Raw genomic sequence first — 144,179 nt, 5'->3', positions numbered from 1 at the left:
ATGAGCTTAAAACATACTTCATAACTTTGTAAATCAACCTATGTTTATAAACATTAGGGAAATATATTGCTTGGAAAACTACTAGAAAACTAGCTAACATGGAATAACTTTCAATAAAGCATGGATTGCTAAATCATTCATAATGCATTTGTAAAACGTTTAGAGTTATTCACAGTCTTTGCGTAATCCTCTTAAGATTAATAAGCTTCTTCTATTGACATCAACCCTGTGGACATAACCATATACTTAGCTACTAGTAATGATCTCCCCTTTTTTACACTAACTTCATAATTAAGCTCATAATCTTCCTATAGTAATCTTACCTTTCAACGGCAACCCTCCTGGGTGTTGAACACTTAGAATTTTCCTCTAGGTGCTAAGCTTACTATGCTGCAGTCTCACACACCATCACCGCATACCATGCGCCAATCACATTGCCTAGGCATTCCTTCAACCACACCTCAATACATGAACTGCCCCTATGTGTCTAAGTCTTCAGGACACACCCACACACCTCATCGCATGACCCAACGCATAGTCTAACCCTTGCGCTAATCGCATTACCTATGCGCCCAACTTGCTGCACATCAAGGCATACTCCTTCTCTTAGTGTCTAAGTCACCTATGGTCACCTACACAACTCCATGCTCAACCTCACATAGGCTAGAATTCATCTCAGTCCGTGCGCACATGTTGATCATCGAGCTACCTGCTTATTCATCCCAAGCAGTTGTCTGCTTGTTCAACATTTCCAAATTCAATTTATAATTTAAATAACTTAATTTTCAAACTTTTTCTCAAGAAATTTCCTTTTACAAACTTGTTCAAAATTGTCTTACAAGCTTAGCTTAAAATTTTAGCTCAAGATTCTTCGTAGTTTAGCTAGAAACTTCAAATCTTAAACACTGGCCTAGACTTACCCGAGAGCTCGACCTTCCTTCAATTTCTTCAATTTCCAGCTCCATTTCTTTCGTATTTCCTTCCGAAAACCTTACCTCAACAACTAGACTCACTCAGGGTTTAGATGGCTTTGGAATCACTCTATTAGCACATTTTCTCAAACCATCCTCATGAAGTCAACCTTTCTTTTTATACTACAATCTGCATGCCATGCTTTATCCATTGAGCTGCCACTTCCTCCTTCAAATGGTATCATTAAACCTAAACACAATAGCTGGCCACCTAAATGGTGGTTTAAGCTGATCATCTCCCTCAGGCTACCACCACAAGCCCTTGCCTTCAACAATCTTCAAAGTAGGACAACCTCATCAACGCATGCCATCCGATTGTCGCATGCCTCAAGACCGACACTTGCACCATCGTCCACCCTCATGGTTACACATGATCATCACATGCTCCATCACATGCTTTATCCAACATCTCTGCTTAGGGTTGTCACCTTAGCTCCTAGACGTGCACACCATCGCCTACCATCAACCACGCTTTGGCCTCCTACTCATATCCACACCTGGCCAATCCATCGCCCATGACTTGTCTTGCCATCGCAACTCCTAGCTCCTAACCTCGCAAGCTTGAACTTCGCACATCCTTAACTTAGCACCTACAATAGCATCACCTTGAAAACCTACTCACGCTCTTGCCCAGCCATGTCATCGCATCCCATCCACACTCGACCATACTTAGCCACCAAATGAGCTTGCCTAACCCCAAATGACAAGACCAATGCCCATGGCTCCCTTATCGATGCCCATGGCCTCCAAGGATTTTTCCAACACTTAGCCATTAATTTACTTATTTTGCCTACCACCAAGGTACCCGAGTACAAGTCTTCCAACATTTAGAATTTTCTTTCTAAACTCTTCTTATCCTTTTAATTTTTCCCTACAACTTTATCTTAACATAACCTTAATCTTAATTAGCATACTTAATACTTACTTAAGGTTCAGGGTTTACATTTATCATTATTTATTTTTAATAAGATTATAATTTAGGATCGGATAATCTCTAAATTTTCATTTAAAGGATTTGAGAAATGGTATGATTTCAAGATTGGCCATGAAGTGAATTAGTTTTTAATATAATTAAATAAGATTAGTGAATTTTGAAATAAAAATTGACTATAACAAACTCTAACTAAGGATGGTTCTATCTAGGATCTAACTAGGATCTAACTAGGGAGTTGAATTAGTCAACTTCTCAAGAAAATTTTCAGGAGGTCACTCAACATAGAATTACTCACGTGCTTAGCTTTGGAGTTCCTACGATTGAGATACTGAAAAGGAAAGTGCACTTCGTTGGTATAGATAATAGCTTTCAAATTTTTTAAAGCCTTTTTAACCATAATTTCATATCCTTGAGATTTCTTTCATTCAGATGTGATCTCGGTTCATTCGTGTATCCCTCCTAAACTAGCCATTACAAGCACTTGTTAAGATAAAACTATGGGATCTAATAAAATGATGGGTCACAAGTGCTAAGGACTCATTAAGGCCGTCAATGATGTTCTTGACCAAATTAATGAGAATAAGAGTTATTTTGGTGTAATGTTTACTTGAGTTTGTCTCAGTTGAGTGAATGAATACTTTGTTGGGGTTAATGTCCTAAATCTCGTGGGTCTTGTTGAAAGAACTCGTATGAAGAAAACCTTGAGCGGAAGCGGATCGACCAAATTCCATAATTTATCGAATACAAAGTTTACAATAAATAAACATATGCATCTATAGTTAAATTACAACATGCTTTAAACGAAAATGGGTTTCAAGAAACCTCACCTTTGAAGACCGTTTTCTTCACGAATTTTTCTCGAACTAATCACGAACAACTTGAAGACCTTCTTAAAGATAAGCCTTGAACAGAAACCCGAACACTACTACAATGAAACCTTGGTATTCTCAGGGTGAGTACCCAAGAGAGGTGAACTCTGACTATTTTGATTAGGAGGGAAACTTTAATGTGGAGGAAGAAATGGATTGAGAAGTATCACACCAAACTCAAAAGTCACAGAACACTTCTGTTAACAATTCTCAATCGTTCAACTAACAGTAGTAAAGAAAAAGAAAACAATTTTCTTTTATTCTCCTTGCCATAAAGAATAACCACCACTAATGTGAGTGGAGAGAAAAGATGGGGAGGGAAGTTGTAACTCTCTTCCTTATTATTAAAATAATAATAATAATATAAATATAAATATGATAACTAACATATCATATTATATATATATATATAATATTTATATTATATATATATATATATATATATATATATATTTTATAGTATATTATATATATATTATATTATATGTTATATCATAATTATAACATATAACCTATAGTTTTATATTGTATTACTATAGTTTTATATTGTATTACATACAATATAAACTATAGTTTCTTTTCAATATTTTATGGCATTTAATATAAATCATATTTATATTAAATTTAACAACTATGAATCCTATTCATAAAAAATATATTTGAATCTCATTTAAATATTTATTTCCTCCCATTAAGCTATAATGTATCAAATACATTATGACAATTATATTACATATAATTGAAACAAATTAATTATATCATATATAATTAAATCCCTCTATTAATTTGAACAATTCAAATTAATCCAAAAACTGATTCTCAACTACATCTTATTGAGCTACCAAGGGGACCTCATGGACTTGTAGCTTGAAGTTCCAATGGTACATGAATAATTAATGAAACTCTTTAATTACATTATTCACCACTCGTTAACTATCGGGCACTCCATTAAAGACCAACAGCTGCACTTTTCGCACTATAGATATATTTCTATGTCTGTTGGATATAACCAATCAACAATACGATGACCCTTCACAAATTGCCCGTAAGTACAACTAACCAAATTACCATTTTGCTCTTGTAGTTACATCTAACTCCTTAAGTATCATTGATCTCACTAATGAACAATAGATCATAGTCCTACTATGACTAACTCTTCTCGGGCCAGGAGAGGGTGTGGTGCCACATTGTTCAAGATCTAGAATCAACCCTTAAGGGAGCAATTTATCTACTTACCCTGCTTTAGGGAAGGAGTGAAGTCCATCTTGTGTAACTGTATTCCCAGCTCTCTAATCAGATGAATCCCTAAAATGGTAGGCTTGTTGAGTCATCGATCTGGCCACTCTCACCCATACAAATCATTGCCCTCATAGGCTAGAGTTCATAACTCACTCAGGATTCAAGTCATGTTACCTATGGTCATCTTAGTGAAATGTAAGTCTCTACTGTAACACCTACAAAGTGAGCTATGCTCATAGTGTCACTAGGATAAGGTACCCAACCTCATCCATCTACTACAGACCATTTAGTTTATCACTTAAACATGATCCACCCGTATGTCTCCACATACATGTTTAAGTTACAAAGATAACCTTGGATGTTAGTTTATTGGTTTGTGGTTAATGCAACTAGAATATCACATATAGACAATGAATAAATTATCAAATATTTTATTAAATACATAAAGAGTTTGTTCAACAATGTTTACAAACTATAAGACCCTACGAGATTTAGAGCATCAACCCCAACACTTTTAATTTGTATTTGTATTGTACAAACAGTTTATTCATTTACTAAAATTTAAGGTATTTTATTCGACATTTAGTAGCATTAACGTACAAAACTAATCAATAAACATTCAAGGTTATTTTCTGAAGCATAAACATATATGTAGAGACATATAGGTTGATTGTGTTTAAGTGATAACCTAAATGGACTGTAATAGATGGATAAGGCTAGATACCTTATCCTGGTGACACTACGAATACTATCCGTTTTGTAGATGTTACAATTTTTTTTAAAGTTCTACAAATAATCTGATCTTGATTATTCATGTAGAGACATGTGAGCGGGGGTGTTCTATGCAAAAGGATTTGTATAAGATCGGACCATGAAATGAATAGTCTCATTATATAACACTGTTAATAGCAGAGACTTGCATTTCACCAGGATGACCATAGGTGACATGACCTGAATTTTGAGTGATTTTGAATTCCTGCCTATAAAGGCGGTCTTTTGATTTGCATAGGTGAGAGTGGCTTCACCGGATCAATATGCCTACCATTTTGGGGATTTGTCTAATTGGAGGGCTAGAAACACAGCTACACAAGACGGAATTCACTCATTCCTTAATGTCGGGGTAAGTAGATGTAACTTATTATTCATTAGGTTTTGGTCATAGTTGAACTATGACTTATTGTTCATTAGAGGGATCGGTGGTACTTATGTTGGGGTTAATGCCCTAAATCACATAAGGTTCTATAGTTTGTAAACACTTGTATGACCAAATATTCTGTGATTTATAATATATGATATTTTATTCACATTGTCTATAAAATATTTGATATTTTAGTTGCATTAACCACAAACCAATAAACTAAGATCCATGGTTATCGTTGTAACTTAAACATGTATGTGGAGACATACAAGTGGATCATGTTTTACAACCTAAATGGTCTGTAGTATATAGATAAGGCTGGATACTTTATCCTGGTGACACTACGAGTATGTCCCGCTTTGTAGGTGTTACAAATGTTGTAAAGTACTACAAATGATCTGATCCTGATCATTCATGTATTAGACATGTGAGCGGGGATATTGTATAAGACCGGACCACGAAATATTTAGTCTCGTTATATAACGTCGTTCATAATTGAGACTTTCATTTCACTAGGATGACCATAGGTAACATGACCTAAATCCTGAGTGAGTTGTGAACTCCTGTCTATGAGGGCGGTCCTTTGATTTGCATGGGTGAGAGTGGTCAGATCGTCGACTCAACAAACCTACTATTTTGGGGATTCGTCTAATTGGAGAGCTGGAAACTCAGCTACACAAGATGAAATTCAGTCCTTCCCCAAAGTAGGGGTAAGTAGATAAATTGTTCCCTTAAGAGTTGATTTCGAGTCTTGAACAATGTGGCGCCACACCCTCTCTTGGCCCGAGGGGGGTTCAGTCATAGTGGGACTATGATCTATTGTTCATTAGAGGGATCAGTGGTACTTAAGAAGTTAGATGTAACTACAGTGACAAAACGGTAATTTGGCCCAGCTGTACTTACGAGCGATTTGTGAATGGTCATCGTACTATTGATTGGTTATATCCAATGGACACAGAAATATATCTGTAGTGCGAAAAGTGCAGCTGTCGGTCCTTAGTGGAATGTTTGGCAGTTAACGGATGGTGGATAATATGATTAAAGAGTTTAATCAGTTATTCATGTACCGTTGGTGCTTCAAGCTACAGGTCCATAAGGTCCCCTTGGTAGCTCAATGGACTTAAGTTGAGAATCAGTTTTTGGGTTAATTTAAAATATTCAAATTAATAAGAGGGAATTTGATTTTATATGATATAACTAAATTAATTCAATTATATATGATATAATTGATATTATGTATTTGATACATTATTGTTATGATTGGAGGAACTAAGATTCAAATATATTTTCTATGAATAAGATTCATAGTTATTAAATTTAATATAAATATGATTTATATTAAATTCCATAAATAATTTTTTTTTAAAAAAAAGAATTATGGTTTATATATTGCATATGATACAATATTAAAACTATAGATTAAAAATATAATATGATAAGTTAATTTTCATATTTATTCATATTTATTAATTATATGATAGTTAAATTTATTTTTCTCCATAACCACCCTTAGTGGGTAGTTATACGGTTTTATGGCAAATTTAAGATAAAATGAAATTTGATTTCAAAATCTCATACGACTGACATGATTAGTAATCGAGTAATAGATTCTTACTAAACGGTCACTAGAGAGCCTACACGATCAAATACATTGTCTATGTGATAGACTTCATCTTCTAGACGATAGTGTTGTCGTTTACTCGATCGTTTTTCTCCTCCTCACTAAACCTTCCCTCAAACCAAAATAAGCCAGAGCCTACCACTCCTCGATTCTCACATCGAGAATACCGAGGTAATCTTGTGGCAGTGTCTGGTTTGTTCGAGGATCGAGTTGCTACTTGTTCGAGGGATATCGAGTTGTTCGTTGTGTTCGTGTCGTTCGACACATTGGTGAAAAATCGAGGGATTATACTTGAAAAAGGGTTTTTCAAAGGTACAGTCTCTTAATTTTTTGTTTTTATTTCGAAGCATGCTGTAATTTAGTTTATAATGCATAATCTGTTCTATTTAACTGTAAATGTATGAGTTTATTCACAATGGAGTTTGGATAATCCGCTTCCACTCAAAGGTCCTCTGTAATTAAAGTTCCTTCAACTTAAGGAGTTAGATGTAACTATAGGGGAAAATGGTAATTTTGGCCCAGTTGTACTTATGAGCAATTTGTGAAGGGTCATCGCATTGTGACTGGTTATATTCAATGGACATAGAAATATACTTGTAGTGCAAAGAGTGCAATTGTCGGTCTTTAGTGGAGTGACTGACAGTTAGTGGAAGTTGATAAATTTAATTAAAGGAGTTTAATTGATTAATCAAGTACCATTGAAGCTAGGGTTGGCAAAAATCTCTACGAGGTTGGGTCCTCGCCCCAATCAGGACGGGGAATCCCTCGTTTGATCAAGGATGAGTGTGAAACCAAGGGTTATAACCGGGTCCCCGACCTTGACCCCGATTAATTTTTTTATTTTTTAATATATATATATATATATATATATATATTAATTTTAAAAATAAAAATATATAATATATAATTATATATATACCCTATAAATATATATTAATTTTATAAATATTTATATAATCATATCTATTACCAAAAAAAAAAAAAAACGGGGGATGGGTCCCCCTAGGCACCCATTTCCCCTGGAGGGGAATCCCTGTCCCCGTTCCTGCCTTCAATTGGTGGGGGGACGGGGCAGGGATAGGGGAAATTCCCTCCATGGGGACAGGGCTGGAGAATCCCCCCACCCCGTCCCGATCTCCGTTGCCAACCCTAATTAGAGCTTCAATCTACAAGTCCATAAAGTCTCCTTTGTAGCTCAACTGGATTATTGAGAATTAATTTAGGATAAATTTGAACTGTTCAAATTAATGGAAGGAATTATTATATATGATATAATTGATTTAATTTAATTATATATGATATAGTTAGTATAATTTAATACATTATAATATGAAGTTTATTTAGAGATGAAATAAATATTTGAATATGATTTAAATATTAATTGTATGGATTAGATTCATAAAATTAAATTGAATATAAAGTTTATTTATATTAGATACCGTAAATTATTTAGAGAATTAGGTTATATTGTATTTGATATAATATAAAAATTATAGGTTATGTGTTATATTCGATGGTCTTGATGTAGTGATTTTTTTTTTTTTTCAAGAAATGGTAAATCAAAACAAGTTATCCAATAATATCCAAATAAACAAGTGACAAAAGCCACTCAAGATATAAGGAGATTGAAGAAAGGAAAATTATCGCCCCTCTAAACCCTTTTGCACCACATGGTGTGCAAGCGTATTTTGACTCTGCCTCAAAGAGAATGAGACAACTCTCAACTCGCAACCCCTATTTCTAGCATCATCAATGAAAAAAGAAACTTCAAAAATATCTCCACCAAATCATTGAGCAACCGATCAACCTCAAGACATTCAAACTCCACCCGAATATTAGTAAGGTTTAAAGAAGAGATGCTCTCTAAAGCATTACATATAGCCATCACCTTCAGAGTTTTCACCTCATTATGTTCAAAGATAAAAATCAGACTAGCAAGCCGAACACGTCCCAGATGATTGCAAAGCAATCATCCAAGACCACCCACCTTGATGTAGTGATGTTGTTCTTGAAAGAGAAGTTTTAGTACTTCAAAATAAAATAAAATAAAGTTGATTAAAACTTGAAATTTTGAACATATAAACTACTAGTGTGACTATAGACTAACGTTGTTAATTAATTAATTAAATAAACGAAACAAGAAAAGACAACTTTTGCAACCTTGTGTTTCATACGTAGGAAAAAGGAGTGAGCTGGAAAACCAAAATAATAATCAAGAAAGCAAAGTAAAAGCAAAAGAGACGAAGTTAATTTCTTGCCAATCAAGGCAAGTTTTATTCAAAACCAAAGATTGATGCCTCCTATATGGTTAAATCACCATTCCGTTCAAAGTTTAGACAACTGTGTAGATCATATTCTATTTTATGTATAGAAATTTACGGACTTTTGGAAAAGATGCAAGGCTTTAATAAATATTATATCCATCCAATTTTGTTAAATTAAAGTACAATATAGTAATGATGTTATAAATTTATATGATAATGTAAAATATAATAGGAAAATTTTCACCAAACTATTTACAAAAATAGTAAAAAAAAATAAAAATTAATAGATATTGATTGGCTTCTATAAGCTTCTATTAATAATAAACTTCTATCCGTTTCTATCACTAATAGACACTAATAGACTTCTTTCAGCATTTATCAGCTTCAATTAAAGAAAATTAAAATTTTTCTATTTTTTGTAAATAGTTTCTCTTATTTTTCTATTTTTGAAAATCTCTCAATATAATAATTACATATAAATTTCTTTTAACATAAAAAATATTCATATAATATTAATTAATACTAGTTTATATTTAACGTAATATTTAGTGAGTAACGACAACTAGTTTTATGGTTTATATTTTAATCAAAAACATTTCGAACAATTTTTTAAAATTAATATCCAATTTCTGAATCTACTACCAAGTACATCTATGAAAAAAATCATGTGTTTAGAATTTCTGTTTTTATATATTGTCTACCAAACAAACTCTTAGCTTTTTGGAAGAATTTAGTGGTGATCTTAACATTTGGGTCAAAGATGTTCGAATTTATATAATGTCATTTCCATTTGATAAATAGCAATGATTAGGTGCAGTTAAGCTGGACTAACTCCATGCTTACCTTCCTTCACACATAAAGAGAAAAAAAACCTTTTTTTTAAAGAAAAAAGTCATATGATACTTTTTTATTTGATAGCTACTTGAGTTGCACTGTACAACCCAAGCAACATCTAATGAAGTATTTTCCTTTGATCAATTAAGAGTGTTTAATTTAACTTGTTGAGTGTTTAATTTTAGAAATAAATCATTTTGGAAAAATTTGTACGGATGACCCAATTTTTGGGTCCAAAATTTCAAATGACCCATTTTTAAAAAATAATGTCAATTGACCCTCTACTGACATCATCACCATATCAAATTACGTAAATTGCCCTTACATCAGCCTCACGAGGTAAATCTCGCTCTTGTCTGATTAAACGCTCTCACTCTCGCTTGAAATTTCCTAGTTTGATGTGATTGTTCGTCAGTGTACGAATGATTTGATAATTTTCATGAGGAAGCCTCAATCAAATCAATAATACTTAAACACAATACAATGGTGATTTCTTTAAACTCTAAACTCCATTTCAAAGGTGATTACTTCTCTGGTTTTCGATGGTGTTTTGTTGAACGGAGATTTTTCGAACGGGGATTTCCAAGACGAGGCTTTTTCAGAACGAAACAACTTTTTCAGAAAGGTGTTTCATTATTTTAAGTCTGTTTAATTATTTTTGTTGTGTTATTTCTAGAAAGGTAGCATTACGAAATTTTCTATTGGGAGAGAGTATGAAAGAGGAAGAGTAAGAGAGAGAGCAAGAGTAAGAGAGAGAGCGAGATGAAGAGAGAGAGTACACTTCAATTGCTTATACAACTTAATGATAAATGTTCTCTTGCTTTGTAGGATGACAGAAAAGTGTCTATTTATTCGATATGGAGGTGATTGGGATGAGAATGAAAGTTCGTATATTGGGGGATAGTTGAGAGGAATCATTGTGCCTCATACATTGAAGTATGAAGAACTTAAATCTCGCATTTACAAGGTTACAAATGTCAGTTCTTCAAAGTTTGATCTTATATTGAAAGTTAAATATAAGCTTGAATTTGAAGCCCCTCCACAATGCATAATGAATGATGATGATGTTCGCTTCCTTCTTTTGCGAGAAGAGCTTAGTAGACTTCAGATAGCTATAACGTTGAAGTCTAATCAGGATGAAAATATTGGAATGGGGTTTGGAAATGTGAGTTATGATGATACGGCAGTGGACAAACAATACAAGGAATCATATCAGTTTCGTGGGGAATAGGATGATATTCCATTGTCTACCAACACTGTACCATCAACATTCGGTTATATGAATTGTGATCCTTCAGTGGATATGAATGAGCAACCAGCAGGATTGAATGAAATGGATCATGATCATGGAGATGTGCGTCGTTCTACAGCAGCTTCAGTGATTCCACCATCTGTGTCTTCAAGTCATAGGACAGAGTTGATTATGTCGGACCCTCTTCATCTGGGACAGCGGACATTGAAGTTGGTCAACTATTTTTGAGCAAAAATGACTTGAAAATGAGATTATTGTTCGTTGAGTTCGTGATGTGAGCTTAGGAGTGTATTGTATAAAGTAATTAGAAAAATAAGTGCAAATGTGAATGATGCGTTGATGCATTAGTGATATGTTAGTGTTGTGTAACAAGACGTGTGACACTTCTCTATATGCGTTCAAGTTTTCCTAAATCAGATCCAAGTATAAATCCAACTCAGGTTCTTAGTAAGTCCAGGGTCAAACTTAGGGATTCAGATTAAAGCTAACGTAGAGCTTGCGTTGTAGCTGATGTAGAAGTATCCTAAGTGAATGTGAAATGAGTTATTTACACTAAGTTTGTTGTATGCGTGCAAGAAGATACAAAAGGGTCAAGTAGAAAACAAGGGGGCCGTGTGAAAATGGAGTTTAATGCAGGGGATATGCGTCGATCTAAGTGAGATGTACATGTACAAGAATGCGTATGAAATGACTTGTTTATCTCCATTTATACGTTGGATTTCTATTCGGCACTTTTCAATGCGAATGTCATACAATACCCTATCTCTAGGATGTATGCGTTAGTCACAGAATGCAATAAAACACTAGTGCGTCTATCTCTAGATATACCAACCGTTTCTAACTTAATGCTTGCTTGTTTATTCTCTCGAATAATTCAAGTTAAAGTGGCTTTTACCAAGTGATTCAGTTGCCTTAAGCGTTTAGAAATGGATTTTGCATGAAGTTATAGATGCATCTAACATAAAGCAAGAAATAAACAGTGGCGAAGTGAAGTAGATCAAATATGTGAATTCATAAAGAAACTGATTGTCTTTACAAGATCAATACTCAATCAAATTAGATGAAGAAAATGATAGTTCAGATGAAAAGAAAAGAGTCAAACTGCAGAGTACAATCTTTTGTTCTCTTTGTCTCAATTCTAATTCGTGTACAACCAACTTGTAGAAGAAATGGAAGAAAATTCTCTCTCGAGCTCAGCTTTCTCCACTCCTTGATTGACGGTGGTGGTGGTTCTCTTCCCTCTTGTGTTCTTCTCATCACAGCAGCACAGCTCTAAGTCTCAAAATTTCAGAATTATACAATGAGCTAAGATCCTCTCATCTGGTAGGATTTCTTCTATTTATAGGCGTCGTTCTTCACCAACTTGATGAAGGGGCAACATTAAATTCCATACCCTAGTCAGCTGCCTGACACTCAGATGCTTTTCAGACGCTGCTAGCTACAGATGCCCATGCTTGCAAGTGGTGATTTGACACAAACAGCCTGAATCAATGAATCTTCCTTGCGTTGAATTCCTCCGACGCATGCCTATGCATTGACGTTGCCTGCGACACTTAGAATCTTTGTTGAAATCCTGCAATAGTATGCGTTAACACCACAGTATTTTAGTAATAAACACTCTTTTGCATGAGTTTGATAGTTTTGAGTAATTCCATGTGTAGTTTTGAGTAATTCCATGTGTTTTCTCTAAGAATGATGAGATTGTATCATTAAAGACCCTAATTGTTCCAACTTTTAAGTCACAATATCTTGTATTTCTACAAGTTATTAATTATCTATTCTGTCTATCAACAAAAATTTTGAATTTAAGGTCAGGAAATCAACCAAATCTCTGTTCACTATCAAACGGGGGAGACATGTAAGTGGAACCTTCGTGCAGTCAAAATGGAAGGGTCTGATATATTCAAGATCACAAATTACTGCATTTCGCATACATGTTCTATTGGAATTTTGAATCACGACTAAGACAAACTGCTATGGTTGTTGGTCAGCTCATGAAAGATAAGTTCACGGGAATAGGATGTATTTATAAACCTTGTCATATCGTTGAGGATATGAGGAGAGATTATGGCGTGAACATAAGTTACGATAAAGTGTGGCATGCAAGGGAAACCGCGTATGATCTCACTAGAGGTATTCCAGAATACTCATACTCCATACTACATGCATATGGAGAAGCGCTAAAAATAGAGAATTCGGGTACAGTCTTTGAGATCAAACTTGAACATGAAGTGCATTTTAAGTATATGTTTATGGTATTAGGGCCTTGTATTAGAGGTTTCACAAGTTGTCGGCCTTGTATTATTGTTGATGGGTCGCACCTTAAAGAAAAATACAAAGGCACCATGTTGGTTGTGATTTCTATGGACAGGAACAATCAATTATGCCCACTAGCATATGCAATAGTGGACAATGAAACCTATCGATCATGGAAATGGTTTATGTCAAACTTAAAATGCAGTATCGGAGAACCCGATAATCTGGTGTTTGTGTCTTATCGAATGGTATCTATCGACAATGTTATTCGTGCATTTTTTCCCACGACATTTCATGGATTGTGCACATGGCATCTAGAACAAAATCTGGTTACAAACTTTAAGGATAGCACGGTTGTTGGGATATTTAGATATGCAGTAAGGGCATTTTGCATGACAGAGTTCCAGACAAAATTGGATGAACTCTGTAGTTTTAGAGACGGTGTTGTCACGAAATATTTGGAAGACATGGGTCTTCAAAGGTGGGCACAGGTTTACCAAATAGAACGAAGATATGATAACATGACATCCAACAGTGCAGAGTGTTTCAATTTGTTAACTAAAGAGTATCGACTATTGCCCATAGTATGCTTGATTGAATATTTTAAAGGAATGCTCCAATTGTGGTTCTACGAATGGAGGAATTATTGGGCATCTCAACGACATTGCACTCTGACTACTGTGAAACCCGATTGGCAAGTGAGGCCGATAAGGGCAGATTATATCGAGTGGAGCCTATTGATTGTTATCGGGTACACACGCGAGATAATCGATTGGACGGTATTATCAATCTTCACACGAAGGAATGCATGTGTAAGGAATTCGACTCACTTGGTATCCTGTGTTCGCATGCAATTATTGCTGTTAAGGAACGAAATATACCCATTCACAGTCTTTGCAGTCAATTTTATACAGTGGACTCTCTAATGACTGCGTATGCAGAGCCTATAAATCCACTTGGCCACATATCTGAATGAAAAAGACCTCCTAGATATGTAGAAAAGATTATCCTTCCTCCGAAGGTTTGTGTCACAAGCCGAGCGATGGAGAGTGAGAAGAATACCATCCAGAGGAGAATTTTGCAGACAAATGAAATGTGGTCGGTGTGGGAATTATAGGCATAACCGCCAAAATTATACTGAACCGCTTACAATCGTGCAACGTGCTAAAAATGCGAGAGACCATGACACAAACACCCCTCATCTAGTTTAGTTTGTAACTAACTTATAATATTTCATTTGTTATAAATACCATTGATCAATTTTTCATATGTCATACTTGTAACATACTTCATACTTTTTCATACTTCATACTTGTAACATTTCATACTTCATACTTTCATCTTCATACTCTTTCAATCTATATACTCTCTTAATTTTCATACTCTCTCCATCTTCATACTCTCTCAATCTTCATACTTGTAACAAAAAACAATAACTTCATACTCTTTCAATGTTCTTACTTGTAACAAAAAACAATAACTTCATACTCTCTCAATCTTCATACTTGTAACAAAAAACAATAACTTCATATTCTCTCAATCTCGCTCTCTCTCAACATCTCACTCTCGCAATGTTTGAACTTTGAAACTTGAACCATATAATGTTCTACATACCATTGATATCATGAAAAGAGCAGTAGCTTAATTATGCATGTTCTGATAAAATTCTGATATTGAACTTTGAACTTTGAACTTACATAAAAAAAAATACATGTTCAATTATACAATGAAAAGAGCAGTAGCTCCATTATACATAAAAAATAAATGTTTTTACATACATAAAAAATACAATAAAAAATATATGTTCTATACACATAAAAAAAATATGGAGTGTTTGCCAATAGTTAACACACTAATTGCATCTTATATTCACTCATCTTCTCCTAAGTGATTACAGACGAATCAGCATCAGTCACCAGGTGTTCTTGTAATTTAATTTCGAAGATGCCACAATCAAGCGACCCATGTTGTATGTCGACATTCATAGGTCACGAGATTTTCCAACGGACTGTGGATAGATCCGTCTTTGAACGATCAGTGGCGAGGAGATCGGATTGCTGGTCAAGGTCGGCGGCAGGAGTGAGTGACTGCTAGGCTGTGTAAGGAAGAAGAGGGAAAGGGAAAGAAAAAGAGGAAAAAGGAAAAGGAAAGAAAAAGAAAAGGAAAGAAATAAAATATATTTAATTTTGTTTCCTTTCTATTCCCCTTTATTGTTGTTATTATTATTATTATTATTATTATTATTATTATATATATATACACATATTTTCCATTCTTTTCCTTTCCATTTTTAAAACAAAAATTCTTACCCTTGATTTCCAATACTAAACTCTGGAATTAATTTCTAATATTAATTTCCATTTAAATGATTTAAATTCCAACAATTGCACTTAAATGTCCAAAAATTCCAAAAATGTCCTCAATTAGTAAAAATTTACTGAAATTATATTATTACTAATCGTTGAAGTCGATCACACCTGGATCGGACATCGAGAGCCTCCATCCAGCCAAGCGCTCGTCCAAACTATCGTCGCCCGTGCCCAAGTCGGTCTCCACAGCCGCTCGCTGCTGACCGTTCGTGCCGGCCAGATCTGGTTCTGGTCTCCCACACCGAGCCGCCCGCACTCGTGTGCCGCCAGATCTACTCACATCAAGCCACATCGTCGGATCTAAAGCCGCGCTGTCGACGCCCAACCGCCCAGGTCCGTGCTGCCTAGACATACACACTCCCAGCCAGCCATGCCCTCCCCTTGCCGTTAGCTCGACCTTGTCATTGAACTAGCTTCCACCGCAAATCTTCTTCGCCACTTTGTTCTGATCGAATCTTGGTTGGAGTAAGATTTTTTGCGTAAGTTTTTGGGTGTTGTTGTTCTTGGTTGTTTTCTGGATCACTTGTTATGTCTTGGATTTATAATAGTGTTCCTCCTTGCATTTAAAGGTTAATTGGGGGTTTTGGAGGAGAATTTATGACGGGTATTGAACTTCCTTCTTCGTGGAAATTTGGTAAGTTCTAAGGCTTGGTAACCCCCATTGTGGTCTGGTTTGGGGATTGTTAGATTAAATTTAAAGCCAATTATCTTTTGAAGTTTGGTAAGTTTGGAGTAAGTTGTTGGGTGGTTATTTTGAATTAAGATTAATTATGGAGAATTAAGTTATTAATTTTGAACTTTGTGTATGTTCAGGTAACCAACAGAATTGGGTTTTGGAATTAAGTTTAGACCAAGCTATAGTTTAGGTAAAGTAAAATTGGAGATCTTTGAATAATTTGGTTAATTGGAGTTAGACCCAAAATATTGATTTAAATATTGGATTTATCTTAGGTGTTGCTTGTCTTGAAAAGGATAAACTTACTTGGGTTTCTTTGGATTTAACTTTGAGATAAGTAATCTTACTACTGAAACTGCCCACGGCCCAGGCATTATATGTATGCTGGCATGATAAATGAATGTTATGGTAGAATGATAGCATGATAGACTAATAGTATAATATGATCAAAGTATGTTCTGGTACGAGATCCGAATTATTTATTTATACACATAGACACTTGAATGCTAGTATGAGATGGTATGTGCTTCCATATGGTTGTATTTGATCTGATGATGTTAAGGTATACATGTATGTTATAGAACCATGATGTTGAGGTATATGTGTATGTTGTAGAGCCATGATGTTGAGGTTTATATGTATGTCATAGATTCGTATAGTGATGATTATGATGTTGAGACTGTGCAAAGGTCCTTACTGATTAGTTAGATGTCCATTAGATTTTGTGTTTCCTTTGGGATTCACCAGTTTGTGTTTCCTTCGGGATTCAACAATTTGTATTTCCTTTGGGATTCACCAGTTTGTGTCTCCTTCGGGATTCACCAGAGGTAATGGGCATACTTAACTACAGTAGGATAAGACTTGGCCTCCTTCTTGTTTCATGTGTATATGTGTCTCATGAGAACTAGAGCAGATTATATGTTTCACCAGAGGTGGGTATCTAGAGGACATAGATGTCTAACCTGACCCCAGTAGTGGGGTTATATACTGAGTATTTTATACTCATTCTTTCTCATGTTGTTGTTTCAGGTAAGGGTAGAGATGCACAGGCGATGGACAAGCGGAATTCGTGATCGAGCCACTAGAACTAGTTTTTACGCTTCCGCTCATGAGATTTAGAGTTCTTTTAATGTTTCTCTTAACTTCTAGTCTTGATGTTTAAAACTTACTTTTAAGAATCATTTTTCAAACTTATTTATTATTCTTTATGATTTATGGATACCCTACTATTGTTTTAGTATTAGAATTTAATGAAAGTCTTTTGAACTTACCTTATTTAATTAGCATTTATTTCGCCATAACCGAGTGTCGTTTTGAGTTCCATGCATGCATGTATTTAGTAACAGTTTAACTTAAGTCCTAGGGGGTTGGGTCGTTACAACTTGTGCATGCACATGTCGGGCCGGGTATAAAATTTTTCTTTCATAAAATAAAATAAAGTATTTATGGTCTGCATGAAAAATTACTATGTCAGTAAAAGTATAAGATAGCCAACATATAAACAAGTCAAGACTAGGAAACTTACATCGCACTCGACCAACGAATTCGGGGTAATTGATGCTTGAATTTTATGAAGTATAAATTATGGATGATAAGTATTGGTGGATTGCGTTGTGCACTCAAGTTTCCCCAGAGGAATTCAATTTACAGGAATTTACAGGTAAGTCCAAGATTGAACACAGGAACTTATGAAAATAGTTGCGTTGGAGATTTTTATGAAAACTTGCTGTAACCAGTTGAATAAATAAGTGTTAGGTTGTTGTTGCATTAATGAAAATAATAACGAATGCGGCAGAGTTCGAAAATAGTTGGTAGATGGGAAATACGATGAGTATGCGGTGAACGGGTTGAGAAGGGTTCGACTAACACTCCCTAGGATGCGTTCATGCCTTGCAATCATGCAACATGCATACAATAGTAAACCACTTCTCGGCATGAATGCCATGGCTTCTAAGGCTAGAACGCATGTGACAAATATGCAATGAGTCTAGGGTTTACACATAAACCTCTATCTCCATTTATGCGATGACAACATGACATTCACACAAATATGCGACTACGGTTGTACAGATGGGACAGCTTTAATTCCTGATTAATGCGTTGGATAATTTTCACCGATAAAGCTGGATGTACTTTGTGACCATTATCGGCTGTCAATTTAATTTGGATCCAACTGCCATCAGCTTTCTGTCCCTTCGATCTTAATTGTCCTTTCGTCCGGATGTGTCCTCCATGTTGCGATGATTCTTCTTGAGTGAATGTTTGCGAGCACGATCAATACAAAGTCTTGCGGTGAAGTTGCGCTCGACCAATGTATTCCTATGATCGCATTCTTTGCATTACGTTAATGCATTAATCTGCACAAAAATATAAAGATCAACCGCTCTAATGCATTGGACGTATGCGACCGCAATATTATAGAATTTATGCTTAATAGACACAATTTAACATATTTTATCAACGCAATCCGACATTGTTTAAGGATTTAACACTATGATAACGTGCATTTATGCCCGTTATCACACCCCCAAATTTAAACAATATTTGTCCTCAAGCATAAGCTAAAGATTCCTTTAGCAAGTTAGCCATAAAGTTCTTTCCCGAGATTTCTCAAGGATACTTTGCTCAAATCCTATATGCCAGAATTTCCTTAAGTCTTATTCAAATCTCTTCCTAAAATACTTCTAAGACTTAGGGATTGCAAGCTTAACTTTCAAAAGGACTTTACTGAATTCCGGAACATCTTATGATTTATTTCAAAAATAAAATTTTCCACTGAGGTGTCAAATGATTTATCCTTACACAAAAATTTTCTTCATTGCTATTTTTTCTGACCTTGCGTCGATCCGAGTGCCTTGCTTTTGTTTTGGCTTGCCTCCATGGGTGTCATGCGGACATCCAACTACGAGCAATGCACTCTTTCTCAGACTAAACTCATACCGACTTGGCAGTGGATTTGCGGTCATTTATTTATGCGTTGATCCTAGTGACTTACTTTCGTTTTGGCTTGCCCCCACGTGTGTCATGTGGACATCCAACTATGGGTAAGTACCTTTCACAACTTAACTCTTATCAACATGGGTTTTCCATTGCGTTGACAGTGGAGTTAAAAAAAATTATTTTTTTTTTTTGTAGCAAGGTCGGAAACAAATATCCCACCCCCAAATTTAAAATATGGCAATGTCCTCATTGCCACAAGTTAAAATAAGTCATACGATGGTCATAGAATGCGTTGTAAAGAAAATTTGAAAGAAAGCTAGTAAACCCCTAACTTCGAGAAACATTTCATGAGGTGACTATTCTAAGATTTATGTTGACTCTAGTATATACGAAAGAGATAGAAGCATATTTTTCATCATTGAAATCATACTTGGCAAAGAATATATGTGGTAAACTACTAAAGCTATCTACTTGTGATATGTTTGCGGTAGTCAAGGAGGATGCGGGGATAAAACTTTGGAAAGTAATATGCAATGTGATAGTGCAAAATTTGAAGTAAGGATAAGGAAGAGTACACCCCCAAAGTTGGTGTTGTCGCCCGCATTGTATTAACGCATCCATCTTGTGGCGATCGTTCTTCGTTGGGTTGCAGTGATGGAATAAGATAAGTGCTGCTTCGCATAACATTTCCACAATCCAGCGCCTCAATAGTTGTAAGGAAAACAAAGAGAGTGTCAAATTATTTTAAACAAAATAAAAGGCTTTTTTTTTCAATAGAAGTGAAAAATGAAAAGATAGTAAAGTAAGGATAATTCTGAGTAGTGGAGAAAAGAGTTGAAGACTTGAGATTTTCCAAAACTTTGCGTCCCTGATAAATTGCGATCATCTGATAACGTAGGGACCACCTACTTCCTTCTTCATTCAAGGTTTCTTAATTCCATGGAGTCGACTTGGCGATGTCAGTCTTCTCTATGATATGCCTTTACTCGCTACCCATTGACCTTGAATATGTTGGTTTTGTCGTTATTTGATAATTTCACCGCGCCATGCGGAAGTACTTGTTGAATTATGAATGAGACTTTAGCTTTCCCGGGAAGAGTCGCAGACGTGAATTGAAAAGCAATACTTTCTGCCCGACTTGGAGGTTCTTACTGCATATGCGTTGATTATGCTAGCGCTTGGTGCACTCTTTATAAATTTTTGCATTTTCATATGCGTTGTTTCTCCATTCTTCTAGCTCGACTAGTTGCACTTTCTGTGCTTCCTCTGCTTTCTTCAAATCGAAATTCAGTTTCTTGACCACCCACAAGGCTTTATATTCCAACTCCAAAGGCAAGTGACACGCCTTGCCAAATACCAACGCATAAGGGGACATAACTATAGGTGTTTTAAATGCGGTCTGGTATGCCTATAATGCATCATCAAGCTTCATTGCCTAATCCTTCCGCGAAGGTTTGACTACCTTCTCAAGTATCAATTTAATTTCCCGATTGGACACTTCAGCTTGGCCATTTGTTTGCGGATGGTATGCGGTGGCCACTTTGTGGAGGATATTGTACTTGCGCAGCAGCTCTTTTATATTGTGGTTGACAAAGTCTGATCCTTCATCACTTATGATGGCACAGGGAGTGCCAAAACGCATGAAAATATGTTTCTTCAGGAACTGGGAGACTACTTCCGTGTCACTTGCGGCGCATGCAATTGCCTCTACTCACTTGGAGACATAGTCAACGGCTAATAGAATATAGTGCTTATCGTTTGAAGGAGTGAATGGTCCCATGAAATCAATTTCCCATACGTTAAATTGTTCCAGCTCCAAGATAGTATTCATTAGCATTGCGTTCTTCCATGAAATATTGCCAATGCATTGACACCGATCACATTTCATTGTGTAGTCAGCAGCATCCTTAAATAATGAAGGCCAGAAGAATCCACTTTATACAACTTTGGTTGCAGTACGTTGTCCTCTAAAGTTCCCTTCGTATGGTGAATTGTGGCATTGCGATAATATGCATTGTTGAGTAGCATCTGGGACGCATAATCAAATGATTTGGTCTGCACCTCTTTTATACAGATTTGGCTCATCCCAATAATAGTGTCTGCATTCATTCTTGAGCTTCTTCTGTTGGTGGTAGGTGTAATCTTCAGGAAATTGTTCACAAACCAAATAATTAACGATGTCCACATACCAGGGCAGTTCTTCTATGCGAAATAGCTGTTCGTCCGAGAACACGACACTCACTTCAAATTCATTACAGTCAACCTTAGGATTTTCTCATCTAGACAAGTGATCTGCAACTTGATTCTCTGTCCCCTTCCGATTAATTATTTCGATATCAAATTCTTAAAGAAGGAGAACCATCTGATCAACCTCAACTTTGCATCTTTCTTTTTCATCAAATATTTGATTGCCGAGTGATCAGTGTGAATGAGTACCTTGGTTCCCAATAGATATGCCCGAAATTTTTCCAATGCAAAAATCACAGCCAGGAGCTCTTTTTCAGTGGTGGTATAATTAAGTTGAGCAGGGTTCAGAGTTTTACTCGCATATGTGATGGGGTGCAAAATAGTTTTCTTCTTTTGTGCTAATGAAGCTCCCATCGATACCCGCTTGCATCACACATGAGTTCCAATGGGAGTGTCCAATCCGCCGCAATTAAGACGGGTGCGGTATTCAGCACATCTTTTAAAATTTTGAATGCATTGAGGCAATTGTTGTCAAATTCAAACTTCCTGTCTGCCTCTAACGATGCACTCAGTGGTCTTGCTATTTTAGAAAAGTCCTTGACGAATCGTCTATAGAATCCGACATGCCCCAAGAAGCTTCGCACAGCCTTCACGTTGGTTGAAGGTGGAAGCTTTTTAATTGCGTCAATCTTTGCTTTGTCCACCTCCAACCCTTCTCGGGAGACCTTGTGTCCCAACACTATTCCCTCCTTCACCATGAAGTGACATTTTTCCCAATTGAGTACCAGGTTTGTCTCTTCACATCTTTTCAGAATTTTCTCCAAATTGGCCAGGCAGACTTCATAAGTGTTCCCATAAATGGAGAATTCATCCATAAATATTTCTACTAAGTCCTTGAGATAATCTGAAAAGATCGTTATCATGCACTTCTGGAACGTGCTTGGGGCATTGCAGAGGCCAAATGGCATGCGGTGAAAAGCAAACCCCATATGGGTAGGTGAATGTGAACTTGTCTTGGTCTTCAAGAGCTATTATGATCTGATTATACCCGACATATCCATCCAAGAAGCAATAAAAATCGTTCCCTGCTAATCTGTCCAGCATTTGATCGATGAATGGCAAAGAAAGTGATCTTTCTTTGTGGCCGCATTCAATTTTCGGTAGTCCATGCAGATGCGCCATCTAGTGATGGTCCTTTGCGGTATTAATTCATTGTTCTCATTTGGGACTACCGTCATTCCTCCCTTCTTCAGCACACATTGCATGGGGCTAACCCACGTGCTATCTGCAATGGGATAGATAATGCCCACATCCAGCCACTTGATAATCTCCTTTTTGACGACCTCCTTCATCGCAGGGTTAAGTCTGCGTTGATTTTCAATAGATGCTTTGTGGTCGTTCTCAAGACAAATGTGGTGCATACAGTACGCGGGCCTAATTCCTCTAATGTCAGCGAGCGTCCAGCTAATTGCTCGCACATGTTTCTTGAGAATGCTCAGCAACGCATTCTCTTGATCTACGTTGAGCGCAGAGGAAATAATCACTAGCAGCTTCTCATCCTACCCCAAAAATGCGTACTCCAAATGTGTCGGTAGGGTTTTTAGTTCAAGGGTTGGTGGTTTCACAAGAGAAGGTTGCGTTATTTTTCTTTCTTCTTTTGGCTCTTCTTCATGCATTGCGATCGATCCTTCTTCTTTGTTTGTTTTTGCTACGATCGCATTGCAGGCAGCTACGGATGCGTTGGCATCCTCTTCTTCACACTCTTCATCAGACTTTTCTTCTTCAATAAAATTCATGTCATCATTAGAATCTTGCAGGTCTTCCTCATCAGGAAATTTCATGGCACGAATTATATTAAACTTGAGCTTCTGTCTGTTTATGCTCAAAGTGATTTCTCCCTTGTGCACATCAATTTGAGCACGACCCGTTGATAGGAAAGATCGCCCCAAAATGATGGGCACATCTTTGTCGGCCTCATAGTCTAGGATGATGAAGTCAGCTGGCAACATAAATTTATCAATCGTGATTAGCACATCCTTAACCTTACCTTCTAGATGAACCAGAGATCTATCTGCCAATTAGAGAGTCACAGCGGTGGGCACAAACTGCCCCACATTTAATTGTCGAAAGATTGACAGTGGCATCAAATTTATGCTGGCCCTCAAGTCACATAAGCTTGCCCAATATAGAGTCCTCCTATGGAGCAAGGAATAGTGAAGCTCCCAGGTTCACTCATCTTTGGTAGGATAATAGATTTAGAACTTTGCATTAGTGCCACCATGGCAAATTTTCCAACACCTCTTTCTTAGTTACCATGTCCTTCAGAAACTTGGCATAGGCAGGCATTTCCTCAATCGCTTCACTGAAAGGAATATTAACATGTAATTGTTTTAGCATAAACAGGAAGCATTGGTACTATACCTCTTCGTTTTTCTTTTTTCTTAGCCTCTGAGGGAAGGGTGGTAACTGAATTTTCACGGTTCCCATTTCATTTAACTTTAAGGTTGACGCAACCTCAGGTTCCACTACTTCATTCTCTTTTTCTTCTTTTTGTGTTACCGCAATCTTGGGTTCAATTGCGATGAAAGTTGTTCTACTCTGATCCTTCTTTTCTCCCACCACAGTCTTTCCATTGCGCAATGTCACAACCTGACATTATTCCCTATCTGATCCCCCTGGGTTGCGTGAAAGCTCGTTGAACTTGGCAACGCCCCTTGTAGTCTACTTTTCAGCTCACTAGCAATCTGGCCCATTTGCAATTCGAGGTTGCGGATGGACGTAGCCTGACTTTGAAGCAATGTCTCATTTTTCTCTATGTATTGCTTCAATAGGCTTTCTAGAGAAGAAGATTGCGATGGTTGTTGTGAGCTACTTGCTTGGTTGCTCTGTTGACCATTACTGCGTTGAAAGAATCTTGGTGGCCCTTTTTTTGCACCACAGATTGAAAATTTTGTTGTTGATTCTTCCAAGCAAAATTGGGGTGGTTTTTCCACCAAGGGTTATAAGTGTTTGCAAAGGGGTTGTTCTTTACAAAATATACAGACTGTGGATTTTGCGGGCAATCTTCCATTGTATGCCCATCACCGCAAGTCGCATACCTAGCGATATTTTGACTTATTGCGTTAATCTGCCCACCTTGTGGTGTTGGGTTACTGATCGTCATTCATTGAATCAAATTCATCATTGCGGTCATTTGGTTTTGCAATGAGACAATAGTACCGTTATTTGCGTCAGAATCTTTGAGTCTCAATATCTGGTCACTCTCCCTCCAATATTCATGATTCTTGGAGATGCGGTCCAGGTTATTCTTCGCCTCATAATAAGTCTTGTCAAGCAGACCACCAGTTGCTGTCGCATTGGCAGTGATCTGCGAAGTAGGATTCAAACCGTGGTAGAAAATTTCCATTTGCAAGCAATCTGATAGCCCATTATGCAGAAAATCTTGGACCAACGTTTTAAACCTCGCCCAAGCATCGTTGAGCGATTCATCCATATCTTGTTCAAAATTAGTAATAAGCTTTCTTCATCTTGCGTTTTCGGTAGGTGGAAAATACTTCCTCATAAACTTCTCCACCACCTGCTCCCAAGAAGTGATCTCTCCTGGTTCGAGCGAATAAGCCCATTTCCTAGCCTGATCACAGAGAGAAAATGGGAACAACGTTAGTCAAACTTCTTCAGCAGAGATGTTCGGAAACACAAAAATATTGCAGATTTCAATAACTTCGGAGATGGGCGTACGGATCCTCACCACGCCTTCCTCCGAATTAACCTGCAGCCTGGATCATCTGCAGCATCACTGGTTTCATTTCAAATCTACTTCCGTCTAAGGCAGACCTCATGATTCCCAGAGAGAAATCATAGAGGTTTGGCAATGCATAGTCCCTAATGGGCCTATTGTGATCGTTTTCCAACAGAATTGGATTTTCCATGACATTGTTGTTGTTTGGTGCTCCTCCTTCAGGCTGCTCTGCCATCTCTTCTTTATTGGATTGTGGTTGCTGTTGGCAGTCTCATAGTCTCCTTCGGAATGTTCTCTCAATCTCTGGGTCATAGTTCACCAGAGATTGAGGGTTCTACAAAGAAATCACAAAAATCACCGTCAACAACTATTTTGCAGAAGTCCCGAGTAACAGCGCCAAAAACTTAATGCTTGAATTTTATGAAGTGGAAATTATGGATGATAACTGTTGGTGGATTGCATTGTGCACTCAAGTTTCCCTAGAGGAATCCAAGTGTAAATTCCTCTGAGTTTCCTGGTAAGTCCAGGATCGAACATAGGGACTTGTGAAAAAATAGTTGCGTTGGAGATTTTTATGAAAACTTGCGTTAACCAGTTGAATAAATAAGTGTTGGGTTGTTGTTGCGTTAATGAAAATAATAACGAATGCAGCAGAGTTCGAAAAGAGTTGGTAGACGAGAAATACGATAAGTATGCGTTGAACAGGTTGAGAAGGGTTCGACTAACACTCCCTAGGATGCGTTCATGCCTTGCAATCATGCAACATGCATACAATAGTAAACCACCTCTCAGCGTGAATGTCACGGCTTCTAAGGCTAGAACGCATGCGATAAATATGCGATGAGTCTACAGGTTTACACATAAACCTCTATCTCTATTTATGCGATGACAACATGACATTCACACAAATATGCGACCACATAATATCACTCCTATTCCTAGGATGCATACGATGCAAGTTGACAAACATAGCTTATCTCTAAGTCTCTATCTCTTGTTTATGCAAGCCTAATCTTGCTCTTTCGAGTCCAGATTCTAACCTAGCTCTCTCAAGACATTAGGTTTTTTCTTTATATTCTCTCTCGAGTAACTCTAAAAGGGTATTTTGCACGACATTAAACAAGACAATCACAAGCAATGAACTTCCTAGATCATGTTAGCATAGTTCCTCTCAACCCATTCAGCTAGTTTAGCTACTCATGCGTATTAAGAGAGTGAGTAGATGTAGAAATAGAACTTCCATTGAATAGATATAAGATGAAGTACAGAATAACAATGTAAGTATAGTAAAGAACCTGGAGCAATTTCTTGCTACCAGGCGTTATACTGTTTCTACTCGTGCTCTAGAGATATTCTCGCTTTCGCGAGAGTCATCCCGCTCTCTGCTCTTACGCCCTCGAGCTGCCTTGGACAATCTCCAGCGTCACCACTCTTCTCTTGCTCCGCCGTAAAAATGGAAAAGAAAACTATGAACAGAGGTATGAACTTATAATGGTGGTGAGGTAATTGACTGCTTAACCCCTTCTCTAAAGAATACATTTGGTATTTATAAGCCATCAAAGGTGAAAGGTGGCTTCTCTCTCCTGGTTGTACAGATGGGACAGCTTTAATTCCTGACTGATGCGCTGGATAATTATCACCGATAAAGCTGGATGTACTTTGTGACTGTTATCGGCTGTCAACTTAATTTGAATCCAACTGCCGTCAGCTTTCTGCCCCATCGATTTTAATTGTCCTTTCGTCCGGATGCGTCCACCATGTTGCAGTGATTCTTCTTGGGTGAATGTTTGCGAGCACGATCAATGCAAAGTTTTGCAGTGAAGTTGCGCTCGACCAATGTATTCCTATGATCGCATTCTTTACATCGCGTTAATACATTATTCTGCAAAAAAAATATAAAGATCAACTACTCTAATGCATTGGACGCATGCGACCGCAATATTATAGAATTTATGCTCAATGGACGCAATTTAACATATTTCATCAATGCAATCCAACATTGTTTAAGGATTCAGCACTATGATAACGTGCATTTCTGCCCGTTATCAGTAATCAATTCCTTGAAGAATTGTTTGGCGAGTGGTTTAAAGGAGTTCTCTTGAACCTCGTTGTCTATATTGTCATCCGAGATCCAACCCATCATTTCTATAAGGATATCTTATGGAACATCATGTGCTACGTTATATGTGACGATCGCTCTAGATAGTGATGTAGCTACACCTGGGAAATGATGCTTAACCACACTTTTCTTCTTTACTTGAGTTGGGGGTGTTTATTTATCAATAGGTTTTCTCTTACGACTAATTCTTCGAGATTCCTACATAACAGATAACAAAATGTTACTCATCAAGAAATATAAAAATATAAACAAAGATTACTGATCAATAAATTACTTACCAATGTAACTCCTTCAGTGGTCGTAACAATCCCAGAAGTGTCGGCCTCTGGCATGCTAAACATGTCAGCCTCTATATGTGGTATGGTGAGTAAGGCAGACATGTCGGGCTCTATTTGTGGGACGTCGGCCTCTATAGGTTCAACGTCAATTGGTGATGTCGTGGTGGTATCGGACTGTAGAGGGGGGGTAGGAGTAGGTGAAGTGGTGGTATCGGGGTATAGAGGGAGGGTGGGAGTGTCAGAGGCAGTCGCATTATTGGTATCGGGATCCCCAGATGGGATGGGTGACCTGATCATCTTCTCATTCACCATGGAACCCTTCAATTAGTAAATTAAAATAATGAGTTCACGAACATGTAAAAACTAAACACATACAGACATAAAATGATAGTAAATGAAAACCTTGCATATAGACTGCAATAATGACAGAATGGCCGACAATTGCCCTTTCATGTCCGTCATGTTTTCCTCTATACTGGATACACGACTATCTAAACCCGATATACGGCCATCCAACCTCGATAGTGAGCTGTCAATGGTCTGCAGGTACGAATAAATAGACTCATCGGGATTGGCTCCCTCCCTGTGGTGGGCAGCAAACTCAGGACACTCCTCATCCACAATTCGCTTTCTACGGGAGTCCGCAAGATAGACATCAAGTTGGTTCAACTCATCCTCATCGCGTACATCACCCATCACATCATGGAACATATCATCACTAGGTGTGTATGTCCCTCCTTCCACCTTTCCATATTCAACATCCTCGTGCTCAGAATGCTCAAGTTCATCCCCTCCCTCCACCTTGACAACTTCATCATTGTCATCTCCACGATGATCATTACCATCACTTTCACTTTCAGGACTACCCCATCACTAGTCGACCTATTGCCACTTTCAAAACTATCATCATCCGCACCTAGATCAAATATAGGTCGGCCATCTACTGGGGTATCCCGAAACTCCCTCTCAGCAACTGACATGACAGTACCCTCTTTAACCTTTATTTGTATTAACAACCCAGTAAACTGGTTAGTGTCAATTTAACAACCAGATAAACATATTATGCATAGGGTAAACGTACATTGTTAGACTCGAATATCTCTCTCTCGAGTACTTTGAAGGACACTAAGTTGGAGCATGACCATCGTAATATGCGGGGTAAAGCCACCTTGCTCCTTCACTCCACAATGTTCCCAGTTATCGATGAAGCTAGGATCTCGTACGTCCATACCTAAATAAAATTTAAAATATATTAAGAACAATAGTAATGTTAAATCAAACAACACGATTATTATGTTAAGCAAATTTACCTGGAACGCTTGTGGAAATCCATGTAAAGTGTACTTCACAACGTAATTTTTATTTCCTTTGACCCTCATCTTGTATAGACTGCTCTTATCATTCAACGCAGTCGTTAGGGCATCCAATGTCCTCTCCCAAATAATGGTACCCCAATCAAGACTGTTGTAGTACTCTAAGTTTTGAATGTCCTTAAAACGTTTGAGATCCACTGCATTTTTCTATTTGTTTTTCCCTATCATTGCGACCTCAGTATAGTAAACTACTGTGATCTTCACAGCATCATCATCATTTTCAAACTTCAAGTCCTTGTATTTTTCTTCAAGTTGACGGAGATGTAAGGTGTCCTTCGTCACTCGATTACCAAAATACTTGATAGCAAGTTCATAAGGACTGTTGGTTCTGATCAACTCGTGTTGGGGATTTCCACAAACCAGTCATCAACAAAAAGTCATCCTTCGAAAAAAGGACAACTTTTCCACAAACAAAGAATGACATTGAGTCTGATCTCGTCCTCTTTACTTCCCTCAACAACATGTGATGGGTAATTGGGCTGTTAAACACCATGTCAACATCTACAAATCGCCAAAAAAATTTTCTCTTGAGCATGTCCAACTGTCTTGGCGTAAGCTTCTCTTTCACAATCTTGTTTGCATTAGCAATGTGGGCCAAGCTCGTTACTTGACTGGAAAATCGATCGACTTCGGGTATTCTGAAATGTGTTGCCATCTTAAATCACTCCTACATGAAATAAAGATTCAATCAGTAAACTCTTTCAGAAAAAAAATTGTAAAACCACATTCTGTTTAAATCTCACTGGAGTCGCTCTCGCTAGATTCCTCTCTTCGATATCGCTCTTTCTGGTATCGCTCTTTTCGGTATCGCTCTCTCCAGTATTGCTCTTTGGGGTATCGCTCTCTCTGGTGTCGTTGTCACTTATCTCGCTCACATTCTCTCTTTTTACTTAACTTCAACCACATAACACATCGAAAACCAAAAAAACAAACAAAAAAAAACCATAGTCACTTATCTCATTCACATTCGCTTTCTCCAGTGTCGCTCTATCGATTTCACTCTCACTTATCATGCTCACTAACTCTTTCTACTCGTCTTCAACCACAGAACACATCGAAAACCAAAAAAAAACAAACAAAAAAACCATATCAGTGTATTTCTAAACCTAGAACGACCCACAAAGCCCTATTACCGATCAGTGTAAGACATTTTCAGACAGAGATTGAAAGATTTACCGATCAGATTCGATTTGTCGGCGGCAGTAGAATCGTTTGCAAGCCGAAATGATGGATTCTAAAGAGTTTTTTAGTTTATGAGCGATATGAAGCCATTAGCCATGGAAAATTTGAATAAAGAGTTTTTAGTTTTGGTGGGTTCTCAGTAAAAAGGTAAGAAGATGACGAAGTAAGGGCAATTTACATAATTTGGTATGGCGATGATGTCAGCAAATGATCAATTGATATTATTTTTTAAAAAATTAGTCATTTAACATTTTGGACCCAAAAATTGGGTCATCTGTACAAATTTCCCATCAATTTGGCAAATATTGAAGTGTTTGACAATTTCCTTTGATCAATTGAGTGTTTAGTTTAACTTTTTAAGAGTTTAATTTTGAAAATAAATCATTTTGGAAAATATTAAAATGTTTGACAATCACTCAAAATAGCTTTTGAAGTTTAAATAAAAATGACTTTTTTTAATCACATTTTTTCTTTAGTCAATCTAAATAGGTTTTAATTGTTTTCCCGTCACAAGTGAGAAGGATAATGTTAAAATATTAATATAATTAAATTTATGTAACTACCAACTTAAATTTTTGGATTATGTCGTGATTCAACCACACAAGTGATAATTGTGTGTGTGTATATATATTTCCGCGAGGCTTGGCAAAATGAAAGAGTGCAAATTTGGGTAGCAGTTTACAAGAAATATGGAAGAGAAGCAGCCACTTCTGCCCATCAGACTTAAGAAGTATAATGTGGTAATTCAGGTCAAGGACAATCTTGATAAATTTCACGATTCAGCTACGGTGGATGAGGGCGGATTATCAGGAGGAAACACCCAACCTTCGATCTACAAAATATCAGAATTCATGAGAAAAATTCAAGAAAAAGCTTTCGAGCCACAGTTGTATCGTTTGGGCCATATCACCATGGGAAACAGCATTTGGTTTCAATGGAACAGGAAAAACAGAAAGCGTTTCTCCGTTTTAAAGATAAAAAAAATCTGAAGTCCGAGTCAATTTTGGAGAAAGTATGGAAGCAAAATCCTGCCAAGTTCTTGCAACTCATGATTGTGGATGGGTGTTTCATGTTAGATTTCTTCAATGAATGTCACTACTCGCTAAGTAATATGAGTATGGATATAAAGCGGGACATGATGTTGCTTGAGAATCAGCTACCTTTGGAGCTTCTTCAAGAGTTGTATATCATAGCAAACACTACTACGAACCAAGAGGTACATCCTCGAGGGCAACTTAATTTTATTTTATATGGTAAACTTTCAATTTTATGTCAATACGTTCTTGAATTTTAAACTTTATGTCAGACTTGGTCATTGATTTATTTAATATTTCTTTTTTAAAAAAAATTATGACTTTACTAGATACAAGATTGAAACTTTAGTCTTATTATACATTAAAGAAAAGTTTGAATATCTGAGGGAGTTTATTAAGCATAAATTTGAAAATTGGGGGATGTATTGGAGTTTTTTTAGTTCAAAAATTAATTTATTAGACAATTTTTAGATGAAGAGACTTGTTGGACACATAAAGTTGAAAGTTTCAAGATTATTACACACTTTTAAAAGTTCACATTAACACATTTTTTTTTACACAATCTCTTGTTTAATTATTATATTATATGGATTAACCTTGTAATTTAACTTATTATATGTCATTACTCTCACCACATGCTCGCAGAAATTATTATTGAGAGACTGTCATAATTTGGTTTACAATTTTTCATATTTGAATATAGTGAAGAAACCTCGAACAACTCAGATTATCCAACTAAAATTGTAAGGGTTGAGTTGGGTTTTTTTGTAGGGTTAGATTGGATTGGTTTGGTTTTTATTTTTTATTTTTTGTCATGTTGGATTGGATCTCGAGTTAAATAAACTTTTCTATGTGTTTGACTCAACTCAACTTGAAATACACATATTTCTTTTAGGATGGATGGATTTTTGAACTTTTAATATTTTTCTTTTAGGAATGTTTGACATCTTTGTTTAAAGTTTATGATAGATATTATAGATATTTAATATTTAACATTTAAATTTCATATGAGATTTTAGTTACTAGATGTGTGTCATAGATAAATTATAGCCGCTTGATCATCAAATATATTACTCCACATTGTGACGGTCTCGCCTCTTATAATAATAATTTGCATGGTTTTATTGCTTCATGTGACTGTTATTTATTGCACATACAGGATCAAAGTCTGAGATCAGTTATTTGCAACTCAATGTTAATCAAAGAACAACAAGCGGTAATAGGATAAATGAGTTGCACATCCTGGATATGTATAGAGCGTCATTATATTGTATCCTCCTGTAGACAGAAAGGATCGACGAGGGAAGACGACAACGTATAATGAATCTGACCCAGATCGTCAAATCATTTCACAAGCAACACAACTTTGTGATGTGGGTATAAGATTCAAGAAAAGCCCTACAAAAAGCCTAGCAGACGTGAGTTTTGACTCCAAACAAGGCGTGTTGGAATTAGCTAGGAAAGAGAGGCTGAAGGATATAGCTTGACTCACGCTGCGGACGATAGCACTTAGACAAGGTAAACGATAGCTCAATCAATTAGACGATAGGTAGCAAACGACAGTGGCAAGCCAAGTTTTCCTTTATGATTTCTTGTATTTAAACTGTACATAAGTGAGGTATTTATACAATATGGAATCCTTAATTTGGGAATGCAAAAATAACTCAACAAATACAAATGGTTAGAGATTTGTTTGTAACCAACCTATTCCTTTGGTAAGTCCTATTCTTTTAGTAGATAGGTAAGACTTTATGTGTTGGCATCCTTAATATCCTTAACATCCCCCCTCAAACGAAAGGGTAGTTCTACTACACCGAGTTTGGATCGAAGGTGGAAGAACTATAAGTGTGTTAAGGGCTTGGTGAGGCAATCAGCAATTTGGTCGGAGGATGGGACATAACGAACATCAAGCTGACCACGGAGGACTTGATCACGAACGAAGTGAATGTTGATCTCAATGTTCTTGGTCCGCGCATGAAACACCAGATTGACGGCTAAAGCACCGGCATTAAAGTTGTCACACCACAGGATTGGAGCCAACTTATGTTTGACACCAATCTCAAACAATATTTGTTTCACCCAGATGATTTCTGTAGAGGCATGAACGAGTGCTCTATATTCAGACTTTGTGCTAGACCGGGCGACAACGGATTGTTTCTTGGAGGACCAAGAGACAAGATTACCTCCAAGGAAGATGCAATAAGCAGCAACTGATTTTCGATCGTCTATGTTGGCTGCCAATCGGCATCAGAGAAGGCCGAAACAGAGAGGTCGGACCCATGTTGAATATAGAGCCAAAGTGTCAAGTGCTACTGACATATCTTAGAACTCTCTTCACTGCTTACCAATGAACATCTGTAGGTTACTTTAAGTACTAGCTTAGATGATTAACCGCATATGTAATGTTAGGTCTCGTGGTGGTTAAGTACTGTAAGGCGCCAATCGTGCTCCGATAGATATAAGGGTTGTCAAGAGGAGTGTCATCGGAGATAGAGAGTTGCTTGTTTGAAACACTTGGAGAGGGTGCCGGTTTTAGATCTCTAAGGTCAAGGCGGTGAAGTAGGTCCTCAACATACTTTTCCTGATTCAGTAGAACTCCATTGGAGACGTTGTGCAGTTGGACTCCAAGGAAGTAATGGAGTTGGCCAAGATCTTTTAAAGCAAACTTGGAGTCCAAGGCTATTACAAGCTTGTTGATTGTTTGCTGATCAGTGCCGGTGATAATTACATCATCAACATATACTAGTAAGAGTAACAAGGCAGAAGTGCTCCGATATATGAAGAGAGATGTATCAGACTTAGCATTCTGAAAGTCCCAACTACATAGTGTTGTTTTCAGTGTGCTATTCCAGGCCCTTGGCGCTTGTTTGAGGCCATATATGGCCTTGTGTAAGCAACAAACATGTTTTGGTAGTTGAGGATCAATAAATCCCTGCGGTTGGAAAAATGTAAACTTCTCCATCGAGGACGCCATTAAGGAAGGTGTTATTGAGATCTAACTGTCTCAGCTGCCACCCTTTAGATACCAATAATGATCCGGATGGTAGATGCCTTGACCACTGGACTAAACGTCTCAAAGAAATCGATGCCCGGGTTTTGATCGAAGTCTTTTGCTACGAGGCGTACCTTGTAGCGTAGAATGGAGCCATTAGGACTCCGTTTGATTTTGAATACCATTTATTGCCAACAATGTTCATTGATGGTGACGGAGGAACCAAAGTCCAGGTTTGATTGTTCACTAGTGCTTGAAATTCATCACTGACTCAGGTAGGTTCGGTTAGGGACCAGTCTTTTTGGGTTTAGGAGGATAGTATTTTGGGTTTGAAGATGTCTGCCTTTCCTCGGGTAATCATAGGTTGAATAGACATGGGCACAGGGTGTGGGACAGTATTGGGTGAAGACTGGGCAAGGGATGATGAAGGTGAACTATCAGTGGATTGGGCAGTAGGCGATGGTGAGTCAGGTGGTAAACAATTGGAAGGTACACGATCTGTGGTTATAAGATCGGTGGGTAAGTGAGTGGTAAGTAAACGATCGTTGGGTAAATTATCGATAGGTGAACGATCATTGGGTGAGCGATCGCTGGTTAAGCAACTGGTAGGTAGACGATCAATGGGTTGGTCACTAGATGATGAGGGTAAACGATCGTATGGTACACAATTGGTGGGTAGATAATCAGAGGAAGGATATGGGAAGGTTGGGCTATCTGTAGAGGCATTAGTTGGTGATTGGGTGTGGGTTGTTCTGACAGTTGGTGAGAGTGAGGTTGTGGACGTAGAAGGCATGAAGTCACTGTGCGGTGTGACCTGACTGAGGGGCAGCCAGGAAACTGGGCGGATGGCAACTACTTGTTTGGCTGGTCTGCAAACTGAAGAAGACACCTACAAGAAAAGTTCGTTTCATCAAACACAACATACCGAGAGATGAATAGCCTGCCACTGGGGTTGAGGCATTTGTAGCCTTTGTGATTCACAGTCGGACCGAGATAGATGCACTTCTCTGTGCGATAGCTCAACTTATGTGAATTGTACGGTCTTAAGCAGGGGAAACATGCACACTTAAATATTCGAAGCTCCTCGAACCTAAGCTTCTTTTTTAACATCACTTCCATTAAAGACTGTCCATTTAGGATAGGGATAGGAAGGTCGTTAATCAGCAGAGTTGAGTATAAGAATGCATCCCACCAATGATGTAAGGGTAGATGTGTTTGTGCTAGTAGGGTTAGCCCTATCTCAACTATGTATCTGTGCTTCCTCTCAGCCCTTCCATTTTGTGCTAACGTATATGGACAGGTGTATCTGGAAGCAATGCCAAGCTGATGACAGACTTTGTGTATCTTGACAAATTCCCCGCCATTATCCGACGATAGGGACTTGATCAGTGTATTGAACTGAGTTTGTACCATGGTGAGAAAGTGCTGAAAAGCTGCCAGTGTGTCATTTTTTAACCTCAGAGGAAGATCCATGTGTACCTACTGTGATCATCAACAAAGATAGCATAATATTTGTACCCATCTGTTGACAAAAGAGGAGCTGGACCTCACAAATCAGTGTGTATAAGTTCAAAGGTTGTAGATGCTCTTGAATTAGAGTTAGGAAAGGCTAAAGAATGTGATTTTCCATAGCTACAAGAATCACAAAAGTTAAGCTCTTCATTAGATAACATAGGGAGATTACAGCTTTTGATAATAAACTCTAGTGTTTTTGACGAAGAATGGCCAAGCCTTCTATGCCATGTAATCTTAGACACCCTATGCTTCAAAGATATGCTAAGAGTAGACAAATCTTTATTCTTGTGCATTGGTTGCGATGGTACTCCATTTCCTACTGACTTCGAGTTGATTTCTGCACCCTCTAACTGATACAGTCCATCTTTAAGCATTCCCTTCATTACTGTTTGTCCCGTACCCTTGTCCTTAATAAGACAATAATCCATATGAAATTCAATAAACACGTTATTGTCTTTTGTTAGCTTAGATATACTGATCAAATTTTTTGTTATGGCAAGCACACATAACATATCATTCAGTTTCAAATTGCAGGCATCACTAGACATACATGCAATTCCAACATGAGAAATTTCTAGAGTATTACCATTAGCTACAGTGACTACTTTAGTACCTGAGTATTCAGTCGGATTGCCAAGATTGTTGAAGTCTGAGGTAACATGATTGGAGGCACCACTGTCAGCATACCAATTTGCATCAATCATATTTTCTTGTCTTGTCAGAAAGAGGTTACTCCCATAAACAGTGGCTATGGCTGTTGGGTGAGGTTGTGTGTTTTTGGTATGATTGTTGGGGAAGGGTTATCCCTTGTTTTGAGGAGAATTGAGAACAAAATCTCTGTTATACCTGTTGAAGCAATAGAACGCTATGTGTCCCACCTTCCCACAGACTTGACACACGGGTTTTTTGTTGTTTCTTCCCCTGCCTCGACCTCTACCATGGCCACCACCCCTTCGTTGTCCTCCCCCAGTAGACTGATTGCTGCTATTGGACTTATTGTTTTGGTTGACATGTCTAGTGTTTGTCATATTCACTGATGCATTACTGACTTGGTTGAAGCCTACTATCGTCTTTTGGTTTGATTGATGTTCCAATCTCCTTTCATACAGGAGAAGTTCTGACTACATATCAAGCCACGACATGTCCACTCTTCCTTGGATTGTGGCCACGATGGCATTGTATTCTTCATCAAGTCCTAGTAGTACCTGTAAAACAAGAGCTCTTGGTAGCACAGGACTACCAGCTTGCTCGAGATTGTCAGCATTCATTTTCATAGTTTGAAGGTACTCCTCCATTTTCAAATTACCTTTTCTAGTTGTTTGAAACACATGTCTCAGATAATCTTCTTCAGCCGTGGACTGAACACCAAAGAGTTGTTGAATGCTAGTCTATAGATACTTTGCACATTCACATCCCATCACTTGAATGGCAACCTCTGGTATCATGGAGTTATACAGCCAGCCAAGGAGAAGTTGATCTACAGCCATCCACGCTTCATATTAAGGATTTAACTCAAGTGCTATCGACGTGCTGGAAGCACCACTGTCAGAACTTCCTTCTGTGTTGCGCAGAGCAACTCCTCCAATCGATCCAGTCGGTATGCTCTCACCGACTGTAGGTTACAGAAACATTGGGGAACAAACTTTTTGTCCGGTCAGGTGTCCTTCGAGTCGATAACTTTGAAGGATTGGAAGCGCTAAGTTTTTCTATAGGAGGAAATTGCTACAATCAAGTTTAATGGAGGTTATCTGATTGAGGAGTTGGTTCAAAGGTGGGCTGCTAAAGTTGGCTGTGCCTGGGTGGCTCCCAAGTTTCCTTGATTGACGTTGGTCATTATGTGCTCTGATACCAAGTTAGGAAAGAGAGGTTAAAGGATATGGCTTGACTCACGCTGCAGACGATAGCATTTAGACAAGGTAAACGATAGCTTAATCAAGTAGACGATAGGTAGTAAACGACAGTGGCAAGCCAAGTTTTCCTTTATGATTTCTTGTATTTGAACTGTACATAGGTGAGATATTTATACAATATGGAATCCCTAATTTGGGAATGCAAAAATAACTCAACAAATACAAATGGTTAGAGATTTGTTTGTAACCAACCTATTCCTTTGGTAAGTCCTATTCTTTTGGTAGATAGACATGATTTTATGTGTTGGCATCCTTAATATTCTTAACACCATATTTAGTGGTGGATAATGATACTGAAACAACTTTATTAAATGTAATGGCATTTGAGAAACTGCATGTGGATGCTGGAAACAAGGTCACATCATGCATAATTTTTTATGAACAATTTGATAGACGTTGATAAAGATGTGGATTTGTTTGGTTTGGTTGGGAAAGGAGCCGAGCCGCTATGGATTTGGATAGCCCATAGAACGGATGTGCATTACAAGGTGAATGAGCATTGCGGCAAGTCATGGAATGAATGGTGCGCAAGTCTTAAACATAATTACTTTCAAAACCCATCGGCTATTTTGCGGTTTCGCCATCATTATTGTTCAGGCCGTCTACCAAATTATTGATTACCACAGAGGGAAATAAATAAATGGACATAAAATAATTTTCTTCTTTTAAAAAAAGATTTATTTATTTATTTATTTATTTTGTTTGTAATTATAGAAGATGTATCGAGATGATTGCATCTATGTATTATTCTAAATAAATTTAATTTAGACACGTATCTTTACAAATCTAGTTTTTATTTATGTAAAGATAAATTATGTGATCTTTGATCCTCTCTATATTTTTCATGAAGGCATTTGTAAAAAGGGTAAAACAAAGTAGATTAATTAGTCTCATAGCACATATGATTGTTGTTTGTGAAAATGCATATATATTAGGTAAATAAACTAAAACTAAAAGTTATATATTAACTCGTGTAAATAGAAGTGACACAATAAGATATTTTATCTCATGAGTATTATTGTTGGGTGATTTCTTCTAATTAACTGGCTTATAGAGAGAAAAAAAAAGATATAAATAAATAATTAAAAAAATATTTAATTAAAAGAAAGACATTTTCAAATATAGAAAATGGGCAAAATTTACTCATATAGGAAAATTTACAAATGAGTTAATCTTGTTTTTCGCTATATATGTGAGTCGTTTCATTTTTATTTTTTTTTCTGTTTATAAGAATTTTCTTTAAAAAAATGTATAATAACAAATTAAACATCACCTCACATTCAAGGCCCACTGATATGGGCGTTTTCCTCGCCAAACACCACCATCTCATTGAACTACATTTACTGATACACCAAAACAAAAAACACAAAATATTTTATTAATCAAAGAAGATTGATCTCTCTAAGTAAAAGGAGAATAAATATAATAAAATTAGATTGTGAAAAGAGAGGAAAAAGAATAGTTGATTGGGATTTTTAAATTAAAAAAGATTAAATAGATTTTTATAGAAGATTTATCTATAATTTTCAACTTCTCTCTCCATATCTCCCTAACGCTAAAAAATCTTTTACATGAACATCTTCCAAGAAAATGAAATAAACATAAAAACACAACAAAATCGAGTTTCAATTATTAGTTCAACAAAATTTACCTCAAAACTTTGCACAAATCATAAGTTAGTAGAATACATATTTCTTTGTATTTTTTTTCATATATGTTATTCTTCTCTTTGTCATTCTAGTGGGGATAGAAGAAATAGTGATTGGGAAGGAATATGTGACTCATGAGATAGTGAAACACTACCTTTAATCTATTTTTCTACCTTACATTCAAACTTAAATCTCATAGTTCATCTATTTCTTTTTCCTTTTTTAATGAAAAAACATCTAAAGGCAAACCTTTCACTTCCGAAAACTTTTCAAAGTACGCTACTAATTTACTCCATCAAAATTTGAAGGCCCCATCTAGCAAACTTTTCACTTCAAAAAACTACTCAAAGCACATTACTAATTTAGTCATAAGATAGATAGCAATACCTCTCCATCAAAATTTGCAAGGCTTCATTTTGATCGACTTCAATGTTTACATTCAGAGGAACAAAATATTTTAATCTTCATTATTTGAGGAAAAGTTTCTTTGATGATAAGAACTTTTTGTGGCATCACATGAAAATGAAAATTGACAATACGATTATCAATTTCTTGATTTTTATAGGTAGATCTCACTCATACAATACAATTAAAGGGTTGTGTTTTTATTTAGAGTTGCATTGGGAAGTTAGATTTTGTTTTCACCCACTATTTGTTGATACGTGATTTTTATTTTCTTTCATGAATAATAAACAATTAAAAGGGCAAAGTAGATATTACAAAAAATGTATAATGTAAAAATTCTCCCTTATTACTCCTTTTTAGTAGAGTATAGATATAGATATAGATATAGATTTCTCAAACCTCAGGACCAAAATATTCATTTTGAAGCTTAAGAGACTAAATAGATATCAAGTCCAAGACCAAAAGTGTACTTTTCCCTATATATGAATATAATATAGATAATACAATGACACATCAGAAAACTAAAATTTAAAAACTAAAACTAAAAATTTAATCCAAATAGACAGGATATTTGGATAACATCCTATAATCGCAATGATATTATATTTACAAGTAAATGTGAAAAGAAAAACAAATATTTATTATAAATATTATAAAAATAAATAGATACTCATTGTTTAGTGTCTAAAAGTCGTGTCAAATGTTGTTTATGTGCTTTATAGGTGTCCATGTAAGACCACATTCTACTCGTCACTTCGCCTATAAATAGTCTTATTTAGTGAATCTTAAAATCACACACATTGGTGGGTTAATAATCCACTTCAAAATTTCACTTAAATTTCCATATTACCCAATTTTTATAGTTTTAGTTATTTTATAATTTTAGTTTATTATTATATCATATTTTATTTATTTATTTATTATATTTAAATATATATTATTATATTATATTTTCTCTATATCCGTTGTACTCCGTTGTGCTCCTCAATTTCACTACGTTATCAGCACAAGCTTCTATTGCTTCCATCGTTGAAAGTAGGTCCTAAAGGTAGATCGATTTTTTTCTCTTTATTATAATTAATAAGTTAAGTGTTATTTTGCATATTTAGTACATATTAAATTTCTAATATAAATACAATATTTTGTGATAGTGTTGCCAAGACAAACCTAACAAAATTAGAATCCGCATCCCTTGACATTAATGACAATAATTGGGTGCTCAATGCCGAAATTCACCTGGATGCTATGGATTTGGGAGAAACAGTTAAAGAAGGAAATACGACATCCAGTCAAGAAAAAGCAAAAGCTATGATTTTCCTTCGTCATCATCTCCACAAGGGAATTAAAAATGAAGTATCTTACAATAAAATATCCTTGTATATTGAAAAACAGTTATTCTTCCTAAAGCTCGTTATGAGTGGATGCATTTGAGGCTACAAGATTAAAATCAGTTCAAAATTATTGTTATGCGGAAAGAAAATTACTGATATTGATATGTTAGAGAAGACATTTTCTATATTTCATATCTCGAATATGCTCCTACAGAAGCATTATCGAGAAAAAGATTTTAAACAATATTTTGAACTAATTTCATGTCTTCTTGTGACCAAACAAAATAACAAACTATTGATGAAGAACCACAACACCATTCCCTGAAGTGAATATTAATAATCATGGTTGAGGTCAAGGTCGTGGTCGAGATCGTGACTGTAGTAGAGGAAGAAATAATTGTTGTTTTTATAGGGGTCGTTCTAATCATTCAAATTTCAAAAGAACCACATAAAATGATGATCACAAAGAAAAAGTTCCACAAGATAAGAGTTCAAAGAGTGTTAAAAATAAATGCTTTGAATACGGAATGACTGGACATCGGTCACGTACCTATCGTATGTCAAAACACTTTGTTGACCTCTATCAAGTCTCCATGAAGGAAAAAGAGAAAAATGTGGAAGCAAATTTTGCATACTAGGATAATGACATATTTAACCTATCCCCTATGATAAATTTGGATGTGCGGACTTCTTTGAATCTCCCGAAGAGAAAATTGGCACAGTTGATGGAACTTCAAGTGTTTCTTTTGACTTTAAAAATATCTAGACTTAATGTTGTTGTTTTCTTTTATCTATCTTCGTGTTTTTTTTTTAGTAACTTTTGTATATTTTAAGTGTTGTTTTTCTTATTGTAATTGTTTTCTTTTAATGAAGAAACATGGATCATTTTCATATGTTAGGTGATTCAAAAATGAGCAAAGAAGATCTATGTCTAGCAGACAGTGCAACTACACACAATACTTACAAATAAAAAATACTTTTTCAAACTGACGATGCTGAAAGCAAAAGTAAATACAATATCATGTTCTGAAAACTTGATCGAAGGTTTTAGAAAAGTAAATATTATTTTGCCTAGAGGAACAAAATTTATAATTGACAAAGCATTGTTCTCTAGTCAATCAAAGAGAAATTTTCTAAGTTTTAAAGATATACGTTGCAATGGTTATCATATTGAGACTAATAGTAAAAATAATTTGGAATATTTATATATTATCTCTACTATCTCAAATGAAAAACATATAAGAAAAGTTTCCTGCTTTATCTTCTAGATTGTATTATACTCATATACGAGTAATTGAAACATATGCAACAATGAACCTGAAGTTCATGAATCTAGATATATTTGCTAATTTGGCATGATAGATTGAGTCATCCAGGGTCTATAATGATGAGAATAATTATTGAGAATTCAAATGGACACCCATTGAAGAGCCAGGAGATTCATCAATCCAATGAATTATCATGTGATGCTTGCTCTCAAGGCAAATTAATAATTAGACCATCACCAGTCAAAGTGGGAACTGGATCACCTGCATTTTTAAAACGAATTCATGGTGATATATGTTGACCTATTAACCCACCAAGTGGACCATTTAGATATTTTATGGTATTAATAGATGCATCCAGTAGATGGTCACACGTATGCTTATTATCAAGTCAAAATCTTGCATTTGCAAGATTACTTACTCAAATAATTAAGTTAAGAGCACAATTTTCTGATTATACAATTAAGACCATTCGTCTTGATAATGCTGGTGAATTTACATCCCAAGCTTTTGATAATTATTATATGTCAATTGGGATAAGTGTTGAACATCATGTAGCTCATATTCATACACAAAATGGTTTAGCAGAATCATTTATAAAACATTTACAATTAATTGCAAAACCATTAATTATGAGAGCTAAGCTTCCTTCATCTATATAGGGACATGTTATTTTGCATGCAGTATCACTTGTATGCATTAGGCTAGTAGCTTATCATAAGTACTCTCCATTACAATTAGCTTATGGTTATTAGTCAAATATTTCTCATATGAGAATTTTTGGATGTGCAATATATGTTCCAATTGCTCCACCACAACGCACAAAGATAGGTCCTCAAAAGAGGTTAGGAATATATGTTGGATATGATTCCCTATCAATTATTAAATATCTTAAATCCCTGACGAGTGATGTATTTACTACACAATTTGCTAATTGTCATTTTAATGAAACAAATTTTCCAACACTAGGAGAAGGAATTAAGAAATTAGAAAAAAAAAATTATATGGAATGCATCGTATTGTCTCATTTAGATACCCATACAGATCAATGTGAACTTGAAGTTCAGAAAATAATTCATTTGCAAAATATAGTAAAATCGATTACCAAATGCATTTATAGATGCAAAAAAAGTAACTAAGTCACATATACCAGTTGCAAATGTTTCATAAAAAATTGATATCCCAACACAACAAGTTGTCCTGTCTGGAACACGCCAGAAGCGTGGTAAACCAGTGAGTTCCAAAGATAAAAATCTTCGAAAATGAAAAATAATTAATAGTAAAAAAGACTTGGTTAAGGATGTAAATACCCACAAAAAAATCATCGACATGACTAGTGAGGAAGGTAAAATTCCTAAAGATAATAATGAGATTTCAATAAACTACGTCATGACAGGAAAAAGATGAAATCGAACTAATATAATTATTGACAATACTTTTGCCAATAATATTGCTCTTAATATTATATTTGAAAATGAGGATCCTAAACTAAAATCTGTTGAAAATGTCGACAAAGAAAAGATTGATTTCATTGGAAAGAAGCAATCGAGGCAGAATTAAACTCACTTTCAAAACGGCATGCTTTTGGACAAGTAGTCTGACCAAAAGGTGTAAAACCTGTGGGATACAAATGGATATTTTTTAGAAAAAGAAATATAAATAATGAAGTCACAAGATACAAAGCAAGACTAGTTGCATAAGGTTTTTCACAAAGACCTAGTATTGATTACGATGAGACATATTTCCAGTGGTGGATGCAATTATATTAAGATATTTAATTGGTCTGACTGTGTATGAAAATCTGGATATGCATCTTATAATATAGTCACAACATATCTATATGAATCTATTTATAATGATATTTATATGAGAATCTCGGAAGGATTTAAGGTACCTGAAACATAACATCAAATTCCCAGGAATCATATCCAATAAAGTTACAAAGATTACTGTATGTACTGAAACAATTAGGACAAATGTGTTACAATCGTCTGAGTGGATATTTATTGAAAGAATGATATCAAAATAATTTAATATGTCCATGTGCTTTTATAAAGAAATCACAATCAAGATTTTCTATTAAAACTATATATGTTGATGACTTGAATATAACTAGAACTTCTGAAGAGCTTTCAAAGACAATAGAATATATTAAAAAATAATTTGAGATGAAGGATCTTGAAAAAATAAAATTTTTCCTTGGTTTGCAAATTGAGCATTTAGTTGATGCAATATTTATTCGTCAATTAATTTATACATAAATTTTTTTGAAAAGAGTTTATATGGACAAACCACGTCCATTAAATATTCCAATGGAAGTCCGTTCACTGGATATAAAGAGATAGTTTGACCTCGAGACGATAATGAAGAACTTTTTGGTCCTAAAGTACCATACGTTTGTGCAATTGGTGCATTTATGTATCTTGCTAATACAAGACCAGATATTTCATTTTCAGTAAACTTATTAGCTAGATATAGTTCTTTTCCTATAAAAATACATTGGAACGAAATTAAGCATATACTCCGTTATCTCCGATGAACAACCGATATGGGTTTATTTCATCCAAATAAATCAATTTTTTATCTAGATGGTTATGCAAATTTTAGATATTTATCTAATCCACATAAAGCTAGATTTCAAACAGATTATCTATTCACATGTGGAGGAACTGCTATATCATGGCAATTGGTGAAACAGACCATAACGATCACTTCCTCAAATCATGCTGAAATTCTTACAATTCACGTGGCTAGTCGAGAATGTGTATGGCTAAGACCAATGACTCGGCACATTCGTGAAACATGTGGCTTGTCTTCTAATAAAAATCTTCCAACAATATTATACGAAGACAACACAGCTTGCATAGCTCAAATCAAAGAATGATATATTAAACGAGATAGAACAAAGCATATTTCACCGAAGCTTTTCTGTACTCATGATCTTAAAGAAAATGACGACATCACTGTATAGCAAATTTGTTCGAAAAATAACCTCAGAGATGTTAAGTGATGTTTTCATGAGAGTGGTAAATATATTGTATTTTTTTAGGAGTATATATTATATGAAATATGTACTGTTTTTCCTTCGTTAGGATTTTTTTCCATTGGATTTTTCCTAGTAAGGTTTTAACAAGGCATATTTCATACATATATGGGCATCTAAGGGGAGTATTATAAATATTATAAAAATAAATAGATGCCCATTGCTTATTGTCCTACAAGCCATATGTTAATCTTCATGTTGTCCATGTGCCTTATATTCATATTTGGTATCTATGTAAGGTCACATCCTACTTATCACTTTGTCTATAAATAGAGACATTTGGTGGATCTTAAAATCACACACATTGATGGGTTAATCCACTTCAAAATTCCACTCAAATTTCCATATTGCTCAATTTTTATAGTTTTAGTTATTTTATAATTTTAGTTTATTATTATATCATATTTTATTTATTTATTTATTATATTTAAATATATGTCATTATATTATATTTTCTCCATATTTGTTGTGTTTCATTGTACTCCTCAATTTCACAACAATATTATATTTTAGAAATTGGAAGAATGGGATGGAAAAATAGATATAAGGATCTTAGTTGAATATTGAGAAAAATATTTTTGCTTCCTTAATTTTTTTAGTATTTTTGGTCCTTAATTTTAAGAAATAGGAGAATACATCATTTTAGTTTGTAAGTTTTCAAGAATAAGTTTAAAACATATCTCTACTAGTAAACTATTAGATTTAATGGACTAAACTCTCAAGTTACTTGTGATTTTTAAATATATATATATATATATATATTGTTTTTTTTCCTCTTTCTAGAGATATCCCCGTCCCCGCCCTCCTATTTCATTCCTTGTATCCCATGAATTTTCCCATGTAGAATAGAGTGGGGACTCCATAGAGATTGGATTCCTCGCAGAAAAAAATTATCGTCTTGATTTTTTTGTTTACCAATTTTTGTTTTTGATTTCAATCAAATATATTTTTTTTAACAATGACTTAGTATTTAATTCTTTAAATAAAACATTTCTAATATAATTTTCATTTAAATAAAATATGGTCTACTCTCCTAATAAAATCAATAATACATTTACAATTTGAAAAGACATAATTAAAATGATAAATTCTCATAATTTCTAAAACTTAAAATTAAACTATTAGAATATTATAGTTGCTCAATTTTAAATATTATGATATTTAAGGAATTAAAGTAATAAAATTTTTAAATTATTTTCAGGTTTGTTTTGAAATAAAGAAAAATGAATCAAAATATTTTAAAATATAGCAAAATGTCACTGAGACATCTATCAGATAAATGTCTATCGCGGTCTATCATTGATAAGACTGTGACATTTTGCTATACTTGAAAATATTTTCAAAATTTTTATCATTAAGAACAATTATCCTTATTATTATTATTATTATTATTATTATTATTATTATTATTATTATTATTATTATTATTATTTTATAATTCATAATTTATATACAAAAGTTGGAGCGGAGATGGAACAGAATATAATCCCCATCCTTAGCACCGAATGGTAAATGGGAAAAAAAAAAAAATCTACTCCCTCTCCTATTCTACATATATAAGAAACAACTCAACTTTTCCTCTAACTTTGGAAGAGCAAGAAACCATGGGGTTGTTTGATAGCCCACTAGAGTTGAGTTGGATGGGCTCAAAAAGCCCATTTGATGTTTAATCCTACTTAAAAGAAAGTAGTGGGTTATAAATCCACTTTTTTAACCTACTACTTTTTCCTCCTATTTCACACCACTTTTTCTAGACTTTTTAACTACTCTCCCCATTTTCTCTCTCTTTCCCTTTCATTATTCACTTCCCTCTCTTCTTTATCTTCTCTTTTCTTTCGCGGTATTCTTCTCCTACTTCATTCTATATTTGTATTTTCTAGTTGAATGTTGCGTTCCTCTTCTTCAATTTTCTTTATATGGCTATTTTTTAGATCTAACTATTTTTTTTGGTAGATGTCACCATTTTTTATTAGATCTAAATATTTTTTTTATAGTAGATATGAATGATTTCTTGGTAGATCTAACCTTTTTTTTTGTTTAAATTTGAAATCTTTTTGAATATTTGGTTTCTGGCTTAGGATTTGTACGTTCTCAACTAGATTCCCTCATATTTTATTCATCTCTGCATTTTTTATTTTTCGATTGTTGTTGGCTCTATACTTCGTCGGATTCGTTTTTGTTCTGATTTAGCTTCCTGTCATTTTGGGCATCTTTTTTACTTGCAAATCTAACTTTTTTTTTTTTTGTTTAGGTCTGAAATTATTTCAAATACTTGGTTTTTGGCTTAGGATTTGCTACTCTTTTCTGGATTCGCTCATATTTTATTCGTCCTTGCATGCTTGATTTTCTTATTGTTATTGGTTGTGTACTTTGTCAGGCTCGTTTTTGTTTTGATTGTTAGAGTTGATGTGCAATTAGCAGAAAAAATCAAGATCATTAAGCACTCTAATTCATCAATTTTAGCATCTAAGTAAGCATGTTCATAAGAAATAAGAGGGTTTTGAGAAGTTACCTTTGAAGAACTTCTTCAATCCACGAAATTAGCTTGAATCTTCTCACCAATCACTTGTAAACCACCACTTGATCTTTCCTACTATTCTCTAGAACCTTAGATTGGGTGGTGGAACCCAAAATGAACTGGAATCTTGAGAAATTTTGGAGATTTTTCTGGGGTTTTTAGGTAGAGAGAGATGAACAAGCCAGCCTAAAAATTCCAGTGCATGGCTCTCTCTCGCCTCAAATTAGAGTTGGTTTTCTTCAAATTTCCCATGCATTTAGAATGTCTCCAAGAATGACACCACCTACTTGGATAATTGAGTGAGAATCTGAATGTCTTACGTGGGATAAACCCACTAATTTGTAATTTTCTAATATAAATTAAATTTATAATTAAATTTATTTTTAATTTTAATTTTGAAACCAATTTTCAAGAATAATTAGAAAATTTAATTCATAAAATATTAATTCTATAGTTAATATTAAATAAAATTAATTTTATACAAAATTAATTTCAAATAAAATTAATTCTTTAATAATTAATTAAATAATTTAATTTAATATCAAATATTAAATTAGTTAAACAACAAATCCACAATTATGAATCTTTATTCATGTAATCAAATATTTAAAATGAATTTAAATATTATTCAATTCTCCAATTTTGTTTAATTCGATAATTAAATGTGTAATTATATTGCACATAATTAATAATTCTCTTAATTGAATTTCAACACTTCAAATTTACTCACCACTCTATTCTGACATTTGTGAACTAGTAGATGGACCTAATAAACCTACCGATCATGGGCTTCAACGATCCGATTAATTGGCTAAAATTCTTTAAATCGAATTAATCAATATTCGTTAATTACCGGGTCACTCCACTAAAGCCTAGTAGTTGCACTCCTCTCATTGTAGATATATTTATGTTAACTTGATTTAACCGTAATTGGTAAGTCGACCTTTCACAAGTTGTTCGTAATAACGGCTGGATCAATTGTTGTTTTACCTCAATATTGCATCTTGCTCCTTAAGCCCTATTGATCTTCTAATGAATAATTGGTTTGTGATTCATTAGGAAACCAAATCCCTCTCGGACCGGTGAGAGGGTGGGCCCCTTGTTTAAGACTTGGAATTAGTACTTAAGAGAATGTACTTAAGAGAATAACCTCTCTACTATCCCTAAAAGTAGATAGGAGTGAATTATGTCTTTCACTCTAATCCTCAGTCTTACCCCTGAAATGGAAGACTTATTGAGTCGGCATTGTTGAGCCAACCCTCACCTCATAGTTAGCTTAAGATTAAGGTCGAGTTACCTAGATCATCGATTTGAAATAGAACAGTAAACAATGTTATAAAGTAAGAGTGACTTATTTCTTGGTTCGGTCTTACGCAAAGTCATTGCATAGGACGCCCCCACTTGCATGTCTCATATGAACGATTCAGGATCACATCGTTTGTACTAAATACAAAATGGACCGCACTCAATAGTGTTACTAGAATAAAGTACCCAACCTTATTTGTATGCTATAAACCGTTTTGACTATCTACTTGAACTTGATCCATTTTTATGTCTCCACATAAAATCCAAGTATTTATGTAATAGCCATGAATCTTAGTTTATTAGATTTAGTGTAATTTATATATTCAATAACAATTTTATTGAAAAAAACTTTAATAATATTTTATTGAAAATAGAATTTGTTTAGTTTTACAAATTGCAAGTTTTAGGACATACAAACCAACATTGATTTAGCTTCTCGTCATTTTGGGAATATTTTTGGCTTGCATGTTTATGACTAGGGTTTACTCTTATAATTTGTTTTTCGTCTCTTATGATTTTTTTCCACTTCTTGTATGTTATTACAACCAAGTCCTTGTTATTTTTTTTCCATTTATATCATATTAACTTATCTGTCTCTATTCTTTCTTCTCTTACTTATATATGTTCTGTTTATCTTTGTCCTCCCTACTTTTTTTTCAGATTGCCTCTTGCCGCTTCAATAATAAACCATGTGTCCTTCCCTTTTCTTTTCTTTTTTTTTTCTGCTTTTCCATCAAATTTGGACGACAAGTAAACTCTTGGTAGGGGATACCAACCATGTTATTGGAGCTTGGTGGGGGTCCAATCCACCCTACAACAGGTTCGTTTTCTACCTTTTTTTCCCCGAGGCTGATGATGATTTGTTCCAAAATTCTACACTCTAATTTTTTAGTATGATGTCTTATTTGATTTTATTTTATTTCGTTAATTAGATTAGAAATTTTACATCACTGTTTTTCCTTATGTTTTGTATACTACTTTGTAATTTTTTCCTCCGTATATAGTCAAATTTTTTTGGTGTTTTTCGACTGATCAATGGATTTTTTTTATCCATTAAAATTTTTTTCAGTATTCAACGAAATTCCGTTTTCGTACACTTAAATTGAACTTCAATTTTACAACTGTTGCAACTGTTTATTTTGTTTGTTTGGACTTGGATTTGTTCCAATGAAAGATCTATACCAAATCCTGAGGCCCTCTAATCTTTATTCTTATGTCTATTATGTGTGAGATATTATGTTGTATTTATGTCCATTTTCAGCAGATTTATTTTATGGTCAACCACCTAAAATTAATATTGAACTCAACATTATTTATTTTATTTATGTTTGAGTTGACTCTCTTTATTATGGGTTTAATGAATTTACTGGTTGAACTTATCGAGGTTAGGTGCACCTAAATGTACCTATCTCTCCTCACCAACCATCCTTATTGTATCTTCTACTTATATTCGAATTCCTCTTCATATTTTTTTTAGACTTCTCCATAGCCTCCTCTGATACACTGTGTTGATACGTCCCTGCTCTAACCTTTTTTTTTTCAAGTTTTCCTTATACCGTTTTTACATTCTCATATGTGTGGTTTGGCTGTTGCAATATGTTCTGTTTTTTTCTTCCACCTTTAAGTTTAACCTTATTCCATTCATATAAGATAGCTAACAAATGAAAGATTGCCCTACATAAAGTATGCTTCCTTCCTTCCTTATATTTCAAGTAAGATCTGTCATTAATGTTTTCATGTTTTTGTTAGGCAACATCTATTTGCTGCCCCTTAATGTGGACTGTCTTGAATACCATTCACTCCGAACATAATCAAAAGGTATGTTCTAGTGTACTTTATTTCTACTTCAGTCATATTGACCTACCATTTGGTCTAACCATACTTATTTTTCTTCCATGTAGGGCCCAAATTAATCAAACATACATTTCTTAACTAGTTTGAAATTCGTAAATTTTAAGTTTAGAGTAATATTTGTTATAGTCTACTGCTTTTTGCTTGACTTGATGAACATTTGTAATACACTGTGATTTTGTCTTTTTTCACTTATATATTAACATTGTTGGGAACTTTTTTCTTTGTAGACTTTGATCTGATGTAAATGATTTGACGTTCGTTTTAAGTTTCAATTTATAAATTTCAATTTTAGAATTCCATCTATAAACTTAAATTGGTTCATTATTTTCATTTTATTTTGTCTTGATATTTTTCTATAAAATTAAAAAGAAAATTGCAAATGGGAATAGAACAAAAGAAAAAAGGATCTATTTTATTTATTTATTTATATAAAGAATAACTATAGATACATAAAATTAGTCTTTTAAAATAGTTGTACTGTAAATATAGAAACAAAAAAGAAAATATTCCCTCTGTTTTTTTTTTAACTTTTTCAATGTAATAAATCTTTATAAAAATATTGTAATGTCTTAGAACAATTACGTTTAATATTATAAAAATATTGTAAGCGAGACAAATTCTAAACAAAAATTATATGTAATATTTTCTAATATGGTATAAACTCCACGACAAAGAAAGTACAAGTATAAGAATAAACATAGGAACGAGAGTTAGTACCTTTTCAACATCATAAGAATAGGAATAAGCACAAAAAAGAAAGTTAGTACAATTTCAAAATTATAGGCTAATATGTTCTCAACTATTGTAATATATCTAAGAAAAATCCAATGATCTCGACTATTATAATACTTATCCAAGACTTGTCTCAATTTTACGTAAATATACTTATAATTTGTCAACTAGAATTTCTCTTTGCACAATTTAGGACACATATAAGTAGTAAAGGGTTGTATGAGAACCCTTAAACCATAACCATTATAACTCCTGAATCCTAACTCCAAAAAACCCTTCACCTCAAAGCTTATCATTGGTATTGACTACCCCTATTTTGAAAATATATGTAGAAACACAAATTCTATGTGGTATTCATTGCTCATAATCCAAGGATCTACCTATCCTGGCACGAATGTCATAGTCAAGTCAGTGAATACAAAGTGACATTACACAAGTCGTATGAAACACTTGTACAAGGGGACGTACAAAAGACGAACCTCTTCCTTGCTGTACTGGAAGAGAAATGACTATGGTACTACACACGCCTATTTGCTCGGACCCACTAGATTGACCATCTAATATTTCAAAATGTATATTTTGTCAGTTTGTTTTTTGGAACGGTCACATGTTCGGTCGTTTGATATAATTTTTGTGATGTTCAGAAGAATGTAATTGTACTACACTATCACATTCTCACCATCATTATAAAATAAAAGGTAATTATTCTATGTATAATTTCAGTTCGACATATAAGATCCATATAATATAAACATAAACTATTAAGTTATCCAGTTATTCAACATTTATGTGTACAACATGTTAATTTTTTTATAATAATGTTAAATTAGCTAGATTCAATATACATATATACAATATACCAATTCATAAGTAATTGAGTTCCAATATGATATGTATTTTGATGCTATATTTTACCGATTGAAGAGAATTAGAGTTTTACCGTTTTTTAAAAGAATAAGTTGAAAAGAATCCATTATGTTTTATAAATTGAAAAAAATTAGAGTTTTTCTGATTTATATCATAAAAGAGTTGAGAAAATAGCTTAAAAAAAAGAGGAAAAAAAAAAAAAAAAAAAAAAAAAAAAAAAAAAAAAAAAAAAAAAAAAAAAAAAAAAAAAAACCTCCAACTCAATACCACTCGAACACAAACTTTGAAATTCAACTCAACTCTATATAATAAATACCAACCATTTAACTCTTCAAATTAATAAACTCTCAACTCAACTATCGGTTTTTATTTTGAGCCAAACGCCGCCTTAAAAGAGCCACGACGCGACACGAACTGATTCTCATTCTCACATCAGTCTGTCTCGTCTCTCCCGTGTATAGTCGGTACTCCCTCCCCAATTTGCTTACCAGTTGCAATCTTCAATCTCCCTCGGGTTGAATTTTACCCGTCCGAAGTTCCATTACCTGCTCCGCCTGCTTCTTTTCTCTTCTGCTTTCTTTCGAATTGTAGCCTGGACCAAGAAACTACCTCCCCATCTTTGGAATTTCCAAGTCCAAATGAGCAATAACATGGGGCGTTTCCTAGTTGCTGGGCTCTGTTTATGGTTCTCTCTGACATTGGTGATTGCAGATGCAAATGACTCTTCTTTGGGAGGTTTAATCTGGTCGTCTGCAAAAGAAGAGAGCGATCTCCTTATCGAGCACAGGCCCCAGGAAGATTCCGCCGACGCTGATGGCTTTGATGGCGGCTTTCCTTCCCTCGATAGCATGTTACAGTGGGCTATAGGTACTCTTATATGCATTATTACATTTCATAATCCCCAATAAGGTTATACCTTTAACTGGTACCATTAGCAATCACAAGGAGGACTAGAATTTGTGCCACTAAACCTCGTGTAGTAAAACTGTCGGAGCATAGTTTGAGATGTCTTTGCAACATTGTTCTGCACAGGAACACTTCAAACTTAATCTAAATTATACTTCTAGACTTTGAAGTTTCTGTTTTCATGTTATAATGTGACATAAATTATACAGTTTGTCTTTAGATGTCTATTAAAGAAGAGTTCTTGCAGTGAATAGAAGATGAAGGTAGGTTTGGGGGAAGTGTAACCTATGAGTCTAACTTAGCAACGGTTGGCAGGAAGTTGGTGAAATTCTTTTGCAGCTATCCACCAGTATGGGTTGTTTAAATAAACCATTTTTATTGAGGAAAAAAAATGAAAGTATACAAGGGTATACAAAAAACCTAACCCTTGAAAGAAAAGGGGACCAATCAAGCAAAATAGTGGCTATTGAATAAACAAAGAAAACTTTGAAGTTGAAACCTAAAGAGACATAAAACCTAATAAGCGCCCAAACATCGCTAAGCTCCCTATCCAATCCTTTCAACTCTCTATTGTTCCTTTTCCCCCAAAGATTCCACATGATAGTACACATCCCTACGGCCTGGCCAACCATAAGAAACGAACCTTTGCACGATAGGGTGACTGGAGGAGAAACTCTCCGATCTTATCTTTGGTGCCCTTATAACAGGCAAGCATCGAAGTGTTTAGGTCTTCCTCTGCTTTCCGAATCTCTGATAGAGAATACAATAAAACAAACCACTAACAACATCATCCTCCTCGAGAGTCAATCCAAAGTGTTCATACGTCCATGTAAAACTTGTTAAATAAAGAATCTCGCATTCTTAGGAATCTCAACCCTCCAGAGGGCCAAAAAAATAGACTCTCCATCAAACAATGCAGATAGGATTTACATGAGAATCTGTTCAAAGGGTTGGGATCGCAGATGCGTAAATCACTTTTCCCACACCTAAAATTAATTGCCCCAGCAAGGACGACAAAGAGACAACATCCACATCCACTGCTTCCATATCTGTCAGATGGCAATGGAACCCAAAGGAAGGAAAACAAGCTTCCTGACCAAATCAAGAGATCAGAAACAAGATTTTTAAAGGAGGACCAGTGAAACTGGTGGGGGAACAATGAACAAAGAGGAATTTCCCCCACCACCAAGTCTTCCTAGAAATACATATCCATACCCTCTCCAACCACACAATGGACAAAAGGAGGAAAGAGGGAGCTCGTTAGAAATATCCTTCCACAAATTCCATTAGGTGCCTTTAACTCCACCTGATAACCACTCAAGTTGGTAAGGCCCATACTTTTTGGTGATAATCTTATGCCGGGGGTATTAGGCTCAAGGGGGAACCGCGAGAGCCATTTGGCTAACAGGAATTGGTTGCGAGTCCTCAAGTTACCAATATTTAACATCCCTCCCCCTCCCCCACCCAACAACATCCCATCCAACCAAGTGCGATGCATTTCCTGCATCCACCCCTTCCCAAAGGAAGTTGCATACAAGTTGTTCAATGTTCTTACTAGGGGCTCTAAACAGAAAGAAGAAGTAAATGGGAATGCCACTTAAAACTGATCGGATCAAAGTGTGTCTACCAGCTTTGGAAAAGTGACCTGTCAAGAGAGTTTTTTATGAGATGAAGAGAGTGCTAGAAGGTTATTTTTACCAAGTAAGGTAGAGCTTCGATGGCTCGATATTTTATATTGTGGGTGTCTGATGTTCATGGACTTTGAATGAAAGGAGAAAAAGTCTTGGGGGGAACTGAAAATCCTATACTGGTATGTGAGGGCAGGCTATGATGTTCAGGAAGTATGAGAAGGCTCGATGACCTGATTCATTGACAAGCAGGGGTAATTTTAGTGGTGCACACACACAGATGCCAAGAAAAGAAAAAGGATCCAGGGATTCTAGAATATAGTTAAAAGAGTTCCACCTTGGAATCAACTTCAGCTACCTGTCTTCACATAACATGGAAAAACCTTATCTGCAGTATTCTCATATTCTCATGTTAGTCTATAAAGGAGTGGAAAACTGTTATCATTAAATTTAGATTTCTTATTTGTTTTCTTCGTCCTTCTTCCTTGGAATTTTGTTTTTGTGGTGCCTTTTATCTTGAATATCTATCCTAAGTCCCGAAATCTTATTTTTCTTACATCTTAAATTAATTTTATAATATGATTTGACATGTATATTCATTGCTTGTATGTTGCAGCCCCCTTGTATTCCAAGTTTCACACGGTTGCAATTTTGGATTTCATTGTTTTTGCTTACTGTGTGAAACTTGCTAAGTGGACGATTTTGATTTTTTAGTAGTCTTTTAAGGTTTTTTTTTTAATCTAAAATGATTAAATGCTGAAGTTCCAATAGCACGTGTAGCGGTGAAAGGGTATGCATCATACTTTTGCATACCTTTGAACCAACTTCCTGATTAATGTATTTGTCTGAATTAGGCCATTCTGATCCTGCAAAACTAAAGGATACTGCACAGGATGTGAAACGATTGTCTCCAAGTGAAATAAAGAAGCGTCAAGAAGAAATTAAGGTACAATTATAATATATTTCAGTTTCTGCATCAAAATTTATCAAAGAAATGAACATTTTGTAGTGATATTCTTTTTTTAATTTTGTTATTTTAATGGAATGTTTGCAATTAAAAAACATGCATATGCATATTTATGTTATTCCCTTTTGGTGTGTGTTGTGAAACTTATTGTCGTTACTGCGTTGTGTAACTTTGAATACTTATTTTTCTCATTTAGAGTACTCTGCTTTTGTAGGACCTAATAGAGGAGTTGAAGGTGCCATCAGATGCAAAGCTGATGCAAATTGCGATAGATGACTTGAAAAATTCCTCTCTATCATTGGAAGATCACCATCGGGCACTACAGGAGCTTTTAGAACTCGTTGAGCCAATAGACAATGCAAATGGTTAGTGCTTGCATCACTATTAGCTGAGGATCCTTGGAACAGCCATGGGCTAAACAACTTTATTTTTCAGTTGTTGCAGTTGACTGTGGCAATGAACTATGGTCCTATTACCTTATGAGCCGAGGGACTTGTGAATATCTTCATTCAGTCCCTTACACTTCATGTCACATTTTGAAAACACTTCAAAATAGTTCTTGAGGAAACAATTGTTTCAACTTTGATGAAGAGCTTATAGGGAAAGTTTTTTTTTTTTTTTTTTTTTTTTTTTTGGTCAAAAGCACCTACTCTCAACAATCAATTTCAAATACATGTTAACATTATGAGATATTCTTGAACATTTGCCACCACAGGAAGCTAGCACTTAACCATTTTATGTGGCAGTAACTTGTTTGGTGCTTTTGACTGAGTTTATACCTGAGTCCTACATAATTCTTGATCTTATTTTTGGTTTTATATCTTACCTTCTTTCACATTATTGATTCTTTTTTCCCATAGATTTGGACAAACTTGGGGGCCTTGCTGTGCTTATTCATGAGCTTAATCATTTCGATCCTGATGTGAGGAAAATTGCAGCGTGGATTCTTGGAAAAGCAAGTCAGAATAACCCTATTGTTCAAAAGCAGGTACGTCTGTACATTCTGCAATTATTTTAATAGATATCGTTCTGGAATTTTCCTCCAACTACATTCTTGTTGTCAGGTATTGGAACATGGGGCACTAGCAAAATTAGTAACGATGGTAAAATCTGATTTTGTAGAAGAAGCCATCAAGGCATTATATGCTATTTCATCGTTGGTTCAAAATAATTTATCTGGCCAGGAATTATTTTATGCCGAAGCTGGAGAAACTATGCTTCAGGTGACTAACTGAAGATTAGAAGAAGATTGATGTGCCTCTTTCATGGTACAACCAGTTAACGTGTCTTTTTGGTTTCTCTAGGATATTCTAAGCAATTCGAGCAGGGATATCAGATTGCAAAAGAAAGCTGTGTTTCTTGCAAGTGATTTGGCTATGACACAACTAGAAAAAACAGATGAAGCTCAAAGGCCATTTTTCGGAGATCGCCTTTTCTTGAAGTCTGTGGTTGATCTCATCCATTCGACAGACGTTGATCTCCAGGAGAAGGTGATTTCTGGAACGTCCTTCTAGATTAATGTTTATATTGGAGAAGACGCTATGAAGGCATTGTATTATTTTGTTGTTTTAATCAATATGTCTTGCTTAGTTCATTATTCCAAAATTTATTTGACAAATTTTCTATTCAAATGAAAGTAAATGAAAGGTTTTGATGCATTTACAGGCCCTCATTGCTCTAAAGAACCTCCTGCTTCTAAGAACAACAAAAGCTCAAGTTTTAAGAGAATTTTGTGGGTTGGATGTTGCTTTGGAGAGGATGAGGGTGAAGCTGGAGGTATTAATGGAAGACGACGATCACCGAGATTATGCAATGGATGTGGAAGATCTACGAAGCCAAGTAGAGCTAATTTTCCTTCAAAAGCTGGGAAAGGTAGTTTCTATTTTCTACTCTCAGATCAATGATTGTAATGGCGAGTTAATAACTAGCAGGCAGTGGATTTGATATGATTTATTGGTTACAGAGGATGCAGGTTCCAACATGAACAGGACTACAGTAGGATGATATTAGCTGCAGCTTTGAAGTTTGTCATATACAATGCTTCCTTACTAACCTAGGCTGTTTCGATGTGTTTACCCAGTAGAAAGAGATACATACTACTAGGAAGTTGAAAGAATGAAGAATTTTGTGTGGTGTATAGAAATTTGGTAGAATATTATTCACAACTAACTATTTATTATTGAATAAAACTAAAGATTATTAAGGAAAAGGTAATAGGCCTCGTAATTGTGGGGGAGATGGAAAATGCATTTAAGTTATTTCTTCTCCAACCTCACTTCTGAATTCTATGAAAAGGTTTTTCTTTATAAAACCTAAAAAATACTGGTTAGTAGATTAATTAACATGTATTTTTGGATTGATTAGAAAAAAAAATTGTTAATATAGCAATTAGCCTTAAAGTATTAATACATATAATATAATATAATGTAAAAAAAATTATAGATATAACAATTTAAATAGTCTATCAATGACAGAATCATATATTTGGTAGGAGTTTATTGGTGCATCTCTAGTAAGAGTCTTATTAGCAATAGAAATTTATTGTTGATAAGTTTGACTTGGCTATATTTACAGTTTTTTTTTTTAATTGTTATACACTTGATTATTATCCCTAAAAATGTTATTCATTGTAATTATCTTTTTTTAAAAAAATATATTTTTATTTATAAAACCTGTTATACAGATTTGCAGTCAAATACTTTAATTTTTTTTTCCAAAATGACTCATTTTTAAAAATAAATATTTGATAAGTTAAATCAAATACACTCTTAATAACCCAGTGCAAAGAAGTACAAATAAGAGAATCTACTTAAATTTATAGACGAGATTTTAATTCAAATCTTTATTTGATTTAATCAAAATATTGACGATTTGGTATTATATTTAATGGATTTTTTTAAAATAATATTATTTTAATATATAGTAACAAAAATAGGGTAAGGCTGAAAAGATTGATAAAAATAGGTTTTCTAATCGTGTATCCACAGACTGTCAATGTGGTAGTCATGCAGCATTGACTAAGATAATCGTGTACCCGGTAAACGGTCATGTATTGGGTACACGATTTCCTTCTCCATAAAACCGCACCTCTTCTTCTTCCTCCATCCGAATCGTTCTTCCTTCATTCGAATCGTTCTTCCTCCATCCAAACATCGTCCGAAAACCTTCGTGGTGCCTTATTTTCTTTTATTGTTGCCACTATGAGTCGATCTACCGAAGGGTTTTCTTCATCCAAAGCATTTTCTTTTATTGAGGTAAAGTTTTTTCTTTAAATTTTCCTAATATATGTATTTGTTTATAAAAATGAGGATCAAGTTCGAAAATGTATAGTTTATGGATCCATGATTTAAATATATAATCTTCTTTATATATCCTTTTATTTGCATTTGGGCTGAACTAAATGTGTAGTTTATGAATCCATGATTTATTTTTGGATATATGTTCAACTTAGAAATTAGATTTTGTTGGGCTATTTTTTGGAGGATTACGTTGACCTATTTGTTGGGCTGTTTTTTTTGTTATGATTAGTTGGTTGGATGATTATGTATTTGTTGGGTTGAACTTAGAAATATGTGTATATATTTATAAAAATGAAGATTGCTTCATATACATATTATTTTGTTTGTTTTTTTGGGCTGAATTAAATGTATGATTCATTGATATACTATTTTATTTTTATTTGGGCTATTTAAATGTATAGTTTATGGATCTTAGATTTTAGCTGATTTAAATGTATAATATTTAAATGTTGAACTTAGAAATTGGATTTTGTTGGGTTGACATGCTAACATATTTTTTTTGTCAACTATAACAGTTGAAAAAATCATAATAAATATGTCAATGCATCCTGAAGATTTAGTTATTCTTGAACCTAGAAATGATAGAGACAGTGATATTGGTGTTGAAGTTGATGAATTATTTGGAAACAATAGTAGTGGGGAATATGATCTTGAGTTGGTACGTCAGATATGTTCACCCAAATAGATTGGGAAATTACAAATTCAATATGTGAACTAGGGTCTACTTTGGAGGAAAAGAGTATATGTGTAGATAATTGTAGTTTAATACAGAAAGGAATGTTGTTTAATACTAAAGAAAATTTACAGTTTGGTGTAAAAAAATATTGTGTGATAGAACACTACGAGATTATTGTAGTGGAATCAAATCAAGATCTTTGGTATGTCAGATGTAAATCATGGAAGGATGGTTGTGATTGGAGGTTACGAGCATGTCGGCGTAAAACACATGGGATGTTCAAAATTACCAAACTTCAAAGGGAACACTCATGTTTATTTTCAGAATTGACACAGAATCATTCACAGCTTGATTCAAATTTTATGAGTATCGAAATCCAAAATTTGATTAGAGATGATCATGGGGTACCTGTGGCCCTATTGCAAGAAGCAATTAAAAAACAATATGACTATAATGTTAATTATAGACGGGTGTGGTAAGCCAAGAGAAAAGCGTTGATTGATGTGTTTGGTGATTGGGAGAAATCATATACAATCCGAACACGATCAGATTGGTATTTCCTTCCATCTTATGCGCTAGGTACGACTATTTTTTGTCGAGTTTTTTGGTCCTTCGGTCCTACACGAGAAGGGTTCAAACATTGTAGGCCATTAATCCAGATTGACGGAACTATTTCTACAAAAAAATATAAGGGGAAATTATTGACCATCTTATCTATGGATGTAAACGGCCATATATTTTCCCTCGCTTTTGCTATTGTTGAAGGTGAAAATTCGTTCAGTTGGTCATGGTTTTTGTGGGCCTTGCGTGAATATGTTACCCACGGGGATGATATTTGCTTAATTTTTTTATAGAGATAAGGGCATTCTTGCTGTAATTAATAATGAGGAAATTGGTTGAAGTGAACTTAAAGCGTACCATCAATATTGTATTTGCCTTGTTGTCAGTAATTTCAATACAAAATATAAATCAAAGCAACTAAAAGATTTGGTGTTTAAGGCAGAAAATCAATACCAAAGGCGCAAGTTCATTCGGTGCATGAAATAATGAAACAATTGAACCCTGAATGCCTTGAATATTTTTTAGATATTAACTTGGAAAAATGGACCCAATCACACGACGGTGGGTACGGTTATGGGTGGATAACAAGCAATACAGCTAAATGCATGAACGATGTTTTCAAAGGTGCTAGAATATTACCAATTACTTCTTTGGTTAGGCTAACATTTTATTGCACAGTACTATATTTTGAACGTCGAATACAAGAAATCAGTGAAACACTCGATTGTGGGGACATGTATACAGAATATGCCCTGAGAAAACTTAAAGGTGGGGAAAACGAGCATTTGCACATATAGTGACATCTATTGATAGGGAAAGTCAAACTTTTGAAATACAAACTGGCATAAGTATGATTTCTCCCTATAAAGGGCAACACACACAAGTTTTGGGCTTGAAAGAAGGAACATATTCTTGTAATAAGTGGCAGTCATTCAAGATTACACGCTCTCATGTAATTGCAGTTTGTAATTACATGTGTTTGACATACATACCACTTATTGATGAATGCTACAAATTGTCTAATTTCAAGCAATGTTATGAAGGTCGCTTCCATCCAATAGAACACTCAGATTATTGGCCAAAATTATCATTTACAGAAGTTTGTCCGAATGCAGACTTACTAAGAGAACAGGGTCGGCCAAAAAGTACGCACATTCATAATGAAATGGATTAGAGAGAGTCAAGCCAAAAAATTCAATGTACAATTTACAAGAGAGAAGGACATAACAGACGTACTTATCCATAACGTACATTAGGTGTTTCGCCTTTGGGTCATTAGGTGTATCTTTTATGTACTTATATTTTTTATGTAATTGTATATTTTATGTACTTGTATTTTTCATGTAATTATATCTTTTATGTACTTATAATTTTTTATGTAATAATTTTATTTTATGTAACTGTACTTTTTATGTAATGAATTTATTTTTCATGTAATTATATCTTTTGATGTACTTTTTATATATTTTTTATGTGATGGATTTTATTATGTAATGTAATTTGAACTTCTTAGGTAATGGAGCATGGTCCTTCTAATCCTATATAACTATATCAACAAAATACGCATTGTTCACAATCGATATGGGATAGTTCTTCTACAATAGTTTTGAGTTGTCAGAGAAGGGAGACATTTGCACAACATACTATCCCATTTGATCAACGTATTATTCCCTACGTTGAACAGGTAGGTTTTCTTGGGGTTTCACAAATCGGATTTATCCAGCTTGATTGGCACCTCATTACTACTCTAGTTGAGCGTTGGAGACCAGAAACCCACACATTTCACCTGCCTTGTGGGGAATATACAATTACGCTGCAAGATGTTGCCATACAGTTTGGGTTACGAGTGGATGGGCAACCATTGATAGGTTCACTACAGTATGATTGGAAGAATGTTTGTGAAGAGCTCTTAAGGCGTTTTATCAGATGATCTGAAAGGCTCAAGATTGAGTATCCCCTGGTTGGCGTACCAATTTCCAGAATTACCTCCCAATGCCGACGACATCAACGTACGTAGGTATGCACAAGCATACATTATGCAACTTATAGGAGGATTTTTGTTCGCTGACAAATAAATACTCTAGTGCATCTCATGTTCCTCCCACTACTGTCCGATTTCGAGCATGCTAGTATGTACTCGTGGGGTGGTGCATGTCTTGCATGGTTGTATAGAGAATTTTTTCGGGCTACCAATACACAAACATTGGAAATAGCGAGGCCACTGATACTACTACGTATGGGCTTATGATAGATTTCCAATTATAGCACCACAAGTCTAGTTACAGGCCCCAGATCATCGTCCACTTAGTGCCTGGTATTATTTCATTTATATATTTATTTCGTTATCATTTTATTTAAGAATATAAATTAATTGTATTTTTTTATAATTTTAGATGGTGTGGTGTATTAGCTGCAGCAAATATGTTGCTAGTATACCAAAAAATATTTGACAAACTAATGCACAATCAGGTAAAAAATATATATATATAAATGAATATTTAAAACATTTTGGATGTATAATTATCTTCTTTTTTTTTGTCAGATTAATTAGATGTCATACACACAACAGATTTGGTCATCACTACTTGATTACTATCGTGATGGTGAAGACATCTGGTTGACCGTTAGCCCTCTTATATGCTTCCATATAGTAGAGTGGCATCATCCAGATCATGTGTTGAGATAGTTCGGTCTGCGACAAACGATACCTTCGTTGTCCTATACACTCCCAACACTACACCAGATTGATTTGAGAGGTAAGCACGACCAAGACTGGCGTCGAATCCACGCAGAATATATATCCTATTGGCATGGACGACATGATCATTGTACACAGGGATAAATAACAAATAGGTCAGTTGTATCAAATGACTACTTTTCCTGGTACGATTCAATCACGAGACGATTTATCACATCTGACGGCACTTACTATTACTGCAAGGTAAAAGATTTAAAATCAGACATTTTCCATATATATGATATGAATATTGTTTAATATTTATTTTTTCATCGTACAAAATAATTTTATTGGAGATGTACAACAATATTCATGCAGCACAACTTACCAGAGTTTGATTCAATATGTCACCAAACATTGATCAACATAGAAAGTATTATTCAACAAACAAGACGACTTAATATTGCTAACACCGATCGAAGACGTATTCGTCATAGACAACAACGGCAGGGTGAACCTAATTTAGAAGTACACGAAGACAACCCCATGTAGGGTAAAGGCCAGGGGTCGTCTTTAAATTTGATATAAACTTCTATTTTCAAATTAAAGAACTAATTGTAAATCTTCTTTAACATCATAACATTTTTTTTAATATGAATGCAGAATAATTATGTTTTTATTGTAGATTAAATATATAATTAGGTTTAACAATGAAGAAATTTGTAGACCAGTCCTAAAGTCGTAATATTGTTGTATATCTTCGATTGAAAAAAAAAATAGTCAATCTATTTAAAAAAAAAAGGAAAAAAATCGTGGACCTAGCCCATGCGTCTCCATGCGACCGGTCAACCAAGTCAGCCGATATGGTGCTGATTGGATTAAACGTTAATTGTGTACCCCATACACAATTTTTCTAAATCCTACTTGTGTATCCCGTACACGATTTCACTACCCTACTTTTGTCAATACTTTCCATTCCCACCTATTTTTAAAAATACTTTCCCATATACCCCATTTTTGTCTTGAAAAAACACTATATTTTTATTGAATGATATAAATAAAAATCAAATTTAAAAATAATAATAATAAATGCTTTTAACGTGAAAATCATGTTATTGCAAATTTTGTAATCCATATAATTAAAAATTACTGCATATGTTCATATCGCTATCCAATGGAAGCGCAAAATGAGAAATCAACATTTTAAAAAAATTGAAATTATTATATAAAATTAATTTTCTTTTGGAATTTCTCATCATTTAACATGATTTTTTTTTTTTGAAAAATTGTTACATTTAACTTGAATATAATTAGTGAAATTATCAAAACTTCTCCCCTTAGCCCTTTTTAGATAATATATAGATTACAGATAAAATGTGGTTTTTGTTAAAAAAAAAATCCTTAACATGAATTAGAAATAATTATTTTAAAAAATTAAATGACAATAGAGAGAAAATTCATTTAATGACTTAAATATGAAATTACTGATAACGCTTTGATCATCAACTGAAAATTTCTCCCATAAGTCTTAGTATGAATAGATGCAGTTATAGTTGGGAGTAGATTTTTTTTTTTTTTAAATGCAAGTAAAAAAAGAAATTGCAATTAAAAATTTAAAAAAGATATATTAAACAGAATTAAAGAGAGAATAAATAAATAAATAAATAAAAGCAGGCGAGCAGCCCAGCCCGAGTCATCCAGCCCAACTTTTCCCCTAACTTTTGAAGAAACCCTAAATCTCACAAATTCAATCTCTCATTCTCAATCTTAGATTTCTCTGAATCTGCGGAACCGCTCCCCCAATTGCGTTCTCAAGTTCCCAACCGCCATCTTCAATCCCCCTCCGATCTCTTCCGGCGATTCGAGATCTCTCTTTCGCCAACGTCTTCCCGGCGGCATCTCTCACGAGCATAATCCCCCATCCTAGCGGCCGGCAGCAGCTCTCTCTCACGAACATCCATCGCGGCGGCATCTTTCTCTCTCGAGCATCCATCCCGCCGGTAACTCTCTCTCAAAAGCACCTATGTTTTTATCATAAGTTCGTCTTGTGTTGCTGGAAATCATATGAGAACTTCCACAGGACCTTCTGCTTGGAAATCAATTATGTTGCTCTGTTTGCCTCTCTTTGAAATTTAATTTAATAACAGTTTCCTGCTTAACCTCTCATGGAAACGATCAATTTTCGTGAATCAATGAATCCCCTCATGTATTTTGTCATTTTTCCTGCAGTATTTTCATCTATTACGATGGCTGATGCTCATGAAACTGATAAGAACATTGAAATATGGAAAATTAAGAAGTTGATTAAGGCACTTGAAGCTGCAAGAGGTAATGGGACTAGCATGATTTCTCTCATCATGCCTCCACGTGATCAAATATCTCGTGTTACTAAGATGCTTGGTGATGAATTTGGAACTGCTTCGAACATTAAGAGCAGGGTGAATCGCCAATCTGTTTTGGGGGCTATCACATCTGCTCAGCAGAGACTCAAGTTGTATAACAAGGTTCCTCCAAATGGGCTTGTGCTGTATACTGGAACAATCGTGACTGAAGATGGCAAAGAAAAGAAAGTCACAATTGATTTTGAGCCTTTCAGGCCTATAAATGCATCTCTTTATCTCTGCGACAACAAGTTTCATACGGAAGCCCTGAATGAGCTGTTAGAATCTGATGACAAGTTTGGCTTCATTGTCATGGATGGTAATGGAACACTCTTTGGCACATTGAGTGGTAACACACGTGAAGTACTCCACAAATTTAGTGTCGACCTTCCTAAGAAACATGGAAGAGGAGGTCAGTCAGCACTTAGGTTTGCTCGTCTTCGGATGGAGAAGCGGCACAACTATGTGAGGAAAACAGCAGAGCTTGCAACCCAGTTCTTTATTAATCCTGCCACTAGTCAACCTAATGTTGCAGGATTGATACTGGCTGGATCAGCCGACTTCAAAACGGAGCTCAGTCAATCCGATATGTTTGATCCTCGTCTTCAGGCCAAAATACTTAATGTTGTCGATGTCTCTTATGGTGGGGAAAATGGATTCAATCAGGCTATTGAATTGTCATCCGAGATTTTGTCCAATGTTAAATTTATTCAGGAGAAGCGCTTGATTGGAAAATACTTTGAAGAGATTAGCCAGGACACAGGGAAATATGTTTTTGGTGTTGACGACACACTGAAAGCTCTGGAGATGGGTGCTGTTGAAATACTCATTGTTTGGGAAAATTTAGATATCAATAGGTATGTGTTAAAGAATGCTTCCACTGGCGAGATTGTTATAAAGCACTTGAACAAGGAACAGGAAGCCAATCAGAGCAACTTCCGTGACCCCACCACCTCTGCTGAGTTGGAGGTTCAAGAAAAGATGGCCTTGCTGGAATGGTTTGCAAATGAGTACAAGAAGTTTGGCTGCACCCTGGAGTTCGTTACCAACAAATCACAGGAAGGATCACAGTTTTGCCGAGGTTTTGGTGGTATTGGAGGAATTCTTCGTTACCAGCTTGACATAAGATCGTTTGATGAACTATCTGATGGAGAACAGTACGATGATTCTGAATAGCAATCAATCAATCACTCCCCCTTGCTGGTGCAGATGGGGGTTCAAGAGCTTGCACCAGCGCCCAGGGTTCGCGGAGGTTAGTCTTGGTTTGAACTGGAAAATTTGTGAAGGCTTTATAAGGTTTATTTAGTCCCTACCTCTCCATGCTTGTTCTTGTTGCTTCCACCAATAGTTGTCTTAATTTATATTTGTATACCTAACATGCTTCAATTTATGTTTTCTACCTGTAGGGGTTATATCCTTTTGATCTGGATTTGGTGCCTATCTTGATTGATCGTCAAGGATGCGTGCTCCAATCTGTAGCCACAGTGCTCTGCCCTTGTTCTTGTGGAATGGTTGCTGTCTTCAGCAGATACTCAGTTACAAAAATATTTGAAGTATTGCAATAATATTCAATGTCGTATGCTCTGAACTTTTTTGAGTTTGTCATTTCCGACTATTTTTCATTGCTGATAAACCATGTCAGTTGGATCTGAATTCATATGCATGTAATATTTGAAGGTGGTTTTATTAGGGTTGGTTTTTTGATCTCTAAGAATAATATGTTTCAAACTAAATCGAAAATGGCAATAGGAACTAGGCTGCAAAGTAGTTTCTGAAACAACTTTTTTAAAGATGCATCTAATCATATTTAAATCGTTAGAATGCGTGGTGTAAGTTTGTTTGGTGTACCTTTAGGAAGTGCTTACAGATGAGAAGTGTCTTTTTGAGTTGAGATGTGTTTATGTTAGATTTTTCTACTAAGTGCTTTAAGAGAAGATACCTAACTAATTTATTTTACAAGTGCTTAATTAACAAGCTGAATGTGACAGCTTGGTATGCCTTTATAAGTGTGTATACTTCTGTTTAGTTGTAAATGTGGGTGCCAAATTTCTTTTAGGATGAACAGATTCAATTTTAGCAAAACAGCATAATACTAACTGTTTAAGAAGTTGTTGCCACTCTGGAGTCACATTACATTTAGGGTGAAGAAACAGATGGAATTTTAGCATAAAATATTTTCACGCACTAGCATGAAAAATTATTTGCAAAAGTTATGTCAAATCCCTATTTCTTTTTTGGTACATATTTCAAACCTGTGTTGCATTAATGAACATCTGACCTTTACGCAATGTGTATTTAATAAGTTTAAAGAATATTACTTGGCAAACTTTAGTATAAAAACATCTCTTAGGTTACTTATATGTTCACCAATTTGTATTGAAAATTTGTTTAATAATTATGAAATTTCTTTGAAAGATTAATTATAATAGACAAAAATTACATACTTTAATTGAATTACTTTTATTACATTTAAGGTTGTGATAAGGTCAAATGATAACGGTAAATGCAATGTGGTAATTGGGCACAAAATGTGTATTTTGGACGTTCTTTCTTTCTTTTTCTTTTTTTTTTTTTTGAATTTGAATTTGAAGACGAAAGGACTAAAAAAAGAGGCAATTTTGCAAGTTCCGACATCTATGCTAATCATCCGTACATATATTTAGAGGAAGAAATTTTCAAAGGCATCTTAAGTGTCGTAAATACAACATAAACCCCTTCAAAAGTCCCGATATCTATGCCAATAGATCCATCCATGGTTTTAGAAAATTCTTTACCCAGAAAAAGAAAAAGGAAAGAAGAGAACCAACTCTTAAAAAGAGGCAAAGGAGCCGCCTAACATCCCCAGGCTGGGAAGTGCCATGCTTGGACTTTTCTCAATCAGTTTAATAAAACGTCCACAAATCAGCACGACAGGATCGCCATCAACGAATGCTTATAGATGAGCCACGAAGTATTAAGGGCAACAATCTTCTACTATTCCTACAACCACAAATAGGAAAAACATTCATAATATAAGCCGTAGACTAGAACCCTTGTCGGCTATAAAGCAGAAATTATGCTTTTATTAAAAAAGAATGTGAGATATAATAACCGCACAAAGGAGGTTTGTGGTACCTGCTCCATAGGCGTGGGTTCATCATTCGACTGCTCTTTTACATCCTTAGATACATTTTCTTCGTCTCCACTATCAGACATCGTCTTATCGTCTGTATTTTTTGTGGTGTTTGGCACGGTATTATCATCCAAAAGATTCAAATCTGCAGGTAACTGACCTGACTTAAGCGCCTGCCAACAAAGAAAAGTTTTCTAACGTTATTATTCCCATAACATTTAAGATAGAGATCACACAACAAAAAACGAAGCACACCTGTTCTAGTCTTGCAACCTCTTCAAGTGTTTGGGAATTAACAATGGCCGCCTGTGACATAAAGAATTGATTGATCAAACAATCTAGTAGGGAAAATACGGTGGTGAAACACTTTTTTACAAGCCTAGGGCAAATAAGCAAATTATCCTCTGGATCCTATCTAGACTAGATATACCAATGCAGATCAACCTAAAGGAATTAATGTCGGTGTATTCGAGAAGGTGGCGTAAATGGCCAAGAACAAATCTAGACTGACATCAATTAAGTTGACATAAACTAACATATTAGTCATCCCACATCAGGGTGACTATTAGTTGAGTAACATATTAGTCATCACCCAATTTTAACCCCCTAAAGATACATTTCCTGTCATACTTTTTCTGTGAGGAAATAGTAGTGAACAAAAAAAAGTTCGGGAAAAATATATTTCTAGTCCTTTGAGTTTTAAAGAGAAGAAAACATGTTTGTCCTTAAGGTTTGAAAAATGGTTTTAAATGGTCTTTGAGTTAGGGTGACTATTAGTTGAGTAACAAAAAATGACATGAGTAAGCAATTTTTTATTTCCCTTCCTCTATCTCCCTTCACCCTCTCTTTCCTTCTCCCTTTTTCTTCCATAGACATTGTTGTCACCCCCATCTCACCTAAAGATTGATCAATATTTTTACTATCATGTAATCGTTACTTATTAAAATGTCAGTATTTAGAACAATTTATTAGACCTCGAGGATTAAAATATTTGTTTTGAAACTGCAGCAAATTGACGCCAAACTCTGGACCAAAAGTACATTTTACCCAAAAAGTTTTAGAACTTGAACTATGTCCAGACAAAAATAGAGATCTTGACAACTTGCAAACATATGTTTCGATCAAAGTGATCCTTAAGCTTCATACTCAAGATGTGACTGATGTGTATAGTATAGAATGTACACACCTTAATAGCTATAATTTGCTCTGCTGTTGGTGCAGACACATTTGAAGTTTGTTTCTCCTCCACAGGTTTGGATGCATTCTCCACCTCTCCTGGAACAAACATCTTCACAGATTCCTTCTTCGCCTCTTCTTCAACTTCCTTAGACGAAAATAAATTCCTGGCCTCCAACCTCTCCTGTCATTTGACATTTAGAAATGAAGAGATGCAGTAGGCATCGAATATCTATTACTGTATGGTATATACAAGTTGGTGATTTCTTTAAAAGTTGGCATCGGATATCTATTACTAAAATATATCTTGCACATAAAAGTTTTACAGGAAAAAAAGGGGCTCAACGAACAGGGAGAGTACGGAGACACACAATTCCAAAAAGAAAAGCTCCAACTGTTGATCAAAAGTAAAGGGGCAATTACATTTTTTAAAAAAAAATTATGGACCTAAAGAGAGCGAGAGGCATTGAAAAATGCACTCGTTCAATAAATACAATATAATAAACTAGCTTGACACAATAGACAACATCCATTGTTCATTCCAACAATAAAACCGAGACAACTTCCTCCACTACCCCAAAAAGATCAGACTTCTAATTGCTTGACACCCCCCCGATTGTGTATCAATATCAAAGGGTAAGGGTAGAATGGGAAAGCCAATTGTAAAAGGGGGGGCCCACTTAGAATGAGAGGAGAGGAGAGTATAGAAGCTGGTGAGAAAGGGAGGGGTAGTTAGTTAGAGTTTGGGAAAGCCTTCTTGAGAGTGAGAGGTTAGAGAAGAGGGGATCGTCTGTGATCGACCTCTAGGGTTAATGAATAGATTGTACTGCTTCTTTCAATAATAAAGATCGATACCTTTCAGAATTCAGACAGACGAATTAAATCCAAGAACAAAATTAGAGACTCTAAATCAAGTAGACACAACAAATCAAAGTTGAATGAAGTAGAGAGGAATCCTACTTGTCTAAACATGGTGTCTCTTACACATGCACATCTAGATGTCCACGGATATTCTACTAGAATAGAGCATAAAATTCAACTCTATTTATAGCCACTTCTTCAGTATTTTTATTGTTCATTTCTTTGGCCAAAAAACTAATTCTCAGGCACATGATTGTTTATTAATAAATAGCTGCAAATTAACATATGAGCATATGCACATTCATTATATGCAAGAAAATTTTCCTCTCTAATAAATAATAGAAATATTTACATAAATTGCATAATATATGTATTTGTAAAAATAGCAAGAAGTTTAAGATTTTACAAAAATAGCACAATCAAAACACAACTTAGGTTCAAATATCATATTAATTACAAGAAGAAAACTCAAAGTAATGCTATATCCTTAAAAATCCTAAAAGTTGCAACATTTTTTAAAATACATGAACTCTAAGATTGAAATAAACTTGAAATTGTCTTCTAAATGTTTCTCAGCATTGTCAAAGTAAAAGGCAAAAATAAGCCTAGAATTACAGCCATTCCTTAAATAGTAAGGCTAAGGTCTGAATGCAGGAAAAGGTTACCTTGTTTCTGACTTTCTTGAAATCAAGCACCCGGACTGACTTCAACTTGTGAATGACATACAGTCTATAGTTTGGCTTCTTTGTAATATTGTTATCCAACAAACTAAGAAACTGAAGTTTTGGAAGGGATGCCAGCGGGTCAATCTCTACCAAGTTCACAAGTCTGTTGTTTGTAAGAACTAGTGTATGTAATTTCGGCAAGAACTCTGAAATAAACAAAGACAATTGATTTTTTAAAATATAATTTCAAAACCAAGATTGCTAAAGCCAAAACAAAGTTTTTTAAAATATAATTGGTTTTTGGTTTCTTATTTTTGAAAATCAAGCTTTTAAACACTACTTCCACATATAATTTGTGTGTCATCACCTACATTTTAAGAACGTGTAAAAAGCCAAAAAAAAACTGAACACTAAGAGTAGTTCTTACAATTTTGATTTTATTTTTGAAATTTGATTTAGAATTCAAATGTGTTTCCGAGTAAAGTGAACTCACCAAAACAAAAATTTGAGAGTAAACAAGCATAATTTTTTTAAAGAGAACACAAAAACCAAAATGTTTATCATATGAGGCCTAAATAATCCTATATAAGCAACTCACCTCCAATATTAGGATTGATACGAGTGATTCTATTATTATTGATCAGCAATGTGCCCAATCGATTAAGATATGGCATATTTTCCAGCTTCACAATCTCATTATCAGACAAATCAATGGCATCAAATTGGTCCTGAAATTTGTGATCAAGGAAAATCTACCATCATATGGCTAGAAAATAAAAGAAAACCAAGAGTAGACATCACTTTCTTCCATTTTTGGGAATGCCAGATAAATTGCCAACCATTTTATCCTCGAAGAAACAGGTAAGGGGGAAACTTATAAGTTTAGATAAGAAAGCACTTGAAGAAAAAAAAATATATATATTAACGAAGTTTTAACAAAGTGTATGTTGGCTCCACCTTCTTGGTATATTCTGTCCATTTTAATATGAGACAAGGGGCATTCTTTGTCCTTTTTTTTTTTTTTTTTTTTATATATATCTGTGGGTGTCCAAGCTAGCTTGCACACATCTAGATTGATCTTATAAAACAACTAGCCTAATCCTAAAACATTAGGTATTCTTTGTCAAAAAAAAGATGAGGCAACACCGGTGAACAAACACCACTCCAACTCAATATTGTGAGAGACTTTGGACAAAACCTTTCTAATAAAGAAATATCATTCCATTTCAAAGGGAAACAAAGTACTGCAGATCAATGAGGAATCAACACTAGAAGCCTGCTTGACACATACAAATGAATATGTTACTTTCTTAAATAAAGGTTCTCATTCAGTCAAGTGAAACTGTGAAAGTAAGTTGCCCTCCCTGAGCCACCATTTCTTTAGGTGGGTTGGGCAAGGGATACCTGAGACACAAGAAAGAACCCTTAATGATACAGTGGATCTGTTGTAGATTTTTTCATGAGGGCCCTGGTGAAAAGTTTTACAGAGTAAATATAGTTCTTATCCCATCAGGTGGCTCATAAATGTAGGAGGTTGTGGTCATGGAGTTGATTGTTAGCCATGGAGTAATCAAAATCAAAGGTCCATTGATAATTTGTAATTTAGACAAAGTTGGCATGAGAGACAATTAAATTTTTGAAAGATGGTTGGAGATGGCCACTCCTATTTCTTTTCAAAATACTGATATTCCAAAAACCGAAGGAGCCTCATCAAGAATCTGCAGAAAGAGGAGTCTATGGGATGTGCAGGCTTGAGGGGGAGACTAAGAGATTGAAAATTAAAGAGTGGAGTGGATCCTTTTTTCTCTTAAGCTCAATCTGATAAAGCTAGGCATTTATAAGGATAGATTGCTTTGGAAACTTGATTCAAATAGCCTCTTTTCTCATATGACGGTTAACTTCAAGCTCAGCTCTAATCAGTCCAAGTTGTGTTCTGCTCTCGTGGAGCTTAAATTGGAAAGTAAGTGATTCCATTGGGTAATTTTTTGGTTGAACTAGCTATCGGGCAAGTTAGTTGTTAGCTGTTGGTGTAGTTTGTTAAGTTTGTTAAGTTTGGCTAAGAGAAACACTAGTATAAATACTAGTCCTACTTGTAATGGGGCAAACTTTTGATCCAATAAAAAAGTACTCCTAATTGGTTTACACCAGTAAGTTCCTTAACAGGTCTAAGTTTATTTATAGCCTACAGAAGTCTTATTTTATTACCCAAGATAATAGACAAAGAAGGTCATCTCTTTCCATATAGCCTCAAATCTCATATGTATATTCCTGTAGAGAGGATGTGAAAACTATGAACCACCTCTTCATTCACTGTGAGCTTAGTTCTCTCTAAAGAAATCTTGTCCCCAACTTTTGCCTTAAAAAGGATATGGAAAATTACTTAGAAATTCTCACGGGTAGGCAGTTCAAGAACGCCATAATTCTATGAACAAAATGCTATTAGTGCTCAGATCTGATCCTTGTGGTTAAAGGGAATAATTGGATCCTCGATATAATAAATTTAAAAAAATTTATGACCCGAGGGAATATGTACAGCATATGGCCTCAAATTGGAGTTCTTTAGGCTGTCTTCAAAGAAAACGAAACTCCAAAGGACCTTCATAATGGTATAAGAAACTATAGCAAAACAAACTCATCAGAGAAAATGAGAACTGTCGTTACCCATTTAAAGTGAAGTTAAATTCTGTAGGAAGATTCTCGCCAGGCGGGTAAGAATATAATTTAAATTTCAGACTACAACAAAACTAACCCAGCAGGAGAAATGGTATGGTCAAGTTAGGGATACATCATAAGACCCCGGGAAACGGACTTAACGGATGTTGGAGTTGCAGAGATATAAAACAAGAGATATAAGGCGGTGGGAATCACTCACCTCGGTGGCACCTAGGTTTTCTATCACTGCTATCTTGTTTCCTGGAGATGAGAAGAAAGGAGTTAAGAAATGTGTGCTCGAGAGAGTGAAAGAAGCAAAGAGTTAAGAAAAGATAGACAACCTCGAAGGTCCAGTTCTCGTTCTTTAATGGCATTGAAGAAATGAGGGCTTTTCCAGATTAAATCGACTGTGAGCCTCACCATGTTCTTCTTCTTCTTCTTCTTCTTCGACGACGACGGGGTTTAGGCCTTAGGGCTTTAGGGGGAAGAGAAGGGAACGCGTCGACGAGAAATGACTGCAAGACAGCGCAGCTTGGATCGGAAAGAAATGAAGACTTCGTTCCAAATTTTAGACCGAACCGGAACCAACCCATTAATGGACTTCCAGACGGCCCAAATGATTCACATTTGGGTCTCTCATTCTTATCCTTGGCCCATGGTTTTTTTTTTTTTTTAAATAACAATTCATTTTAAACAAAGTTACAAAGGTGATTACAAAAAAAAAAAAAAAAAAAAAAAAAAGAGCGACAAAGTTACCATAGCAATTACACATCATAAAGGAGACAACCACCACATGACGTGTCATATCCACAAAATCATTCTTCACGTTCTTCGTTTTAGAGAGATCGATGAAAGATTGGATAAGCACGTAAATAATGTTTAAGAAATGAGACAATTGCATACATGACAATCTATGATAAAGTAAGAACAAATTCTAGCAATCTTAAAATATTTGTTAATGTGATATAATTAAAAACATTAAAGCTTAATTATTGGACTTTTTAGTTTGTTTGGTTGAATTTGCTTGCATTCTTTATTTAATTTAAGTAAAAATGAGGTTGTTAACACTAGAAGGGACATTTGGGGCAAAATGAGTGAAATTTTTACGTCTAGATAGTTGTTTAATCGTTGAACCCAAAGTGTAAAGTGTTAATAAGGCATGGAGTTTATCACAAGGCCTACAAACTCCTTGAACCAAACAACAAGTAACTCCAACTTCCAACTTATTAGCCGCCATAAGGAAGAAAAAAACATATAGGAAATAACACATTTACTCAAAAGCAAGAAAACCATTGGATGCGAATGTAGTTTTACTATTAAATCCAAAGTCAATAGGAAGATTCTTTTTTGGTTTAAAGCAAGACTTGTTGCAAAAGAGTTCATGTAATCATATAATATCAATTATTAAAAAATATATGTCCTTATTAGTATTTTACTTTCCATAACTATTAATGATAAGTGGGATTTTACCAATTAAAGGTAAAGTTGTCTTTCTTAATGGATATTTAAATAAATAAAAAAAGTTTACGTGGATAAACCTAATGGAATAGAAACATAAAACCTATTAATGACGTGTGTAAATTTAAGAAACCTCTTTATGAACTACTTCTAGAGCATGGTTTAAACAGTTTTAAGAGCTATAAAAGACAAAAATGTTTACAATATCAATTCGACCTTGTATTTGTCATTCTCAAGAAAAAAAATGTCCTTATTTTTTCGACTATGTGCAATAAAAGTTCCAATCCAAGGACAAAAGGAAAAACCTAGGATAATGTTTCGCCACTGGAAAACTCGTAGAAAATCAACAAAGGTTTGGACCTCATCGTTGAAACAATCTCAAGCTTCAAGTAAATTTAAAGAATCATCAAGTCTATTTCAACCCGAAAATGGTAAATCTATGCTTCCTCAAATGAACTTTTAGAGTTTTTGCATCAAAATTATAACTTTGTCATTCAAGAATATCTATTTATCCAACTCTTATCTATCAAGGAAAAACCGAAATATGTTTGCAAAGGCGAGTTTAGTTCAACATTAATTGGCATACTCTCTTCCTTTCTAAGGGTTGAAGGTTCGATCCCCCATCTCCATAATTGTACTCAAAAATAAAAATAAAATAAATAATAATAATAATAAAACCTGTCCCCATGATTCTCCCCTCCTATTTCCCCCTGATCATCTACAACATTCACGAAAATAGACTGTCCTGCCGTCCATTACTAGTGGTACACACAGAACAATCGATGAATGGTAAAAGCATCAAATAAACTTATCGTAAATGTGGACAGCTCCTGCAGTTCAAGCTTTCTGTTTTTTTCTGGGTAGTGCACGGCTAGAAGTCTTCTTTGCCTGAAATTTCTCGACCATGGCATAGGTCTGTAAAAGAAATGTTACTTAGTGTATTTCTTTTAATAAGAATAACTTTCATCGAAAAAAAATGAAAGAATACAACATATAAAAAAACAAGTCCACAGAAAAAAGGAAATGCCTCCACAAGAAAGGACTCAAACTATTAAAACAAAATGTCAACTTAGTTGCTAATAGCCGATTGTCCGTTACACATTTACATGATTAGAAAACAATTCTCTTACGAAAAAATAAATACTCAAATTTAATAAGACATAAACAACCCCCATTTATTGACTAAACTGACAAGGATGTTCAAGGAAATTTGTGATTGCATTGATAGATATAAAAAGGAAAACTAATAATGATCTAGACCAATTCTAATTGACATTCAATGTTGTTAATTGGTATATACAACAGATAGCTTCATAACAACATTACATTCAGTTTCATATTATTAACCAAATTGATGTTTCTCAAGTTAAATCATGCTTCATAAAAATAACTCTCAGTTTCAATTTCTTTTTTAATAAATATAAATAGCAAACGATATATGTTGACCTCCCTCAATCATCTGATCGTGCAGAAGTCACACATTCATTATTCTTAAACTTCAGAAGCGTGTACGTGGCTGAGAGAGAGGAGAAAATTTTAGAGAAAATGACAGTATTTATTTCTGGTATCAGCGCTTACTAGAACCATGGCGCTGATAATGGTGTCCCCATGGGGTAGCAAGAAATAATTTCATATGATGCTCTTGACTCTCATCAAAACTTGCATTTACTTTACAAATATCAGATCTCTATGCAATCGATATCTAAATATGCATACACGAGGACACTCGGAGAGTGATAGTGTGATAAAAAAAAGTCCCATGTTACCAATCCTCAATGTCGCATTATCTACTATATATATGATTTTGAAACTCAAGTGTTGTTAACTTCCATACCAATCAACATTGGAAACAATACGAGTGTTAATTTATTAGTTAGCAAGAATACTAATCGCATATAAATAATAATGGCACCTAAAATGAATGTCTTCAACTTCTTATATTAATTAAAAGGTTTTTTCATGGAAAAATAAATTAACACGTCTCTCTCCCTTGTCACTGCATCTCTCAAGGCTCAATCCCTCTTATTGGTTCCTTCCATCATAGGATCCCAAACGATGCTAATTCTGCATCTATAAATCATGGGTTGGTGCATTCATTTTCATACCAAGTGATCTGAAAGAATTTTCTTTCAAATGTAACGATGAACGCTATGCAGATAAATTAAGATTTTTAGTAGATGAAAATAAAACCTTCGAATAAAATATTTATGAAAGTAATACTGACATAACACAACGAGAAGTCATCTAATGCACCATCTGTGCTTACCTTCCTCACACTGGATGTCAAGCCCATGCTTGACATAGCCTTGTTGTCCACACATCTCCATAATATAGATTTCTTCTCCTGTTTCAGAAACAGCTCGCTACCTTCACCTTTAAGAACACATACATATGTGAAAGTCAAATAACTGAAATGGGAAAAAAAAAAGAAAAAAAAAAGGACTAGAATTCACAAATTTCCAAAAGAAAGAAAGAAAAAAAAAATCCATAATCATCCATAGCTTTTGATTAACAAAGTACTTTGCACAGTCACTGAAAAACATGCCTATCTACAGCATACTATTCAAGAAAACTGATGAAAATCAATTCCAGGCGAAAGTAAGCAGCTTTTGTTATTATTAACTTGAAATGCTTCAAAATGATCCAAGATGCTGACTTAATGATGCAGCAAGTGAAAGTATCAAGCCAAGTCCATGGTCAAGCTAGGGAAATCCATCCCAATTTGGAGAGTTCTCCAAAGAACTCTAATAATTCTTCTCATCACTTGCTAAGAATTGTTGACACTAAAAATTAAAAATATTCAGAACTATCCCGACACCTGTTCTGTAGTAAATTAACCTGTTGTGCTTGTATAAATTTTAGACATCAACATTACCATATAGTATAAATATGAAAATGGAATCATTTTAAATCTAATAATAAATTGTGGTTGATGTCAATTTACTATGAAAATTACAATTTAGATCATCATGAATTACCATACTATTCACAATGACCTATTCTATTTTAAAATTAAAATATTCAAAAGTATTTATCAATATGATGTTACATGTCACTGATGCAACAGTCAAGGAAAGATAAAATGTTAGTAAGAAAAATGAAAATCACTTCGTACCTTTTTCTCAATCCAGATTTGAGTATAGCTGTTGCAGCCGAATTCTAAGGACTAATTGATGTTTTGTTTCAAACAATTTAAACACAGTGTTACCGCAATGCTATGAACAACAAACCATCAAGTGCTCCTTTGTTACACTATTGATAATTAAGAGCCACGAAGTTTCAAGCAGTAATGTAAACAGAATAAGATTTAATTTTGATGGCGATTAGAATGTAAATGTAAGAAGCTATTTATTCCTATTTTATGTGTGTATAGGGAATAGAAACTTCATTGGAAAGAAAAATAGAATAGTAGGGGAGAAAAATAAGATACCCTCTCATTGAAGCCAAGGGAGCCCACAAAAAATGAGCACAATAGCATTAATGAAGAAGCAATACAAAACAAATTTAAGAGGGCAACCGATTAGAAGCTCAAAATACTAATTCAATCCTAAACTAATATGATAACTGGAATTTGTAAGCTTAAAATTTTATAGGTTAAATGTTTCAAAAGTCAAAACTTCATTTAATGGTTTTCCTCATAGACCAGTTTCAGTGATAGTTTTCCATCTATGACAATTGACAATATATCATCCACGAGAGGTGACATAGAAGTAGATAATAAACATGCACACAATGTTTGACAGCCCACAGAATAAGTAAATCGTATATAGGTTAAGTTTTATAGCAAGTTGAAGACAGAGTTTATGAATACTTAATGCACAGATAGGGATGAAAGGAGAAGTAACTCGAACCTTTTAAACATAACACCAAGTGTTCAACATATATCTTGAGACGGATGTGCGTGAAAACATGGATAAAATCTCCAACATCTTCTCTAATAACTATTTCGAAATTCTTTTTTAGTTCAAGTCCAAAGCATTTACTCAAGTGGCTATTAATGGATTCTCTCCTTGTATTTAAATCAGCTTCTCCATCCAACAAGACAGATGGAAACTCCCAGAGACCAGCAAGCAAACCTTCATCAGGCCTCTTTACAAGAAGAAATCTACTAGATTGCTCTAACTCAGACGTACCCTGATTGTCCAATATCTCAACCACACATACAGCAGAATAATCATGTCTTTGTTTGGTCTTTATCCCCTTAGCGGGATAATCTGTGACAAGAATTGAATTATCATGCTTTGAGATTGAAAGGGCCTCACAGTGATCAAACACAGGGCATGTTGAGCAGCTTGGGTTTGTTGGAGTGCATAAAGTTGCACCAAGTTCCATGAGTGCCTGATTGAAGTCCCCAGGCCTGGAAGGATCAACTAATTGAGCAGCTGCTTTCCTAATTCCTCTCCCCCAACAAATAGAGAGAGATGAGATAAGCTAATTATATTAGAATGGTTAAATGAGCATGAACTTAAAACTATTATAAATCAAATACATAAAAGTTCTATTTCATTATTTTCAGCATTATTAACAAATATAAAAACGGTGATAATTGATGAAAAGCAGAGTAGAGAAAGAAGAAAAGCACACCAAGATTTTATGTGGAAAACCCTAATCAGAGATAAAAAACCACGGGATAAAAGGATCCTTATTAGAAGACTGATACCAAGAAATACAACAGACCACCAGCTTAAATAGAAAAAAGGGAAACCCTAAGATACAATGAAAAAGACAAATGCACCTAGAGTACAAAACCCTAATTGCAACACTCCCCCTTCAAGTTGGGGCGTAGATGTCAATAAGACCCAACTTGCTCACACATGCGTCAAACAGCTGTTTGGGCAGTCCTTTTGTTAGGACATCTGCAATCTGTTGATTGGAAGGAATATAAGAAACACAAATGTTGCCACTATCAAGTCTTTCCTTGATGAAATGTCAATCAATCTTCACATGCTATGTTCTGTCATGTTGAACAGGGTTATTTGCTATGCTTATTGCAACTTTATTATCACAGTTGAGTTTCATTGGATCGATATGCTCTTCATCAAGGTCTTTCAAAACTTTTTCAAAACAAATCTCTTCACAGATTCCCAGACTCATGGCCCTGTATTCTGCCTCGGCACTACTTCTAGTAACAACACCTTACTTTTTGCTTCTCCATGTAACAAGGTTGCCTCACCCAAAGGTATAATACCCTGATGTTGATTTTCTGTCTACTATAGATCCTGCCCAATCAACATCGGTGTAAGCTTTGATGCATCGCCTTTCAGTTTTCCTGAACATGAAGCCTTTCCCTGGAGAGGTTTTCAGATATCTCAAAATGCGCTCCACTGCCCTCATGTGTTCTTCGTTTGGAGACTGCATGAACTGACTTATCATACTACTGCATAAGAGATGTCGGGTCTAGTATGAGAGATATTAATTTCCCAACAACTCGTTGATATCTTTCTTTGCTAACTGGAACACCTTTACTCATATTATTTAACTTTGCATTTGTTTCTATAGGAGTATCAACTAGTTTGCAATCTGTCATACCTGTTTCCTTAAGCAAGTCTAGAGTATACTTCCGTTGGGAAACTGAAATTCCTTCTTTCGATCGAGCTACTTCCATTCCAAGGTCCTTGATTTCGAATTCCTTAGCCATCTTTGCCTTCAATCGGTCAATCTCTGAGGTATCATCGCCTGAAATAACAATGTCATCAACATAAACAATCAAAATTGCAATTTTCCCGGATACTGACCTTTTAGTAAAAAAGAGTATGATCAAAATGACCCTGTTTATACCCTTGCGACTTTAAAAACATAGTAAACCTGCCAAACCAAACCCTTGGTGACTGTTTTAACCCATATAAGGACCTTCTTAATCTGTAAACTCAGTGATTAAACTGTTTCTCGAATCCTGGGGGAGGACTCATATAGACTTCTTCCTCCAACTCTCCATTCAGAAAGACATTCTTCACATCAAGCCGGTGAAGGGGCCAATCCTTATTAACTGCAACAGAAAGGAGGACCCGAACTGGATTTAGCTTTGAAACGGGCAAAAAAGTCTCGGAATAATCAACCCCGAAAGTCTGAGTAAATCCCCTGGCAACTAATCTGGCTTTGTATCTATCAAGTGTTCCATCGGGCCTATACTTTATTGTGAACACCTATTTACATCTGACTGCTTTATGACCACTTGGAAGATTGACTTGATCCTACGTATGATTTTTATTGAGAGCTCTCATTTCTTCCATGATTGCGGCTTTCCATTCAGGACTTTCCAAAGTTGTGTGTGTACTATTTGGTATCACCACTGTGTCTAGATTTGTAGTGAGGGCCTTGAACTCAGGAGACAGATTACTATAGGACAAGTAACTCTACAACGTATATTTTGTACATGATCTAGTACCTTTTCTTAGGGCAATTGAAAGATCAAGGGATTCATCTTTGTCTTTACTTTCTTCTGACATACTGCACTTACCCTCCGGTTTTGTTATTTTCCCACTTTCAACGATTTTTTCAGCGGGAGTAAGAGACGCTTCTTTTCCAGGTTCTACCATGTTCTCAAGAGTCACATAATCATCTGTCTTTACACCATCATTGACCTCAATTACATCTTTGCTGTCATTGTCTTCCCTGCTTTTGCTTTCAACGCTTTCAACACAGGCATCAGTTTTATCACATTTATTATCATGATCAGGGATAGGACTATTAGTACCTGGAACTGATCTCTGTTCAGACTCATGAACTGGAGCCGGAGAGATAACAGGCGGCGCTATTTCCTTCCTGAGATCCTTCCTATAGTATGTGATCCAAGGGACTTAGTTGGTCGGGAGGATAGGTGCATTGGTACTGATACTGACATCAAGGATGGGTTCAGGTTCAAGTAAGGCAAAAAGACTAGGACCCCAATTGGTTTCTTCACTAGTATGCTCCCCCTGAAGAGAACCATTGGAAAAGAATGGATGATCTTCAAAGAATGTCACATCCATAGAGACAAAGTATTTTCTGGAAGAGGGATGATAACACTTGTACCCATGCTGATGTAGAGGATACCCCACAAAGACACATTTTTGTGTTCGAGGGGTAAACTTGGTACGGTTAGAGCCGTGTGTATGGATGAACACCACACAGCCAAAGACACGAAAGGGTACATAAAAAAGAAGTCTAGTATTTGGGTAAGACTCTTTGAAGAAATCTAAGAGGGTTTGGAATTTTAGGACTCGGGATGGCATGCAATTTATTAGATGGGCTGTTGTCAAGATAGCATCACCCCATAAATAAGAAGGAAGGGAAGTTGACAACATAAGAGATCGGGCAACTTCAACTAGGTGACGGTTTTTCCGTTCGGTTATTTCATTTTGTTGAGAGGTGTATGCACAGGAACTCTGATGGACAACTCTTTTTGAGACTCGGAATTTTCGTAAGCCATTATTGAGGTACTCTAACCATTATCACTTCGGAGAATAGCGATTTTGGCGTTGAATTGAGTTTCTATAGAATTGTAAAATTGTTGGAAAACCGAAGTAACTTCTGATTTGTCTGTCAGAAGGAAGACCCAGGTTAGTCTAGTATGATTGTCAATAAAAGTTACAAACCAACGCTTCCCAGTTATGGTAGTAATAGGTGACGGACCCCAAACATCGCTATGGAACAAGATGAATGGTTTAGAGGGCTTATAAGGTTGAGAAGAGAAAGAAACACGAGGCTGTTTGGCTTGGACACACACATCGCATTTCAACTTAGAAATATTAATATTGTGAAAAAGATGAGGAAACAAATAATTCATAAACTGGAAATTAGGATGGCCTAGGCGATAATGCCATAACATATAATCTGTTTCAGAAACAGAAAAATGGGAAGGAAACAAACTAGTCCTATCACATATCCTAAAAGAGAAATCTTCAGTAAGGAAATAGAGTCCCCTGTCATGCCGGGCAGTGCTAATCGTCATCCCCGAGTTCAGATCCTAAAAAATAACAGCATCAGGTGAAAAGATAACACAACACTTCAAATCCCTTGTAATTTTACTAATAGATAACAAATTGTAAGAAACTTTTGGCATATGTAACACATCTTGGAGGATTAAGCTTGCAAAGGGCGACACCCGTCCTTTTCCAGCGACGGGGGCAAAGGACCCATCTGCAATTCTGATCCTTTCATTTCCAGCACCGGGTTGATAAGACAAAAATTGATCAGAGGAACCAGTTAAGTGGTTTGTGGCTCCTGAATCTAATATCCATGGTTTATTACCAGTTATACTCACAAGTTCAAAGGAGTGAAAAGTACCTGATTGAGTGATGGCACTTACTCCAACGGTGGTTTCCTAATTCTCAGGTTGAGTATCTCCAGTAACAGATTCACCAACAAGAGCCCGGCTTGGCTGTCATTTCTTACCATTTGGCGGTCGGCTGTGAAGCTTCCAGCACTGATCTTTCATGTGCCAAGGTTTCTTGCAATGTTCACACACTAGGGGCGGCTTACCGTACTGTTTATCTTGGATAGGACCAGATGTTTTGAAAGAAGAGGAATCAGTTGGTGTTACAGGTATACTGTTCATGGCCCTCGACCTATCTTCCTCCAGACGAACTTCAGAACAGACTTCCATTAGGGATGGTATAGGTCTGGTCCCCAATATACGATTTTGTACTGTATCAAATTTAGAGTTGAGTCCGGCAAGAAAGTCATACACGCGGTCCGTTTCCTCAGACTGATAATGTAACACTCCTCCACAAGGACAATTCTAAATCATTTCACGGCACAAATCCATCTCTTGCCACAAGAGAGACAGCTTGTTAAAGTAAGCAGTAATGTCCATTGTTCCTTGTTTACATTCATGGACCTGCTTATGTAGGATATATAAACGAGAGACATTCTGTCTCCTGAAGTAGAGTTTTGGGGCTACCTCCCAAATATCACGGGTTGTGACTGCATACAATAATGGTTTTCCAACCTGAGGTTCCATACTTCCAATCAAAATCGATCTCAACAAAGAATCCTCTCCTTTCCAAATTCGCTCTTGGGGATCACCGATCCTTGGTTTTGGTATTTCACCTGTCAGGTACCCGAATTTGTGACGGCCCTCAAGGGCCATTTTAATAGATTGGGACCAAGAAAAGTAATTATCACAATTCAACTTTTCTGCTGTAATAAAGCTAGAAGAATTGCCTATAGCTCCAGAACATAAATTTGAGGGGTAAGTAAGGAACGAAGTTACCGAGTTTTCAGGATATGGGTTTAGATCTGGTTGAATCTTGGATGTCGATCCTAGGGCTTCCCCAATAGCAGCTATCTGCTACTGGAACATCTCGTTCTGTCGTTTAATCTACAACTGCAACTGCAACTGAGTAACTTGATCTTGGATTATACTCCCTTGGTCCTGGTGGTATGATGAGGAATCTCCCCCTCCAAATTCAACCATGATTGGTGAAAACTGCCCCATTCGATTGCTCATATTCGGCTGAGAGACACCTACACATCTTCCATCGGTCTTTTGGTGCGGCAGTGGCTGAGGGGGGAAGACCGGCTACGACGGCAACAGGTGGGAAGCGTTGGGCAGCGCCAATCTTGGCTGGGTGGTGCTGATCTCACATGGAGAAGCACTAGGCATCGCCGATCTCGACTGGGTGGCGTCGTTCGGCTCTGTCTGATAGCAACCAGACTTGATCGCGGTTGGGCAGCTTCGTTCGTCTCCATCTGAACGTGACAGAACCGGATCGCAATTGGTTGCCGATTGCTGCTGGGTCTAGCAGTTGGTCGTTCCTTCTTCGAATGAACCAGTCGGCAAGTGGTAGGGCAGCGGTGGCTGGTTGGTCCGGATCTGGTCCGAATAGGTTGGGTGATCGTCACGAAAGTGAGGAAGAAGAGACTGAAAATATCTGTCAATGGCTTTTTGGATAATTCTGGTTATATCTGGGTTATTGGTTTGGGATTCTCCTATTGAATTTTCCTCAATGGTGGCTAGGGTTTCATCTCCATGCTCTGATACCATGATGAAAAGCAGAGTAGAGAAAGAGAAAAAGCACACCAAGATTTTACGTGGAAAACCCTAATCAAGGAGAAAAACCATGGGATAAAAGGATTCTTATTAGAAGACTGATACAAAGAAATACAACAGACCACTAGCTTAAATAAAAAAAAGGGAAACCCTAGGATACAATGAAAAAGACAAAAATGTCCCTAGAGTACAAAACCCTAATTTCAACAATAATCCAAGGAGAAAATAACATTTTGAAATTCTCTCTAGTCAAACCAAACATATTTATTAATTTTTAAGTTATCAAGAGAAGATGGAGATACTAAGAACGACTAGGATTAAAGATTCTATAAAAGTTTCTGCACCCCCCACCCACCCACAAGACAGACTCCAGTTTTGCATTTTTGTTATATTAACAAAAAGTCAGTTATCCTAATAATGAGGAAAGCTCACCAAACTTGCTTGACCAACTTTGGGTCTTTTGGATTTCCTGAAATAGCTTTTAATCGAGCAATGACCCTTATCACATTACCATCGACCACGGGCACCACCTGCTCAGGATACATATTTAGACATGCTCCTTGTGAGTAGGGGAAAAAAAAATAGGCCAGAAAAGCACTCACTTCATCAAATGCTATGGAGGCAATGGCCCCTGCTGTGTATTCTCCAATTCCAGCAATTTTTCGAAGGGTAGAAACCGTTTTAGGAAATCTACCACCTTCTTTGACTATCATCTTTGCACCCTAGCGACAAAATTAGAAAGGGGTATTCATCATTTCAGTTATTTTATATTTTATTAATATTATTTTGACAAGAAACATGAACTTCCATTGAGATTTGAAAAGTTGAAAGCAACCAATTTACTAAAGGATATACAAGAGTAGAAAATAAAATCCCTCTAGGACACATGCTTACCGTGTGCATTAAAGCTGAAGAACACAAATAATAAACTAGCATACCCCGTAAGACACCTCAAACTTGCAACCCCAACTTACAAAAAAAAATGTTCAACTTTCTTGAAAAACGTAATAATACATGTAACTGTAGAGATACGATACCTATGATCGATCTCGTCAAGGAAGTAGAGATATTTTAACCACTGAGGTATGCTTATCTTTTCGATTAAAGTTAATATTATTAAGTGAATAATTTTAAAACAATTTGAATAGGCAGAGCATGAAGCCCTGAGATATTTGATTTATATCGTGCTTGCTTCCCGTGGAGAGCATTTATTGTCAAAGATCCTTTTGTTCCATCCGTAACAAATTCCAAAGATAATAGCTTTGACAATGTTGAAGCAAAAGATGCTTGCCTTCCCTTTGAAGCCATGGCTGTAAAGGAGAGTTAAAAAAAATTGTTCTTGCCTCTGAAGTTGTTGATTCACAAACGATCAAATATATAGAAGAGGGCCATCTATAGGTGCCTAATGTATGTTCAATGGAAAAACACATGAAGAACGTCTTCATAAAAGGCAGCAGCTAGGACTCAACACCCGATTCAGGCATTCTTTTTGGATTTTCATTGCAAGTGTCTAACCTCTCCATAAATACCAACCATGTCAAAATATTCATCTTCTTCAAATTTCTAGATTTTCATATGGCAGAAACAAAGGCTGTTGACAATCAAGCAATAGGCATGTCCCTCTAAATGTTTTAGTAAAGCCTTGAATGAGTTACCACCCTGAAGACTCCAAATTCCAGCTTCTAAAATCTTCCTCTCTAACTATAACTTTTCCATGTGAAAATTCTAGCAAGCTGCAATATTCAGTTACCTCCTCATCTTTCAACACAAACTTATTCACACTTTGTTCTAAAAGTTTATTATCTTGCAGTTCGAATAAAGAAGTGAAATGCAGAAACTTATATTTAAATGTCACCTAAATCAACCATCATGAGTTGACCTAGTGGTAAATCGGGAGGCATGACCTTGATAAAGGGTTAAGAGAACATGGGGTTCAATCCATGGTGACCATCTAGAAATATTTTACCAGTTTTCTTGACACCTAAATGTTGTAGAGTCAAACAGGATATCCCTAGGAGCACATAGCGGCCAAGACACTCAAGCGCATAGCTGGCCAAGACACTCCCAGATATAAACAAAAACAATTGTCAACCTAAATCGTGTCCAAGGTAACTGAAAGGAATAAAGATGGTGGCAGATATGAATGGAACTGAAATTTCATTAGTAGAGAGAGTAAAGATTACCTCCAAAAGATAACGAGCTCGTCTATAATACCCCAAGCCTGCCCACATTTCATTCACCTCCTGACAGATATCTAAATTCATTTACTAAGAGTAAAGAAGACAGTATTGTTAGTTGAAAGAAAATTCCAAACAAACCTCAAGAGAAGCACGAGAGAGATGTTGAACGGTGGGCCATTTAATCATCCAACGGTTGTAATAGTGGACGACGGTCTGAACTCTCGTCTGCTGCAGCATTATTTCTGAAACCCACACACCATAAGCCCGTGTTTCAGGTTCCCCTTTGTCCAATCTCCTCCATGGAAGATCTCTGCGGCTACGGTCGTACCATTCCAATAGCGATGCCCTGATTATCTGAACATTGTCTACGCTGAACATAATATCTTCAATGTCAACAACTGCTTCCCTTTTCGACGGACTTGAGCCCCGGCGTTTTCGTTCCTTCGTTGGTTTCTTTTTCCGACGAAAACCAGTCTTTTGCTTCGTGTACTCCTCGATCTCGTTCTTTACTCCGCCGCTCATACTGCAACAACCCGACCCACTACCCTGATTACTCGTCAGTAATCGCCCACAACTACAAATTTGGCAAAACAGAAATATTTGTACATTAAGGAGAAAGTTGTTAACCAAAGAGAAGGCAGAAGAAATGAGAAACGACTATGGAAGATGTACGGATGTAGGAGGACCTAGTCCATAATCAGTGTAGCAGGGTTGGAAAAAAAATCACCTAATTAGGGCGGGAAATACCAGTTTGACGATTTGGGGTTCAAAGCTGGAGGGAAGTGATAGTTCTCCAACTTGAAGGATACAGACATACAGAGAGAGAGGAAGAAAGGAATTATCAATTATGTATTCTGAGGAGTGCACCACACCCTTCCATGGTCGTGAGTCTGTTTATAGTCGCAATTGTTATCATAGTTAACAAGGTTGAAATTTCTAGAAAAATACTTTGAATTGGGAGGGTCATCCTCTTAGTGAGCTTATCATATCCCAAACCTACACATGTGAAGAAGTAGAGTATACTAGAACAGTTGAGAGAACCACGTTGAAGGAAACTTGACAAAAGGACGTTGTAACTTTGAGAGAAGAATCGAGTGTTCTCTTATCTTTTTATGATACAACAATTGATTTGTTCAACACTTCATTTTTACAAGTTGAACAAAAATTATAAAACTTGACGAAATCGTTAGAAAATATCCCACTAAAGATTCGAGGTAATCGAAGGATCAAAGGGTGCATTGTGATGGAAAGTTCAATTGATACACTGAAACCTTTTCTTCAACCCATTTCTCCAACACATTAGTGATGTAACGAACATATGCGTGGCGGAAGAAATAACGTATCTAAAGTATTCTAATTAGATTAATTTCAGAGAATAAGTATACAATTAAATTAAGAACAAAAGGAATAGAAGATACAACCTTTAATCTCAAGTCTTCTCCAAATCAGCTTCAATCTCCTCACGAACGATTCGTAAACCACCACAAGAATCTTCCCGACTATTCTCTAGCCTTAGAACAGGATGATGGGATCCAGTGAGTGACTAATTTTGACAAGAAAATGTTAAAAATCTGAGAGAAAATAGGTTAAGATTATTAAATAATTTCATAAAAGTCCACTTGGCTAAGAGAGCTAAAATTCACAAAACTCTTCTCTTTATAGATCATATCATGCAAAATATGCCACTTTGAGTTTGATGAGAATTTGCCACTCAAAAATCCACTAACTCAAACTAGGATTAATGAGGCAAGTGTCTTCAATTGAAAACAACACTTAGCAATGTAAATGTTGGAATTTCCCACTCAAAATTGTTGATCTTTCCATTAACTTGGTCAAAGGTCAAAGTTTGACTCTCAAAAATCCAAAGTCAACAATTTTGAATTTTTGACTTTCAAAGTCAAAAGTCAACATTTTGCATTTTTTATTTAGTCAACAATTTTGACTTCTGAAGGAATTTTGACCTAGCCAACTATTTTGACTTTTATTGCAATTTTGACCAATTCCATTTAATTTCAAAATTAATTCTAAAAATTAATTTTAAAATTAAATTAATATTAAATAATTAATTAAACAATTTAATTAATTTAATTTAATATTAAATCCAACAATAATCTCAATCAATATGAATCCCTATTCGTAATCTTGGTATTTAAATCTTATTTAAATATTTCCTATTTTCTCTCTCTTTATGTTTAATTCACAATTAAATATTATGTTCAATATATCGTATATATTTAACGTTTTGCTCAAAAAATTGAATTCAAACACTTCAAATTCATTCGTCACGCTGTTTTAAAATGTAGTTCGATAGAGCTAGAAGGGGAACCTCATGGACCTTCAGATCATGGGCCCCAACGATCGTTAACTACTGGGTCACTCCACTAAAGCCCAGTAGTTGCACTCCCGTTACTGTAGATATATTATTGTCCATTCGATATAACCATAATCAATAAGTCAATCCTTCACAGGTTGTTCGTAATAACAGTTGGGTCAAAAGTTGTTTTACTCCCAAGATTACATCTTGCTCCTTAAGTCCCACTGAACCTCTAATGACAATTGGTTTGTGATCCAATCACTAAACCGAGTCTCTCTCGAGCCAATGAGAGGGTGGAGTCTCTTGTCCAAGAACCGGAGTCAACACATAAGGGAACAACCTCTCTACTATCCCTAAAAGTGAGTAGGAATGAATTCCGTCTAGCACCTTACGTCCCTAACTATCTACCCAATCTTACTTTTGAAATGGGAGGTTTATTGAGCCGGCGTTGTTGAGCCAACCCTCACCCATACAAATCTAATGATAATCTCGAATAAACAAGAGTCCATAGTTAGTTCAGGATTAAGGTCAAGCTACCTAAGTCATCGCTTTGAAATAGTCAGTCTTAAACAGTAAACAACATTATAAAGTAAGAGTGGCTTATTTCTTGGTTCAATCTTATACAAACTCTTTGCACATGACATCTCCACTCGCATGACTCCTCATAAACGATTTAGGATCATATCGTTTATATTAAATACTGTTGGAATTGATGCCCTAAATCTCGTAGGGTCCCATATTTTGCAATTGTAATGTACAAACATTTTATTTATGTAATAAAATATGTGACATTTTATTTCAAAGTTAGTTGTATTAACCACAAACTAATAAACTAACATTCAAGGTTATCTTGTAGTTTAAACATGTATATAGAGACATACTGGTAGATCATGTTTAAGTGATAACCTAAATAGTTTGTAGTAAATAGATAAGTCTAGATATCTTATCTTGGTTACACTACAAGTATGACCCACTTTGTAGATATTACAATTGTTGTAAAGTGCTACAGATGATCTGATTATGAGCATTCATGTGGAGACATGTGAGCGGGGATATTATATAAAAAGGAGTTTGTATAAGATCGAACCACGAAATGTTTAGTCTCATTATATAACATCATCTATAATAGAGACTTACATTTCACCAGGATGACCATAGGTAACATGACCCGAATTCTGAGTGAATTATGAACTCCTATCTATGAAGACGATCCTTTGATTTGTATGGGTGAGAGGAGCCAGATCACCAACTCAACAAGCCTACCATTTTGGGGATTCTTCTTATTGAGGAGCTGGGAACACAACTACACAAGAAGGAATTCACTCATTCCTCATTGTTGGGACAAGTAGATAAGTCTAGATATCTTATCTTGGTTACACTACAAGTATGACCCACTTTGTAGATATTACAATTGTTGTAAAGTGCTACAAATGATCTGATTATGAGCATTCATGTGGAGACATGTGAGCGGGGATATTATATAAAAAGGAGTTTGTATAAGATCGGACCACGAAATGTTTAGTCTCATTATATAACATCATCTATAATAGAGACTTACATTTCACCAGGATGACCATAGGTAACATGACCCGAATTCTGAGTGAATTATGAACTCTTATCTATGAAGACAACCCTTTGATTTGTATGGGTGAGAGGAGCCAGATCACCAACTCAACAAGCCTACCATTTTGGGGATTCTTCTTATTGAGGAGCTGGGAACACAACTACACAAGAAGAAATTCATTCATTCCTCATTGTTGGGACAAGTAGATAAATTGCTCCCTAAAGGTTGATTCCGGGACTTGAACATTGTGGTGCCACACCCTTTCTTACCCCAGAGGGGTTTGGTCATAGTTGGACTATATTTATTGTTCATTAGAGGGATCAATGGTACTTTAGTTAGATGTAACTATAGGGGCAAAACGGTAATTTTGGTCCAGTTGTACTTACGAACAATTTGTGAAGGGTCATCGCATTGTTGATTGGTTATATCCAATGGACACAGAAATATATTTGTAGTGTGAATAGTGCAGCTGTCGATCTTTAGTAGAGTGTCCGACAGTTAACGGATAGTGAATAATTTAACTAAAGAGTTTAATTAATTATTCACATACCGTTGGAACTTCAAGCTATAGGTCTATGAGGTCCCCTCGGTGGCTCAACGAGATTTAATGAGAATTAATTCTTGGATTAATTTGAATAGTTCAAATTAATTGAGGGATTATGGACCTTAATATTAATATTGTTGTTTTCAAAACTTATTAGAGAAATATTATTATTTTGAGAGTTCGAGGCTAGAGCTCGAACGTTGAGAACTCGACTAATGTGGAGGTCGAACGTTGAGAACTCGACGAACAAAGAAAAACTTGGAAACAATACATAGGCCGAAACTTCAACCCTCGTCAAGGAAAATCTCGTGAATCTCGCTTAGGTTATCGAAGGTTGAAGTTTCGATACACATCCACCCTCGAGATTGCAAGTTTATTACTTTTCTTTTTCCCTCATAGAGGAAATAAAGTACTAAGATGGTATACTATATGTATTTGTGTACTCAAGCTGCTTCTAACAACCTATGCATTTTTTATTATGTCGAATTAGACGGAAGCTTATGGGATTGACGTGAGGGGGTGGGGATGGCTATATTTCTGGGAGCGAACTCCAGGTGAATACGAAGCGCATGGATACAAGTTATGCCTTGGAATGAAAGACAATTCCGAATTAGCTTTGTCTACAAACAAAATTTTGTATATTAGGTTGTCGAAGGTTACACACATGTCGAAACTTCAAAACGATTAAAGAGATAAGTGGGCTGAAGCAGATTAAGGAGAGAGCGAGATTCAAAGCGAGATAGTAGGAGAGAGCGAGATGTTGAACAAGATTTTAAGAGAACGCGGGATTCAAAGCGAGATTTTAAGAGAGAGCGAGATTCAAAACGAGAATGTTGGAGAGAGCGAGATGTAGTTTATATTGACTAATCTGACTAACATTGAACTTGGTAAAATGAAATGGTTGAATAATTGAAAAATGAGATTATTCAGGAATACACATTGGATGCTAAGATTACACATTGAGTTTCTGGTAGTAGATCCATAATAAAAAAAGTGTTTGTGATTGTTTCAGAAGAAATGAAAGCTAGTAATCATTAATGGAAAAATAACAACAATAACAGAGAGAGCGAGAGAGCGAGATCTTAGGAGAGAGCGAGAGCGAGAGCGAGATCTTAGGAGAGAGCGAGACTAAGAGAGCAAGATCTTAGGAGAGAGCGAGAGTCTTCACTTTATTTGAACTTTCCATAGAAATATATATTAAAAAAAAAAGAGAAAAAAGAGCTAATAATCATACTATAATTGAATAATCATTAGACAATAAATTGAATATATTAGATTATTATACTATAATTGAATAATCATTAGACAACAAATTGAATAGATTAGATTATTATACTATAATTGAATAATCACTAGACAATAAATTAAATATATTAGATTATATACTATAAATTGAATATATTAGATTATTATAATGTAAAACGTTATTGATTACAAAACAAAAAAAAATTGAATATGCAGTAGATTATTATAAAAAAAAATTGAATATACAATAAATTATAATAGAAAAAATTGAATATACAATAAAATGAATATATAATAAAAAAATTATTTATTATTCAATCCCTAACTATCTAGAGCCCGCCTTTGTAACGAAGGACACTTCCTTCGATTATGTCCTAACTGATTGCAAAATCCACATCGTTGTCGAGTGGCTGGTTCTGTCCAATCCATCTCGTTGTGATAACGTGAACTTTTCGATCTACCAAGTCTTCTCAACAACGATGGATCAAGATGTAAGACGGGCATATTAGGGTGCGTGATCCAATAATTTTCATGCGGTACAGGTTGAAATTGAGGAGAGTAACATTCAGAATACATTGACAATTTGTAATAGTCCTCAATAAAATCTTTGTAGTTCATGTTAAAATGTGAGCAAACGGCCATAAAATGTGAGCATGGAATGCCGAATGCTTGCCACTTGTTACATGAACAGTACCACTTGGTATGATGGCTTGTTCGAGATCACTAAGTATGAAACACCTGAGAGAAATTGTAACACACGAAGAGGTATGTTTAATACCGAGTGGTACTGTTCATGTAACAAGTGGCAAGCATTCGCATTCCATGTTTGCATTTTATGGCAGTTTGCTCACATTTTAACATGAACTACGAAGATTTTATTGAGGACTACTACAAATTATCAACGTATGCTGAATGTCACTCTCTTCAATTTCAACCTGTACTGCATGAAGATTATTGGATCACACACCCTAATATGCCCGTTTTACATCCTGATCCATCGTTGTTGAGAAGGCCTGGTAGACTGAAAAGTTCACGTTATCACAACGAGATGGATTGGACAGAACCAGCCACTCGACAACGATGTGGATTTTGTAACCAGTTAGGACATAATCAAAGGAAGTGTCATTCGTTACTAAGACGGGCTCCAGATAGTTAGAGATTGAATAATAAATAATTTTTTTTTATTAAATATTCATTTTATTGTATATTCAAATTTTTTATTATAATTTATTGTATATTCAATTTTTTTTATAATAATCTATTGTATATTCAATTTTTTTTATTTTTATAATCAATAAAGTTTTACATTATTCTTTACCCTCACACTTTTCTTTACTATTCAATTATAGTCAATTTTAATTTTTTTTTTTTTTCAGATAATGGCTTTAAACCTAGGACCTGTTGATCCCGATGTTTTGTACGACCAATCCATTCATTGATCATATATTGTATGGCGAGATCATACTACTGGAGAAATATCTTGCAGATGTCGAGAGGTAGGATTTATTCAGTTGGACTGGCATCTAATCACAGCCTTGGTCGAGAGATGGAGGCCCGAGATGTATACATTCCATATGTCTGTTGGAGAGTGCACTATCACTCTACAAGACATAGAAGTGTTGTTGGGGTTACCTGTTGACGGTGAGTCGGTCACCGGAGTGATGTACGATGACTAGTTAGAAGTTTGTCAAGTGTACCTCGGTGCAACCCCATCTGCCAACAAGATTAAAGGATCGAGATTGAGTTTAATATGGTTAGGAACACAATTTCGTGAGCTCACAAATGATGCAGACGAGGAAACTGTCATAAGATATGCGCGAGCATATATACTACAAATGATGGGTGGAAGTCTGTTTTCAGATAAATCAAGTCATTTTGTTCACTTGATGTTCCTGCCACTGTTAGCTAACCTCCATGATGCGGGGCGGTATTCGTGGGGTGGAGTATACTTGGCATGGTTGTATAGACAACTATGCAAAGCAATAAGACCTGAGGTTCGAGAGATAGTTGGGCCTCTCATACTTTTGTAACTATGGGCTTGGGAGCGATTTCCAACAATGGCTCCACAGCTACATCATGTTAATGACGCTCAGTTAGTTGGACAAGCCTACGGTTCTCGGTATGTTGTTTTCATTCAAATTATTTTTATATCACTGATCTAGTTAATTTAAATTCTAAATTATCAATTTAAAAATTTAGGTAGAGAGACAAATTTTGTGTGACTAGGACAGCCACACATGTAGTCAACCATTTGATCTGCTTCAACCTGAACATGTACATTACACTAAACCTAATTGATTATTTTATTCACATTTTTATTGTATTTGTCTTTAATATTCTCTAATATAATATTTTGTGTTTCAGGTTATTTGGGAGCTGTACAAAATTATTGTACATACTTTGCTTAATTTTTATACGAATGGTCAAAACATATGGCGGACGATGAGTCCTCTCATATGTTTTCACATTGGTGAGTGGTATCTTCCTGACAGGGTGATGAGACAATTCATAGGATGTCCCATCGCCTTGTAATACTGAACCCATACTGCATGATATTGACCTAAGGACTGGAGATTGGTCCGAAAAAGTTGTACATTTGGTAGTGCGATGGCACTATCGTGCAAGGTTTATTGCAGTGGGGGTTTCTCTTGAACAGTTTGACACAGATGTCACTCAAGAATATATTAATTGGTATAATAATATCACAAAGCGCTATGTCATTCGTTTGGGAGCAGCTGTGAGTCGTCTGGTAAATGAATGAATATTATCTAATTTTTTAATTTAAATTTATTTTAAATATTGTCTAATTGTTTTATAATTCACAGAGATCGAACAATAGTTGACTCCGTGAGGTTGCGAATGATCCGAACCAGGTTCTTGCTATATGTAGTGACAACCAAAGCTATATGGAGGAAATTCATTATATGTACGATATACCTATTGTTCCTCTACCAGCTCCTAGACGTAGAGGACTTATTCGGGAAGAGAATGAGTTTGATGAGGTTGCACATAATGTGGAAGAGTTGTCCCTTATGACGCAAACGCAGAGTCAAACTGATTATGTTAGTCCGATGATGATAATGCCAGCATTTGGTTCAGGACATTATGACTCAGAGGCTGGTCCTTCGTCTTCATACGTGCATGGACATGGGCGGGGTCGTGGAGAGCATAATGTTTTTTTATATTATGAAGCGCTTGTAGAGGTACCATAGCAACATCAAGAAGAACCCGAGCAACCTTAAGTTCGAAGTCGACGACGACAACCAACTCGAATCGACAACGTCCGCCTTGTGGGACAAATTGATTTTTGTAATTATTTTTATAAAAATGAGATATTTAATTTACATTTTTTTTTATTTTTATGAGTTATTATTTTTTTAATTTATTCTTTTTAGAGTTTAAATAAAACAATAAAATATTTTTAGAAATTGTTTTTATAAAATGGAAAATTTAAAAAAAAAAAGAAAAAAAGAAAAAAAGAAAGGATTATAAAGAAGAAGGTGGAATGTGTAATAATTAAAACGGAAAAAAAAAGAAATTTGTACGGTATTCTCACTCTCTATCAAAATCTCGCTATTTCGCTCTCGCTCTCGCTCAAAATCTCCTTCTCGCTCTCGTTCTCACTCAAAATCTCGCTCTCTCGCTCTCTCAAAATCTCACACTCTCTCATAATCTCGCTCTCGAATTTGATTGGGAAGTTCAGTGGCGAAAAGAAGGAGATTCATTAGCTCATTATTTAGTCAGACTTGCTGAGATGACAGAATCCGTAAAAATTATTCAACAAGCTTTGGAAGGAATTCCAGGGGGGCCTTATGAAAATTTAGAAATACGATCTTTTGATAGAGGAAGGTCTCCGAAATAATAATTAAACAGACTCAATAATAATGTTAGGAAGGGCAAGGTCGAGGGTTCAAAGTTCGACGTACAAATGAAAGGAAGGTCGAGGGTTCAAAATTCGACCTATTTAGGTCGAATTTTCAACCTTCGACTTATTTAAAAAAATAATAATATTTTTACGAATGGTTTGAAAACAACGATATTTTTCTAAATAGTTTCTAAAAGGACAATATCCTTTTAATTTTTCCCTGTATTAATTAATTTAAATTAATTTAATTTTTTAAATGAATTGTTTTTTAATTATTGGGTGGGAAATAACTTCTCTCCCCAATTTTCTCTCCACCCATCTCACTTATTATGTGGGTGGTTGAGAGATGGATGATCTTCCTCTTCTCCCTTTTTGGTTAGAGAACTTACAAAAGAAAAAAAAAATACAGATACATTTTGAGTTTCTTCTTGATCTCTAATCTCTATTTACTCTTCCCTCACCAAAATAGCTAGAGTCCACTCCTCCTGGGTTCTCTACCTGAGAAGACTGTGGTTAGAAGTGGTGGTGTCCAATTGGCTATTTCAATTATGTTCGAGGAAACGTGAAGTTCGGAGTCTTCGAGGGTAAGCCTCCTATTCCTTTTTTTTTTTCTCTTATATTTTATTAAGCATGCTATGATTCTGAGTTAAATGCATGATTCTGTATATCTCTGTAAATTTTTTATATTCCATAAAATTGGGAAGATTGGAAGATCTATCGCTTCTGCTCAAGGACCCTTCAAATACAAAGTGGGCCATATTCGGTAGTATTCCCAGCATAAAGTACCCAGCCTTATTGTATTTGCTATCTATTCGAACTTGATCCACTTTTATGTCACTATATAAAGTCCAAGTGTTCATATAATAGCCAGGGAACATAGGTGTTCTATGTTCAATCTTTTGTATTTTTCAATAACATCAAGACATTTTATCCAAAACAAAATGGAAGGGATGACTTTAGGATAATTAAAACCGAAACAACAATTTTTTTTTTTTTAATTGAAACAACTTTAAAATAGAAACAACAATTGCAATGTAAAAGGATAAACATCAAAAGATTTCATTCATTAATTGTAAAAATCGATGCAATTATATAAATCTAATAAATTTATATAATGTTTAAAATGGAAGGATGATGTTTGACAATCTAATAAATTTGATTTTTAAAAAATTTGAAATCACTAAAAATTGATTTATGAAATATCAGCTGGATGGTGATTGTGTAAAAGGTGATTAACTGGGAATCTCCAACAAAATTTCCCCTTATTTTATGTAGTTTCTGAAAATCTAAAATACCCCTATATTTAAGCATCAAACTATCATTTCTCTATCAGATTTCTCTCCCTCCTCACACAGCAACTTCAATTTTCCTTTCAAGAAGCTTGTCCATCGTCACCGTTCCAACAACTTTGATAGCCTCTCAACGATCTTCTTCAACGAGCTTCTCCATCCTCGTTGTTCCAGCAGCTTCCATCGCCTTTCAACGAGCTCTTCTATCATCATCGTTCCAACAACTTGCATTGTCTCTTTCCTTCTATCTTCATCGTTCCAAGTATTTATTTGATGATTTTGTAATAGTCTTGAGTTTCTCGTTATTTTTATGGTTTATTCTGCGATTTTTATCAAGCATCTGGTTATTTGTGGAAGAATCAAAGTGGGTTTTGTTTGGAATCTTGAGTTACTAAATCTCATTTGTTGATTGCTGCCTAGAACATGTTTGATCAAATGTTTCTGTGAATTTTAGGGTTTAGGGTTGATTTTGATCTAGAATTTTGTTCTTAATGTGTGGTTAAGTTGGTGCTCTGAATGTGTTTGACAAATTTTTCTATTGTTTCTTCTATTTCCCTTAGAATTTGGCAATTAAAGAGATTGTAGCTTTTAGGAATTATTGATTCAATCGCTTGGTTGACTCTGGTTGATTGTTGGTAAAGTTTTGAGGAACGGATATGTGAAGAAAAGGTTCAAAAGATTTTTTTTTTTTTAAAAAAATGGAAACTAAACTTTTCCTGCATATAATGAAAGGAGCAATAGCTCAAAATACTATTAGGTGCATCTGGATATCTTAATTGTGTTGACACTCTCATAGTGCCCTCATCATTTCCAATACGAAATAAAAGGATTCAAAGATTACAAAAATACTAAATCGTTTGATTACATAGAAAATAAAAACACATTTCAATTAAGACAAATATCTTGTATGGAATAATCTTAAAAAGGCTTGGATTGTGAACTTCAAGAAGAAACTAAGAGGCGGGTTGACCCCTATCTGTCAGGCTAATTTTTAGATTTATCATGGAAAACTCTCTAGTTACGTTCAAATCAAATCTTAGAAACCAAAACTTTAATTACATTAACCATAGTATCGAGCTCTAAAGGCAAGGTAAGGACCAACTAGCAAATGGAGAAAGTTGTCTCTAGTTGTATTGCCAAAAACCCATTGCCCATCGGAGAAAAAAAAATTATTACAATTTGGCTGTCAGAGTTGGGAGCTTGATTGCCATTTGAGAAAAAATGGGGCTGTTCTGAATTTTTTTTTGGGTAATTTCGGTTGGAAGGGTTGTTGAAAATTTGTAAGGATCTGGGGGATTGAAATTGAACCATGTTTTGGAATTTTGATGACTGTTTGTGCATACCATGTTTTCCGCCTTTCAATTTTTTTGGTTTCTACTTGGTGGGAAAGGTTTTTCTAGGTGGTTTGCATGTGCAAAGGTGGTTTTTGTGCAAAAAATTTTGGTTTCATTGAATTAGATAATGATGGGTCTCTTTTTAGCATATTCTCAAAGACCACCTATTTTGGATCTATCAAAAGTTAACCAAAGCTAAGATTCAATGGGAAATAAAAACAATTTGGCTGAAGCAATAACAGAGATATAGTCAAAGCTAAGATTCAATGAGTTTGATCTCTGGTTTGCTTAACTTTATCTTGTATTTTTTTTTATTCAATGGTGAAAATCCAATTAGCCTTTTAATTTGTGCTTGTTTTCTAAGTTTCTAGATTGTCATTGTTTCCAATTAACTAACTTTGAGATTAAGTATTATGACGATGATGAAGATTTGCTCCCTTCAAGTGATGTCCGAAATGAGTTGAGTGTTACTGAAGAAATGGAAGAGGAATGGGATAAAATTGCATGACTTCTTGTTAATGTTTTTGTTATACAGTTTGTGTTTCAATAGATAACATCTAGTGTAACTATTTTGTAATGATACAAACATTTCTAGATCGGATAAGATATATGTTTTGAATTTTCTTTTGTTTGTATTATATGTATTTTTCTTCCCTCTATGCATATAATAGTTTAATGATAAAACAAATGGAAAATAAATTAATAAAATTAGATATGCATTATAATTATTTTTTACAATAAAAGTTTAAATATAAAATACCTTTTTTAATAATTTGATAATTTTAAAATCACTCTTAGAATCAAACATAATAATTCAAAATCACTTTTACATATTTGAAAATCACTTTGAAAAGTTTGGAATCAAACATAAATTTGATTGTTTAAAAATCAATTTCACAGAATCAATTGTTCCAAAATCTCTTGTTCTAAAATCACTACCCCAACTATCACTCTCGAACATATCCTTAGTAGGTATCTAGGCAATTGAAGCATTATAGTAAGAATTATAGACTATGGAAAAAATCTAAGTTAGAGACTCAAAACAAACAACATTGAAGTGAAAATGGAACTAATCTAGTCAACGAAACTCTTTCAAAGACTAACAATCTTGAGAAGTGAACTTTATTCTAGTTTCACATCACACACTTAGAAATTTGTTAGTGACAAGAAACCACAAAATGCAGTGATCCGTTATCTTCTTTATAGGAAGTCTACCTGATTGCTTTGACATATTGGTGATCTAAAAGTTTTCACTAGAAAAACTAAAAATTTTCATTCAAAAGTGATGAAAGAACATATAAGAAAATAAAAGCTAATCTCAAAAATGAAAGGAAAGGAAGCATGTAATTAAAGGAAACACGTTTGATAGATATTAAGATTGTAAAAGAGAACACAAGCACTGGGATCTTGATAATAAGTAACAACACACCATTTTGCACTAGATTTACTAAATTTTCATAGAAGTCTTAACTTTCATATCTATTTTAAGAGAAAGCAACAAGTGATTTCCATATACTTCTTTTCCTAGCTAGCAACTTGATACTTCAAGAAGTTAATTATGATAGCAAAATATGAGGTGTCCTAAATAAACCAAGAATCAATGTGTTCAAAAACAGGCAAAGAAAGAACCATTCATGCATGCTCATGCTGGTATTATCATTTCATTTAATGATAACAAATTTTAGCTAATCTATAAATGAAGCCCAACTGAATTTTCTTTGAAAACAGGTGCAAGCAAGGTATTCACGATTAGCAAAATTTACTAAATAGAACAATAAGATGAACTCTAAGTGAATTATAAGAAAGAAAATCTAAGTTCATAATTTCAAATCAAATGCCACTTAAGATATGCAACAGTTAAAAATCAACAACAAAAAAAAATTAATTCAACAAGTACAGTAGCAAAAAATGATAGTAAATTTTTATCTACTGATCGAGTATTACAACTCCAAAAGGCACTAGTCAAGAAATTAGCATAAATTCTTGAAAAATTTTCCAACAAAAAACCAAGAATTTAAATAGAGATAAGGCTTAATCTAATTCCATTAAATAGAGAGTACAAATTCAAATCTAATATGGGACAACTTTTCCCCAACCATTTATAAGAACATACAGGCAAATAAAGAAACATCTCATAATTGAAATCACCAATGGAAACAGATCTGTTAATTTCACTAAATTTCACAGCTAAGCGATCAAAAAATGAATTGCAAAGCAACCCAAAAGAGAAACTCATTTGCGGGAATAGAGAAAGAGAGATTAACGATTATACCAAGAGAGATTTTCAAAAGGGATAATGGGGGTGGACAATTGCAAAGGCAAGAAGGACAGGAGGTTTTGGAATCTCCCAATTGCAAGGTCCTCTTAAATCTCAAATACAAAACCTCAAGGGTTTAACTATTGACATGTGGAAGCAAGCATCTTAACTACTCTAATTAGGTCAATTTCAAATAATAAACATGGATTTTAACATAGATTATAATAGGGTTAGAATATACAATCTTTGTAGTCCAGATTTCTTCTTGGTTTTTGATCAAATCTTCTCAAACCATCATAGAGTCTTCCTGACTATTCTTCGGCCTTAGAATGGGATGGTGGGATCCGACAAAATTCTTCAAAATCTCAAGAATTTTCACTTTTGCCAAGAGGATTAAACTTCATAGAACCATTCTATTTATAGGTAAAATCATGCAAAGTTGAGTTAAAGAAAATTTGACAATCAAAATTCCATTAACTCTAAATGAGATTAGTGTCTTCAAGTAGGATAAACACCTAGTAAGAATATTTTAATCAAATCCACAAAAATTGAATATTTTTTACTAAGTCAATATTGGATTTTTTCATTAAGTTGGTCAAATAGTCAAACTTTGACTCTCAAAGTCTATAGTCAATATTTTGACTTTATCTCAATTTTAACCTAGTCAACAATTCTAACTTTCAATTCAATTTTGATCTTTTAAATTAAAATTAATTGTATATAATTAATTAAATCCACACTAATCTTGATCAATCTTGATTGACTTTTTTTGAATCCCTATTTAGAAAATTTCGATATTCAAATCTTATTTGAATATCTTTTTCTCTTTCTTATGTTTAACTCATAATTAAACATTAGGTTAAATGTATTGTCATTTAAAATTTTACTCCAAAAATCGAATTAAAAAACTTAGAACTCTCATTCGTTACACTATTCCAAAGTTTAGTCCGATATGAGCTAGAGGGGATCTAATGAACCTAAAGATTATGGGCTCCAATGAGTCTTGCTAAACTCTTTAACTATTCACAGGTTGTTCGTAATAACGACCGGCTCAAAATCTATTTTACCCTTGAGATTACATCTTACTCCTTAAGTCCCATTGATCCTCTAATGAGCAATTGGTTTGTGATCCAATCACCAAACCAAGTTCTTCTCGGGCCAATGAGAAGGTGAGGCTTCTTGTTCAAGACCCGAAGTTAGTAATTAAGGGAACAACCTCTTTACTGTCTTTAAAAACAGGTAGGAGTGAATTTCGTCTTGTACCCTATGTCTCAAGCTATCTATATGATCTTATCCCTAAAAGTGGAGGCTTATTGAACCAGTGCTGTTGGCAACCCTTATCCATGCAATAAGGATAATCTTGAATAAACAAGAGATCATAGTTAACTCAGGATTAAGGTCAAGTTATCTACGTTATCGCTTTGAAATAGCCAGCCTTAAATAATAAACACCGTTATAAAGTAAGAGTGACTTATTTCTTGATTTGGTCTTATACAAACTCTTTGCACAGGACATCCCCACTCGCATGTCTCCACATGAACGATTCAGGATCACATCGTTTGTACTAAATACAAAGTGGGCTGCATCCGATAGTGTCTCCAGAATAAGGTATCCAGCCTTATCCGCATACTATAGACCGTTTAGACTATTTACTCAAACTTGATCAACTTTTATGTTGCTATATAAAGTCCAATTATTCATGTTATAGCCATAGATCTTAGTTTATTGGATTTAGGGTTTTCTAAAACAAAATGAGTAATTTATATATTCAATAACAACTTTATTGAATAAACCTTAATAACATCTTTATTGATAACATAATAAGTTTATTGTTTACAAACCACGAGTTTTAGGACATAAAACCCAACAAAACCGACCCATAAGCAACCAAAGCAAAAACGCTTGCTGGACGAAAGACCCGAAAAGATTTGTGAAAGTGGTTTCAACCACTAGAAGCATCGATTTGCGTGAGAGATGAAAGTGTGTTATGAGGTGAAAGAAAACCGAGAAGGAGAAAAAATAAAGAAATTTGTGTGAAATATAGAGACATACTGGTGGATCATGTTTAACTGATAACAACTGATAACTTAAATGGTCTGTAGTAGATGGATAAGACTGGATACCTTATCCTGGTGATACTACGAATACGACCCACTTTGTATGTGTTACAATTGTTGTGAAGTGCTACAAATGATCTGACCCTGATCATTCATGTAAAGACTTGTGAACGGGGTGTTCTATGCAAACGAGTTTGTATAATATCAGACCAAAAAATGACTAGTCTTATTATATAACACCGTTCATAATAGAGACTACATTTCACTCGAATAACCATAGGTGACATAACTTGAATCCTGAATGAGTTGTGAACTCCTGCCTATAAAGGCGGTCCTTTAGTTTGTATGGGTGAGAGTGGCCAGATCGCCGACTCAATAAGCCTACCATTTTGGAGATTCGTTTGATCAGGGAATTGGGAACATAGCTACACAAGATGGAATTCACTCCTTCCCCAATGTCAGAGTAAGTAGATAAATTGTTCCCTTAAGAGCTGATTTCGGGACTTGAACAATGTGGTGCCACCCTCTCCTGGCCTGAAATGGGTTTGATCATAGTTGGACTATGACTTATTGTTCACTAGAGGATCAGTGGTACTTAAGGAGTCAGATGTAATTACAGGGGCAAAACGATAATTATGACCCAACTATACTCATGAGCAATTTGTGAAGAGTCATTGCATTGTTGAATGTTTACATCTAATAAATACATAAATGTATATGTAGTGCGAAAAGTGCACCTGTCGGTCTTTAGTAGAGTACTCAACAGTTAATGAATGTTAAATAATTTAATTAAAGGAGATTAATTAATTATTCGAGTACCATTGGAGCTTTAAGCTATAGGTCCATGAGGTCCCTTCTGTAGCTCAACAAGGATTTAATGAGAATCAATTTTAGATTAATTTGAATTGTTCAAATTAATTAAGAGAATTAATTAATTATATGTGATTTAAATAATTTTACTTAATTATATATGATATAATTATTATAATGTATTTGATACATTATTTGAGAGGAAATAAATATTTGAATATAACTCAAATATTAATTATGTGAATTGGATTCATATAATTAAGTTTAATATAAATGAGATTTATATTAAATACTGTTGATGAGAGAATTAAAAACTATAGATTATATTGTATTTGATATAATATAAACTATAGGTTATATGATATATTGAATATAACATATAGTAAATATATATTATATGTTAAGTTAGTTAATGTATAATTATATTTTTTAAATAAATTGAAATTAGTTTTAATTTATTTAATTTTAATTTTATTTTAAAGTTGAAATTTAAAATGAATGGCTCCCCTAATATCTCTCATCTCTTTATATGTGGGAGTGGTTAAGGATTGTGAATTTTTTTCTTATTCTTGACAAAAGAGAATTACAAAGAATTTCAATTTTTCTTTTCCCAATGACTGAAAAATTCGCCCTCTCCCAAAATTCAAAGAGCCTTATGTAATTCTCATTTCTAAAGAGAATACAGGAGATTCCAACTCGATGATGGTCATTTTGGATTGTTTGTAATTTGTTCGTGATCATTTTTGAGAAGAGGAATTATGTAAGGAACAATTCTTCAAAGATAAGAGTTTCTTAAATCCAATTGGGACGATCTATGTTTTCGTTCTAGACCTTCACAGGTTTCTTCATCTTAGGATTTGGCGGCTTGGAGATCTTAAAATTTTATAGAAAACATTGGGAGGGAGATGTTTTGTTTCAGTTTAAAGCTTACCTCCGAGCAAAGAAACCTACAAAGCTTCGGTAATATGTTCGGGGTGCACAGTTTTCCACCATTTTTGCACACAGAAGGAGGTCGCTCTGGTCATCATTGCTAGTTCATGGGTGTTGCGCTGTCATTGCTCACGGATGGTACGTGCCAGCTGTAGAAGAAGCAAATTTTAAAGTGGGTGTTCGACTGATTCACACACAAAAGAGGGGGAAAAGAGTTAGGTCTGGGGCTTCTTGGGGAAATCGAAAAATGTAGAGGGAGGTTTTTCGTGTGTTCTGAAGATCTTGCTAAGCAAGTCTTTCTCATCCCTACATAATAATTCTTGCCATTTAAAACATGACAAGAAAATTAGGATTAACTTTGTTATTTTTAAAAAGTCAAGTATTATGTCAGCGTGAAAAAAATTGAAAAATTTCCTATCCTTCTCTTTTTGACATTTTCTTGACATTTTTTCTTTAAAACGTCAAGAAATGTGGTTTTCTCCATTTGATTTCTTTTAAATAGAAATCAATTAACTTAAATTGTTGCTATGAAAAGGTTTTAGTTAAACAGTTAAATTTCTTAATAACTTTTTTATATGATTAGTTCCACATGAACAAATTGAATTTAAAGAGAAATTACTTAAATTTTGTAGTAGAAGTATATAATTATCTATCCAATTATTAATATATGCAATCTAAATTTAATGTTCAATTCAAACATTTTCATTTTTTTTTACCTTAATTCAAATGTATTCATTATCTTAACCATTAAGTCATAAATTAAGCTTGAAATCTAAGTATAAGGCTTATATGATAATAATAAAACATAACATTAAATTATTAATTATAATAAATTAAAAAGGCTGACGGAAGGAGAAGAAAAGTAGGGCGATAGTGGGGATGGAGACAAGGAATAGATTCTTCGTCCTCAAAAAATTTTCCCCTCTCTCCTCCCTTCTCCATGTAAATGGAGAATCTCTGTCTTGTTAGGAGTGGGTTCCTGCAAGCCAATCCTTGCCCAAAAATGGATATCTCTAATTCCATAGAAAATGACTTTTAGGAAGAAACCCTAGAAAATGGAGGCTATAAATATGATAGCTAGCACTTGATTGAAACATCGATTCCTTGAAGAAAAACATGTCCAGCTGAACTTGGTTTTTTTTTTTTTTTTTAATTACAGGCGACACAGACAAAATTATAAGAAGCATAATCCCACAAATACAAACATACAACCGATGAAGGGCAAGAATTAAGCCAAAGTGCACTCGATCAAGAACTACGTTCTTTCGCCAACGCATGTGTCGTGGCATTAGAACTGGCGATACAAGGTAGGAAGTCACCTCAACAAAGGAAGACATAAGCTACCTGATATCGGCCACATAATTAGCCAGATCCACATGGACATCCACTAATTCTCTCAACATTTGAACAGCCCCTAAATCGTCAGACAACACCAGGATGCGAGATAGATTCAATCTCTAAACGAAGGCCCTCCACAATGGAAAGGGTTTTGGCACACGAAGGATTCAAAGATAGATTCCTGAAACCATGCATATAGAACATCAAAGATCCCATAGGAGACCCAGTCACCCTACCAAAGCCCACCATCGAGGAGCCTAGTTTGTAAGCCGCATCAACACGTAATATGCTCAATTCTTTATGATCAATCGTAGGAGGAGCGCCTGACAAAATGGAAGGAAAAATCCTTGAACTAGCTCCAACCTCAACCACATAATCCAAAATCCACTCACATCTAAATTCCACTAATGGGACCGAACCAGAGCCATATTCTATTTCTATCATCCCACATTGTCCAAGCCATAATAAAGGCCCGAGCCAACTCATCATCATTAAGCTGTTCTGCAATATCCAACCAGACCTCCAAGTTTTCCTTATTATATTCCTTTAGCCACTATACCATAAATTCTTAAACAAAGACGACCAAATAACCGTAGCCCTATGGCAACCAAAAAGAGTATGCAACATTGTTTCTTCCTTTCTTCGACAGATTGGGCTCTTAGGATCAACATCCACAACCCGCTTCTTAAGATTTGCCATTACTGGTACACAATCATGGCATACTTTCCATATAAAAATGGATATTTTGCAAGGAATCGTAAGCTTCCATAATCTTCGCCACCATCCACCTATGTGATTAGAGCTAGGCCCATTACACGTGCATCGATCCATCATAGCACATCTTAATCACTCTTGACCGAGTACTTCCCATTCTTTTTATAGTGTCAAATCCACCGATCTTCCCTATTAGTCAGACTAATAGGAATTTTAACAATTTCTGCAATATCATTAGATATGAAAGTCGAATGTAACTTAGCCAAATCCCAACAGCCAAAAGGGATATAAAATCAGCCACCCTTCATATCTCATTTGTAGCACTGTAATTTATAACTCGAAAAGTAGAAGGGCGAGGGAGCCAAGGGTCTGTAAAAGCAGAAGTCGATTCCCCATTACCAATAGATTTCTGCATCCCCTTAGCAGTCTCTTTCCCCAACATAGCCCTTTCCAGAAATAGGAATCATTCTTTGAATAGTTAGATTCCTATCGAAAGATTAATTAGGATTGTTAATACTTAATACCTATACTTTTCTATTTCCTTTTGTGTACTCTTCTTCTGTTTATTTTTATTATTTATCTTTTGTTAACATTCAGTTTCAGCTCTGCTCTACTTTATCTTTCCTTTTTTATTTTTCTTCATTTTCCCAACCTCTTGTTTACATTATTGCAGTGTATTTTGTTGTGTATTCAAGGATTTGGATCATCCTTTTTCAAGCTGTGAAGATTTGATTTCATGCATATTTCATTTAATGTTTCAAGTATTTAATTTTGTGCTAGAAGTGTGTAATAGATACTCAGAAATAAATAATCAACAAACGATTATTTGAGAGGAAACAAAAACACTTCTAACTGAAGAACTCTTCCAACTTAGTTCACACTTTTGATTGAACCCTTTACATGCTCTTCTCTAAACACTTGGATACATCAACAATGAGTAAATTTAAATATATAACTCACACCCTAATTAAATATACATGGAACAATTAAAATCCTACACTTAATTTATGTGAAATTCTACTAAATTAACTCTTACATTAACATACTTAATTAACTCCCATCCTTTAATTTTTTCAACTCTCATAACTTAATTTATTTATAATTTATCTAAAAATTTAAAGGTAGATTTCCAAAATGTATCTTAAACCGTTGTTATAAGAGATTAAATGGAAATAATTCTTTAAAGAAACATTTTTTTCTTTAGTTAATCTGCGATTAAAAGAACACACCGATAAAACTACAGTCGGTATTTATACAATGGTATCAAGCCTTTATTGAGCATAACATAGTTAAACAAACGAAAACGAGAGAATAATATTGATTGAAATAAATAAGAACTGGAGCTTGTCAAACCAAAGCATTGTTTTTTCCCATAATTAGACTAATTTAAGCTTTTGCTGAGAAGCTGACATGAATGCCATCTCCAAATTTGAGAACAGGACTTCGAGAAATGTCTCCTCCCTTCACCTTTTTCCAACTGTAAAATGAAATTCCCAACCATATAAATAATTATGGCATTTTGTTGAGTTCAACAATAAAATAAAGACAAATAGAAGTTTCTATGATTGAAATAGAGCATGACAAAAAGTTTGTCACGACGAAGCTGCGATTAGACTATTGAATTGGTCCGTGAAAAAATGAGTACAATCCAACTTACAAATAAATATTTTTCGATGAAATATTACCTATACTTGGTGACAAGAACATGGAGGAAAATGGCCATGAAAACCCTGGTGTAATCCGCTCCGGCGCATTGCCGAGTTCCGCCTCCAAATGGTTGCAAGTTCTTTGAAATCGAATATTGGTCTTGGTCCTGCATTAACAATGTAATTAGAACCTAATTAGCCGCATATCCACACATCATATACGCTTCCAAGCCTAACACACATCTTTAGAAAAGAAAAATATACTTAGGTGCGTCTTGAGCAACATCGACCATCTTTTTACATCTATCAAATTGTCCAATCATAATTTGACATGTGACAAATTCTTCTTATTAATGTTTTAATTCTTTTTCTGTGTGGATGATGAGATGGAGATAGGATGTATGCACCTAAGTATTACCCTTTAGAAAATGGAGTTGAAACGTATCTTAATTTTATTTATAATATACCTTCCAACGCCATGGGTTGAAGTCCAATGGATCCTTATGGGTTCTAGGGTTCAAGTGGAGAGCTGAGTTGGTAACCATTATCGTCCATCCAGCTGGAATTGTATATCCTACATGCATTTTCACAGTCAACTCAACTCAACTACATTTTCAAATACCTCTCGTAGGCACGAGAAATTATTTCAAATCACAATTTTTTGAGTCTATGTTAACGATTAGTTACCTTTGATGTTCAAGTCTTTTATCGTTCTCCGCAACAGAAAAGGCATTGCATTTGTTAATCTCAAAGTTTCATATATAACCTACAACGCATGTGTAATATTATTACCTTTATGTACAACTACTTTACTTTGAACGACATTCATTATTTGATTGCAACTTACTTGAAGCGTAAATTTCATCGATTTGTATTCCTCCCACGTGATTGGAGATTCTGGATCTTTTCTTTGTTTCAAAAATTCATTGTGCTCAGCCTGTCGATATATATTTTTTAGTTACATGATCAAGAATTAGCTAAGAATCTTGTTTGAATTAACTTTCTAAATGCTTAAAAATAATTACTTACGGTCAACTCCTCCAGGACCGATGGATTTTCTGCCAGTAACTTGAACATCAAGATAAGAGATGTGGAAATGGAGCCACTTGCAAATGAAATACCAAACAGCAAATTGACAACGAACTCTTCAGTGAGAAATTGTTCAATTTCGATATCACGGAGAGCTTGATCGAGAAAATCTCCACGAGCAGCGACGGTGGCAACCGAGGCTTGGCGCCTCTCCTTGACGAGAGCCTTGAACGTGTTGACCAGCTTCTTTTGTGCCTTGAGACACTTGTTGTACTGGGTTCCTGGGATGTTCAATGGGATGGCCATGAACCCATATGCTAAAGTGATTAAACTCTCGCTTATTTTCTCATTGGACTTTTCGGGGTCATATCCGAACAATATACCTGCGTTGAAATCGTATAGCATCTGCACAATAGTAATAAATCCAGTTAGGTTCTGTTTGATAATTATTTTGACCTCGTATGATAATTATTTTATTTTATGTTTTGGAAAATATAGCTTACACTACTTTTAAGTTCTACCATGATTAAACCTATTTTAAAAAAGTAAGCTAAATGTTGAACATTTTTTTTTAAAAGTACGTTCTTGAAAACTTTTTTTTTTCCTTTAAAAAAATGTTTAGAATTCAAATATTTGTTTCATACAATAGAAAACTTATCAAATATTTATATGAAAACAAGTATATTTTGAAAAGCAAATAGCGAAAACTAAAGTAATATTTATATGCTTTTTAATCAAAAATTAAAAGTTAGAGTCTGTATTCATTAATTTATTTATGCATTGATGTTCCATAACTATTTTGAGTTTTTAAAAATTAAATAGCTTTCACCATTAGTTTTTATTTATTTATTTTGCATTATTCATTTTTCACTAATGTTTTTAAAAACCTAAGCTAACCCATAATTTTGGACAAAATAGTTTTCAAAATATTGTTTTTTTCTTAGAATTAGACTAGGAGTTGAAGTGCTTCAAAAAAAAAAAAAAAAAAAAATTGAAACCATAGTAAGAAGTTTAGGATAAAGCAAGGAAAAATCTTTAAGATAGAAAACTAATAATAATTTTTTTTTCAAGCTTTCATTTTTAGTTATTGGTTTAAAAACATTTGTTTGCTAGAATCAATAAATAGAAAAAATGTTTGAAGAAAAAAAAATCAATTTTGAATATTAAACTTGTCAAACAATATAAATTTTACCTATAAACTTCTAATTTTCATCAAATTGCATCTCACACTTAGAAAAATATCGTTAGTGATTATAACCTTAAACTTATTTTTAAAAATATTACAATTTTAACCGTCTAATAATTTTTCCACTCCAACAATATTTTTTAAAATATTCTTTTATGCATTCAATAAACTGTAAAATATACCGTACAATACAAAATCCATAAAACCCTTAAGAAAAACAACATAAAAACTATTTTTTGGTTGAAATTTATAAATTTCAGCAAAATTATTCTAGGATTAGTTTGTACATTATAATATTTACAAAGGATAATTATTTTAAATGATAAAATTAGTAAAAATTAATATAATAAATATCACGTGATAGATAGTAATAAACATGTTTATAAACTTAATTTTAAAATATGCAGTTATAAAAGAACCGGAGCAGGACTCGAAACTTACGGCCATAATTTGGCGTTGTACTTCAACGGAGGGCTGGCTAGACCAGTGACCGATAACTTTATTAACGTATCGCTGGATATCAGCCAGTAGCTTCGCCTTGATGCTTTCGGAACCGAAGTGGTTTAAAGTGATGGTTCGGAGGTACTTATGGACGCCCCCACCGGCTGTGGTCCGAGCCTCGCCGTCTTGTTTGAACACCTTGGAGATGGAGTCCAGATACCACAGCTCCACCGTCTTTCCTTCTTGGGAGTAAATGAAGCTGTTGATTTCAGGGTCAGCCGTCACCACAATGGGTCGACCCACCAGGCTCGTCCGGAATATGGGTCCATATCTGCAAATTCAAATTCCCAAAACATGCAGTATAATCAATAAATAGGAAAAGACAATACTTTTTGTTCTTACGCAACAGAGTGATTTTGTAAAGTTAAATTTTTTTAATAATCGTGATGGTATGAAAATCACATTTAAAAGTGTTATATCAAACTCTTATAAATGATTTTTGAGTGAATGAATACATGTTTATAGTGATTTTGAAAATGACAAAAGTGATTTTTTAACTCTTTCAAAACCACTCCAAAACATTTGCAATACTCCATTTAGGATATGTTAAACTTCAAAATGTTACCATTTTACCCTTGATTTGAGTTCTATTTCAATTTGGATTAGATTTTAAAATTTACACTTTTAACTTTAATTTTTCACTAAATAACTTCAATTCTCATCTTTAATATAATGTCTATTAATTAATTTAAAAGAATGGAAAGAATTACAATTAATTAAGTTTTACTATTTTTTTTATCACTATTGAAATTAAAAAAAAAAATTTAACTTCATAATTATTTTAAATTAAAGAATAGAGACATTAATGTCATAGACTAAAAGTAAGTATTTAGTGAAAAAAGTACAGTAAAATCTTGAAGTCTAACGATCAAATTGAAATTACAAAACTCAAATTCTAGAAGAGTAAAATTGTAACAATTTAAAATCTAAAGACAAAATTGAAATGAAAATTAAAATTCATGAAGTTAAAGCGTGATATTATGAGACCTAAAAACCAAATGAAAACTACACCGAGAAAAACCCAGAGAGGAGAAAAAATGTTAATTGTTTTCCAAATAATAAATGTAAGAATAAATAGAGAGAAGAATATAGTAGTAAATAATTTACTTGTGGACTCTTTTCTTGATGAAGGGAAGAAGGTCGAGAGTGTGACCGGGGGAAAGAAACTGAATAGTCTCTCCAATGAGAGGGAAGCCCATGGAGCCCGGAGGAAGAACTCCATTGCATTTAGGATTCCTCCACCTGTATATCAAGTACTGCGTCACACCAATAACCACCACCACGGCGGCGGCGATGGCTAATTCCGGCGTCCACATTACTGATTCAGACTGATCCATTTTATTAATTCTCACAACAAAGAGGAGTATGAAGTGTGTGTATACTTATAATTCCGGTGAACCCACGTGATACATGCCAAACACTACCACGGCTTTTTATATTCCTTCTTTAATGTTAATATAATGTCGCTACTTCACTTCTTTTTGTTTTTATATATAAAAATTATATTATAAAGTAGTTGGCAAATTATTTGTAGTATGCGGCTACTATGATATATGTGTTATAATCGTTAGTGGTGAATAATTGGAAAATATTTTAATATGGATTTTTTTAGAAAGTATGTATTTGGAGTGCAAGTTATTAATTCTCAAATTACATCAAGCATAAAAGATGAACAAAATTAGTAGCGATATTGTCAACAGATTTACATAATATTTTGTATCTTGTTTTTAAAATGTTGCTATAATTTAGCTTTTACAAGTGAATAAAATTGCTTGCATCACTGAAAAATTATAACCTAGAATGAATTTTTAGTAGGACTTGTTGGGGTTGATGCCTTAAATCTCGTAGGGTCCTATAGATTGTAAACATTGTATGAACGTCTTTATGTGATTAATAAAATATATGATATTTTATTCACTTTGTTTATAAAATATGTGATATTTTAGTTGCATTAACCACAAACCAGTAAACTAACATCTGAGGTTATCTTTGTAACTTAAACATATATGTGGAGACATACAAGTGGATCGTGTTTAAGTGATAACCTAAATAGTCTGTAGTAGATGGATACGACTGGATACCTTATCTTAGTAACACTACAAGTATGGTCCGCTTTGTAGGTGTTACGATTATTGTAAACTGCTACAAATGATTTGATTATGATCATTCATGTATTAGACATGCGAGCAAGAATATTTTACACAAAAGAGTTTATATAAGACCGGACTACGAAATATTTAGTCTCATTATATAACACCATTCATAATAGAGACTTACATTTCACCAGGATGACCATAGGTAACATGACCTAAATCCTGAGTGAGTTGTGAACTCCGGTCTATGAGGGTAGTCTTTTGATTTATATGGGTGAGAGTTACCAGATCGCCGACTCAACAAGCCTACCATTTTGGGGATTCATTTGATTGAGGAGCTGGGAACACAGCTACATAAGATGGAACTCACTCTTTCCTCGAAGTAGGAGTTAGTAGATAAATTGATCTCTTAAGGGTTTATGGGCCTTGAACAATGTGACGTCACACCCTCTCTTGGCCCGAGAGAGGTTTAGTCATAGTGGGACTATGATCTATTGTTCATTAGAGGGATCAATGGTACTTAAGGAGTTAGATGTAACTACAGGAGCAAACGGTAATTTGGCTCAGCTGTACTTATGAGCAATTTGTGAAGGGTCATCGTACTGTTGATTGATTATATCCAATTGACACAGAAATATCTCTGTAGTACAAAGAGTGTAACTATCGATCTTTAGTGGAGTGCCAGTTAACGAATGGTGAATAATGTAATTAAGGAGTTTAATTAATTATTCACGTACCGTTGGTGCTTCAAGCTACAGATCCATGAGGTCCCCTTAGTAGCTCAAAAGGATTTAGTTGGAAATGGGAGGAAATAAATATTTGAATGAGATTCAAATATATTTTCTATGAATGTGATTCATAGTTGTTAAATTTAATATAAATGTGATTTATATTAAATGCCATAAAATAGGAAAAGAAACTATAATTTATATTGTATGTAATACAATATTAAAACTATAGGTTATATGTTATATTTGATATAACATATAATTTAATATAAATATAATATGATAAGTTAGTTATCATATTTATTTATTATTATTTTGAATAATAAGGAAGGGAGTTACAACTCCCTTCCCATCCTTTTCTCTCCACCTGGTAGTGGTTATGTTTTATGGCAAGTAGATTAAAAGAAAAAATAGTTTTTCTTTCTCTACTACTAGACAATTAACGTTGAATGATAGAGAGTTTTTACAGAAAAGTTCTGTGAGTTCTTGAGTGAAAAAGCTTTCTCAATATTCTTCTTCCTTCTTTACTTAAACCTTTCCCTCTAACCAAAATAGTCAGAGACCACCACTCCTAGGTTCTCACCCCGAGAGTACCAAGGACTCCTTTGTGGTTGTGTCCAGATTTCTGTTCGAGGTTTCGTTGAAGAAGATCTTTAAGAAGGAACGTGACTGTATGAGGGAGTTTTATGAAGAAAGGTTCTTCAAAGGCGAGGCTTTTTGAAATCCTTTTACTTATGAAAGCATGTTGTAGTTTAAATTTAAATGCATATCTGTAGTATGTTTACTGTAAACTTTATATTCGATAATTAATGGAATTTGGTCGATCCATTTTCGCTCAAGGTTCCCTTCACACGAGTTCCTTTAGGACTAAGGTTTAGGCCAACTTCATAAATAATCTTTATTGTTTTCATATTGACAATTTTTTTAAGTAGCACAATTAGCACTTTTTTCACAAAGGAAAATTAAATTAAAGGAATCAAATTCTTTCTTTCTTTCTTGTTTTGTTTTGTTTTGTTTTGATTTGTGTTTTGTTTTTGTTTTATTTTAGCTCAATAATTATAAGAGATGGAATCAAATCATTGCTTTTGAGATGAGAGTTGGTGTCTTATCCAACTAAATTATGCTCAAACATAAAAGAGCAATTTGGTAGTTAGCAATAATCTTCTAGGAAAAAATAAACTTTTTTATGTGTTCAATATTGAAATTTTGGAAAATAGTTGTAAGCACTCAATATATGTCTCACACAACGTCCTGGCACATTTACAGACAACAAAAAAAATAACGTGAAGCAAATTAAAACAAACACACCAAGTTTGTTAACCCAGTTCGGCCATAAACCACCTACATCTAGGAGGCAGTATACCCAGAAAGATAATCCACTAATGTAAGAAATTCAAACGATTACAACGTTGTACTTATTTGTAAGGTAACAATATTACAGTGACACCTGTTTAGCCCAACTTTGTTGAATATCTAGGTTTTCCTTAGATGTGAGACTCTCTCTCTTGAACTTAGACTCCCCTAAGTATACGAACATTAGTGATGAAACACTTAAACTCCCCCTAAGTGAATAAGGCTCCCTCTCACATGATAATATCTTTCCTTCTACTTGTGAACTCCGTTCACAAGAGAACTTAGAATCCCCCTAAGTAATGAGAACTCTGTGAACTCCGTTCACAAGAGAACTTAGAATCCCCCTAAGTAATGAGAACTCTCTTCTTGATGCAAAGCAACTTAGGCTCCCCTTAAGGCTTAAGAAATCCTTCTCAATGAACAAAGTCTTAGACTCCCTCTAAGACCAAACAATCTTCGTGAACAGTTCTGAGAATTAACGAAGAACACATTGCCACGTATATTATCATGAGAAAGCTCTTACTGAATAAAGAACTTTGTCTTCACCCCAAAGAGAAAGCTCTAACTAAATAAAGATGACACATAATATGCTTAAGTAATGAATGTAACAGCAACCCTAGCAAATGATCTTCTTGAGCATAAATAGCACAATGGAAACAAGAAAAATAATCACATAGAAAATCGTCAGCCCATTAGAAAGGAAAATATTTCATAAGAAATATTCTATAGAATATGATAAATAAGGAAAGAAATATTCGGCAGAATCAACAACTGAAAAGGAAACTTCTGAGACAAGATCCATTTGGGACAAGAGAAGAGACAACTTTCAGAAAGCTCAAGAAAATGAAGCCAGGGAACTTAAACAAATATATTTACCCAATATTATATTTCTAACGAACTCCCCCTTTGGCTAAGATATATTTTGTTTAAGACAGAACAAAGTCAACACCACCAATCTATAACACCATTTACAAGTGAAGGCATAAAAAACCAAACTAATAATCCTTTAAAGAAGATAAAGTTCAAAAGAACAAGTCAAATGTCTAACAAAACAACAGATTAGCCCAACAACAGCATAACAAAACAAATCAACAACTCAACCAAGATCAACAACACAAACAAGAAAACTAACTGCCCAAAACACAAACCAACTCCCCCTTTGTCTTAGAGAAAAAAATATCAAGTAGAAGGCCCAATTTGATCCAGATCAATAGTAGCTCGTCTCATCATAGACAACAAAGTAGTAAGCTCGCACTTGCGATCTAAAGTACGGTCAATAACATCATTAAGCAACGTAAGCTCTGCTGAAAGGGAATGCATGAAATGGAGACCAAAGGAAGACTCGACAAAGTCAACACTAGGAGCTTCTTTTGTGGTACTAGGAGAAGGAAGAGTAATATCCAGAACATGATGGCCTTGAAACAATTTATATTTGAAATTCAGCAGCCCAGGATTGGCACCGAAAAGCTCATCAACAGAAATGAGATCTGGCTTTTGGGATAGAAGAATTTCATAAATCAGACGAGGATTTGGGATTGGAAAACGTAGGGCCTGAGAACCAACGTGTCTTTGAATCTAACCAATGAAAAACACCCCATAATCAAAGATAGCTCCTTCGCCAATTTGATAAAGCAACGTAGCCAAAGCAACATGCACACCAAAATGATGAGAATCGGGCACCAGTTAGCAATACCAATTCGGGACAACACAACATATTTTCCACTTAGTTCATCATTGAGCCACTCATTCTTAATCCCGTCAATCAATTCACAAACCAAATCATTCAAGGAAGAACGTAGTTCAGTCGTATTAGGAGGAACAAGATGATCAAGAAACTTATTTATAACCTTTGTAGTAAACACAAAACTGTGGCCCCTAACATGAACTCTGTGAAAATTAGGTGAGTTGGCATCATCAAACGAAGGTGAAAGATTCACAATAAATTCTTGCACAAGCTTTAGATAGAAAGGTCCAAGATTCAACACCATTTTCATCATATCAGCCTTGTAGAAGTTCCATGATATCAAGGCACTATTTGGTCCTCTCAGACAACTTTTTTTCAGCAAAAATTGTCCTTTTGACCACATACTTCCAAAATATTACACTTTCCTGTGAATGAAAGGAAACACCATCTAGGGAATAGGAGAAACATAAGTAGAAGAGACCTTCTTCTTTTGACCCCGAGTAGAGGCACAGGTGACACGCCTGCAAACCTTTTCAGTGTCATTGTCTGAACTTCTAATTAACCCCCATTATCTAGAGGGTTCAAAAACAACTTCAACATCCTCTTCATTAGAAATTTCTTGAGATGACTCAGAACTTGTCTTTGTGTCTTGAGCAACATTTTTCATATTGGACAAAAGTTGACTAAGGGTGATATCATCCTCACTAGAGGAATTGGACACACGAGATTTACCAGAAGGCTCGGCAGAACACTCACCTTTTCAAACTGGATCATGCTCAACAGTAGTGGTTTCAAGATTTTCACCCTCAACGCGCACTTGACCAATATGCTCACTAGTAGGCAGAAAAATATCGAACTTTACAACCATTTGCCTATCTAATGTAACATTATTAATGGACACAACAACATTTTAGAAGCAACTACAACACCTTATTCAATCACATTTTGAATTTCACACAGGCAAAAACACATCAGTAGTGTAAGGTTTCTTTTTCAATCTATGCAGCAGACCATCACAGAGTCTTCTCTATTATTCTTAGGCCTTAGATTGAGTTCTGGAACTCAAATTGAGAGGAATTGAATGTGGGTTTTGAGAGTTGAAAAAGAGAGAAAAAACCATATTTTTTCCTCTTTCTGATATATATATATATATTTTAAATTTCTGATTGCATGAACCCTTAAAATGAAATAAAAAGCTCAATGTATAGAAGTTCATCATGTAGATTGGAATAAGGATGAAGATACCACTTCAAAATCCATTCAAAATTAATGCCATGAGGTGGACTAAGCAATGGAGAATGTGAGATTTTCCCACTTTCTACTAAATCTAAAAATAACATTTAATTAATTTAATCTGTAAAAGCAAAATTTGAAATTCTGAATTTTGAATTTAATTAAACAAATTTTATAATTTTGAATTTCATAAACTCATAATTTAATAACCAAATTTCATAATTTTGAATTTAATATTTAATATTAAATTGATATAACCCTTCATCAAACAGTTAAAACATATTTAAATATTGTCAACTCTTGATGAACCATAACGATAAATATTAACATTAATTAAACCAATAGGTTTTACCTCATCTAGTTGATTTACAAAATCCCAGACAGAAAATTGAAGTATATAGACTCAATTTCAAGGTCTATGACTTTTATCTATTGGTCTATGTCTACATCTTTGGTCAATGGATCCTTTAAGCCATCATCCGGTATAACGACTTGAGCTTCTATTAAATGCATATATTGGTTAGGCTATTGAACAACCCTCCCACTAGGTCGAGGTATTCTCCATTCATGAGATGAATGTGATTGACCAGTTTTGTCAACAAATTTTGTTGAAAAACTATCTTGATTAACAACTTTGTTCATTTATCTGTAGTTCTCTGGACATCTCATTTAATACCAGTTTACTGCAAAGTTGATGATTTCTTATGTGGTCTTCCTTTATGAATGTAGCATTTGTCGATATAAGTACTTTGTCTTTTTTAGGATCATAAAATAGACCACCTTTTGTTTCTTTGGAGTATCCTATAAATAAGCATACTTTTGAACGTCGTTCCAATTTCTTAAGGTTTTGTGCCAACACATATGTTGGGCATCCCCAAATTCTGAAGTATCATAAAACTACCTTTACGTCCTCTCCATAACCCATATGGTGTTTCTGAAACACTTTTTGAGCGAACCATGTTTAAATGCAGTCTATATTACATATCTCCAAAAGGACTGAGATAACTGGATATAACTTATTATTAAATGAATCATGTCTAACAAGGTTCTATTTCTCTTTTCTGCTATACCGTTTTGTTGTTGTGTACCAAGTGCAGTAAGTTGGGATTGAATTCCATGTTCTACTAGATAGTTCTGAAATTGTAAATCTATATATTCACCACCTCGATTTGATCGAAGTGTTTTAATATTTTTACCTAATAAGTTCTCAATCTTTGTCTTATACTCTTTGAACTTTTCAAGAGTTTCGGACTTATGATGCATTAGGTAAACATATCTATATCTAGAATAATCATCAATAGAACTGATGAAATACTTAGATCCTCTTCGAGCTTTAATATTTATTGGACCGCAAAGATCTGAATGTAAAAGTTCTAGAGGTCCTTTGACCATAAGACCTTTTTCGGAAAAAGATCTTTTAGTCATTTTTTTCCTCAAGACATAATTCACATGGTAGTAAAGAAAATTCTTTTAACTGATTTAGATCTCTACTCTTTACTAATATCTCAATTCTATTGAGATTTATGCGTCCAAGTCTTAAGTGCCAAAGATAGGCGTTAGGAGAATTTTTTCGTTTCTTATGTTGAGTATTGACTGTTTTAAACATATCTATATTTAAAATAGATTGTGCCTCAGTTGGATTTAATTGATACAAGTTAGTTTCAAGTTTAGTAAAACATATTTGAACACCTCTTGAACTAATGAACACTTTATTTATATCAAAACTAACTTTGTACATATGTTCTAATAAACAGGAGACAGAGATTAAGTTCCTTTTCATCTTAGATACATAATTTACATTTTCTAACAAAATGTATGCTTTTCCATAAAATAACTTGAGATCTCCCACTGCTTCAACCGAAATGGCTTCACCTATTCCCACCTTGAAAGTCATATCCTTTTCTGTCAACTGCCTCTAGGAATTAGTTTCTTGAAAGAAAGTACGAATATGATTAGCGACACCTAAATCTAATATCCAGGTCAAATGAGAACTTTCCACTAAGCATGTTTCTGTTACACATAAATCAAATTAATTATATTAATACATTATATTAATTATATCACATATATAATTAATTTAATTAATTATATCATAATTTTCTCAATTAATTTGAACACTTCAAATTAATCGAAAATTAATTCTCAATAAATCCCTGTTGGACCTTATAGACCTTTAGATTGAAGCTCTAATGGTACTTGGATAATTAATTAAACTCTTTAATTAAACTACCCAACTTCCATTAACTGTCCGCCTTTCCACTAAAGACCGAGAGCTACACTCTTCGTACTACATATATATTTCTGTGTCCATTGGATAAAACCAATCAACAGTACAATGACCTTTCATAAATTGCTCGTAAGTACAGTTGGGCCAAAATTACAAATTTTCCCCTGTAGTTACATCTAACTCCTTAAGTACCACTAGTTCTTCTAATGAACAATAAGTCATAGTCCAACTATGACCAAGTCCCTTTCGAGCCAGGAGAGGGTGTGGCCAGTTGGCACTATGTTCAAGCCTCAGAATCAGCCTTTAAGAGAGCAATTTATCTACTTACCCCGATATCAGGGAAGGAGTAAATTCCATCTTGTGTAGTTGTGTTCCCAGCTCCCCAGTCAGATGAATCCCCAAAATGGTGGGCTTATTGAGTTGGAAATCTGGCTACTCTCACCTATACAAATCAAAGGACTGTCTTCATGAGCAAGAGTTCACAACTCACTAAGGATTCAGGTCATGTCACCTATGGTCATCCTAGTGAAATATAGGTCTCTATTATTAACGACATTATATAATGAGACTAATAATTTCGTGATCTGGTCTTATACAAACTCTTTGTATAGGATATCGCCACTCATATATCTCCACATGAATGATCAGGATCATATTAGTTGTAGCACTTTACAACACTAGTAACACTTATAAAGTGGGTCGTATCCGTAGTATCACCAGGATAAGGTACCTGATAACTTGTAGAAATATAAGTTATTTATACTGTTTTATTTAGATATTGCGGCCAAAAGAAAGAAAAGTTGTGTCGATAATATGGAAATTGGCTAAGAAATGCGAGAATTATAAATTGTCGTCAATACACCCACTAACACCATTGTGATGGTAGAAAAGAAAGTTTCAGTTCAGTTTTGCAGGAAATCAAGTCACCGCATGCGTTCATGGCTCAAAGATAAAACGGAACAACGCATCTACGTCGCATTGCGCCCGTTACTCAATAATAAAGAAACGATCAACGCAATGACGGCGCATATGACAATCGATCAAGAGCTTTGCGATCAACGCAACTTTAACCGCATGCGGTAATAAAAAACAATACTGCATGTGGGCAAATGATCGAAGATGTAAAGAGCAACGCAATTGCGGAAGATTCTGACGCGTGTACAGCTGACCGTTATGCATTACTGATGGGATTGATTGCGTAACAGAAGGAATATTCACTCCACCATTTCAAGATCTGCCTTAACAATAAAGTGGGGACCACAATGCAAAGAGTCAAAGCTTTGCCTATAAATAGCTTCTGCAATTCCATTGAAGAGATATACTGGATACGAGAGAAAAAGTGTTTATATTGATCTGAAAGAGAGACTAGTTGAGTGACTAATCAGAGTAGATCCTAGAAGAATTAAGAGACAAAGGCCGAGAGGTGAGTCTCCGGGCAAAGAATCCTTCTGATCCCCACCGTCGAAGCTCTCTACGAAGGTCATTTCTATAGGACGAGCAAGCCTGAAAGGGAAGCTCTTCTGTTCATCCATTCCACACGCCGACAAGCAAAACCACCATCCAGATCTGTGTCAAGACGTTGACACTCTTTTATATTTGTTTCTATCTCTTTATCATCACTTGTATTCATCTCTTTAGCCTATCATTCACACCATATATCAGACGCTTAATCTTAGTATTGAATGTTATGATCATTTCCATTATCATTTCTCTATCTATTTCTGTTCATCCATAATTCATTTTTTCCATGTTGTTTTCTTAATTAGCAAGAATTAAGCATGTAAATTAATTGGGTTAAGGAAATAATTAAGTTTAGTCAAGGCGTGCTAAACGACATCTTCATCTGTGAGAGCAGAAGTGAAGATGCTATTCTGCCTATCGAGAGAGGGTTGGAAGAATGCGTTAACTAAAGCGAGAAGTACTTCCAGAGATGGAAGCAACCTTGCGTTCACCACGTTCATTCTTGTTTCACCATAGAAATATGGGAACACGGCTGATCACCAAGAGGTGTATGCCAAGGGAAAGCGGAACCTTAGTTACATCTTTAACGCAATTAACAAACTTGCGATGTTTGTACTAATTATCCTTTTTCCTTCTGATTCATCCATAAAGACTTGCCATCGCATACCACGATCCTTTGTATAAACTTCACAGTCAGTCTCAAACTCAGCATCATATATACTATGTATCTTGTATCTTGTATCACATTAGCTTAGGTTTATCTTCATCGCAATTTAGTTTACTAATGCAACTTTACTTTACCGCAACTTTAAATTCATGTACAAACCCAATTCTTATTAATTGTAAAAACCAGTCACATGTATCATAAAAGTAACACATTAATAAAAACAATCCCTGTGTTCGACCTCGGATTACTCTGAGAAACTTGCGTTCAAATTATACTTGGTTTCAGCGCAAGGAAACTTGTGACAATGCATTACTCCATAGCATACTACAAGCATATAATTAACAACACATATATTTAGACGTAGTATCGCATAAAAATGTGCATGAGCATTAACATAACATAAGATTACATTTAGTGTTACAAGTTTATGGCAACACGAGCATGCATGCACAACATACGACCAATATTAGGTCACCAGTACCCAGCCTTATCCATCTACTACAGACTGTTTAGGTTATTATTTAAACAAGATCCATCTGTATGTCTCTACATACTTGTTTAAATTACATAAAATAACCTAGGATCTTTAGTTTATTGGATTGAGTGTATGATTATAAAATAACAATTATTTTATTAATAACAACTTGTTTATACAATATTTACAAATTACGAGAATACAAGAGATTTAGGACACCAATCCCAACAATCACAGCGTTTGTGCGAAAAATTAGGAAGCTCTATGGAAAAGATTTGGAAGAGATTCCATGATCATACTGACTTGACTTTTCTCGTCTATGATAACACCATTCGCTTTCGCAACATTGACGTGGACCATTATATCCAAGACGTGTTCACTAACAGAGGTCCCTTCTTTTATGCGGGAATTGTAAATTTATTTTATAACATCATGTCGTACCATGGTTTCATGCTTTTTAGTAAGCACATCTGATATGCTTGCTAAATTGTAGACTCGGGTCTTTTCATTAGCCCTGACCCATCTGTCATAGACATCCCGAACATTTTGGTTTGCATTTGAACTGGGAAGCGGAGGACATTCTTCCATGGAAATAGACCTTAGGTGATCAACAACTAGTATCGTATTTATGTTTGATTTCCAGTTCAAATAACCCTCGTCGTTGAACTTATTGAAAGCTAAGAGTTGAATTATCGAGTTCAACATGTTGAACCATAAATAAATTCTATCATAAAATTGCATCAAAATCCAATTTTTAGCAAAGATAATAAAGTGCCCAAATTTCTTTATTTAATTGCAACGATACTTTAGTGAGTCAGAATAGATGCTACCAAGGGGCAGTCAAATACTCCTTCACGGAAGCAAGACATTCTTGACTAAACATTAATTCCAGAATAACTCTTTATTCTATTTGTTATTTAGTTACCATTTTCGGTCATGAACTTACTAACACTTAGTAACTCTTCTAAGTGTGACCTTCCATTTTAAGATTTCATAGAACGGTATCAACTAGCCCCCGAATTGGAGGATAAGGTTGAAGATGGAACTAAGAAACCCTATTTATTTTTTAAGTTGAGTTGTTACGAATCTTATGTTACAACCCTTCGAGGGGATCGTCGTGAAAACGACTAGCTAATGCCACCTAAAAACGACAGTAGGCGCAATATAAGAATCTCAAGGTTCAGACTAATGGAAGGGATCGTAGGATATGCTGACACATTTCATGCACCCACTTACCGTGAACGACTTCTCTATTCACCTCGTATTGACCCATGCAAACATTTTCCGAATGAAGTAGTTGTGATAAAAGTGACACAAGCTGAGCATGGATCTTATGGTGTGATATCTTATAGACGTGAGATCTAAGAATTAAAAATATCATATACATTATTAATCTCCCACTGAAGTATTATATATATTTTTTTGGGTAAATTTTTACTTACGTATATTATGCTAAAAAGCATTCTAAGTCTATGTGATTTATCCAAGTATAACGTTTATATTTGGATTTTAATCTACGATGTCTAAATGATAAAAACCATTTTTATTACCTGACACCACTCACGCATGCTCATAAAACTGGGTTAACAATGCTCAATTGTTCAGTTATAATCCCTATATAGGAGATGTTCTGTAAATCATCAACTTAAATACCTCCAGCCTTAGACATGATTATAGACCGGTTGAGTTTATAACCAAGTTTTATAAGATAACGATCTATTTTAACTATTAAAACAAGTTGTTATTTGTTAATCCTAAGTGAGCATGTTGCTTATCTTTGTTATAGATTTTAAATGTCTAACTTATTCTATAACACCTTATAAAACTATAGACATGCTATAACAAATATCAAGCTTTCACATTTTAATATAACAATTTAAACAAGCAAAAAAAATTAATTATTAATAATTAAAAAGAGACTTCGAAAACCCTCTGAATCGCTTAAACCGAACTGAATCAGACCCGAACCGCCTAAATCGGACCTTCATGGCTTCAAAAAGAGTTGAACCAATCAAAATCAAGCTGAACTAGACCACCAAGGCCTGAATTAATCAAACTGGTTCAATTGAACTGCTTGTCGTTTGGCGTGTACGCGAACTGGACTGGAATGAATAGCATCGCAACGCTTCATTCCAATGTTGCAACGCCATAGGTTTATTCTTCATTTCTAGGTTGGCTAAAGAACAACATTCCAATGCTGTGAAGGTAGCATTGCAATGCTGCCTCATAAAAGCTTCAATTTTTGAATTTTGTTGTTGAGCTTGCTTCAGATTTCCTTCAATTACAACCTAATTGTAACTCTAATGACTCTAATAAATTTACAAACTCTTAATCACGTATTATGACCCATAAATAAGGAGTCAATTACTTGCAAATTGAATAGAAATTTAGATGCCAAAACCATAAAAATCCATTTCAGCAACTATTTCATGCAACTCATGAAAAACACACACCATGCTAAAATTAACATAAATTGAGTGCTTAAAACATGCTCTGATACTAATTGATGGAGTTGACAATCAACATACGGAAGCTATTAAAGATCTAAGTACTCTAACTACATCAATTTAGAAGGAAAAGCATGCATATTCATAGTTTTCAACATATTAGTGTTTCAGAATAATACCTTTGATGTTTCCACCAAATTGCTAGACTTTTCCACAAGTTTCTTCTTCAGTCTATGTAGTAGACCACCACAAAAGTCTTCTCTACTATTCTCAGGCCCTAGATTGAGTTGTGGAACTCAAATTGAGAGGAATTGAGTGTGAGTTTTGAGAGTTGAACAAGAGAGAAAAAACCAGATTTTTCCTCTTTTTGATTTTTGATTTTTGATTGCATGAACCTTTTTTAAAATGAAATAAAAAAACTCAATATAAAGAAGTTCATCATGCTGGAATGAGCATGAAGATGCCACTTTAATATCCATTCAAAATTAATGGCATGAGGTGGATTAGGCAATGGAGAATGTGGGATTTTCCCATTTTCTACTAAATCCAAAAATAATATTTAATTGATTTAATTTGTAAAGCAAATTTTGAAATTTTGAAATTCTGAATTTCAAAATTAATTAATTTTTTTTATAGTTTTTAATTTCATAAATTCAAAATTTAATAATTTTGAATTTCAAAAATCCGAAAATTGTTAAATTAATTTTGGATAATTAATTAAACCAATTTAATCAATTTAATTAAATATTAAATATTAAATTAATATAACACTTCATCAAACATTTAAATCATATTAAATATTGTCAACTCTCGATGAACCGTAATGTTTAATTCGTTAATTAAATACAATTATATCAAATATAATAATCCAAACCTTAAACCGAGTTTGAATAAGACAAAATCTCTCAACACGATATTCTAAGGTTTAATCCTTTTACGAGCTAGTAAAGGGACCTAATGGACCTACAAATCATGAGCTCCAATGATTTGAGGTTAATTGGTTAAACTCTTTAAACCGAATTAATCACTATTCATTAACTACCAAGACATACCACTATAGCTCAGTAGTTGTACTCTCCTCACTGTAGATATATTTTTGTCCACTTGATTTAACCATAACCAGTAAATCGATCCTTCACAGTTCATTCCTATTTAAAGTTAGGTCAAGTTTACTGTTTTAACCCTACAATACATCTTATTCCTTAAGTCTCCATTGAACCTCTATAGAACAATTGGTTTATCATCCAATTAGTAAATCGAATCCTTCTCTACCATAAGAGGGCAGGACCCCATTATTCAAGACCAGAAGTTAGTACTTAAGGAAAAAACCTATCTACTGATCCTAAGACGGGTAGAAGTGAATTTTGTCTCACAAGACTACGTCCCCAGCTATCTATCCAGTCTTATCCCTAAAATGGGAGGTTTATTGCGCAGTGAAGTTAAACCACTCTCACCAATGCAGATTAAAGGATAATTTCGAATATACAGTAGTTCGTAGTTAGCTCATGATTAAGATCGAATTACCTTAGGTCATTGAATTTGAAATAGTCAGTTTTAACAGTAAACAATTGTTATAAAGAAAAGTGACTATTTCGTGGTCCAGTCTTATGAAAATATCATTTGTATAGGATGCTCCCACTCGCATGTCTTTGCATGAACAATATTGGGATCACATTGTTTGTATCAATATACAAAGAGGGTCGCATCCATAGTGTCCCTAAGATAAGGTACTCAACCCTATCCATATACTTATAGACATTTTTTTTTGCTATATACTAAAACTTGATCCTCTTTTATGTCTTAAATACAGTTTAAGTATTCATATTATAGCCATGAGTTAGTTTATTGGATTTATAAAAGAATGCAATTCAATAACACCTTTATTGAGAGAAAATTTCAATAATAACTCTATTGTGAATAGAATATATTTAATATTTATAAACTACGAGTTTTAGGACATTTCCAACATTTATGTGCTTAGTTCGACTGTGTAGAATAGGATTCTCCGATATGTTAATAACACTAAGATTGTCACAGTAGACTGTCATGGCTTCTTGTGGAACATCATATTCCTTTAAATTCTGTTTCATCCACATCTATTGTGTACAACTATTTGTTGGAATCCGGAAGCAAGCAGCGGAAGCAAAGCAGGATCATTAAGCACTCTAATTCATTAATTTTGGCTTCAAACTAAGCATGCTCATAAACTAAAAATAGAGTTTCAACACTAACCTTTGAAGTACCTTTGATTCATGAACTCTAGCTGCAATCTTCTTCTCCTTCGGATGTGAACCACCACAAGGTCCTCCCTACTATTCTCTCGGTACCTTAGATTGAGTTGTGAGACTCAAAATAAGCTTGAACCGAAGAGAATTGGAGAAGAGGTTACTGGTTTTACACAGTGTGAAGAACACTTTTTCAAACACAAATTCTCAGCATTCAGCAACGATTGCTCTGCACATTCCACTCAAAATTCAAGCTTTATATTGCATGAATTTCATGCAACTAATAGCCTTGCATGAGTCGCAGCTCATGCTTGTGAATTTGAGCTGAAAACTTGGTGGTTTAGTGACTAAGGTGGTTGCACTTAAAGTGGAGAAATCCCACTTTTTCCATTTTCAATTTTCTTCTTTTCTTTTTGATTTCCAAAATTAAAAATAAACATTTTAATTAAAAAATTGAAATTGTATTAATTTTACAAAATTAATTCAATAATTAATTTTCTAATAAAATTAATAAATTAATTAAATAATTTTATTAATTTAATATCAAATATTAAATTAATTCGTCACCAATTCCATTACCATAAATCTTTATTCATGAATTTAATATTTAAATCATATTTAAATATTAATTGATTGTCCAATTCCATTTAATTCCAAAATTAAACGTGTAATTATATCATATATAATTACTAGTTCCCTTAATTCTAATTTGAACATTTCAAATAAACTTATCATGCTACTCTAAGGCTAATCCGTTCGTGAGCTAGTAGAGGGACCTAGTGGACCTACAGATCATGAGCTCCAACGATCCGAGATTAATCGGCTAAACTCTTTATATCGAATTAACCCCTATTCGTTAATTATTAGGTCACTCCACTAAAGCCCGTAGTTGCACTCCTCTCACTGTAGATATATTGTGTCCACTCAATATAAGCATGATTAGTAAGTTAACCCTTCACATGTTGCTTGTAATAATGGTTGGATCAAAAGACTATTTTACCCCAAGATTACCTCTTTTTCCTTAAGTATTACTGATCTTCTAATAAAAAATTGGTTTATGATCTGATCATCAAACCGAGTCCCTCTTGGGCCAATGAGAGGGTAGGCCCCTTGTTTAATACCCAGAGTCAGCACTTAAGGGAACAACCTCTCTACTGTCCCTGAAAGTGGGTAGGAGTGAATTCCATCTTGTACCCTATGTCGTCAGCTATCTACCCAATCTTACCCCTAAAATGGGAGGCTTATTGAGCCAGGGCTGTTGAGCCAACCCTCACCTATGCAAATCAAAGGATAATACCGAATAAACAAGAGTTCATAGTTAGCTCAGGATTAAGGTCAAGTTACACACCTCATCATTTTGAAATAGTCAGTCTTAAACAGTAAACAACTTTATAAAGTAAGAGTGACTTGTTTCGTGGTCCAATCTTTTGCAAACTCATTGCATAGAGTGCCCCATACTCTTCACGTCACTACATATACGAATTAGGATCACTTCGTTTGTAGAACTTTACAACTTCTTGTAACAACCACAGAGTGGGTTACATCCGATAGTGTTACCAGAATAAGGAACCCAATCTTATTCATATATTATAGATCATTTTGACTATTTACTCGAACCTAGTCCAATTTTATGTCTCCACATAAAGTTCAAGTACTCATATAATAGCCATTGATCTTTTAGTTTATTGGATTATTTCTAAAGCGAAATAAGCAATTCATATATTCAATAACCACTTTATTGAATTTCAAAATAAGTTTATTGTTTACAATCCACGAGTTTTAGAACAAAAAACTCAACACTACTGTCTGCTACAATATGTTCAGCTTCTGCAGCAGATAGAGAAACACAATTTTATTTCTTACCAAACCATGATATTGTTGGGGTGTATCCCTAAAGCCTCTTAGTTTTATGTTAGTTGAATCAATGATTGATTAATGTTATATTACTTGTGCAATAATCCATTAACCTAAGATCGAAGGTTATCAAATGTAACTTAAACATGTAAGTGGATCATTTTTAAATGATAACTTAAATGGTTTGTAGTATATAGATAAGGTTTGGTGCCTTATTTTGGTAACCTACTGATATGACCCGCTTTGTAGTTGTTACAGTTGTTGTAAAGTACTACAAATGTTCGGATCCTAATTATTCTCATAGATACATGTGAGCGGTGGTATCTTATACAAAAGAGTTTGTATAAAGACCGGACCATGAAATGTTAAGTTTCCCTTTATAACGTCGTTGCTAGAAGAGACTTACATTTCAACATGATGACCATAGGTGACTTGATCTTAATCCTGAGTGAGTTGTAGACTTTTTCCTATGGGAGTAATCCTTTGATTTGTATGGGTGAGAATGGCCAGATTTTCCGACTCAATAAGCCTACCATTTTGAGGATTCGTTTGATTGGGGAGTTGGGAATATAGCTACACAAGAAGGAATTCACTCCATCCCTATAGTTAGGGTAAGAAGATAAATTGATTCCTTAAGGGCTGATTCTGGGGCTTGAACAATGAGGAGCCTCACCCTTTCCTGACCCAAGAGGGGTTCGGTCATAGTTGAACTGTGATTTTTGTTCGTTAAAGGGATCAGTGGTACTTAATGAGTTAAATGTAACTATAGGGGTAAAACGGTAATTTGACCTAGCTGTACTTACGGGCATTTTGTGAAGGGTCAACATTGATTGGTTAATCCAATGGATACAGAAATATATTTATAGTGCGAAGAGTTCAATTGATGGTCTTTGGGATGACTGATAGTTAATGAATGTTGATTAATTTGATTGAAAGAGTTTAATAAATTAATTTTGTATCATTGGAGCTTCAATCTACAGGTCCATAAGATCCCCTCATTAGCTCAATAAGGGTTGATGAGAATCAAATTAAATTTATATAATTTTATGAGAAAAATAAATATTTAAATATGATTCATATATTTATTATATGAATATGATTAAATCTATATGTTAAAATTTAATGTGAATATGATTCATATTAAATTTATATAGTTTATGAGAGAAATAAATATTTGAATATGATTCCAATATTAATTATGTGAATATGATTCACATAGAAACTATATGTTATAATTAATATGAATACGATTCATATTAAATCTATATAGTTTGTTAAGAGGGGTTGTTACTTGAATGTGATTTAAATATTAATTTATATGAATGTGATTCATATAAAAACTATAGATTAAAATTAATATGAATGTGATTCATATTACTACCTTAGTTTATTCGAGAGAATAAAAAACTATGAATTATGTTATATGTGATATAAATTAATATGAATGTGATTCATATTACTACCTTAGTTTATTTGAGAGAATAAAAAACTATGAATTATGTTATATTAATTATGTCAAGTAGTGAACCTTAGTTAGCATTGGAATTATCACTCAAACGCAAAAAGTATGGAGGAGCTTCTAAGCTCTTGGGGACATTGCATACTGAAGTGATTTTAAACATGACAAAAGTAATTGTGACCCTCTCAAAGTCACTCTTAAATACCCTCTTAGTTACATAATCAAAATAGGTTTTCGAGTAAGTAAACAAATAAAATGGAAGTAAGAAACAGATTAATTGGTATATGTTGAGGTTTGTGCCCTAAAGTCTCGTGTCCAGTAGTTTGTAAACAACTTTATACGAACACTTGTGATATATAATATAAATGATATTTACTTCACTACTTGACTTTGCACATTTAGATGTTTTTCATTTTACCACAAACCAATAAACTTAATATCCCTGGTTATTTATATGTAACTTAAGCATGTATGTGGTGACATACAAGTGGATCATGTCTTGAGTGATAACTAAAATGGTCTGTAGTATATGGATATAGAAGGGAAACCTTATCCTGGTAACACTACGGATGTGGCCCGCTTTGTGGAATGGTCACAAATCTTGTGACTTGTCATAGATGGTCTAATCCTGATCATTCGTGTAGGAGACATGCGAGCGGGGGTGTCCTATACAAAGAGTTTGTGTAAGACCTGACCACGAAGTGTTAACGTCTCGTTATATAACACCGTTCATGACTGAGACTTCACTTCACTAGGATGACCATAGGTAACATGACCTCAATCCTAAGTGAGTTGGGAATTCCTGCCATTAAGGGCGGTTCTTTAATTTGCATGGGTGCGGATGGCCAGAACGCAGACTCAAACCTACGATTTTGGGGATTCGTCTGATTTGGGAGCTGGGAACTCAACTACACAAGATGAAATTCACTCTTTCCCCGAGGCAGGGGTATGTAGATAGATAGCTCCCTTAAGGGCTGATTTTAGGGCTTGAACGATGTGGCGCCACGCACCTTCTCATGGCCCGAGAGGTGTTTACACATAGTAGGACTATGTTGTATTGTTCATTAGAGGGAATAGTGGTACTTAAGGAGGAAGATGTAATTACAGGGGCAAAACAGTAAATTGGCCTATTGTAATTACGAGCATCTGTGAAGGGTCATCGTATTGATGATTGGTTATATCCAATAAACATAGAAATATATCTATGGCAAGAAGAGTTCAACTGTCGGTCTTTAGTGGAATGCCTGGCAGTTAACAAATGGTGGATATCGTGACTAAAGAGTTTAGTTAGCTATTCACGTACTGTTGGAGCTTCAAGCCATAAGTCCATAAGGTCTCCTTGGTAGCTTGGATACAAGTTGAGAGTCAGTTTTTTGGTCAATTTGAAATGTTCAAATTGATAAGAGGGAGTTCGATTATATATGATATAATTGAACAAGTTAATTAAATATGATATAATTAACTTTATGTATGAGATACATTAATTTGAAGAAAATTGGATATAAATATGATTTATATCTAGTAGAGAAAAATATTATAATTAATATATGATATTAATTATATGTTATGAATGTGATAAGATCACATTTATTGGACGATTATAAAGAAAATGGGAAGGCGCCTCTTATGTTCTAAATAACGGATGAGTGCATTATAAATATCTGATGGTATGCAAGAGACAAGGGTGCGCGAACATTGTGAAAAGATAGTGTCATCGTTTAGAAATTCACTCCCTATACGATAGTGACTGTACGATGGCCTACATATATGATATTGCTAAGCGATCGCATACTGATTACACCGTCGTGCGCTATTATCTAAACGATCGTTTACCTATTTCCTAAGCGATTGTTTAGCTCCCGGTATTTACTGAATGATCGTATAGACAATCACTTAGTTTTTCCTACGCGATCGTTCGGATGATCGCTCACCCTTTTCCTACATGATCGTTTAGACGATCGTTGACCTTTTCCTACACGATCGTTTAAACGATCGCTTACTTTTCCTACACGATTGTATACTTAACCTAAATGATCAAGCATTTTGTCTATGCGATAGACGACCGCATCTCCCACTTGCTTGATCGTTGTGTACGGTCTCTCTTCCCCATTCCCTCTACCAAATCCGAACGAAGCCCACAGTTTATATTCTCACTCCAAGAATATTGAGGGCTCTGAGTGGTGTTGTCTTCTCCATTTCCTTTTATTCGAGTGGTGATTGTTTGAGGTAAACAGTTGAGCTTCAGGCTCGCTGTGAAGAAATCTTCATATGGTATGATTTCTTGATCTCTTTAGCATCATGAAAGTATGTTTGAATGTATATGTGATAATTCTGTTACAATGAATTGAAAAGATAGCCGCAACATCAAAATGAAAAGAACATATTAAAAACGGAGAAACCCTGAAGTGGAAAATTCATTAAACACTTAAATAGCACAAAAAAACCAAAAGAACAAGAAAATCAGCTTCCAAAATTCATCAAACCTCAATATCAGTCCCAATTAGTTGCTAAACTGCTGCTGCCAAAGTTGCTAAGGTATTCTACATAATATCAATTGGATAATTGAAGATGTATTAAAAAAATTATTTTATTTTATTATTATTATCATTTTTTTTTTTTTGCAGTACTTTTTGGATTTTTTATATCTTAGTGTGGCTATACTACTTTCATCTTAGCATCTTTGGGAGAAGAAGAGTACCTTAGCAACTTTGAGAGCAACAACTTCAAGAACAACGTCAAAATTCATGAAATCCATGAACAAGAGTTTCCAATTAGAGTTTCCAAAATCCTATCAGGCTATCCTCGTCGTGAAAAAGCTTTAATTTATGAAATCCATTTTCTTGAAGCATTTAAACAACTTTTTGATAGAGTAAAGCTGCATAAAACGGAAGCTAACAGAATCATTAAGCATTCTAACTACACTAAATTTGAGTCAAAAGCATGCTAAAACATAAGTTATTCACAAAGAGGGTTTCAACATGTATACCTTTGACGATTTTCACTTGCTCCTTGCTAAGTCCACGAAATTGACCTATAGTTTTTTCAGTAGACCACCAAGAGTATCTTCTCTACTATTCTCAGCCTTGGAATTGAGTGGTGGAACTCTGAATTGAGAGGGTTGAGGTGGATTTTTGGAGAGCTTGAGAGCAAAATAGATTTTGCAAAATTTTTCAAAATTAAGAAGGCATGAACTTCAATCCTCTAAAAACTGAAGTATATATCGAGTTGATTCATGCAAGCACTCACTAATTCAGCTAATTGACACTTCAATTAGTACTTAGATAGTGGGCAAGGTGTTAAAATGTGGATTAATCCACTCAAAATCCTATTTTGGGGTAAATCCATTCAAATGTTAAATTTCCAATTTAAAAAGAATTAGATTTAATTCAAAATTAAATGAATTTTCAATTTCTAAAATTGAATTTTTAAATTAGAATGAAATTTAAAATAATTTATTAACAAAATTTAATTAATTAAATAATAATTTAATATTAAATATTAAATTAATAGAACACATGATTCAAACATGAATCATATTCATGTAATCAATATTTAAATCTTTATTTAAATATTTTGAACTCTTCAATTACATTTAATTATGAAAAAATTAAATTTTTAATTATATGGAATATAATTATCCAAACCCTATATTGAAATTTGAGCATTTCAAATTTCAAACCTTAATTTCGAATTGAAACGTTTCAAATTCGCTCAATATTCTAATCTAAGGTTTAATCTTTTACGAGCTAGTAGAAGGACCTTATGGACCTACATATCATGAGCTCCAATGATTTGAGATTAATTGATTAAACTCTTTAATCCGAATTATTCAGTATTCATTAACCACCGAGACATACCACAATAGCTCGATGGTTGCACTCTCCTCACTGTAAATATATTTCTGTCCACTTGATTTAACCGTAATCAGTTAGTCGATCCTTCATAGGTCGTTCGTATTTACAGCTAGGTCAAAATTATCGTTTTTCCCCTGTAAATACATCTTGCTCCTTAAGTCACCACTGATCCTCTATTGAATAAATGGTTTATAGTCCAACTAATAAATCATGTCTTTATCGGCTATGAAAGGGTGAGACCTCTTTGTTCAAGACTAGATATCTGTACTTAAGGGAATAACTTATCTTCTAACCCTAAGATGGGTAGGAGTAAATTCCATCTTTAGGACTATGTTCCTAGCTATCTATCTGGTCTTATCCCCAGGCTTATTGAGCAGTGCTGTTGAATTTCTCTCACCTGTGTAGATCAAAGGATAATCCTTAATAAACAGGAGTTGATAGTTAGCTCAGGATTAAGATCAAGTTATCCTAGGTCATCAAATTGAAATAGTCAGTTTTAACAGCAAACGGTCATTGATGCGTTGATTTATCATGCGATAAAAGTGTGTGTGGATGCGATGATTATGGTCCTGGTAAGTCCAGAATCGAACGCAAGGATTACTTAGACAGATACGCTACAGACTCTATCTCTAATCTTATCATTATTTTAGGTTTAAGAGGTTGGATGATGATTGACTTTGATTTCTTAAGGCGATGGAATTAAATGCAAAGCGATAAAAGAGTGGTATTGTAACAAATATGCGATAAAAGGTTGAGAAGAGATTTTGGTAACATTTCTTAAGATATTCTACAAGTCATGCGATCATTGTATATACAAATATTAAGAACTACATTTCTCAATGCATATGGACACATTTCCTATGTCTAGGATGCATGCGATGTGTAGGGAATGCAGTAGATAAAACTTATTTCTAAGTCTCCTCTACTCTTACTTATGAGATCTAATATGACTCTTTCAAGCCTAGATTCTATGTCTTTATACTACTCTTTCAAGTACTCAAAGTGATGAATGAAGCATACATAAGACAAGATGATCGCATGAAGTGCATAACTTAAGTCATGCTAGCTAAGTATTTCTCAACCCATTTACAAATTTAGCTACTCATGTATGACATGAAAAGAATGAACGTAGATTGAAATATAATTTCCATTCTTGCAAATAACATGCTCAAGTACAAAACAATAGATGATGTAAGTGTTAAGCCAGGTAAGCAGTGTCTTGCTTCCTCTGGCGTTTACACGATCTTTAGCATTCCAATTATTTTCTAATTTGTAAACTCTTGCTCTCACAAGGGTAGGTGTGGGTTGGTGTCTCTCTTCCTTGTTGTTCTAGCAGTCTCTTGACCTCCCGGAATTAATTCTCTCGTGGTTTGGTAACATTGAATGGTATTTATAGACTTCCAAAAGAAACAGTTCTTCATCTCACTAATGATTTCGTGTATGGGCAGTATTAATTTTCATACCCTGTTGCGCCGTCTAATGGTCACCATAGGTTCAATGTATTTACAACAGTGTGGTTTTCAACGGTCGCCAACTGAATTTCTGATTTGACCTCTATCGGCTTCACATCCCATCACGTTTTATCACATTAGGTCACCGCTTTTATGTAAGGTCATCATGCGTTCGTCTTTGAAGTACCATTGGATTGCCAACTCAAAAGATCGCGCTATCGCCTTGTTCCATTGCATCCCCAACTCTGGATATCGTGCTATCACCTTGTTCCTGCACAGAGTTACAAGATTAACTCAGTTTAATTGCTTTTATGCAGTAAGAGTTAGCAATCGCGATTTTGCTTTTAGTTTGGTGCGTTCAATCATAATATTGCCTATTTACTATTGTCTTCTCTCATTGTTTTAATAATTTGAGCTTTAATAACTTGTATTTCTACAAGTTATCGGTCATTATAAAGAAAAATGACTATTTGTGGTCCAGTCTTATGCAAACATCTTTTGCATAGGATGCCTCCACTCGCATGTCTTTCACATGAACGATTTCTAGATCACATTGTTTATATCAGTATACAAAGTGAGCCGCATCCATAGTATCCACAGGAAGAGATACCCAATCTCATCCATATACTTATGGACCATTTAGGCTATATACTATAACTTGATCCTCTTTTATGTCTCTACATAAAGTTAAAGTATTCATTCTATAGCCCTAGTTCATTTATTGGATTTTATAAACATAATGTAATTTCAACATAATTACAAACTGCGAGTTTTAGGACATTTCCAACAGTTTCTGTGGTGGGAGTTGGTGCCATAGTTCCTCAATTCACTCCAACACTTAACCTATTTGGGAAAATAATCAACAAAAAAAATTAATGGTAGTTCGACAAGTGATTTTTCAACACTAAACCCACCAGTTTTCCTTCTTTTTCCAATATTTTTCAACACTTAACAATTTGCAAATTACCAATATTTTTCACTTCTTTCTCCTCTCTCTACAACAACACACAAAACATAGATTCTAAAAGAAAATCAGTCATACGAGCGATTGCAGTGAAGGAAATCATTCATTTGCTCAAATTAAAAGCAACAAACAAGGAAGAGACCAGCAGACACAAACCAAATCAGTCATTGGAAAAAGAGAGGGAAAGAGGGAGAAGAAGATAGTATTGTAGAAATTAGCAGTGAAGAAAAATCCTAGACTAGAGGCCCGAATTAAGAAAGAAACAATGGCTTTTGAAGCCGGTGATGTGCGGTAGAGGGAATCGTTCACGTGGCCAACGGTTGAAGGAAAGGGTTTCTTCAATCGGAAAGGGTGGAGCCCTCGATTTTCTCTGCGATTGAAGGCAAATTGTAATATTTTCAATTGCAGATAGTGTCAATCGATTTTCAGGTGAATCGGTTGCGAAAAGTTTGGTTGCGCAAGTGAATCGATTACGCAAAGTGTGAAGGCATATCGATTTTCAGGTCAAACCAAATCGATTTTCGATTGCGATTGAAGGAAAGGGTTTCTTCAATGGGAATATCATTCGGCGCACAGATTGTGAATGAAAATTAAGCTTCAGTCGGGTTTCTTTTCAATTTTAAATTGGACGCATTTACCTAATATTCTTGACATTTCTAAGATGACAGGAAATCATAAATTGAAATTGACATTTTTAAAAGTCAAGTAGTATATTTTTCGTAAAAATGTATAACCTTCATTTTCTAAAAAAAAATTATTGACATTTTTTTCTTTAAAATCACCCATTTCTTGACATTTTTACATTTAAATGTCAAGTATTTAAAATTGCAAATGGTCAAGAAATGTGGTTTTTTTTTTTTTTGTAGTGTTTATATGTTATATGTGATATAACATATAGTTTGTATATATATATATATATATATATATATATATATTAAATTCAAATTTTTGAATTTAATTTAATTGTTATTAAAGGGGAGAATTATAATTCCTTCATCCCTTATTTCTCTCTCTTTCTCACGTAACAAATTGTAGGAGGAGAGAGAAAGGTCCTTCACTCTTTCTCACGTAACAAATTATTTCTCTCTGAGTTTTTTGCAGAATGGTTTTGACAGAAAACTCTCTGAATCTTCTCTTTCAATGCCAAAATTAAGTGCAATCCCACACCTCTGCACAATTCTCGTCCCTGAGAATAACAGGGAAGTCCCTATAGTGGTGTCCGGTGGCAGTGTTCGTGAGATCGCGAGAAGACGACGCGAATTGGAGAGGAACATGAAGAATTGGTCTTCAAGGGTATGTGATTCCCTTTATATCTTTCTTCTCTGTTTAATTAACACAGTAGTTAGCATGCTTAGGTTTATGTTTTTTAAGGAAATCGATCACGAGAATTTCCATGAGCAGTGGAAAGATCATTCCAAATTACAATCATGTATGAACACTACAATTACAGTCATAAAACGAAACAAATGGTTATGCAATCAATACATAAATTACAACATGAAACTACAAATGAACAAAAGAAATGCTACGAAAATTTTTAGACTCATCTCCATGCTTCTTGCTCACGAATGCTCGAACACAACAATCTCGAATGATCGTCCAACATGACCACTCCACAGCACGAACACCACGCACTCGTCCTCTGCAATCGCGTCCGTCACGAACATCCCAACAACACGAATGGCCTCCACAAAACCTCGACGACGTCGAGTTCAGTATGACACCACCTAGAAGGCTACCTTGGTATTCTCGTTGTGAGAATCCAGAAGGTGGGCTCTGTGTGGACTTGGTTTGAGGAGAAGATGGAGGAATCAATAATTGTATAAACGATTTAGCAAATGGGGGAAAACTGAACCTATCGTATAGGTCGATGCCCAATCCTTTAGCAAAAGCTAAGCGATCGTCTAGCAAAAACTAAACGATCGTTTAACTCATCGCTTACTTTCGTGTCTGTCGCTTACAAAACACTACACGATTGTTTACCTTTGTCAAGCTGTCGCTTAGTAAATCCGTGTTTACTTGACAACTTCCATGAGATTCTTTTTTCGAGAGAGAAAATCTCAAAATCAATTTTTGCCAAAACTTACTAAAATTAGGAAAAAAATTTTCCTTTTATCTCACGGTTACCATGAACCACAAATAACCTCCCACCCAATTGGTTATTAGAGAAAAAGATTTAATTACCCAATAATTAGTATTATTATAAATATAAATGATAATAAACTTATCATACTATATTTATAACCTATAGTTTTAATATTTCATCTCATCAAACATATAAACCATAGTTCTTTTTCTATTCCATGGCACTTAATGTAAATCTCATTTACATCAATCCTCCACTAAATGTATCTCATACATCATACCAATCATATCATATATAAAGGAACTACCTCTTGTCAATTTGAACATTTCAAATCAACACCAAGAACTGATCCTCAACTGAATCTATTGAGCTACCAAGGGGACCTTATGAACCTGTAGCTTGAAGCTCCAACGGTACGTGAATAACTGACTAAACTCTTTAGTCATGGGATCCACCATTCGTTAACTGCCAGGCACTCCACTAAAGTCCGACAGCTGAACTCTCCTTACCACAAATATATTATGTGTCCATCTTAACCAATCAGCAGTGCGAAAACCCTTCATACATCGCTCATAAGTACAGTTGGCCAATAACCGTTATGCCCCTGTAGTTACATCTAACTCCTTAAGTACCACTGATCCCTCTAATGAACATAAGTCATAGTCCTACTATGACTGAGTCATCTCTTCCAAAGAGAAGCTGTGGCCACTATGTTCAAGCCCCAGAATCAGCCCTTAAGGGAGCAATCTCTCTACTTATCTCAACTTCGGGAAATGAGTGAATTTCATCTTTTGTAAGTAAGTTCCCAGCTCTTAGATCAGACAAGTCCCTAAAAAGTTAGATATGATGAGTTGGCAATCTAGCCACTCTCACCCATACTAATCAAAAGACAGCCCTCAAAGGTAGGAGTTCCCAAAACACTTAGGATTGAGGTCGTGTCACCTATGGTCGTTTAGATGAGATGTAAGTCTCTAGTATCAACGACGTTATATACAGAGTCTAGTCATCTCGTGGTCCAGGTCTTATACAAACTCTTTATATAGGACACCCCTACTCGTACGTCTTCACATGAATGATCAGGATCTACCATCTGTAGTAGTTTATAATACTTACAAACCTCTACAAAGCGGGTCGTATCCGTAGTGTCACCAAGATCAGGTATCCCACCTTAATTCTTATACTACAGACCTATTTTGGTTATCACTTAAAGCATGATCCACTTGTATATCACATATACATGCTTAAGTTCACATAAGATAAGAAGCTTTGTTTATTGGACATGAGTAAATGTCAGAATTAAATAACAAATATTTTATTCATCAAACAATGTGTATCATTACAAACAACGAGACTCGGGGAGAATTAGGACACCAATCCCAACAGTTTTTCCATGGTTTTTATCATTATGAATTATGTTGTACGTTCTGTAAAGCGAAATCTAGATATCGATGCATCCAATTGCTTCCGTTGCGGGGAATCCCAATCCCTTCAATGAGATTGTTTCCAAGAAAGAAACATTCCCCTGAAGTGTTTTTTCTGTCTTCGAAACTCCCTGCCCAATCAGCTGAAGGAAATTGGATTTGAGATTTCCATGAGCAGCAGAAAAAAAGATTATTTCAAATCAAATCATGAATGAACATTACATTTACAGTCGAATAGAAACCAACGGTTATACAATTAATACAAAAATTACAGTATAAAAACTCAAATGAACAAAGAGAAAACTCTACGAACATTTGAAGATGCGTCTCCACGTTCCTTTGCACACGACCACTCGAAACATAGCAACATTGAACGCTCAACCTACACGACCACAACACAGCACGAATACTTTGCGCTCGTCCTCAACGATCGCCTCGGTCATGAACTCCTTAGCAACACGAATGGTCTCCACAGAACCTTGATGGCGTCGAGTTGAGTATGAAACCACCAACAAAGCTACCTTGGTATTCTCGGTGTGAGAATCCAGAGGGTGGACTCTGTTCGGACTTGGTATGAGGCAGACGAAGGAGGAAACACCGATCGTGTACGACAAAGCAAGTGGGAGATGGTAGAGACTTATTGTATAGGTCGATGCCCAATCGTTTAGCTAAAGCTAAGCGATCGTTTAGCTCGGTCTATCACCTACAGAAACTACCCGATCGTTTACTTTGGGCAAGCGATCGTCTAGCAAAAGCTATGCGATCGTTTGGTAAATACTGTACGATCGTTTAGCTCGCCACTGCACGATTGTTTAGCTCACAAGCTGTCATTTAGTAAATCTATATTTACTTGATAACTCCGTGAGATCCTTTTTACCGAGAGAGAAATCTCCAAAAACTTTTATGAAAACTTTTCAACACTTACTAAAATTAGGAAAATCAATTTTCTTTTGTCTCACGGTTACCATGAATTCAATAACCACCCACTCAATTGGTTATTAAAGAAAAAGAATTAATTATCCAATAATTAATATTATTATAAATATAAATGATAACCAACTTATTATACTATATTTATAACCTATAATTTTAATATTTCATCTCATGAAACATATAAACCATAGTTTTTTTTCTATTCCATGGTACTTAATGTAAATCTCATTTACATCAATCTTGCACTAGATGTATCTCATACATCATATCGATTATATCATATATAATCAAAATACCTTTTGTCAATTTGAACATTTCTCAACAACAAGAACTGATCCTCAACTGAATCCATTGAGCTACTAAGGGGACCTTATGGACCTGTAGCTCGAAGCTCCAACGGTACGTGAATAATTGACTAAACTCTTTAGTTACTAGATCCACCATCCGTTAACTACTAGGTACTCTACTAAAGATCGATAGTTGAACTTTCCCACCACAAATATATTATGTGTCCATCTTAACCAATCAGCAGTGCGAAAACCTTTCACAGATCGCTTGTAAGTACAATTGGGTCAATAACTGTTATGCCCCTGTAGATACATCTATCTCCTTAAGTATCACTGATCCCTCTAATAAACATAAGTCATAGTCCTACTATGACTGAGTCTTCTCTTCCAAAGAGAAGTTGTGGCCACTATGTTCAAGCCCCAGAATCAGTTCTTAAGAGAGCAATCTCTCTACTTATCTCTGCTTCAGGAAAAGAGTGAATTTCATCTTGTGGATTGAATTCTCAGCTCCCAAATCAGAAAAGTCCCCAAAAGCTAGGCATGTTGAATTGGTAATCTGGCCATCTCACCCATACTAATCAAAGGACCGCTCTCAAAAGTAGAAGTTCTCAAAACACTCAGGATTGAGGTCGTGTCACCTATGGTCGTTTAGGTGAGATGTAAGTCTCTAGTATCAACGACGTTATATACAGAGTCTAATCATCTCGTGGTTCATGTCTTATACAAACTTTTTGTATAGGACACCCCCGCTCGCACGTCTCCACATGAATGGTCAGGATCGACCATCTGTAGTACTTTACAACACTTGCAAACTTCTATAG

At 34.8% G+C, this 144,179-nt stretch overlaps 6 protein-coding genes across 10 annotated transcripts; 3 read left to right on the top strand and 3 right to left on the bottom strand.

The window, feature by feature from the left end:
• Positions 1–13,098: 13,098 nt before the first annotated feature.
• LOC120067641 (uncharacterized) lies at positions 13,099–14,354 on the top strand. Its single transcript, XM_090308447.1, has 2 exons — positions 13,099–13,859; positions 13,988–14,354. Exons 1-2 carry the CDS (start codon positions 13,099–13,101, stop codon positions 14,352–14,354), a joined length of 1,128 nt encoding a protein of 375 aa, XP_090164573.1.
• A 38,648-nt stretch (positions 14,355–53,002) lies between these two features.
• LOC120092634 (ARM repeat superfamily protein) lies at positions 53,003–58,371 on the top strand. The gene is made up of 8 exons (XM_039050781.2): positions 53,003–53,528; positions 56,050–56,141; positions 56,377–56,527; positions 57,023–57,150; positions 57,227–57,385; positions 57,467–57,652; positions 57,828–58,034; positions 58,126–58,371. The coding sequence occupies exons 1-8, from the start codon at positions 53,300–53,302 to the stop codon at positions 58,144–58,146; spliced, it is 1,173 nt and encodes a 390-aa protein (XP_038906709.1). The 5' UTR covers positions 53,003–53,299; the 3' UTR covers positions 58,147–58,371.
• Positions 58,372–65,060: 6,689 nt separating this feature from the next.
• On the top strand, positions 65,061–67,445 carry LOC120092910 (eukaryotic peptide chain release factor subunit 1-3). 2 transcript variants are annotated; one of them, XM_039051155.2, is made up of 3 exons: positions 65,061–65,375; positions 65,605–67,008; positions 67,163–67,445. In XM_039051155.2, the coding sequence occupies exon 2, from the start codon at positions 65,622–65,624 to the stop codon at positions 66,930–66,932; it is 1,311 nt and encodes a 436-aa protein (XP_038907083.1). In that variant the 5' UTR covers positions 65,061–65,375; positions 65,605–65,621; the 3' UTR covers positions 66,933–67,008; positions 67,163–67,445. The 2 variants fall into 2 exon arrangements, with proteins under 2 accessions (XP_038907083.1, XP_038907084.1); XM_039051156.2 differs by having other exon boundaries at positions 65,605–67,052.
• Positions 67,446–68,388: 943 nt separating this feature from the next.
• Positions 68,389–74,786, bottom strand: U2A' (U2 small nuclear ribonucleoprotein A). The gene is made up of 8 exons (XM_039051157.2): positions 74,564–74,786; positions 74,443–74,483; positions 72,169–72,298; positions 71,571–71,776; positions 70,055–70,228; positions 69,124–69,174; positions 68,871–69,041; positions 68,389–68,735 (listed from the first exon to the last, which is right to left on the bottom strand). Exons 1-8 carry the CDS (start codon positions 74,643–74,645, stop codon positions 68,730–68,732), a joined length of 861 nt encoding a protein of 286 aa, XP_038907085.1. The 5' UTR covers positions 74,646–74,786; the 3' UTR covers positions 68,389–68,729.
• A 1,452-nt stretch (positions 74,787–76,238) lies between these two features.
• On the bottom strand, positions 76,239–88,789 carry LOC120067319 (HhH-GPD base excision DNA repair family protein). 4 transcript variants are annotated; one of them, XM_039018882.2, is made up of 8 exons: positions 88,561–88,789; positions 87,972–88,407; positions 87,837–87,896; positions 86,256–86,375; positions 86,086–86,183; positions 79,532–80,070; positions 77,947–78,053; positions 76,239–76,595 (listed from the first exon to the last, which is right to left on the bottom strand). In XM_039018882.2, the coding sequence occupies exons 2-8, from the start codon at positions 88,353–88,355 to the stop codon at positions 76,518–76,520; spliced, it is 1,386 nt and encodes a 461-aa protein (XP_038874810.1). In that variant the 5' UTR covers positions 88,356–88,407; positions 88,561–88,789; the 3' UTR covers positions 76,239–76,517. The 4 variants fall into 4 exon arrangements, with proteins under 4 accessions (XP_038874810.1, XP_090164879.1, XP_038874809.1 ...); XM_090308753.1 differs by having other exon boundaries at positions 79,532–80,037; XM_039018881.2 differs by having other exon boundaries at positions 79,532–80,037; positions 88,581–88,763.
• Positions 88,790–109,343: 20,554 nt separating this feature from the next.
• Positions 109,344–113,849, bottom strand: LOC120068207 (cucurbitadienol 11-hydroxylase-like). The gene is made up of 8 exons (XM_039019914.2): positions 113,564–113,849; positions 112,397–112,727; positions 110,770–111,174; positions 110,588–110,677; positions 110,428–110,506; positions 110,208–110,314; positions 109,780–109,907; positions 109,344–109,571 (listed from the first exon to the last, which is right to left on the bottom strand). Exons 1-8 carry the CDS (start codon positions 113,791–113,793, stop codon positions 109,481–109,483), a joined length of 1,461 nt encoding a protein of 486 aa, XP_038875842.1. The 5' UTR covers positions 113,794–113,849; the 3' UTR covers positions 109,344–109,480.
• Positions 113,850–144,179: the final 30,330 nt, after the last annotated feature.

The sequence above is a fragment of the Benincasa hispida genome, chromosome 12, assembly GCF_027475165.1.
Source record: "Benincasa hispida cultivar pf3 chromosome 12, pf3_genome.v1.1, whole genome shotgun sequence".
Classification (NCBI taxonomy): domain Eukaryota; kingdom Viridiplantae; phylum Streptophyta; class Magnoliopsida; order Cucurbitales; family Cucurbitaceae; genus Benincasa; species Benincasa hispida.
The sequence above is the reverse complement of the archived record's forward strand: the minus strand, read 5'-3'. Positions and strand labels throughout refer to the sequence as shown.

What these genes read in the sequence shown, in the direction of transcription:
- U2A' (XM_039051157.2), bottom strand. Translation starts at nt 74,645, where the DNA reads ATGGTGAGGCTCACAGTCGATTTAATCTGGAAAAGCCCTCATTTCTTC. An exon ending in TATCAATCCTAATATTGGAG is followed by an intron (nt 71,777 to 72,168) that starts GTGAGTTGCTTA and finishes TGTTTATTTCAG; the next exon opens with AGTTCTTGCCGAAATTACAT. An exon ending in AGCAAATTATAGCTATTAAG is followed by an intron (nt 69,175 to 70,054) that starts GTGTGTACATTC and finishes TTTATGTCACAG; the next exon opens with GCGGCCATTGTTAATTCCCA.
- LOC120067641 (XM_090308447.1), top strand. Translation starts at nt 13,099, where the DNA reads ATGGTTGTTGGTCAGCTCATGAAAGATAAGTTCACGGGAATAGGATGT. An exon ending in GAAGACATGGGTCTTCAAAG is followed by an intron (nt 13,860 to 13,987) that starts GTGGGCACAGGT and finishes AATATTTTAAAG; the next exon opens with GAATGCTCCAATTGTGGTTC.
- LOC120092910 (XM_039051155.2), top strand. Translation starts at nt 65,622, where the DNA reads ATGGCTGATGCTCATGAAACTGATAAGAACATTGAAATATGGAAAATT.
- LOC120068207 (XM_039019914.2), bottom strand. Translation starts at nt 113,793, where the DNA reads ATGGATCAGTCTGAATCAGTAATGTGGACGCCGGAATTAGCCATCGCC. An exon ending in CGGTCCTGGAGGAGTTGACC is followed by an intron (nt 110,678 to 110,769) that starts GTAAGTAATTAT and finishes ATATATCGACAG; the next exon opens with GCTGAGCACAATGAATTTTT. An exon ending in TCAACCCATGGCGTTGGAAG is followed by an intron (nt 109,908 to 110,207) that starts GTATATTATAAA and finishes TTGTTAATGCAG; the next exon opens with GACCAAGACCAATATTCGAT.
- LOC120092634 (XM_039050781.2), top strand. Translation starts at nt 53,300, where the DNA reads ATGAGCAATAACATGGGGCGTTTCCTAGTTGCTGGGCTCTGTTTATGG. An exon ending in AGCGTCAAGAAGAAATTAAG is followed by an intron (nt 56,142 to 56,376) that starts GTACAATTATAA and finishes CTGCTTTTGTAG; the next exon opens with GACCTAATAGAGGAGTTGAA. An exon ending in TCCTTCAAAAGCTGGGAAAG is followed by an intron (nt 58,035 to 58,125) that starts GTAGTTTCTATT and finishes TATTGGTTACAG; the next exon opens with AGGATGCAGGTTCCAACATG.
- LOC120067319 (XM_039018880.2), bottom strand. Translation starts at nt 88,648, where the DNA reads ATGTCTGTATCCTTCAAGTTGGAGAACTATCACTTCCCTCCAGCTTTG. An exon ending in TCTCTCGTGCTTCTCTTGAG is followed by an intron (nt 87,897 to 87,971) that starts GTTTGTTTGGAA and finishes GATATCTGTCAG; the next exon opens with GAGGTGAATGAAATGTGGGC. An exon ending in AAGTTGGTCAAGCAAGTTTG is followed by an intron (nt 80,071 to 86,085) that starts GTGAGCTTTCCT and finishes GAGAGGAATTAG; the next exon opens with GAAAGCAGCTGCTCAATTAG.